Source organism: Moschus berezovskii, chromosome 12, assembly GCF_049115385.1.
Source record: "Moschus berezovskii isolate FMDL1 chromosome 12, NW_MosBer_1.0, whole genome shotgun sequence".
Lineage (NCBI taxonomy): Eukaryota > Metazoa > Chordata > Mammalia > Artiodactyla > Moschidae > Moschus > Moschus berezovskii.
The window spans coordinates 7,212,729-7,356,907 of NC_142471.1; the positions used below are offsets into that span (position 1 = coordinate 7,212,729).

Sequence of the window (144,179 nt, forward strand, 5' to 3'; positions counted from 1 at the left end):
CTAGTAACAAAACCCTCAGAAGAACAGAAACAGAAAATCAACCCTTGAGGGTTCCAGTCTCACTTTTGCTAACGATGAGCAAGAGTAAGTCACCTCCTCTGGGTCCACGTAGACAACTCGAAGAATACAGACTACGATTATTTGAACCCTGAGCAAAGGTGATACAGGAAAATTTCCTAAAAACTTTATATGAATGATTATGGCAAATAGATGGGGAAACAGTGAGAGACTTTATTTTGGGGGGCTCCAAAATCACTGCAGATGGTGACTGCAGCCATGAAATTAAAAGATGCTTGCTCCTTGGAAGAAAAGTTATGACCAACCTAGACAGCATATTAAAAAGCAGAGACATTACTTGGCCAACCAAGGTCCTTCTAGTCAAAGCTATGGTTTTTCCAATAGTCATGTATGGATGTGAGAGTTGGACTATAAAGAAAGCTGAGCGCCGAAGAATTGATGCTTTTGAACTGTGGTGCTGGAGAAGACTCTTAAGGTCTCTTGGACTGCAAGGAGATCCAACCAGTCCATCCTAAAGGAGATCAGTCCTGGGTGTTCATTGGAAGGACTAATGCTGAAGCTGAAACTAATACTTTGGCCACCTGATGGGAAGAACTGACTCAACTGAAAAGACCCTGATGCTGGAAAAGACTGAAGGTGGGAGGAGAAGGGGATGACAGAGGATGAGATGGTTGGATGGCATCACCGACTCAATGGACATGGGTTTGAGCGAACTCTGGGAGATGGTGAGGGACAGGGAGGCCTGGCGTGCTGTAGTCTATGGGGTTGCAAAGAGTCAGACACAACTGAGCGACTGAAGTGAACTGATGGCCTATTTCATGGCTTTAAAAATAAATTATGAACTTTATAGGGACACTGGGTGGACACCTTGCCAAGCATGTTTCCTCCCTGAGAAATGGATACAGAGCAGCAGCAGGAGGCCAGTGACTCTTCCTCACGGGGAGACTTTCTTCCCACTCTTCCGCCCCAGCCCCTGTGCTTCCTGCTGGCAAGGGAACAGTATTCATAGATAAGAGGAGCCGCCTGAATCCTGCCTGCTTCCACCATAATCCACATTTCTGACAATACTAGTTTCTAGGAAAGAAAAGATCTTTCTAAAATTCATTGTTTTATTTCTACAACTAAAATATTTATATTAAAGAAGCAATACAGCTTAGCTAAAAATGTTTATTAAAGGGGACAACATATATAGTAATATAGTTAAGGCACATGACAAAGTTTTGGCATTAAACTGTGAATTAAAAAGACAAATTATCCCAGTCGATTTCAGAATCTATCTCATGAGTCCAGGTAGTTTTGAAACATTTCAGCAGCACCAACAACAACCCGTCTCAAATGAGGTCGGGCTTCAGGCTGATGAGGCGCAGGCGTCCTTCAGGCCGTGGAGCTCCCCCTGCTTCAGCAGCTGCTGGAGCCCCCCTTCAGGCCGTGGAGCCCCCCTGCTTCAGCAGCTGCTGCCTGGTGTACTCCCAGATCAGCAATGCTCCACTCACATGGACGTTGAGGGAGCGGATGATGCCCTGCTGAGGTATCTCCACGCACACGTCCAGCTGCTGGATCAGATTCGCTGGAATTCCTTCACGTTCATTGCTGATGAAGAGAAATGGAAGAAGAAAGGTTAGTTTTCTTGTAAAAAACAATTTTTTTTCTTAGACATCCTGGATATTACTGGAAGAGACAGGTTAACAAAACAAGTCTATGGTACCAAAAAAATTAAAGAGTGTAACAAGGTTTATGGGTTGATTCTGTGTTTACTGGACCATCCCCAACACGTCAAGAAAAGGAAAACCTGGGAGGTGGGTGGTGCTTTTCATAAACCTTTAAGTCAGAAGTCAGGTGTAGGTGTAGGATCAGGAGCCCAGGTAAAATTGTGAATATTCTGAAACATTTTCGAGACAGAGACTTAAGACAAAGTTCTTACCCCAACAAGAGTAAAGACTTCTCAGGGAAGCAGTACCGGGTTAGGTCTAAACTTTTGGCAGTCTGTTCCACACCCACGATGGTGTAACCTTCTGCCTTTTTCTGTTGTAGATAATCGATCAGCTGAGGTGGTTTTACCTTAATATTAGTTTTAAAAGAACATAATATTAAATCGTTCATTTACAGCCCTGCTGGGAGTAAAAGAAGTAAAAAAAAAAATCAAAAAACTTCTGATGAAATGGAAATTTGTTAACAGGAAAAAGAATTATACACTATAAAAAGGAATGCTCCCAACATCATATACATTTATAAAACCAGAGTGAGTTAAAACAGGACACATTTTACTAAAAAGTGTACATTATTGACGATTTCTAAAAATATAATAGTGTGAGAGATAATAAAAAGAATGGGAGAACAGAGTGGGCTATATTTTGCTTTTTAGTATTATTTTTAAAATATGACAGGCTGGACTACTGCAAAAGGATTGACAGGTGAAGACAGAGTACTAGAGAGAGTCTGGTGAATGAAAATTTTAATCATCAAGCACTTTCCACCCACCTCCACTAAAGGAAGCCACTGTTCTGCTGAAACACTGAGGTGCTGAAACTGCTTGTCCTTGACACACTGAAGGCTGCCCATGACCAGCGCCGCGGCCCCGAACACCTCACAGGTCCGGCAGAGCCCTGCGCGGGACAAGCGGGGATTACTGCCGCCAGTCTAAGGCTACGCCCACCAGGTCCCAGGCATTCCTCTGAAGCTTCCGGAGAAGGTGGAACGTGGACAAGAGGCCCCAAATGGCACTGGGTCGACTATAGATTTTCTGGATCAAAAGACTGCGAGCAAGCCCCCGGGAAAACTGTCATTCTACCTCCTAAATTGGTTGGCTTATCAATGAGTGAGGCCACTACGATCAGTCTGCTGACTGACTTTCCAAGTTTGGCAGCACGATCCTGAAATATCAGCTCCAGGTCAAAGTCTGGAACATGGTTCTTCCACGGGATAATCTTCTTCTGAACATCAGTCCACTCTGACTGGTTATCTGCTTCACCTGAGTTGGAACCTGGGAAGGAAAAAGAAAACATAAACCCCTATTTATTTACATGCATATATGTGTGTGTGTGTATATATACAGGATTTATTTTATTTGCTTTGGCTGTGCTGGGTACTTTGGATGCTACACACAGGCCTTCTCTGGCTGTGGTGAGCAGGGGCTACTCTCCGCTGCGGTGCACGGGCTCCAGACTGCACCGGCTTCAGCGGCTGCGGCTCTCAGGTTCTCAGTAGTAGAGGCGCAGGGACCGAGGCCCGCGAGATCTTCCTGGATCAGGGATGAAACCTGTGTCCCCTGCATTGGCAGGAGGATTCTTAACCACTAGACCACCAGGAAAGTCTCATATATATATATTTTTAAGAGCTTAAATGAACAGTTTAAAATGAGATTTTTAACTAAAGAACTTTAGCTGGATTCAGATACAATTGCCATTTTCAATAACAGTTTCAAATATTCAAATTCAATGGCACCCCACTCCAGTACTCTTGGAAAATCCCATGGACAGAGGAGCCTGGTAGGCTGCAGTCCATGAGGTCGCTAAAGAGTCGGACACAACTGAGCGACTTCACTTTCACTGTTCACTTTCATGCATTGGAGAAGGAAATGGCAACCCACTCCAGTGTTCTTGCTTGGAGAGTCCCAGGGATGGGGGAGCCTGGTAGGAGGCTGTCTATGGGGTCACACAGAGTCGGACACGACTGAAGTGACTTAGCAGCAGCAAGCAAAATACAACAATTTTTGAAAATAAAAGATGCACAATTTTTCCACATTAGCATACCCAAAATTTGGAAGCATCTTAGAATCCATAAGGCCCACATCCATAGTTTGGTAGCATTTTTTCTTATATGTACAGAAAATAATGTTGTATCTTACAAACAGTGTTATTAGATTGGAATTCTCTGTAGGAATACTGTATTCCAGAAAACAACATAAACAGCTTTTATCTTATTTTACAAGTACTTGGGGGCCCTTTTCTAAAATGAGGACCAATCTTTGACACAATTACCTCTTCACCAACTCGCTGAGCACAGAGAACATACTGCCCTAACTGTGTGTTCAGGACTGAGCTCCTCCTTCCAGGCTCTCCCTCAACCCTGTCCTACTCTGAACCTGACTGAGCAGACGGGGGCACTGAGGTTCCTGGGGACGAAAGAGACCTGAACAGGACGGTGATGCAGTCCTATGCCGATGGCGGCTCACACAGGGAGGTGTTACTAATGGGGGAGGGCAAAGAGCAAGACCCAGGAGGGCTCAAGGGAGGGAGCATTAGTCTGCAGAGCGGAGCACGGGAAGGGCAGTGCAGGCTGCGGACATGGTACGTGCACACACACAGGATGCGGCAGGCAGGGCTCGGGTGGCGGCGGCACTTTCAGGCTCTCACAGCAGTCAAGTGATGGAGACATGTGACTCAGACCCGGTCCTAAGGACTTTGTGTATAATGATAAGGAATTTATTCTATAGACAGGAGGCAGTACAGGGTTTTAAGAAAAGGTTAACAGTACTGGTTTTGTGTTTCAGAAAAATCCTCAGAAGTGATGTGAAGGAAGAAAAGTTGGGGATGGAAAACCACTGAGAGGCTTTGCACTAGCCCAGCAAAGACAAAGTCTCAATTAAATGATGCGAGAGGGGCTGAAGAGGAAAGGCAGAGTTGCCAAGCTCTTATAATGGATAGACACGGCAAGAGACAACAGGAAAAGAATGACTTCTGTGAGAGCGAGTGACTCCACTGACAGAAAGGGAATACTGAGGAGGAGCCTCTGGGAGGAAAGCTAACGTGGGTTTGGATACTGAGTTTAAAGAGCTTATAGAAGAGCTGGTGCAAACATGCAGCAGGCTCAGGAAAGGGGCTGGGAGAGACAAAGATCTGAAAGGTGCAGTTACACAAGTGGTGGTTTCCTGCTGTAAAAAAGTAAAAAATGTGCAAGGAGAGCAAACAGAATGGGAAGAAAAAACAAAGGCACCCAGGGGATCCTAGCATTTAAGTCTCAGCATAGAAAGAGAAGAGGAACTAAAAACCCTCTTGATGAAGGTGAAAGAGGAGAGTGAAAAAGCTGGCTTAAAACTCAACATTCAAAAAACTAAGAATGTGGCATTTGGTCCCATCACTTTATGGCAAACAGATGGGGAAAAAATGGAAACAGTGACAGATTTTATTTTCTCAGGCTCCAAAACCAATGCAGATGGTGACTGCAGCCTTGAAATTAAAAGACGCTTGCTCCTTGGAAGAAAAGCTATGATAAACCTAGACAGCATATTAAAAAGCAGAGACCTCACTTGGCCGACAGAGGTCCACAAGGTCAAAGCTACGGTTTTTTCCAGCAGTCATGTACAGATATGTGAGCTGGACCAGAAAGAAGGCTGAGCGCTGAAGAACTGATGCTTTTGAATTGTGGTGCTGGAAAAGACTCCTGAGAGTCCCGGGGACTGCAAGGAGATCAAACCAGTCAGTCCTGAAGAAAATCAACTCTGAATATTCACTGACAGGACTGATGCTGAAGCTCCAATACTTTGGCCACCTGATGTGCCTCACTGGAAAAGACTCTAATGCTGGGAAAGACTGAGGGCAGGAGGAGAAGGAGACGACAGAGGATGAGATGGTTGGATGGCATCACCAACTCTGTGGACATGAGTTTGAGTGAACTCCGCAAGTTGGTGATGGACAGGGAGGCCTGGGGGTTGGTTGCCACGAGTGGGATATGACTTAGCAACTGAACAACAACATAGAAATGACACTGCAGAATCTCTCTTTACTCAAGACGAACAAACAGAAAGACGTCTGTAGCCCTTCCCCAGTCAGTAACTCCTCACCCCTCTCCACAGTGGGACTCAAATTACACGTCAGGATGCGCTGCTGCTCTCTTCTCTCCTTCCCAGCAGGCTGTTCCTTCCACATGGAAATGGCTCTTGTCGCCAGTCTTTTGCCCACAGATCTTCATATCTGCTGATCTCTATTTTAAGGAAGCCCTTGCTCCAGGCTTTGCCTCAGTGGTTCCCACTTCCTGTCTGCCTCTGCTCAACTTCAGCTCCTTGGTGGTGGTTTAATCACTAAGCTGTGTCCGACTCTTGCAACCCCATGGACTGCAGCCTGCCAGGCTCCTCTGTCCATGGGATTTTCCAGGCAAGAATACTGGAGTGGATTGCCATTTCGTTCTCCAGGGGATCTTCCCGACCCAGCAATAGAACCGGGGTCTTCTGCATTGCAGGCAGATTCTTTACTGACTGAGCTATGAGGGAAGCCTGAAAAAGGTCTTCTTAATCCTCTGTCACACTATTTCTTTACTCTGCTTTATTGTCTCCACGCTACTGTTTTGCTATGACATCCTATCCATTTAAGAAAGGCAATGCAAAAGAATGCTCAAACTACCACACAATTGCACTCATCTCACACGCTAATAAAGTCATGCTCAAAATTCTCCAAGCCAGGTGTCAGCAATACGTGAACCATGAACTCCCAGATGTTCAAGCAGATTTTAGAAAAGGCAGAGGCACCAGAGATCAAATTGCCAAAATCCGCTGGATCAAGGAGAAAGCAAGAGAGTTCCAGAAAAATATCTATTTCTGCTTCATTGACTATGCCAAAACCTTTGACTGTGTGGATCACAATAAACTGTGGAACATTCTGAAAGAGATGGGAATACCAGACCACCTGACCTGCCTCTTGAGAAACCTGTATGCAGGTCAGGAAGCAACAGTCAGAACTGTACATGGAACAGACTGGTTCCGGATAGAAAAAGGAGTACATCAAGGCTGTATATTGTCACCTTGCTTCTTTAACTTATATGCAGAGTACATCATGAGGAACGCTGGGCTGGAAGAAGCACAAGCTGTAATCAAGATTGCCGGGAGAAATATCAATAACCTCAGATATGCAGATGACACCATCCTTATGGCAGAAAGTTAAGAGGAACTCAAAGGCCTCTTGAGGAAAGTGAAAGAGGAGAGTGAAAAGGTTGGCTTGAAGCTCAACATTCAGAAAACAAAGATCATGGCATCTGGTCCCATCACTTCACGGGAAATAGATGGGAAAACAGTGGAAACAGTGTCAGACTTTATTTTTTTGGGCTCCAAAATCACTGCAGATGCTGATTGCAGCCAGGAAATTAAAAGACGCTTACTCCTTGGAAGGAAAGCTATGACCAACCTAGATAGTATATTAAAAAGCAGTGACATTACTTTGCCAACCAAGGTCCGTCTAGTCAAGGCTATGGTTTTTCCCGTGGTCATGTATGGATGTGAGAGTTGGACTGTGAAGAAAGCTGATCGCCGAAGAATTGATGCTTTTGAACTGTGGTGTTGGAGAAGACTCTTGAGAGTCCCTTGGACTGCAAGGAGATCCAACCAGTCCATTCTAAAGGAGATCAATCCTGGGTGTTCATTGGAAGGACTGATGCTGAAGCTGAAACTCCAATACTTTGGCCACCTCATGTGACGAGTTGACTCACTGGAAAAGACTCTGATGCTGGGAAAGGTTGGGGGCAGGAGGAGAAGGGGATGACAGAGAATGAGATGGCTGGATGGCATCACCGACTCGATGGAGATGGGTTTGAGTGAACTCCGGGAGTTGGTGATGGACAGGGAGGCCTAGCATGCTGTGATTCATGGGGTCGCAGAGAGTCGGACACGACTGAGTGACTGAACTGAACTGTGCTCAAGGAGGAATTAAGTGCCCTGAGGGCAGGGCCTCTGTCTTCATTTTCAGCCTGTAGCAGTTCAGTTCAGTTCAGTCACTCAGTCGTGTCCGACTCTTTGCGACCCCATGAATCACAGCACGCCAGGCCTCCCTGTCCATCACCAACTCCCGGAGTTCACTCAAACTCATGTCCATCAAGTTGGTGATGCCATCCAGCCATCTCATCTTCTGTCGTCCCCTTCTCCTCCTGCCCCCAATCCCTCCCAGCATCAGATTCTTTTCCAGTAAGTCAACTCTTCACATGAGGTGGCCCAAGTATTGGAGTTTCAGCTTCAGCATCAGTCCTTCCAATGAACACTCAGGATTGATCTCCTTTAGAATGGACTGGTTGGATCTCCTTGCAGTCCATGGGACTCTCAAAGAGTCTTCTCCAGCACCACAGTTCAAAAGCAACAATTCTTCGGCGATCAGCTTTCTTCACAGTCCAACTCTCACATCCATACATGACCACTGGGAAAACCATAGCCTTGACTAGATGGACCTTTGTTGATAAAGTTGTCTCTGCTTTTTAATATGATGTCTATCTAGGAGGGTCACAACTTTCCTTCCAAGGAGTAAAGTGTCTTTTAATTTCATGACTGCAGTCATCATCTGCAGTGATTCTGGAGCCCAGAAAAATAAAGTCAGCCACTGTTTCCACTGTTTCCCCATCTATTTCCCATGAATTGATAGGACCGGATGCCATGACCTTTGTTTTCTGAATGTTGAGCTTTAAGCCAACTTTTTCACTCTCCTCTTTCACTTTCATCAAGAGGCTTTTTAGTTCCTCTTCACTTTCTGCCATAAGGGTGGTGTCATCTGCATATCTGAGGTTATTGATATTTCTCCCGGCAATCCTGATTTCCAGCTTGTGCTTCTTCCAGCCCAGCGTTCCTCATGATGTACTCTGCATATAAGTTAAAGAAGCAGGGTGCCAATATACAGCCTTGACATACTCCTTTTCCCATTTGGAACCAATCTGTTGTTCCATGTCCAGTTATAACTGTTGCTTCCTGAGCTGCATACAGGTTTCTCAAGAGGCAGGTCAGGTGGTCTGGTATTCCCATCTCTTTCAGAATTTTCCACAGTTTATTGTGATCCACACAGTCAATGGCTTTGGCATAGTCAATAAAGCAGAAATAGATGTTTTTCTGGAACTCTTTTGCTTTTTCCATGATTCAGCTGATGTTGGCAATTTGATCTCTGGTTCCTCTGCCTTTTCTACAACCAGATTGAACATCTGGAAGTTCACGGTTCACGTATTGCTGAAGCCTGGCTTGGAGAATTTTGAGCATGACTTTACTAGCGTGTGAGATGAGTGCAATTGTGTGGTAGTTTGAGCATTCTTTGGCATTGCCTTTCTTTGGGATTGGAATGAAGACTGACCTCTTCCAGTCCTGTGGCCACTGCTGAGTTCTCCAAATGTGCTGGCATATTGATTGCAGCACTTTCACAGCATCATCTTTCAGGATTTGAAATAGCTCAACTGGAATTTCATCACCTCCACTAGCTTTGTTCATAGTGATGCTTCCCAGTAAGGCCCACTTAACTTCACATTCCAGGATGTCTGGCTCTAGGTGAGTGATCACACCATCGTGATTATCTTGGTCGTAAAGATCTTTTTTGTACAGTTCTTCTGTGTATTCTTGCCACCTCTTCTTAATATCTTCTGCTTCTATCAGGTCCATACCATTTCTGTCCTTTATTGAGCCCATCTTTGCATGAAATGTTTCCTTGGTTTCTCTAATTTTCTTGAAGAGATCTCTAGTCTTTCCTATTCTGTTGTTTTCCTCTATTTCTTTGTATTGATCGCTGAGGAAGGCTTTCTTATCTCTCCTTGCTATTCTCTGGAACTCTGCATTCAAATGGGTATATCTTTCCCTTTCTTCTTTGCTTTTTGCTTCTCTTCTTTTCAGTTATTTGTAAGGACTCCTCAGACAGCCATTTTGCTTTTTTGCATTTCTTTTTCTTGTGGATGGTCTTAATCCCTGTCTCCTATATAATGTCATGAACCTCAGCCCATAGTTCATCAGGCACTCTATCTATCAGATCTAGTCCCTTAAATCTAGTTCTTACTTCCACTGTATAATCACAAGGGATTTGATTTAGGTCATACCTGAATGGTCTAGTGGTTTCCCCTACTTTCTTCAATTTAAGTCTGAATTTGGCAATAAGGAGTTCATGATCTGAGCCACAGTCAGCTCCTGGTCTTGTTTTTGCTAACTGTATACAGCTTCTCCATCTTTGGCTGCAAAGAATATAATCAATCTGATTTCGGTGTTGACCATCTGGTGATGTCCATGTGTAAAGTCTTCTCTTGTGTTGTTGGAAGAGGGTGTTTGCTACAACCAGTGTGTTCTCTTGGCAAAACTCTATTAGCCTTTGCCCTGCTTCATTCCGTGCTCCAAGGCCAAGTTTGCCCATTACCCCATGTGTTTCTTGACTCCCTACTTTTGCATTCCAGTCCCCTATAATGAAAAGGACATCTTTTTGGGGTGTTAGTTCTAAAAGGTCTTGAAAGTCTTCATAGAACCGTTCAACTTCAGCTTCTTCAGCATTATTGGTTGGGGCATAGGCTTGGATTACTGTGATATTGAATGGTTTGCCTTGGAAACGAACAGTGATCCCTGTCGTTTTTGAGATTGCATCCAAGTACTGCATTTCGGATTCCATTTCTTCTAAGGGATTCCTGCCCACAGTAGTAGATATAATGGTCATCTGAGTTAAATTCACCCATTCCAGTCCATTTTAGTTCACTGATTCCTAGAATGTCGACGTTCACTCTCGCCATCTCCTGTTTGACCACTTCCAATTTGCCTTGATTCATGGACCTAACATTCCAGGTTCCTATGCAGGCAATCAGTAAACCTTTGTAGACTGAGTAAATAAATTTAAGGTATTAAATTTAAGGTATTAAAATGCATTCATGAACATCCACAGTATTTGATTAAACAACGCACATTCCCAGAACTGTCCTCTGGAGTTAAAATCTAAGGGCAGGACTCAAGAATTTGGACTTTCAACATGTAATCCAAGAGATGCTTAAAAACACTAAAATTTTAGAGAAGTATAAATTTAAGGGACAAGTGGGAGAGCTCAAGGAGAGGAAGAAAAGTCAGACTGAGGAGGAAAATCAAAATAGCAGGAAACAAGAAAATAAATGCTACATAAAGTCAGGTACGGTAAAGAAGTAGACAATTTCTGCTTTTCTGAAAGAAGCTGCAGGGATGGTTCTGGGTCAGGGGACGTGACGAGGACAATGTGAGTGAGAGCAGTGCTGAGAATACATATCACTACTACACACCTCTTAAGGTTCACTGTGGTTTTAAAAATGGGTGGAAGACTTGATCCTAGGTTTTGGGAGGGCAAGCTTGACTGAGGGGGAGAAGGAGCAGGAGGTGATCAACAGGGAAAGGCAGGTCCTAGAGAAAGCTGCAGGGAAGTGGGCGTGGGTGAGGGCTGGAGCCTAGGGGAAGATGTAAGAGATAAGTAATGCCCAGCCAGACCGAGCGAGAATGGGAACGCAGAGCTCGGCTTCATTCCCAAACAGGACAAGAAAAAAGACTGCTTAATTTGGCCCTTAAAAAAAAAAATCTCTGTTTTTTCAGAAATAAATAGTAGAAGGCAAAGAAGAGAGACGCCTTTAGCTTTACATAATAAAGCAGATGAGGCTCTCTTTGGCTTTGAAGAGCAAAATCAACTGACATTGGCTAGATTAAAGTACTAGTCAGGGGACTAGTGGTTAAGAATCCACTTTCCAATGCAGGGGACGTGGGTTTGATCCCTGCCTGGGGAACTAAGGTACCACATGCCTCTGGACACCTCAGCTCCGTAAACCACAACTAGAGAGAAAGCCTGAGTGCTGCAACGAAGACCCAGCGAAGTCTAAAATGATAATAATAAATAATTTTAAGTCTGCTTCTGAAGTAAATGAATAAATACTACCATCCTTCTAAAACCAGAACAGAAGTACTAGTCAGTGACACCACACTCTGTCTTCTCTCTCACAGGAGGAGCTGCGGTCAGCACGTCAATGAAGAAGTGACCAACCATCGTTTCTAAGTAGCATAAATCAGGGAGCCTGATCAGGCAACAGGGTGAAAAGAAAACAAAAATTCTTACCTACGTCCTGCTGGGACCAGTCACCTGCTTTTAGTTCACACAGCTTAGTTGTAGAAAGGTGCCACTGAAATCCTGCATCTAAAGGAATGTCAGTGAACCTGGTGAATTTACCAATGGCAATCCATTCATCCTCAATGAGGCCGGAGAGGCGTGGAAGGATGGAAAATATCGTCTGAAAGGAGAATTGTAATATCTAAAATTTTTGCCCCTTAAAAATAATAAAGAAATACATGATAAAATGTTTAAAGTATAACTTATTATTACTGATGTATTCTCCCAAACTATCACGTCTGATCAGATTACATACTTTCTCTTACATCTTATAGCAACTGTCTTCTCTAAATTTATTATTTTCTCTAAGAAATTAAGGGATTGATTTGGAAACCCTTGAGAGCAGGCAGATCTTCTGCTCCAGTATTTCTTACTGTACGTACTACATACCATGCCCTTAACACAAGCAAAAAGTGGGAACTGATCGGCATTAGTGTTGGACAGTATTTGGATAAATACTGTTTATCGACAAACAAATACCTCCATAAGCAAACAAATTCAAGGTCCTGTAGGGCCAGATCTTTACCCTCACTGTTATTATACAGATATGGAATCTAGATTTGCATCAACTGTATCTTAGCTGTGTGATGTCCGATAAGCCATTAGCCTTTCTTAGATTCAACTTCCTCACTGATAAAATGAGAGTAAAATCAGGTTAAAACAGCACATGGAAGTGATTTGTAAACTACAGTTATTCATTCATTACATAACAATCCTCCTTCCCTTTTCTTACCTACGACAAGAAAAGTGAGATCCAGAAATCCTCAAAGGTGACAAGGCACGTAAGAAGCAAAAGCACAATAGGCAATTGAAAAATGAAATAACAAACTTATAACATTGTGCAAGTCTTCATAAAAGCTTTTAGAATGAATACAGTTTTCTTTGTTAGCAATATTCATGCAAACTTAAACTGGCTTGGATGCTACTAAGTATAGCTCCAAATGTATAAAGAGACAGAGTTCTCGTGAGCCATTATTTTATTTACACGTACAGAGCTATGGTTCATATAATTAATGGACAATAAAATATATTAAATATATGAGGGTGAGGCAGTCAAAGTGAGGATGAAGGAAGAGGGGAAGCAAGGGACTTACTCCTGCTGGAGAAGTGAACAGAAAAGGCTGACTTAGCACTACAGAGTTATTAAGAGTCCTTCAAAAGATGTCAAACAAAGCATTCTGGGCGCTAAAGGACACAGAACAGAGCATGTTAAAATATTTGAAAACTCCTAAACAATTTTTGCAATGAAGCAACAGAAACCACACAATAATGTTCTATGATGAATATCTCACAATAAACAAGGTCCCAGGTCGTGCGTGTGTGTGTGTATTTAAATTTAGGTCACAGAGTTAAAATCAAAGGCAAAACATTATAATTACAGTTAAAAAGGGAAGAAAGTAGTAATCATTTACATAAATTTTAATAATCTATATATTGTTAATGAATTCACATGCTAACTGTAATAAATAAGTTTATGGTTCTTAAAATTACATAAGCACATTATCTATTATGATCAGTGAGGTGATGGATCATTTGCTACACAATTTCAATCATCCAGAACCTAAAATATGCACTTAAAAGAGTAGATCTTTTTGATCTTTCATAACAATGGGCTCCATACAACAAATCTCACCTGCACAAATGTTCTCACTCATTTCCTTTTAAAGTCAGAACAGATTTCTGTTCAGAGCTTACAAGCCAGACATTGCCTGAGAAACACAAGGTGAGCGTGACCAGCCGGTTCCACGGCTGGAGGGCGGCGCGCGGGCGAGCACCTGCACGCGGCGACAGAGCGGCCCTGAGGGCTGTGCAGTGTGAGGTGCGCTGCAGGGGCAGTCAACCGCATTATATAGGGGGCGTCAGGGCGAGACACACAGGAGGAGACTCACACGCGCTCTTCTCTGCTCACCTCCAGACAGTAATCCTTGAGCGGGTGGAACGCTGTGAAAAAGAAGTGCTCCTGGATGCGCTGCCAGTTCTTCTTCGCGCCCCTAAGGGTTAAAAACACGTCTGAGGAGCAGAACTAGTGAACCGCCTGCGGTAAGAGTGAAAACCAGTCAGGTCTTTAAAGCAGGCACTGTGGAATTTAAAACGTGTAGAGAATCTGTGAATTTCGTCCAGATTTGTACACCTCTATCTTCAAGACTGAAGTCTTTTAACAGCTGATCCTAAATGTGATATTTTGAAATAAAAACTGAAAAACAGACAAAGAAATTAAACACGTCTCTCCCAGTCCTACAACAACGATTCAACGAGAATGAAAACCAGGTTCCCTCAAAGAGATGGTGGTCAGTGACTGGAAAATAACATAACAACCGCTACCACAGGTACACCTCACACGCCGGGGGAAAATGAACCCTAAAAGGGGACTGTGTAAGAAACCTAGGCCGGGAGTCTGACATCTCCCTCTGGCCACAGAGGCTTTTAAATTTTTTTTCCAGGTGAGAAGATCATTACATAGGTCACTTTTTCTCCTCTGAAGATTCATGACATGCAGCCAAAGAGGAGCAGTGTTCGTAAGTCAAACAAAAGTAATACAAGGGTCTAAATTCTTAACTTTAACAAGCACACACACAATACAACAAAAAAACAAAAATTTGACAAGGCTGAAAAGGCAAAAGAGGTAGGAAAAAAATTATAAAACATGGCCACCAGAAGGTTTTGGGTTAAATTCATGATCAACAACCCCCAAGCTAAAGCAGGACTTTCAAGATGCCTTCTCCGCTCCCACCAATGCACCGGCTTCATCCCTGAGTTCCAGTCCCTCCTGTCCCTGATGACCAGGCCTCAACATAAGTGGGCTAACAAACAGGAGACCTGAGATGAGAGATCAGCCCCCTCTCATTTCCCCCCTCCCCACTCTCATCAGCCCCATCTTGGGCAAGCCAAGATTTGCCCCTTGGCTTTCCAAAGCCTCTTCAAAGGCCAACACCCCAGTACGTGTCTAAGCTCCCATCCCCTGGGTTCTGCACTGCGCTGTGCACCACTCCCAACTCCATCCACTGCAGCAGTGTTATATCTGTTTGATCTCAAGCATCTGAGTGGGATTTAGTTTGGGGAACCGAGAAGTTCTCTTAGAAAAGAAAAAGCTCCCAGCTTTAGCGGGGACACTGGAGGGGTGACGAGCACATGGCTTTAAAGTCAGATCGTGCTGCTTCTTAGTGGTTCTTTGACAGTAGAGGGTGCTAACATTCAGCTGCACTGAAGAGAAACATCTCAACATCAAGATCAAGAGTTAGAAAAGGCAAAAAAAGTCAACGATGGAGCCGAGAGCACTCAGAACTGTAATTAGACTGCACATCAAATAGTGAGCGGCTTAAATGCTCCCTGACCCAGGCTCTGCGCACTGCAGCCTGTGATGTGCTTAAGAGAAGCTGCTGCGGCCAGGCACCGCCAACGCCTCTCCACATGCTCTGATGGACCAGGCACCCCCGACGCCTCTCCACATGCTCTGCTGGACCAGGGGAAAGGACAAGGCCTGCTTACCCTGTTCCGTGCATGTTTTCCACTTGACTCAGACTGGATTCAATAACAGAAGTTAAAGCCTCAAGTTCTTCAATGTGTAACCCCTTACACATGCTCCAGATTTTCTTAAGAGCTACTAACGCATACAGTCGAATGCTAAAATTGTGATTGAAGCACCACTGCAGCACAATAGTAAGGGCTTTCTTCAGAATGAGTTTCTGAAAAGAAAGAATCATTCTTCATATGTAAACCAGGACCATCTGACCCTCTGCCGTAGGACCAAAAACAAGGTTACAGGCGATGAAAATGCTACAAAGTAATTATCTTTCACTGGTTTTGCATCATCATTCTCAGACAGGTTAGAGATACACTGGCATGGCCCTTTCCTCAAGAAGGAGAGTATCCTCCCAGCTCCTCAGTTCGTCTTTATGATGCTGCCACACATTTCCCCATACTCCAGTACCGAGGTCAACCGGAACAAAGCACTTTCATGCGAACTATAATATAACCTGTATTTAAACAGTCTCCATCACTTATTACCTTACCATGGGCTGAAAAAGTTAGAAATATTCTTCAAGAGCTGTACTTCAGGTGAACTTGAAAATACTTCTAAGGTAAGCTATCCCATCAAAGAGCTGTTTTCCCTGGTCTTTGGTCTGAACCACTCTATTTTCCCTAATGGTGACTGGACCCACATAACATTGATTGGTGGCAAGAAAATTAAGAAGTGGGGAGAAGAATAGTAAGATAACTTAAACTTCGCTATAGTCTTTTTCAGTGAATTCACAGATTTTTCCATCTTCACAGCCTAGAGATTTTAGGCAATAATAGTCCCTAAGGCTCAGAGGTTAAAGCGTCTGCCCGGAATGCAGGAGACCCGGGTTCGATCCCTGGGTCGGGAAGATCCCCTGGAGAAGGAAATGGCAGCCCACTCCAGTACTCTTGCCCGGAGAATCCCATGGAGGGAGGAGCCTGGTGGGCTACAGTCCACGGGGTCGCAGAGAGCCGGACACGACTGAGCGACTTCGCTTTCACTTTCAGGAGCTACCTTAATGTTCCTACCAAATGGCTCACCGGAAAACGCTCCTGGCTGCACCAGGCTAACAGCCTGGCAACAGTGCAGCTTTTTGTCTGTCTTATTTCCCTCAACAGACTGTAAGCACACCTCTTCCCTGCACATATTTAAAGCAGAAAGATAACACACGATAGTATCTGATGCTACAGTTTCTTACTCTTACCAGAAGGTGTCAGCACAAATTTTCACGTGACTGCCATCTGGCTGCCAGATACTGTAACGCACCATTGATTTTAACATATTATCATGGTTTTTAGGTTAAAATGTGTTGGGGAGAGAGGTCTGGTTTAGGATTGATGAAAAAAGGTTAACAACAAATTTGACTGTTACTGTGTTTAAAGACAACACTTTGAAAAAGTCTAGGAAACCTATTCCCAGAATATTTTTACCTCACTTTCAAACCTACACATTTCAGACAATTGACTGTTGAATAACAGGGGTCTGACCTGTGCAAGTCCACTTACACATGGATTTTTTTACTAAATGCTTATTACTACAGCACTACCTGATCAGCAGTTGGTTGAACCTGCAGATACAGGTGAGTAACTTTGTATTATGGTGACTGTAAAGCTATATGTGGATTTGCCACTGGGCAGAGGGTCGGTGCCCCTAATTCCTATGTAGACTGAGGGTCAACTGTATTTTCTCCCAGAGTTTACAACATTGCTGTGCATTCTCTGCAGATTCAACAATACTGAATCTTGCTCTAAATCTTAGTTAGTTCAGTTGCTCAGTCATGTCCGACTCTTTGGGACCCCATGGACTGCAGCACACCAGGCTTCCCTGTCCATCACCAACTCCTGGAGCTTACTTAAACTCATGTCCATCGAGTCAGTGATACCATCCAACCATCTCATTCTCTGTCTTCCCCTTCTCCTCCCACCTTCAATCTTTCAAGCACCAGGGTCTTTTCCAATGAGCCAGTTCTTCGCATCAGGTGGCCAAAGTATTGGAGTTTCAGCTTCAGCATCAATCGTTCCAATGACTATTCAGGACTGATTTCCTTTAAGATGGACTGGGTGGATCTCCTTGCAGTCCAAGTGACTCTCAAGAGTCTTCTCCAACACCACAGTTCAAAAGCATTAATTCTTTGGCGCTCAGCTTTCTTTACAGTCCAACTCTCACATCCATACATGTCTACTGGAAAAACTATATCTTTGACTAAGACGGACCTTTGTTGGCAAAGTAATGTCTCTGCTTTTTAACGTGCTGTCTAGGTTGGTCATAGCTTTTCTTCCAAGGAGCAAGAGTCTTTTAATTTCATGGCGGCAGTCACCATCTGCAGTGATTTTGGAGCCCCCCAAAATAAGGTCTCTCACTGTTTGCCTTGCTTCCCCATCAATTTGCCATGAAGTGATGGGACCGGATGCCATGATCCTAGTTTTCTGAACGCTCAGTTTTAAGCCAACTTTAAATCTTACTGGCAGGCTTCCCTGAATTCTTCCCAGTTACCACAGTGATGAACCAGAATTAGCTAGATCTCTACTTATCTAGGGAAGATGCTCTAAACCTGAGAAAGACGGAAGAGCTGGCCTTCACACTTTGAAGAGTGACAGCGTTTCACATAGACCTTCAAGAACACAATGGCTTGTCAGTACTCTGACCATAAGTTTCTCTGTACAAGCATGTGTTAAATAACTCCACTGGCTAAAGAACAGTTACGTATAATGAGGGAAGTCTTATTTAAATCATTTTACATAAATGCTTATATAAAATTAAGAATCCTATCATTACACGTTGCCCATTAATCTGTGCTGAGGCAGACCTCAATGTGTGTGTGCATGCTGGCAACACCTTACTACACCTCTGTGTCAAAGTGCATCTGTCACTAGTGGGAGGGTGCAAGCAGAGAAGCTGCAAAACACACAAGGAATACCCCACATGAAAAAAGTTCATACAAATAAATTCATTCTATTTTGATGGTCAAGCCTGAGCTCCTCTTATAAACAATTTATACTCACCTTTTCCAGGATATTTTCAGTAATGATGTCCAAATGTGACAAAACTGATAAAAATGTACAAATGCTTGTTTTAAGATTTTCTTCACCCTGAAAATATATCAGATACACCAAACCGTCATTCACAGCTGCAGTGAACCCATGTCCCTCAAGGCACCAGGCTGGATGCCATGGGGTTGGTGATGAGAGGCCAGCTCCTCTCTGATGCAGCCTTGGCTTAGAGGGGGAACAGAAGAGCACAAGCAAATAAAGGATAGGAATGACCTAGAGCCAAATACCCACAGCGCAACCCTCAGCAGACACAAGGGCACCAGACACTACACCGAGGGTTAAGCAAGGGTGGAGGTGAGGGTGAGCTCACAGAAGAGTCGGAAGGGCGGGGTGTGGCATGGGAAGCAGGAAGGAAAGAAAACAAGTGCAAATGAAGAAGACAAACAAAGTCACAGGCAAACAGGAGGCCAAGGTCCCCAAGCGGAGGGGGAGCAGCAAAGGTTAAGTACGGGACTGTGCAGGCGCTTTAAAAAGTCTCGAGGAAAAACTGCTTGTAAAAGTGTTAAACCTTCTCGGTAAGTGATTTGCAATTACACATTATTTTAGTAATAAAAAAGTGACAAACGGCAGGTAGACTGCAGTCTATAGACACTACAGTTCAGAAACTGCTCCAAGAGGAACATCTGATGTAAAGAGTAGTTACTGAATGTCTTCCATGGACCAGTAACTGCTGCAGAAGGAGGAGAAAACAAAAATAGGTAAGATTCTTGCCTTCATGGAGATTAGAGTCTCATGGAGAGGAAAGATAAAATCCAATCAAACAATAAATTAAAATCCCCATTATAACAAGAACTATTTCTGTGCTACAAAAGCCCACACTAAGGAGATCCAAAGTACTCAAGGAGATAGCTTCCTTTAAGAAAAGACACAAAGCACACGAGAACTTCAATCTGGAAAACTTCGCTATGCAGGCAAAGATGATAAAGACCATTTCAGGCTGGAGCACAGCACAAACAGCCTGGATGAGGAGGAAAGGTACTTTGGTGATGAGAGGGGTACTCAGTCACCGAGGGGTCCCCAGTGAAACAAGCTTCCCCACACTCATGCCCTAACCTAGACCCTCCCCAGGCTGGGGGCCTGGTCATGCATCTGCTCTGGGCCGATGAGCCATCAGAAAGCAGGATGTGATTAGAGGCCGGGGAAGCATGAGAACAATGAGACACATCCTCCTGAAATGCTCATTCTTGCAACCTTGTGCACCAGAGAGAGGTCTGGCCTCCACTGGCCCCACGACTGTGACCGAAGTGAAAACACATGGGGGAAGAAGACATTTGCAGTCCCCAGGCCAGCAGACACCACATGCAGAATCACCCAGCCTGGCATAACCAGGAAAAACAGTAGGTAGGTGATTACAGGAGAGGAATGAGCAGCTCAGCATCATTACCAACAAGGGATGAGAAATCATTTGGTTAAGGAGAGACTGTGTATAGAAGGGAGACTCATCGTTCTTATCTCTAAGATCAAACAAAGACACTGCTCGGTAAATAAAAACATAGAAGGCACCTATTTCCCTCATTTTTTAATAACAGAAGCCTTTTCCTTCTTTGTTTTGTTGGAATAGAAAAGTTCTCAAATAAAAATTATGCTCTACGCAAGATAAATGCCAGAGCTTTCTGTCTCCTAAATTAATCCAAATCCTGCAAACACAATTTAGGATGTCAGTATATTAGCGGCAGGCAACGGAAAAAATTTATAAAGTGAAACAATCTCCCGACATAGGCCAAATCTTTTTTTCATGAAAAAAACATGAAAACAATTCCTCTACTTACATAAGAAAAGCAGTTCCAGAACTTTGGAAGAAATTGAGGGAATTTATGAAGAATCAGTATAATAATCCATTCTATAAAATATTTTATGGATGCCTGATTATTGATGAAGCCAGCCTGGAAAATCTTGTCAATAATTTTATTCAAGAAATTCTGAGAAAAATAAAGTTTACAAATTAAACTGTTATCATTATTAATTTTAAAATTTGAGCTATAATTAACATATAACAAAGTGAAGGTTTACAGAATGTTGATGCAATGCATTTATTTACCACAGTATGGCCATCACCTTTGCAGCATTAGCTAATGCCTCTATCATGGCACATAATAATTTCTTTTTTTATGATGGGAACAATTCAAATCTAGTCTCTTGTCAACTTGTAAATGGCTATTAATTTTTTTTTGGCCATGCTGCGTGGGTTGCGGGATCTCAGTTCCCTGAAAAGGGATTAAATCCAGGCCACAGCAGTGAAAATCTAAAGTCCTAACCACTGTGAATGGCCATTAATTTTAATTAAGAAACAGTCACTATTAAAAAAAAAAACAGCTTCAATTTTTATTGTGGCATAAATATATGTTAAAATGTTATAATAAAATACTAATGAGAAACATATTAAGTGGGGCCATTTGAATCAGCTTCCAATTTACTTCCATGACACCTGTCTTAAAATTCTATTGAGAAACTTCTGAATAACTTTAAGAGCTGAAAAACGTATTGCAAGCAGATAACTTTCTCAGTCGTAAAGCAGCATGTGACAGCCTCCACAGGAAAACATCGCGCTTACAGGCACAAACGTGGCCAGCGCTGACCTGATCAAATCCGGGGAAAAGGACGAGCAGGGTCTGCCAGATCCGGTTCTTCACTCGGTGCTGCTCAGAGTTCACGCAGTATCGAGCTCGTGATCTGGACACCAATGCATCCTGGGAGGGAGGGAGGGAGGGAGGGAGGGACCGGTGTTAAACCATCTACTGAATCTGTGAGTAATGAAGACAAATCAACGACAACTTCAAGTTTAAAAGGTATAAACTGGGCATAGGAGCCTGTTATTTGAAAGGTAGAAGGATAAAAAAGACATTTTCTTATGATACTTTTTATTTTTTCTTACGACAGTTTTTCAAGTTTCCTTTCAAAACAAAGAATTTACCTGTTTTTGTTTTTTTAAACTTATCTTCTTTTAAAATTAGGAAAGGAACCATACACCTGTGCTTAATGTGAGAAGTACTTGGAAATGTGCTTCTCTCTCCGCGTGCCCAGTTAGGGGAGGTGTGGGGTCACGCGGGCGAGAAGAGCCTGAGAAGGCAGCCATACACTGAAGTGAGAGTGAAGTCGCGCGGTCAAGCCCGACTTCGCGACCCCATGGGCTGCAGCCCGCAGGCTCTTCTGTCCATGGGGCTCTCCAGGCCCCTTGACTACGGAAGTCTGCAAACATGGGACCTGCGGTGTGACACAAACAGCGCTAAGACAGGGGTCAATGAACAGGGCAAGGACAACACCAGACACAGGAGAGCTGCAGTGCCCAGACCTTCCGCGCGACCAGAGCTCTCTTCCGCTTCTATGGTCCATTTTGTCCAAACTCAGTCAAATGCTACGTTTATTTCTCTTATGTCACTGCTAGGGCTTTAAGTAAGTTAAGATACTTTAAGGTAAAATAAAGCATATTTACTTTATCCAATAGCTTGATTGCAAGATCTTCCATAAACAACTTATGAGACATATTTGAGCCATCTAATAAACACAGGAATTTGACAGCACAAATTCTCACATAATGGTCTTCTCTTTTGGTACTAAAATATATAAAATGATAGATGATGTTAATACATCTTCAAAATAAAAAAAAAAAACCATGTAAGATGTTAGTTTTGAAATACCAAAACTTTAAGTACCTTCATATTTAATGACAATTTAGGATAAATTTAAATTTAGGATAGACAGTGGAAGATAAACAAAATACATCAATAGGAGCACCTGTACAAAAAGTCTGAAAGAACCCAAATTTACCCAAACTTCCGGTAAAACAATGCACACACTGATACTGGGTCAATAATATTTTATCTGTGGACAAAAGAGATCACAGCTCATGACAGGGCTCCTGGAGGAGCACAGACACCTCCTGCCCAGAGGCCAGAATACACATCAGCATCATGCTGTTCTCACTGTGCACTGTGAATGCACTTCTCTAAGTGAAGGGCAAGCTCAGGAAGCACTGTGTGTGCTGAGCAGCCCAGCATTTTCAGTATCCAAATGTGGAAAGAAATTCACTGAAATTGTTAGTAAGCATTTCCAAGTCCATTAAAACTATTATAATGTGAATAAGTGTTATTTTAAATTAACTATGTCTCTCTAGTAGAAATCAAAATATTTTGGAACCATCAACTGAAAAATTTTACTTATTGTTATACTAAAGCAGCCAAGAAAACAAAAAATTAATTAAGACAATGAGCAATGACAAATGTATATATTTAATGAAGAGTGATAGATGGTTTAAAACACAGGTATGACTGAGAATAATTAACACTTTTGCTAACTAGACACAATTATCATTTATTATCCTAAACTCTAAACTCATGACAATACTATTTATAAACACCTACACACACACAGTTTTGAAAACTATGTGAGAAAATAAAAACTTTTTTAAAACCTCAATGATTTCAGCAGTTAGATCATAGGTTATCCCAGACATCAAAACTTTACAGAGTCTATTCCAACTAATTTTATTTTTGCATGAGCATCAGTTCAGTTCAGTCGCTCAGTCGTGTCCGACTCTCCGCAACCCCATGAATCACAGCACGCCAGGCCTCCCTGTCTATCACCAACTTCCGGAGCTCACTCAAACTCATGTCCACAGAGTCGGTGATGCCATCCAGCCATCTCATTCTCTGTCGTCCCCGTCTCCTCCCGCCCCCAATCCCTCCCAGCATCAGTCTTTTCAAGTGAGGCAACTCGTCGCATGAGGTGGCCAAAGTATTGCAGTTTCAGCTTTAGCATCAGTCCTTCCAATGAACACCCAGGATTGATCTCCTTTAGAATGGATTGGTTGGATCTCCTTGTTAAATAGTGATTTTTAACCAAAAAAGAATAAACTTGTGCTCTGATGATCAATCCTCCACCCAGAAAAAGAAGAGGAATAGGGACTGTATGCTTCCCATAGTTATTTCTTTATTTATGCTGGACTTCTGCACTAATTTTCAAGTTTATCAAATTTTAGTAAACAGTGACAGATCTGAAGAAAATATATTAGCAAGGGAATATAATTTCTAACAATTGTGAAGGCTCATGCAATATCTTACACAGAATATCTCTAGTATGTTATATTTTGAATATTCCATTTATATCAAGATGTGGAAGACCCACCACACTTACTTTTCAATAACAACATTTGCTGCGCACTCATGTCCAAGATTTTCTATGAACGTCTGTACATCCTGAATAAGTCTTTCCATAAAAAACATGCAACAAAGAACAAGTTTTAGAGGAAAAAAATTAAAGTCCCAAATAAAAAGTTTAGTAATATTTTTCTAATTGAAAGTCTTAATATAAAGGCACAAATCTACCCAAATAGATACTTAATATAAAAAATTTTGAGAGGCTGCAATAATGGCATCTTTTACCTTTGATCACGCCGAAACACGGTTCCAAATATACATGCCTCAAGCACAAGTTCACTGTAATTTTTAGCAATTGATAAAGACACATTTGAAGCAGAAACTACCCAAGATGTGCAGCAATAACTTATCAGTATATTGAAGACTCCAGTTTTTATAGCAGACATTTCAATTATCCTGTACATAATCTGGAATGAAATACAATAGTTACTTTAGCATTTGACCAATTAAGTTTTTTCTTTTTAATCTGTGTTGCCAAAACTTGTTACTTGAATGGCTTCAAATGATAGTTTCAACATAACCATAAACAGTCAAAAAATTAAAAACTCTTTTATCGTTTGAAAGATGAAAACCAATCACAGAATGCTAATTTTTCATTTCTTAGTACTAAAAATAAATAAAGTGCTATTGATACTGATTTCACCCAGAACTCTCCCAGAGGAACAACAGTCCACAGTGAACAGAATGAACGGCAGAAAGAACCCCTCACCCTGGACGTGCTCAGTTTCCTCTGCACTTGCCAGAGGCTTCCCTCTCCCGAAGCAAAAGCAGCCGCCATCTCCAAGTGTGTACTGTGCAGCAGGAAAGGACAGAGGCGGCACAGTGACGGTAGGGCAACATACAGACTTACTCCACTGCCCGCTCTGGATCGTGCGGGAATGTGCATCCCAGGCATGGTGCAGTCCCACTGCCTTACGTCCCCTCCCGTGCATCAGTGATGGTAAACACAAATGGCTCCAGAAGCCAGACAGACCTTTCAATAAGGTTACATTCAAAGAAACATTTCTTTGTACGAGAAAAGCAATGGCACAGATGCACTGACAAATGGCACCTGAATTTGCCCTCAGGGTCCGGAAGAAATCAAGCCGTGGTTGGAGTGGAGCAGCAGAAAGGGTGTGCCCACCTGGATGAGTCAAGCTCTAGGCAACACCCAGCCGGTGCTCTCATGTAGAAATGACCAGAGCTGGCCCAATCATGCAATTTTCCAAGAGAAGAAGAAATAGAGATTTTTGTGCAAATTTCCCAATTCTTAAAAGCTGGCAACTATTTAAAAATTCTAAATTCGATTAGATGAACCAAATTATTTGGAAGGCAGACATGGCTCATGGGCTGCCAGTTTGCACCCACTCCTCTGCATCTAACAGAGTTTCCTGTTCTTACCCACGACACTAAAGGAGGTTCAAAATATTTACTGACTGAATGAAAAAATAACAACAAAGTAATATGGAGTTACAAATATAACTCTCCTCTTCCTAACGTGCTACAAGCCACACAAAATGAAAACAAAAAGTTCCCTCTTTTCTCTAAAGTAATTAGATTCATAGAAACTGCAAGTAGAATGGTGGCTTGCCAGGGGCATGGAGAGGGGAGGGGGGTGGGCAGGAGGGGAGGGATGTTTAACAGGGACAGAGATTCAGTTCCACAAGATGAAAAAGTTCTCGGAATCCGTCATAGCTATGTAAATAAAGTTAACATGACTGAAAAACAGTACACCTAAAAATGGTTAAGATGCTAAATCTTATGTGCGTTTTCATCCCAATTTTTTAAAAGTTACCTCTTTTATTTTGAAATATGCCTGGCCCTTGATTTTCGCAGCGATGGTAAGAACTTTGGGATCAAAAACAAACTGAACAAAAGCTTTAAAATTAGACCAGAATATCAGCTGAGTGTTGCTTAAAGAGGCTATGATTTTCCATGCCATGTCAAAAGATTCTATGCAGAGTGATTCAGAGGTGCTCAGAAGCTGGCAGGAGAAAATAAAAAGAAAGAAACACATGATTATCACAATTTCAGAAACTGAAATGTGATGTCTGTTCCTATGGTTATTCTTCAATTTACGTCTCACTATATTTTACCTTGGGAACCAAAATGTTCATACAATGGAACACAGGTAAGACTTGCTCAGAAGGGAGAACTGTCAGGGCTTCCAGTGCAGACTGCAAAGTCCTTACTGCCAGCGGAGCAGCAGGCAGAGTGGGTTCCAGAGTTTCACCCTCTGAGGCTGGCGTAAGGGTGTGACGTTTTCTCAACAAGAAAGAGAGGCAGACCCACTGATCATGAATATATCGTGCAACTATTCTCCCCCATCCTCGGGAAGATGACGACTCTTCAAAAAAACTGAGACAAAAAAGTCAAGTCACAAACCCCATCCTTCCTTAGGTCTGTCTCAATTTATTTTGCATGTAGTAGTACACTATCCTTACAAGGGGAGAAATTAAACAGTCATTATTAAATTATTTTGTCTACCAAAAAACAAGGAAACTGCAGAAAACTCAATTTCCTAACTACTCTGAAAGCAGGTGTTTTCACTCACTTTAAATGATTCACTAAAAACTAAATGCAGAAAAAGTTAATGGGTTTCCAGTAATAGAGATGAATAATGTGATGATATATTATCATCTGAATGAAGCCTGTTCTCAAAGCTTAAACAATTCTTTAAGTAAGGGTGAGTGACCACTAATTACCTCAATGACTGAGACAAAAGTGGATTTTTAAACATTAGCAAAAAGAAGCCTTCAGTTGTACATGCTACTCTCCAAGGGGGGTGAACACACCTGCTCTCCTCCTCCGTGTGGGGCTTCTGCAGAGTCTGATTGAGCTGGAGTGATGAGATGAACGTTTCTGGGGGACCTGCGTCCAGAGAGTCCAGCTGTAGCTCTGGCTTCTGGCTGATGACCTCACACACCATGGCCAAGGCAGCCATGCTAACGGATCTCTGAATCTGTCTTCCAAGTGTGGGCTCCTGGGGAGGAAATGGGACAACCTTTTTTAACAACTATGGACGTGAGTTTCAGTCTGTGGGAATCTCATGCCCACATTTTCTGCTTTGTGCCTGCTGCTGACTATCAGAGGAAAGAAAAGGAAATCCAACATAGGTCACCTGGTTGCACCATTTCTGTACAAATTGGTGGTGAACAAACTTAAAGTGGTAATAAAAATTCATCAGTGTGTGAACCAAGAACTTCCAGATACACAAGCTAGATTTAGAAAAGGCAAAGGAATCAAGAGATCAAATGACCAACGTCTGCTGGATTATAGAAAAAACAAGGGAATTCCAGAAAAACATCTATTTCTGCTTCATTGACTATGCTAAAGCCTTTGACTGTGTGGATCACAATAAACTGTGGAAAATTCTTCAAGAGATGGGAATACCAGACCACCTTTCCTGTCTCCCAAGAAACCTGTATGCAGGACAAGAAGCAACAGTTAGAACCAGACATGGAATAACAGACGGGGTCAAAACTGGAAAAGGAGTACCTCAAGGCTGTATATTGTCACCCAGCTTATTTAACTTACATGCAGAGCACATCATCCAAAATGCCAGGCTGGGTGATGCACAAGCTGGAATCAAGATTGCAGGGAGAAATATCAACAACCTCAGATATGCAGATGATATCACTTTAATGGCAGAAAGTGAAGAGGAACTAAAGAGCTTCTAGAAAAAGGTGAAAGAGGAGGGCGAAAAAGTTGGCTTAAAACCCAATGTTCAAAAAATGAAAATTATGACATCCAGTGCTGTCACTTCATGGCAAATAGACGGGAAAAAAGTGGAAACAATGACAGATTTTATTTTCTTGGGCTCCAAAATCATTGTGGACAGTGACTGCAGCCACAAAATGAAGACACTTGCTCTTCAGAAGGAAAGCTATGACAAACCTAGACAGCATATCAAAAAGCAGAGACACCACTTTGCTGACAAAGGTCCACACAGTCAAAGCTACTATTTTTCCAGTAGTCATGTACGGATGTGAGGGCTGGATCATAAAGAAGGTTGAGCGCCAAAGAACTGGTGCTTTTGAACTGTAGTGTTGGAGAAGACTCTTGAGAGTCCCTTGGACTGAAAGATCAAACCAGTCTAAAGGAAATCAACCCTAAATATTCACTGGAAGATCCGATGCTGAAGTTGAAGCTCCAATACTTTGATCACCTGATGCGAAGAGCCGACTCAGTGGAAAAGACCCTGATGCTCAGAAAGATTGAAGGCAGGAGAAGAAGGGGGGCAAGAGAGGATGAGATGGTTGGCTGACTCAAGAGACGTGAGTTTGAGCAAAGTCAGGGGGACACTGAAGAAGAAGGAAGCTCAGTGTGCCACAGTTCATGGGGCCACAAAGACTCAGACACAACTTGGTGACTGAGCAACAACAACTCAGCAGTTCAGACTGAGAGACAGTTTGGATGCAACTTTCCTATGAGTGAGTCTTATTTCAACTGTTTGGCTGAAACAGAGTTAAAAACAAAAGTGGGAGGGACTTCCCTGGCTGTCCAGCAGTTAAGATTCTGCACTCCCACTGCAGGGGGCACAGGTCTGATCCCTGGTCAGGGAACTAACAACCTGCATGCCACATGGCGCCGCCAAAAAAAAAAAAAAGAGAGAGAGAGACATCCATTCATTTAAAAAGGAAAAAACAAGGCTCCCTGCACAAACACACACAATTCCTTCAGTCAGCTCTATTCTGCTTTTGGCAAGGCGACGCAGCACAGCAGTTATTGACAAGAGCTGGATTCATGAACCACACAGCCTAGGTCTGAACCCTGACCATGCACCTACCACCAGCTGACTGAGGACACACACCACACCTTGGTTTGCTCTGCTGTACAGTGGCGACAGTAACAGAACCTACTTCACAGAATCAGTGTGAAAAATAAATCGGTTATTTCACACACAGCGCTTGAAACTCTACACGTAGGAACACAAAGGAAGGAGACCAAGACAGCCTGGCTTTGTGCACAGAGAGAAGATCAACCTCTAACCAGGGGTGCAGGCAGGAACCTGGACGGGGAAACAGCTTCTCTGAGAGATCAAAGCTGTTCTCCCCAGTACTGTCCACCACTAACACCTCTGCAGAAAGGAACCCTCCAGTACTCAGTCCATCCCACACCTGCCCCTGCCACCCCCAAAGTGAACTGAGTATCTCTACAGATCAGTTTTACTCAGCAACACTGCCAATACAGGAAAGAAAATTCAGGGTTACTTTTGGCTCGCATAATATGGTCCCTAGTAATAACCTTCATGTAATTCAGTGAATCACTAAAGAAAGCAAGCCAATCTTTAAAAATCCCTGAGGTCTGGTTCAGGGTTCTGGTCCACATTCAGAACTCACAATGGCCCTTCACTACACCAACATGCAACAGACAGGACACTGAAGGATTAATCAGTCCTCCTCATAATTTTCTTCTAGGACACTTCTTGAAAACTACTTCAAAAACTAGATTATTAAAGGAATCAAGGAGCTATTTTAATTAGCAGCCCAGACTAGATGATGATTCAGCTCGACTTCAAAAAACGCTTACCATGTGTTAATTGCAAAGAGCTAACATTTACTGAGGACTTTCCATGTGCCAGGTACTGTTCTAAAGGTTTACCATTAATGAGTTAGCTTTAATTTTCACCTCAACCCTATAACCCTCATTTTGCAGATACGATAAATGAAGCACAGAGAGGGTAAGTTCCCCAAGGTCACACAGCTAGTAAGAATAAAGCCAGGATTCATAACCAGGAAGTCTAATTCTAAAGCCTGTGCTCACAACCACGACATCTTATATCATGTTAAGAAATGCCTCTAGGTACTAAAATTTAATGGAGAAGACATATACACACAAATTATTCCAAAAACAAGTAAAATGGAAATAAATACAAAAACAAAGGCATAAAAAGCAATAGATAAATGAAGGCAAGAATGAGATACCAATCCAAGGCCTCTAAGAGAAATGTAATTTGAGCTGGGACATTAAGGATGGAACAGCTACTGGCAAGTGTATGTTGAAGGGACAGCATTCTCAGTGGAAGGACCAAACACAGGGGAGGCCTAGATGAGGCAGGATGCAGCGTCTGCTTGTGATCTGGGAAACCCCGTGTGGTGGCCTAGCAGGAATGCAGCACAGGTGTCCCGTGGGAAGGAAGGGGAGAGGCTATGCACGACTAGGCCAGAAAATAAGGTAGAAGGCTAGGTATGGAGGCTCCGACACCACACTGCTGAATTTGGACACCTTAAATTGTCCCTGACGGGTACCTGGGTGAAAGACCTAGTGAAAATCCACTCTCTGTATCTAAATGATTTTAAGACTGAAGTCTCCGGTCCCATCATTTCATGGCAAATAGATGGGAAAACAGTGGAAACAGTGGCTGACTTTATTTTTCTGGGCTCCAAAATCACTGGAGATGGTGATTGCAGTCATGAAATTAAAAGACACTTATTCCTTGGAAAGGAAGTTATGACCAACCTAGACAGCATATTAAAAAACAGAGACATTACTTTGCCAACCAAGGTCCGTCTAGTCAAGGCTATGGTTTTTCCCGTGGTCATGTATGGATGTGAGAGTTGGACTGTGAAGAAAGCTGAGCGCCGAAGAATTGATGCTTTTGAACTGTGGTGTTGGAGAAGAGTCTTGGGAGTCCCTTGGACTGCAAGGAGATCCAACCAGTTCATCCTAAAGATCAGTCCTGGGTGTTCACTGGAAGGACTGATGTTGAAGCTGAAACTCCAATACTTTGGCCCCCTTATGCAAAGAGCTGACTCATTGGAAAAGACCCTGATGCTGGGAAAGACTGAGGACAGGAGGAGAAGGGGACAACAGAGAATGAGATGGCTGGATGGCATCACTGACTCAATGGACATGGGTTTGGGTGGACTCTGGGAGTTGGTGATGGACAGGGCGGCCTGGTGTGCTGTGATTCATGGGGTCGCAAAGAGTCAGACATGACTGAGCAACTGAACTGAACAGCATATCTTTGCTATATACCTATTACGACAGGAGTTGTTTTATTATTATAATGGTATATATTATATATAATGTTATATATGATGACAGGAGTCTCAATCTTCATCAAATATTATGAACAAAGGGTATTTTCAAAATTAAATTTTGGCAGATGCTTTTTGTGTACCAAAATATTGTCAAATAGTCAAGTATGTATTCCATGCATGCCTTATTCAGCATAACTATAAGCCTTGAAGCAAAGAGGATTACCTGTCCATGGTCCACCTCCTGAAGATGCCGAATGGATGCATTTTTCAAAGAAGAAATAACTCTCCAAATAGGGTTGCCTCTTTTCCACCCAACGTTCAAGTGGAGATTTATAAGCTCAGTTAACACCATCAGGTACAAATGGCAACGATCCAGATCTGAAACCTAAGACACACAATAAAACGCTTAACAAGCAGGGTCCACGATTTTCACAAAACCAGGAGAGTTCAGACAGGAAATAAATTAGTTTATCTAAAAGCAGTGAAGGATGGCACTAAAGAGGGGAGAAATCATCTCCTCCAAGAAGCCTTCCATCAACTCCCCAGGCAGGGCTGAGCACATCCTCCCCTGTGCTTAGCCAGCGACTCTGCATTCAGCACAGTTACAGCGCGTATCACGGCTCACTCAGCACGCAGCTGGCTCCCCACTGTGACTATGCGCATCCTGGAAGGCACACTGGCCACCCACTCCAGCACTCTTGCCTGGAGAATCCCATGGACAGAGGAGTCTGGCGGGCTACAGTCCGTACAGTCGCAGAGCTGCACATGACTGAAGGGACTTAGCACGGATGGCAGGAACTATGCCTCCCAGGCTGTGTGTGCGCTAAGTTGCTCAGTCGTGTCTGACTTTTTTGTGACCCCATGGACTGTAGCCCACCAGGCTCCGCCGTCCACAGGATTCTCCAGGCAAGAATACTAGAGTGGGTTGTCATTTCCTACTCCAGGGGATCTTCCCAAGCCAGGGATCAAACCCACATCTCTCAAGTCTCCTGCACTGGCAGGCAGGTTCTTTACCATTAGTGCCACCTGGGAAGCCCTGCACACACAGCCTGGGATGCACAGCTCCGCCCTCCATGCTAACACAGCATAAATCATCACAATAACAACTATAGCAACTGCCACTGCCTTTGCTTCAGGCACTTGTAACATTCCATTCTTACAAGGAATGGTCACTGCCCCACTTGCCTAAGATGACTAAGTTCAGAGAGGTTAAACAACTTACCCAGCATCTCAGAGCTGGTAAGAAGGGGAACAGAATTAAACGCAGATCTTCTAAACTCCTACACATAGGCAGACTGGGTTCAGTCTAGCTCTGTGACCTGACAAAAGACCTAATCTCCTTGGGCCTCAGATTCCTTATCTGTCCATCACAAGGTTTTGGGAAGAATTAAGTGACAGAAAGCATGCTGAAGAGATGGGCCCTGAGTGGTGGCCTTGATTATTATCACAGTGCCAAGTACTCTACCCTCGGGCTTCCACAGCACACAGGAAGCACAGAATTCATTCAGTTTATCAGTGTTTCCTGAGCAACCACTAGATGCCAGGCACTTTGCCAAGCACTGGGATATAATACAGAGAGAAGTGGCAACTGCAGGGCGTGGTGACAGATTGAACACAGGGTGAGAGTAATGGATAAAGGTACCAGGGAGGATTCCCAAGTCTTGGGCTGAAAGAAACCTGCTGGATCACACACATCCACTGAGAAGCGAACCTAGGGGCATGGAGTAGGGTGGATAACCTCCTATAGGAATGGTAAGAGGTTCCATTTCAAACACTGTATGTGTGCAAAGTCCAGCTCAAGTTCTCAAACAGCAGTTGGCTGAGCCATTCGGCCAGAAGGACAGAGGTGGAGACGGACGTGAGGGTGTCTGGCGTAACTGAACTGGGGTATGCAGATGAGGTCACCTGGACAGGGGGAAATGAGGAAAGAAGGGGCCCAAACCAAGCCTGAAAAACTGACTCTCACGCTACACATCAGAGAACGGGCATTTGCGGGAGAGCCTGCTGTTAAACACTGACTATCACGCTGCTAAGGGGAAGAAAAGTGGGGAAGAGACTGTTATTAAACTGTAATAAGTTATCAAACAAATGCACTTAATTGGGAATTCCAATTCCAGATGTATTACAGAGTAGATTTATATAATAATCTAAAGTTATTTTGGAAATGAGTTCACTTTTTAAAATCTGAAGACAAAAAATCACAATAACTTTCCCCTTTTTAAAGCTATTTTTAGCTTCAGACTCCAAACAAACAAAAATATTATTTCCGTCCCTTTTTGGGGATGAGGAGGTTCACTATACTTCTGTGTATGTCTGAAAACTTCTATAATAAAATGGAAAAGTAATACTGATAACCATAAAGTGATAGGGGAACAAAATATGAAAAGTTCTTTATTAAATGTCTTCGTGGAAGTTCAGGTGTAGCAAACTACTGTTACCAAATGTCGAATAAGAAAAATGCTAAGCACGCCCCCCTCCAGAGGAGTCTGCTCCTTCCCTCATCAAAATTATCTCAGGTCTTTTCGTATAAAACTTGTCTTTTTGTATTTTCACACTTGCTTATCATCTATCAAACAAATGTCCTTAACTGAATGTTCTAATAAAAGTTGTTAAAATAAGTATGCTTTCTCACTTTATTGACAATGTAATGATTGTAACTGTTTCAACATCTGCCCTAGAGAATGTCAAACCCTCCCAAATTAAAAATTATAGGCATTTCTATAAAATTAATATTTTCAAAATATTCCCAAAGAAAAGGAGAAAACTTTATAATTTTTTTCCAGATGTCCTAGAAAGAACAATTATGCAGTGAGCACAGACAGGATACTCATCTTCATAGAGCATCCTCTTCATCTCAGACTGGTTGTTCCCAACTCTAACTTCATTGAAGATCACATACAGACATAAAAATATATGTGTACTGACACCCAGTCCCATCCCAAACCTGCCAAGTCAGAATCTCTGGATCCTGGGACCAAATATGCATTGACTATGCTAAGTACTTCAAATGTTATACCATTTGGTACTCTCTAAATTCTAGGAAGCAGATATCTCCACTTTGCAGATGAGGAAACTGAGGCTCAGAAAAGCTACAAAACTTTCCTAGGATCAGTTACACTGATTGAACTGGAACTAGGAGACTCTTAAACTCTAATTTTTTCTGCTCCCCAAGGCCACTTTTCAAGAAAATATCACATTAACTTTTCCTTTCAACTTAATACAGTGCCTGACAGTCAGTAATCACTCAAAATACTGATGAAAAGACTGAAGTGACTCAAGTAAATACTTACAGTACTTAGTTCATTCATAGTAAGTCGTCTGAGAATAAATTCAGAAATGCTCTCTGTAGTAGACATGATGAAGTTCTGAAGAAGAGTAACTACCTCATCTGTATGGAGGAAAAAAAGCACACATCTAAAATTATAGAAATAAGTTATTTGGTACAACGTGTATCATATATTCCTGCAAAAGTTCAACTCTTAGGTGTATGTGTGACTCACTTACCAAAAATGAATTCTGAGAACGAAACAGTAGGGATATCTACAATTAATCTTAAAAACCATTGAAGAGTTTCAGTTCTGGATAAGATGCAGCAAAGGCACATTGCCCTCCCTCACTGAATTCAGCTACAAAGCCTGGACAGGATACCTGAAACAGTCGCGTGAAGCCTCTCAAAAGTCAAAAGCAGCAGATGGATCTAACAGGTAGTAACACTGAAGAGTGGTGAGCTTGCTTTGGTCCTGCTGTAGACTGGACCCCCCGATGGAGGAGCAGTCACGAAGGTGGGCAGCAGACTGGGCCCCCACTTTCTGATTAGGAAATTAAAAAGGAGAAACTCAGAAACTAGACAGTGAGTAGTTAGGAGATTCCAAGGAGGGATGTGATCAGGAAAATAGCCCCAGCAAGTGGTGTATGGAGGGTGGTTAGGCTCACCCCTGAACTGCTAGTCCTGGATATGATGCTACTCAGAAGGTCAAACACGTTCAGCACTGAACAGACAACCACACAGGTGCCAGTCTGGCCGCTGGATGCAGCACTCGGGGCACAGGTCAAGACAGCACTGCAAAAGACTTGAAAGCAAAACTGACAGTGAATCAACACCACAGAAGCTGGAGCAACAGAAACTGAAGCCTAAACCAAGCCAGGCTGGCTGACCACCACACAAACGCGTCAACTGTCCACAGACCTAAACAAGATCCAGAGGCTCATAACACAATATTCAAAAGATCTAGGATACAACCCTAAATAACTGGGTAGATAAGGCATGAGGAAATTCCTAGCTCATATGGGAATCTACAAATGACAACCCCAAGATGACAGTGATGTTAGAATTATCTGACAAAGACTTTAAAGCAGCTATTAAAACATGCCTGAACAGTCAGCACTTATTCTTGAAATGAATGGAAAAACAGAAAGTCTCACCAAAGAAATAGAAGACTTATATAAAAACCAAATAGAATTTTTTTTTTTTTTTTGCTCCAACTAAATCATTTAGTTTCCCTTGAAGAAATGACTGGAAAACACAACTCTGGAAAAACAAGGGTAAACACAGCATTCTGAGTGTTGCATGACACAACTGACCCTCTACACGACACGGTAATAATGCCCATCGGTGGATATACGTATGGCAGAGGTTTAAAAGTCCATGCATACAGATTTAATAACTGCAAAGAAAAACAGAAGCAAAAAAAATTTAAAAAAGAGAAAAACAACCAAACACACGCTGCATATACACGGTGTCCCTTTTGCATTGCACTTTAGAAGGGGGGCTGGCAGCATCCAGCCCCCACCCAGCAAACCAAGGGCAGAATCCCACCACCGACGTGGTCACCCGAACTCTGCTCTACTCGGCAGCTATGCACCACCTCCCATGGCCACAGCTGCCGGGTGCTGGGACGGACAGGAGCAGAGGGTTCTGGTCAGGTCTCTCCAAGTAAATAAATACCATGATTTAGGTCAGGGAGCCACCTGGTCTACTGGGAAATCATTTTTCAAGCTTGGACATAAGAAACCTTATACAATTCGCATACAGTTGAGAGTAAACGCGATTATTTGGAATAAATGCAGGTAACTCATTGTGATCATGGCAGATCCAACATCTACTGGAGACGTATTCTGGGGCAAGAAGACGGGTCAGGGTTTGCTGTACAAGACGCTGGAAGGCACAGAACCACCCCCCGAAGTTCAATTTTTGCGTTTTCGTTTTTGTGTGATTCCCTTGTTCAACCAAGCAACAGAGGGGTTTCTAGACACTCGAGCACCTAGGATGTGGATGCTCTAGAAATCGGTTTGCAGTATCTGAAAATAAAAACCTCAGTTAACTGGGGAATAAAAAAAGAAGGGGAAGGTTTTTGACAAAGTGCAGTTCTAAGTATACGTTTAAATGAACAAACAAACAAAAGGAAAAAGAAAAACTGAAATAATGCTGTGTTTGTTGCAATGCTGCAGCCTCGGCCCAAACAGAAGGCGCGCCACCAGCCAGATGGAGGGGCCCGAGGAGGAGGGCGTGTGCCCGGCCAGCGCGAACCCACCTCCGCCACCGCCCCCAGCACCCCTGCAGACACCCCTACGGGCTGCCAGCCGGACGGAGGGGCGCGTGGAGGAGGGCACATGCCTGGCCAGCGCGGACCCGCCCCCGCCCGAGCACCCCTGCGGACGCCCCTCCGGGCGGTGGGGGCAGTAGGCAGGTAAGGCGGCAGTGTTCCAGCTCGCGTGCGCGCGGCACTCCCCAGGTCCTCCCCGACAGTGCGGGAGACGGGTCCTTGTCGCTGAAAAAAATAGACTCTGGAGAAAAACCCTTCGTGTGGTCACGTGGCCGCGGGTGCAGACGAGCTGCGATGGCTTCGAGGGGCAGGACGGGGGCCACCCCGGCTCCCATGTGGGTCCTCGGGGGGCATCACGTGTGGGTGGGGCTTTTAAAAGTTAGTCATTAAAAAACGTGTTGATTTTTCTGAATATCAAGTCTCCTTATTGAAAAACCAAATAGAAATTTTATAATTGAAAGTACAATAACTGAAGATTTTAAAACTCACTGGATGCGATCAATAACAGAAAAGAAATATAAGGGAAAATAATCAGTGAACTTGAAAACAGATCAGTAAAATATGCAAATTGGGGAATGCCCTGGTGGTCCAGTGATTAGGACTCCACACTTCTACTGCAGGGGACACAGGTTCGGTCCCTGGTCGGGGAACTAAAATCCTGCATGGCATGTGCAGCATAGCAAGGTTTTTTTTTTTAAAAAAGGCAATCTGACATGGTATAGCCAAGCTCCCAAAAACTGAAAACAAAGAAATTGTACTGAATGCACGGAGAAACATCTTATTACCTGGGGGAGAAAAGGATATGAATGATTACAGAGTTCTAATGAGAAACCGTGGTGGCGGTCAGAAAGAAATGGAACATTTTTAAACTGCTGAAGAAAAGACGGAGCAAACCAGAATTGCATATTCAACAAAAATATTCTCCAGAAGACAAAATAAAAACATTTGCAGATGGAGGGAAATTAAGAGAATTCATTGTCAACAAACTTGCCTCCAAAGAAATATTAAAAGACATTTTTCAAACAAAAGGTATACAGTGCCACAGGAAAACATGAATGTCAAGGATGAAAGAGTAAAAAAATTTTAAATGGGTAAATACAGGAGACCATTCCCTTAACTCTTTAAAATGTGTTTGATGGTTAAGAGCAAAAAATACAACAACCATTTTTAACAAACGTAGATATAAGACAACTATAATAAATGAAGGAGAAGAGATTAAGGGACCTATAAAGTAGTAACATTTCTACATGAATTTCAAGTTGGTAAAATGTTAATTCTAAGCTGACTGTAAAAAAGTACGTGCATTGTAATCCCTATAGCAATCACACAAAAAACTTTGGACATTTAGGAAAAAACACAAAAGATAACTAAAATGGAAGACAAAACAATGTTCAGACTACTCAAAAGAAGCCAGAAGAGGGGAAAGAAAGATGAGAAACAGGAAAATAAACAGAGTACAAAAAGTGACAGCTCTGAAGCCAAATGTGTAAATAATTACATTAAAAGCAAATAGTTTTGGAGAAGGCACTGGCAACCCACTCCAGTACTCTTGCCTGGAAAATCCCATGGATGGAGGAGCCTGGTAGGCTGCAGTCCACGGGGTCACTAAGAGTCAGACCAACGGAGCGACTTCACTTTCCCTTTTCCCTTTCATGCACTGGAAAAGGAAATGGCAATCCGCTCCAGTGTTCTTGCCTGGAGAATCCTAGGGACAGTGGAGCCTAGTGGGCTGTTTGTTGTCTACGAGGTCACACAGAGTCGGACACGACTGAAGTGACTTAGCAGCAGCAGCAAATAGTTTAGACCAAATAAAAGACAGTCTGTCAGAAGAGACAAAATATCATGTTCCAATTATATGCTGTCCATAAGAAATTCACTTTAAATATAATGCTCACTAAATAGGCTAAAAGTACAAAGCCAGAAAAAAAAGTACTATGCAAATTCTAATTAAAAGAAAGTACAGTGGTTATACTACTATCAGACAAAGTAGGCTTCAGAGTGAAGAAAACATCAGGGATAAAAAGGGACATTACATAATGATAAAAGAGTCAACTCCCAAGAAAAAGCACAACCTACCTAACAACAGACCTTCAAAATACATAAAGCAAAGCTAGCTGTAGTAAAATGAGAAAGAGACAAATCCAAAATTACAGTTGGAGTTCAACACTCCTAAATTCCAAGAATATAAAACTGAAAAACATGAAACTCTTGGATATAACTGACATCTATACAACACCACACAAAGTAACAGCAGAATATACATTCTTTCCAAGTGTACATGGAACACAGGCCAAAATAAACCATACCCTAACAAAATAACAATTTTTAAAAGTTGAAATTGTACAAAGTATGCTCTCTTGACTAGAACAGAATTAAAACAAAAAGCAGTAACAGAAAGATAACAGGGAAATATCCAAATACATTTCTAAATTCATGGGTAAACGAGAAAGTATAAAAAAAAAAAAATCTGAACTAAAGATACAACATACCAAAATTTGTGGGGTGCAGATAATACAAAACTAAAGAAAATTCATAGCATTCGATATCCTTTTAAAAAAGAAGACCTAAAATCAATATCTAAGCTGCCTTAACTTCAGCAAAAGGCAAAATAAACCAAAAGCAAGCAGAAAGATGCAAACAACAGAAATCAATGAGTGAAAAGAGAAAAATCAATGAAAACAAAAGCTGCTTCTCTGAAAAGACTAGCCAGTCTTGAAGAGAAGAGAGAGAGGCTCACCACTACCACTGTCAGGAGTTAAAAATGAATCACTTCAGACCCCAGATCCTAAAGAAATTTAAAGGATAAACCATGAAAAACCCTAAAAATCTAACTGTCCTCATTCACAAATGACATCACTGTCTACAAAAAAATCCCAAGGATTTAAAAAAAAAAACTAATTCAACTAATAAGTACACTTCAGCAAGGTTACAGGATACAGGCCAACACACAAAAATTAACCACATTTCTGTATACTAGCAAAGCACAATTCAAAACCAAAAATTAAAAAATGTATCATTTACAATAATCTTTCCCCCAAAGATGTTACATAAATCTAACAAAACCTGCACAGGATATAGATGCTGAAGACTTAAAAAAACTCTGATGAAAGAAATAAAAGACATACTAAATAAACTGGGAGATAAACCATATTCATGAATTAAAAGTCTCAATAAAGAAAGCAATTCTCAAAAAATCTGATCTTTATATTCAATTCAGTTCCAATCAATTTCAGTAGGATTTTTTTTTTTTTTTGGTAAATACAGACAAGTTGATTATAAAGTTTATATTGAAAGGCAAAGGCACTAGAAGAGCTCAAAATACTTTTGACAAAAAAGAATAAATTTGAAAGAATCACATTACCTATTTAAAGACTTATTGTAAATCTACAGTAACCAAAATAGTGCAGTACTGGTAAAGGGACAAAAATAAAGATCAATAAAACAAGCCAGAAATGGATCCACAGAAACATGGTCAATTGTTTTTAAATAATTTTATTGAGCTATAAATGGCATATTTTACAATTCACCGATTAAGAGTGTATATACTTCAAAGGTGTTCAGTACAGTCGGAGATATGTACAACCATCACCAGTCAATTTTAGAACATTCTCATCACCCTTGAGCCCCTACCCCTATAACCTTCCTCCTCTCCCTGTCCTAAGCAGTCACTGATATACTTAGTCTCTCAACATCTGCCTATTCTGGATGCTTCATGTTGTGGAATCACATATTACATGGCATTTTGCAATTGGCTTCTTTCACTTAGTATTTTCAAGATTCATCCACCTGTCAGTACTTCTGTGTTCCTTTTTACAGTCATATATCGCTGAACTATTCATGTGTCCTTCTATTTTGGGTTGTTTCCACCACAGCCAATTTTTGACTGTTCAACAGGAAATCTCATCAACAAATGGTCCCGGAGCAACTGGAAACTCATAGACAAAAAACAAACCTCAACCTCACCTCCCACCTTAACACATTACCTCTACTTAATCCGAGATCTAAGAATTAAAAAAAACATAAAACAGGGGCTTCCCTGGCAGCTCAGTGATAAAGAAGCTGCCTCCCGATGCAGGGGACAGGGACTGATCCCCGATCTGGGAAGATCCCACACGCTAAGCCTGTACCACGACTGTTGAGCTTGTGATCCACAAGAAGCCCACGCGCTGCAACTGGAGAGGAGCCCCCACTCGCTGCAACTAGAGGAAAAAGCCCAAGCAGCAATGAAGACCGAGCAAAGTCACAAAGAAATAAATAAAATTACGTAATAAATAAACTGGACTTCATTAAAAGAAAAACTTCTGTCCTACAAAAGATCCTGTTAAGAAAATAAAAAAGAGAAGCTCCAGATTTGGGGAAAATATTTTTAAATCACATATTCAACAAAAGACTTGTATCTATTAATAGAATATATAACAAACTCTCGTTATTATATATATTATGTAAACAACTCAATTTAAAAATAGGCAAAAGATTTAAATAGGTATTTAACAAAATGCTGCATCACTCACAGATAAATTTTTAAAAAGATTACACACTGCACTAAAAATCACAGTATTAATTTTAAACATTTCACGTTACCTATTATAAAGACAGCCCTATTATGGCCTCTGAAGTTATCTCATGGATGAGTCACTTGCCAGTTTAAGCAGCCACCAGCAAAAAGTCCGGAATTAAAGCTTTTTATGAACCAAGAAAATGACTGATGAATATGGTATGAACAGAAAACTCCTCTTCTATAATCTCTGCCTTTTATTTCTCAACTCGTATCTAAAACTTATAGCATAAAAAAATATTTACTTTTCACATATTCATTCAAACCCATTAGACTGAAAAAAAGTTAATTTGAGATTACAAGGGAAGGTTTAGGGCTTAAGTGACATGAAGAAGTTGATGCTATTCATGTTTCCAGTGTTATCATCGCTGTTACCATCGTGTTTCCTATCAGTTACCACAGGACTCAAGAACCTCTCTTTCACTTAGACCCCCAGTCACTGCCACATCCTTAAATTTAACACTGCATCACAATATACAAACTGTGCACAGGTTCAGAATGATGTTTAGGGTTTTGTTTCCTATAACTGACAGTCACAACCTGCATCCCAAAAGCAGTACCTAAATTGATCAAAAAGCTAGCTCAGTCAAAACCATGATATCACTTCATACCCATGAGGACAGCCACTATCAAAAATGAGAAAAATAAAAGATAACAGTGTTACTGAGGATGTGGAGGAATTAGAGCCGTGTGCACCACCAGCTGGAATACTAAATGGCACAGCTGCTGTGAAAAACATGTGGTTCCTCAAAAACTGAAACACAAAGGGAATTCCCTGGCTGTCCAGTGGTTAGGACTTGGCAATTCCACTGCTACGGGCCCAGGTTCAATCCCTGGTTAGGGAACTAAGATCCCACAGGCCTCACATCACAGTCAAAAAAAAAAAAAATTAAACACAGAATTACCATGATTTTAGAGGAACTGAAGAGCCTCTTGTTGAAAGTAAAAGAGTTAAGAGTGAAAAAGCTGGCTTAAAACTCAACATTCAAAAAACTAAGATCATGGCACCCGGTCCCATCACTTCACAGCAAATAGATGGGGAAACAATGGAAACAGTGAGAGACTTTACTTTCTCAGGCTCCAAAATCACTGCAAATGGTAACTGCTGCCATGAAATTAAAAGACGCTTCCTCCTTGGAAGAAAAGCTATGACAAACCTAGACAGCATATTAAAAAGCAGAGACGTTACTTTGCCAACAAAGGTCCGTCTAGTCAATGCTATAGTTTTTCCAGTTGTCATGTATGGATGTGAGAGTTGGACTGTGAAGAAAACTGATCACTGAAGAACTGATGCTTTTGAACTGTGGTGTTGAAGACTCTTGAGAGTCCCCTGGACTGCAAGGAGGTCCAAGCAGTCCATCCTAAAGGAAATCAGTCCTGAACATTCACTGGAAGGACTGATGCTGAAGCCGAAGTTCCAATACTTTGGCCACCTGACACAAAGAACTGACTCATTTGAAAAGACCCTGATGCTGGGAAAGACCGGAGGCAGGAGAAGGGGACAATAGAGGATTAGATGGTTAGATGGCATCACCGACTTGATGGACATGAGTTTGGGCAAGTTCCAAGAGTTGGTGATGGACAGGGAAGCCTGGAGTGCTACAATCCACGGGGTCGCAGAGTCAGACACAACTGAGAATGACCCTATGACCCAGCAATTCCACTTCTGGGTATGTACCCCAAAGAAATGAAAGCAAGGACTTGAACAGACACTTGTACATTAATGTTCAGAGCAGCGTTATTTGAATAGTCAAAAAATGGAAACAATCTAAACGTCCACCAACAGATGAATGGATAAACAAAGCATGGCATACACATACAACAGAGTACTAGTCATCCTTAAAAATAAATGACGTTCTGATACCAGCTACAGCATGAATGAACCTTCTGAACCTTCACTAATGTTAAGTGAAATAAGCCTGACATAAAAGTATTGTATGATTACACTTAGTCAAATTCCCAGAGACAGAAATTCCTGGTGTTGCCAGGGGCTGAGGAGGGAAGGCTGGGATGGGGAGTAATTATCTAGGAGGTATAGAGATTTGGCTGGGAAGATGAAAAAGTCCTGGAGGTGTGCTGTGGTGACAGTTGCACAACACTGTGCATACACTTAAAAACATTTAAAGTGTACATTTTGTTACATATATTTTACCACAATTTAAATTAAAATTTAATTTCCTAATTTGGAAAGAAAAGTTCAAAGAGACAAAAATGATCAAAGCCAGAAAACAAAAGCAACTCAGGAAAAAAGTAACACTCAGTGAAGAGAATCACACCCACAATTGTGACAAATTCCGCCTGTAGTTAGGACAGAAGTGTGATGAGGTCAGTTACTTGGCCCTGTATAATCCAATGTAACAAGGGGAGAGTTACAACATGACTAATGGTATGATTCCTCAAATATAAAAATAAACATTGTACAGTTACTGTGAATAAAAAAAATAACCATGGTAACATCATTTATTTAGAGCTTTAAGCTGACAGACGGAGCAGAGACTATTTCACCAAAGTTATGAATTAGGCTTTAGTTTATTTTGAAGATTTTAAGACATCTTTTGCGGGAGTTTTAAGTAAAATGGGTTTTCCCACATAAGTTGCTATGGCTTGTTAAGTAGGTGAAAATGTGTCTGCATTTCCCAGAAGTGTGTTTTAACGTTACACATTTCACAGCAGATCCAGGCTTAGCCAAGGTCTGCTGCAGAATGTGCTGAAGCACGGGAAATTCAAGTTTTGCTTTTTGGAATGTTCTAGAATTTTTTGCCCTAATTATTTTCAGTCTATAGTTGGTTTAACCCATAAATATGGAAGGCTGACTGTACCTCATTATTTCTGACTTTACTATTATCTGTTCATTTATCCTAGGACTTGCAGTTAGTTGCTACATTATTTACTCATTTATAAAATGAAAATAACTATTTTCCTCTTTCCCTATCAAAGAAATTCTTTCAGGATTTAGATCTATTTTAATTTAGTTAAATAGATCTAAATGAGCAGATGTAAGATATTATATATAGGACAGATAAATAAAGTCCTACTGTATAGCACAGAGAACTACATTCAGTGAAAGTGAAGTCACTCAGTAGTCGTGTCTGACTCTGCAACCCCGTGGACTGTAGCCCACCAGGCTCCTCCTTCCATGGGATTCCCCAGGCAAGAATACTGGCGTGGGTAGCCATTTCCTTCTCCAGGGGATCTTCCCGACCCAGGGGTTGAACCTGGGTCTCCCACATTGTAGGCAGATGCTTTACCGTCTGAGCCACCGCCATAATGAAAAATAATATTTTAAAAAGCAAGTGTGTGTGTGTGTGTGTGTGTGTGTGTAAAACTGACTTTGCTGTACAGCAGAAATGAATACAACATTGTAAATCAACTAGGCTTCAATCAAAAATAAAGTTAACTAAACTGACATGTTTTGCCAGTTATCTGGAAGTCAACTACTACCAAAACTAAAAACGGATTTCCTTGGCTCTTACTCAAAAGTATAATAAAAGAGATGGTTGAGGAGCGATGGGAACTTGTATTCTGCAAGTGAGAACACAAAATATGTACACAACTACTTGGAAAAATAATTTTGTATTATCTTAAAAGCTGAATACACACATACCCTAAGAACCACTCATTTTGGTCCTGGGGGTACACACACTGGAGAGACGCACACAAGCTAGAAGAGACATGTAGACAAGTGTTCAAATCAGTACTGTACAAAAAGCAGTAAACCAAATGCAAGCCAGCATCCAGCAATATGACAACACCTAACTGTGGTGTCATCACACAGTGGAAGGTAAAACCACAGGGAAGATTTATATGAAAGGTCATGGATTAACCTTAGAAGAGCGCTAAGTGAAAAAAGTTACAGAAGACTTCTAACAGTTGAGTAATATTTCTATAAAGCTTAAAAGCAGGAAAATGAGATAATATATTGTGAGAAAACTGATTTATGTGGTAAAATCATTTTTTAAGTATATGGAAGTGACACAGATAAAAACCAAAATAAGGAGGCAAAAGGCAGGGACTGAGAAGCTATGGGTAAATTTGTTCTCAGCAACAGATGCAATGGTGGTACATTCATGGATGTATAATTATTTTGCATCATAATTTATATACAACTATCTCATATTCTTGCGTGTATCATATATCCCAATAATTTTCCAAAAGGCACCCACGACCCAGTCCTGCAGTTGAGGGCACTGAGTCAAGTGCTTTCAGCAGCCGATATGTGTCAAATGAACACAAGCTTAAAGGAGTAAAATCTTATAAAAAGTTACTGCTTTGTGCACAGCATTTGGCTCTGCTATTATTATAAAAAATATCAGAACTTGGACACTAGCTTTTATAATATTTCACAAGTCTATATGAAAATCTAACCTTTCAATATTATCCTCCAGTTTAACCTGATACCAAAGCTTCTCTAGAATATTCTTTCCTAAATGGAAAATTTCTAAAATTCCAAATGAAATTGATCAGAAATATTGGGAACCAATGCTTACCCACTGATAATTCTAATATCTGATGTCCATGGGTTTTCAAATACTGTTTTACATAAATCTTAGTTTAAGGAAGGAAGAAAGTGCTCAGTGCTTCCATCCACCAACAATGTACTTCCCGGATGAAGTATTTTCTACATAGAGGTGCCTAGGGACATGTGTGTGCCTGTATGCTCAGTCGCTCAGTCATCTCCGACTCTCTGCGACCCCACTGACTGTAGCCCTCCACGCTCCTCTGTGCACAAGTAATTATAAAATTATTGCTATTCTCACGCTTTAGTTTACTTTCTGTAACATGTTACACACTGTCAATAAGAAATGGATCTTGGCTTAGAACATATATGAAATAGTGATCATTTTCAATAGTCTGGAAATCAATGAGAACCTATAGAAACAAACAAACAAAACAAGTAAAAGCAAATGAAATCATATCCCATCAATATGGAATCAACAGCGCACAATGAATGCAAATACTAAAATGTCAGCTCCGGATGGGCAGTCTGCTCGTTCGTCACTGCCTCCCCAGCACCACTCAGCAAATATTTGCTGAATGAATGAAGCTAAAGAAAAAGGTCAGGAATTTCTTCTCATTCTGAGTACCAATGATATACCCTGAGTACCAACGATATACCTGGCAAAACACCAACAGAAACTATTGATCCTCACCATCTCGGGTACCGGAACCTTTCAACAAGCAAGTGTGCAGTAACTTCAACAGCAACTGCAGGCATCTGTCAGTTTTCACCAAGGGCATGTAGGCATTTGTACCAAACTTCACAAGGGCATCCAGGAGAGGATCTAAGAATATCCTTAATACATTCTGTGTCCTCCGCTTTTCACTAGACATTAAAAGACATGCCCAAATCAAGCATTTCAAAAGCATAAAGAACCTGTCTTCCACCTACAGTTTTGGTTAGCTCAAGATTCCACTGGACAGAATTACTCTTAAGGACAGGAAAGGCCTGTTAGGACGGGCCTTTCCACTCATGCTTTCTCAGTGAGTGGAGCAATTCACGGGAGAAGAAAGCACAAGGAACAATACATGTCCTTGGTTTTGGGCAGAAATAGGAACAAAATCCTACATCCAATTTATCAGCAAATTAAAATGCTGAGACCTTGCTTCCATATTTCAGAAAAAAGCAAAACAAATACATACTAGTCAAGGAAATGAGACATGTTAACAAAAAAATATAAAGAACTAAAGATTTGTGAAAAACTGTTATAACCAACTTTAGTACTAAAACTTTGTCTAGAAAAGAGATTTACATTATATGCAAATACACTACCCAAGGAAGCTGCTTTTTTCAATAATTATAATCTGGTGACAATCTACTCATATTTCTCAAAATATAAATGGTACTGTTTTATCGTTATTACTTTATTTTAAAAATTTTCCATATTTTATAAAGGGGGTAAAATCCAATAATTGTCTTTAATCCAGTAACTGTCTTTACTTAATCTTACGATAGGACCTTACAACTCATCCTTTTAATATTCTTATACAAAACCAGTGATTTATGCATACATAGTTGTGGTTTTTAACTTCTGAAGTTTAAAACTCTGGCACTATTAATTTATTGTTAATTTTAAACACTTCTTTAAGTATGTTGCCATGTTCTAATTTCCTCCTTTAATAAGCTGTGATCAATTCCATACCGATCACTGAAAAGTCTGAATATGGACTATAACCAAGATTAGCCTTTTTTTAAAGAAAGCTTTTTTTTTCCAAGTTTAGAAACACTTACCTGTATTGACTCTTCATTCTTTCTACATCTATGGCCAGCAACACCATCAGAGCAACAAGCTTAGCTTCAAACCAATCAGGCATACAGCTGTTTTCTCCTCCTTAAATAACAATAGTTAAGGTTTGCAAAGCATTAACAAAATCCTTGGAAGATGTTTCAAAAATAAAACAGTCAAATGAACATGTTTTATCAGTATTACATGAGGAAATACAGCTATGAAGAAATACAGTAGAACACCCCACAGCATGGTTCATTTTTATCCACTTAAATGTGGACACAAAGACATCTCTGCGTGCCGGGTGCATGCCACGCACTGGCCTCAGACCCAGTGGCTCCTACACTCGTGGAATTCACAGTGCAGAAGAGAAGGGCACTCATCAAAGAACATACAGAGAAATGTGAAATGACAACAGCAGTAAGTGTTCTAATCGTGCAACTAGAGGGTAAGACAAAGTCACCCTGAAGAAAGGACAATTGGTCTGGGTACAAAAGCTAGGGAAGAATGAGGTAGGGGAAGGGAGACACGGCCCTTCTGGGCAGAAGGAAGAGCATGTCAAGGCTCTGAAGCAGCAGAGAGCATGCCATATTCCATGAAAAGGACTGGGGTATAAAGTGGGAGGGAGCACCAAAGATGACCTTACAGGAACAGGTAGGAGAGACCAGGGACTTTATAGGCATGTAAGGGGTTTCTGTCTTCACCCCAAAAGCAAAAGGAAGCCACTAGAAGTCAAAGTGAATGGATACAAAGACGGGGAGGAGACTTCTGTGAGATCAAAGTTTGTATACTGAACAAATTTTTCTAGGTATAATGTGGAAAAGAGATTGTAGAGGAAGCTAGATGCAAGGTAACCGGTTAAGAGACTATTCTGGCATCTCGGATGAGAGGTGAGAGTTCCCTAAAATAGAACTGGAAAGGGGATGGAGTGGACACAGATGCAAAGGTTCTGACATCTCAGACTCCCGTCTGAGCCTCAGGCACACTGCTTGTTAGCCATGGGAGCCTGGGACAGTCGACTGTCCTCTCGGAAAGCTTAGGGCATCTTCTATAAAATCAAACTAAATAAACCTGTGACTTTTCCTGGGTTTATTATGAAAATTAAGTAATTATGCAAAGTTTCTAGAACAACTCTTGGAAGAACGTGGTTAAATGATAAAATCAGTATTTTCCTATTCCTGAAAGCCAGGTAAAGTAAATAAATCATAGCTAGAGCTCCTTTTCATTCTATCATAAGATGATACTCTTTACCTCAACTTCCAAGAAAGATTTAGTTAATCTAGTTTTCCAGACCAGTGGTTCAAATACTTAAGAACACATTTTAAAATATTCTGATATATAGGGAATAATTTATTTTGATACAAATCTGTTAGAATAGAACAGAAGACAGATAATACTAAAAACACATTTGCATGGAGGATAACTTAGTTTAAAAACACAACAAAAGAATAAACTTTATTGTATATTATTCTTTAAAATGTCATAAATACCAGTTGGTGGTCAAGAAGAAGCACAAGCTGGAATCAAGATTGCTGGGAGAAATATCAATAACCTCAGACATGCAGATGACACCACCCTTATTGCAGAAAGTGAAGAGGAACTCAAAAGCCTCTTGATGAAAGTGAAACAGGACAGTGAAAAGGTTGACCTGAAGCTCAACATTCAGAAAACAAAGATCATGGCATCTGGTCCCATCACTTCATGGGAAATAGATGGGGAAACAGTGGAAACAGTGTCAGACTTTATAAGGTCCGTCTAGTCAAGGCTATGGTTTTTCCCGTGGTCATGTATGGATGTGAGAGTTGGACTGTGAAGAAAGCTGATCGCCGAAGAATTGATGCTTTGGAACTGTGGTGCTGGAGAAGACTCTTGAGAGTCCCTTGGACTGCAAGGAGATCCAACCAGTCCATTCTAAAGGAGATCAATCCTGGGTATTCATTGGAAGGACTGATGCTAAAGCTGAAACTCCAATACTCTGGCCACCTCATGCGACGAGTTGACTCACTGGAAAAAGAGTCTGATGCTAGGAAAGGTTGGGGGCGGGAGGAGAAGGGGACGACAGAGAATGAGATGGCTGGATGGCATCACCGACTCTGTGGACATGAGTTTGAACTCTGGGAGTTGGTGATGGACAGGGAGGCCTGGCGTGCTGTGATTCATGGGGTCGCGGAGAGTCGGACACGACTGAGCGACTGAACTGAACTGAAGATGTATATTTTTTAGATAATCTACATGTTGGTGCTTTCCAAAATAAATCAGCAGGTTAAATTTATGTGTTTTTTATAAGAGTGAATTATTGAAACTTGCTCTCTGAACCCTTTTACTCACATTAGGGCTTTATATCCCACATTCACATATAAAAACTCATCATTAACGAAGACTAAAATACTAATACGCTATTCAGTTCCTTACATTCTCTAGCAATCATATAATGAGATACCTTTTGACCTTCCAGGAGGTGGGAGTGGGGTAGGGGTGCTATTTGAGAATGCTTCCAACCACAGTGGCATTTTTTGAAATCTTAAACTTTCACTTCGGATAAATGAAAGGGAAGGTTATAAATCAGAAGTTTAGTGGATTTTTAAAGATTCCTGATTTCAAGGAGAGCCACATGACTAGGTCAGTTACAACAGAATGCCTGACTACTCGAGTGGAGGACACTCCAGCAGAGATTTTTGCTGTAGGGCTGCTTCCTGAGTCCTTCACTGCCACACTAAGAGAAATCCAGGCTACAGAACAACAGGTCTCAAACCTCAGCATGTGTTAGAATCCCCCTGCTGCTGCTGCTAAGTCACTTCAGTCGTGTCCAACTCTGTGTGACCCCATAGACGGAAGCCCACCAGGCTCCCCCGTCCCTGGGATTCTCCAGGCAAGAACACTGGAGTGGGTTGTCATTTCCTTCTCCAATGTGTGAAAGTGAAAAGTGAAAGTGAAGTCGCTCAGTCGTGTCCGACCCTTAGTGACCCCACGGACTGCAGCCCACCAGGCTCCTCCATCCATGGGATTTTCTAGGCAAGAGTACTGGAGTGGCTTGCCATTGCCTTCTCCAGAATCCCCCTGAGAGCCTGTTAAAATACAGAGGGTGAACCCACACCCAGAGTTTGTTTCAGCAGGTGTGGGACATAGTTTGAGAATTTGCAGTTCTAAACAGTTTTCAGGTGATGCTGATATTGCTGGTCTGGAAATCATGCTCTGAGAACCACTGGCAAAGAATTCTTTACGCCTCCTCCCCCTTCTCTCTGAGGGGGAAAAGTACTCTCTGAGGCTGGAAAAGTACAGGCAAGAATGGTTTTAAAGAAACGAAAGGTCACTGGCTATCTTTAGTCATCTTAATGCAAGTTAACCCTGAATTATCAATCACATTTTGCTACTACAAATTCTAAAAACTGACTGTAATTCTAGAAAATGCAAACTAGTGTCAGAAAGCATGTCAGGGTGGTCTGCGGATGCAGAGGAACAGGTAGAAGCAGGAGCCACGGGTGACAAAGAGGCGTGAAGACACTGGGGAGTGACGGCTATGTCATTATCTTGCTATGCTAATAGTTTCATAAGCAATACACAGAGGTCATACCCATCATACTGTATAAAGTTCAAATATGTGCAATTTAATGTATGTCAATTATACATCAATAAAGCTGTTTCTAAAACTGGTACAGCTGTAGTGTGTACTACTTTGGGATTTTTCCTCAGGTATCTTGGTTCCATTTTAAGTAGGCACCCTTTCTGATGAACTGTGTAAGTATAAATTTCTTCAATATATTTCACTCTTTGGTTGATCTCAACAATTCCAAGCTCTGACATGCTGTTACTGCTGTTTGCAAACTGTCTCACTTTCTCTGATTCAGAAACCATGCTCTGAAAGTGCTCCAACATTTTTGCTTGTTGATGATGCTGGTTTTTGTGTGGTTTTAGTTGTTGCTGCATTGTTTTGTTACATATCATATATACGATATGGTACATATACAGCTACCGAATATATATCCATCCTCTCTTAACCACCTCTTAACCATTCCAACCTGAGCTCCATACTACAGACACTGGTGGATGTCTATCTACTTTCAAGCTCCCTGGATGTAAGTTCATCCAAGCCTTGCAGAATACTCCTCCCTTTCCGCCTTAATTTCTGTTCACCTCATCCAGTGACCTCTCCTGATCCCCCATAGGTCTACAAGTTCTGATCAATAGCCCTGACCCTGGGGCCCCATCCCAGTGCTTATGGCTTTCAAGGCATCGCGTTAAGATTAGCTGTTTACTTATCAATTCCCTTGTTGGCCTATGTTCTCTGAGGGTAGAGGACATTTCTTTTATCTCTGTAACTCCAGTGTCTGGCACTTCGAAAACACTTGACATATAGTTGCTGAATAGTCAGTATAAAATCTATCTGTACTGACCATATGAAACCCAAAGAAAAAAACTACTTTAGGTGTAGAATTTGATTAAAAAATGTTTGAGCTGATGATATTTTTTATAAAAACAAATCTGAGTGCTATATGTATTTTATGATCAAAAATTCAAGCTAAATCATGTTTGCTTTGGAATTTATTGCCTTGTGAAAACTGCCCAGTAACTGTTAATCAAACTAAAATTTTATAAAGGCACTTAGCCAAGGGCATTAAGAGTCAAACAAAATATTACCATACACACACATACATACCTCCTTTGCACTTGAGATCAGTTTTTTTAAAAACTTATATTAAACAGTTTAAGTCCCAGAAACGTTAAGGAAGAAACTCTAAAAATCTTATTTCATCCAATTTTGAATGATTTAATCAGACCTGATGCTGTTATAGACTGAGTTTTAAGACAAGTTATATAGATATTTCAGAGAGTTTAATTTATGCTCCCTCCAGTAGGGACTAAAATTTATTTACTTTTATAGGCCTAACAAAAGACGCTTCCAAGTAACAGTAAATTTACTGAACAATAAAGACAACAAAACACAAAAGCAAAACGTTCCAAAAAGGACAAACAGATAAACTCATGTATTTTGGAAGGATAATTATGTGATCATTTAAGATCTATTCCATAATCAGATTAGAGAAATCAGGAGATGAAAATGACTTGGTCTGAGACAAAGCTAGGAAATTGAAGACATGTTAAATTCAAAGACGCAATTTACCCAAATTATCACTAATGACTTTAATGACGAGCATTAGAAATGTAGAAAGAATCCTAATTCATGAAGCTGCTAATAGTTCTCTCCTCACTCAGTGCATTTGATCTTTTGCTAAGTATCTGGTTAAAAAAAAGAAACTAACAAAACCATTCTTTCAAATATAATTTTTCTCTAAAATTACTTTTCATAATCAGCTGACACTAAATGTAATGTTTTGAAAACAAACAAAAGATAAACAGATTTATCTACAAATATTTCCACTACAGAGGCTCCAAACACACACCTGCAAAATCTAGCTGACAAAGATTCAGTAATTGTAGAATAAATTAATAAATTTGTGTTCAATTCCTACTCAGACAACTTACTAGTTTCTCAAAACATTTAAAATGGTTTAAAATCTCAAGTTCTAGAACAGATAAAGTGCAAGTTAGGAAACAGTATTTTTACATAACGTTTATTCACAGTATTTGGCTGAAATACAAGTTTGACATCTGTAAATCAGCATATATTTGGCATACATTTTCAATTTGAAAAACCAGTAGAAAGTTCTTAGAAAATGTTTTGGTTATATCAGTCCATAAAAATGATCTCAGACTTACCTTCCCAGGCAGGTGACCTAATATACTCTTGCACTAGGTTCCTGACATAAGCATTTAAAGAGGAAGTCTCGTGAAGTCCAATGGAGCTACAAGTTGAGGATTGCCTGAAATAGCTTTCGTTAATACGCAACCAATCACAGAGCTGAAAAAGAAAAGTTATCAGTTATTTTGAAAGTCTAACTAAAAGAGGGCTTCTAATTTCCCTAATTAATTTTCTTTCTTCCACAATAAACTGAATTTAGATAACTGAACACAACAAAGTAAGAGAATGTTTACTGTCATGATTGAGTTCCACACACAGTTCATACAGAAAAAAATGTTCATATGTATGTATGCATGGGAGTATATTCACATACGTGTGTGTTTTCTAAACTCCTCAGAGAACTTATAAACTTCATTAACAGGCAAGAATTTTTAAAGCATCTAATATAAAATGTACATTTTAATAAGGTGTTGTAAAGAACATCTCTATGAATAATAACACATTATGTAAAACAAATTACAACCCTAAAATTCATTTCGTCTTCATATACTAAAACAAGGATTTATTTTTGAGAGAATGTAGAATTTGAAATATAAGCTATAAGAAAAGCTCCTACCCTCCTGGCAAGTTTATTTTCTATCATATGTGCATTTTAAAATATAGTTGATCCTTGAACACCAAGTGCAGGTCCACTTACACGTGGATTTTTTTCAGTAGTAAATACTATGGCGTTTCATGATCCATGGTTGTATGGGTCCTGAGGTGGAGGAAACATGGATATGGAAGGCAGTTTCTTAAAAGAACTAAACATATGCTTATTACAAATCTAGAAACCATGTCCCTTGAAACTGATGCAAATGAGTTAAGTTATGGTCACACAAAAACCTGTATGCAGACGTTTATACCGACTTTACTCGTAATTGCCAGGACTTTTCTCCATCCACTGCAAGACACTTAGGGTTTCATGACGAGCTAGATGCAAGAAGTCAGAAGAATTATGGATAACCGAAATGTCAGGATTGGGAACCTGAGTAGATGTTTGTGTCACTGTTCTTGAGTCTAACATCATCAGTACTCCCAACATATCTCATCTGGAATTGAGATCTGCTCACTATCTTCTCTAGAACAGCTCCATCTCTATTTCAAACACTTTGTCTCCCACTTCTCAATAGGAATTCTAATAGCATTATTGGTTAGGTCCACTCAAAGCAAATAAACAATTTTTAAAAACCTCTGTTGACAAATAACAAGAAAGGCCAGTAATGAATTCAACCAGAAACAATTTTTCACAAAGTTTTCAAAGACCTTATCGTTATTTTCAGTCTCACCTGCATCCATAGTGAAGTTCCTCGTCCTAAGGACTCCTCTTGTCTCACCGACATGAGAAAAGTTGAGATGTCAGAGAGTGACACTTTCTCCTGCAGGGAGGGCAGTTTTAAAAAATTACTCATTTAAAAATGTTTAACTGAATGAACATCACTGTAAAACCAATCTAGCATATTATTTAAAGTAGAATACTATTAGTTAAATCAAGAGCAATATTTTTAAAAAGGAAGTATTCAACTTTCAAAATGAAGAGTTTGATTATAACCAGCTAACCGTTATAAAATGAGATTACTTTCTAAATCTATTTGCCTTAAAATTGAGATTACAATCTCTGAGATAAGGTGGTACAATCTAAAAGCACAAACCAGAAACATCCTATAAGAAATTACTTATTTACATCAAAATTGAATCTTAGTTTTTCAAACCCACAGAAACGACCCTCAGCCTTCAGAAAACCACCCAAATCTTTTCATTCCCTTAAGGTCACACATCTCCAATTAAGACACCCTGCCCTAAGCCAAGGGTTGACAAAGTCACTCACAGCCTGTTTCGTGAGTAAAGTTTTACTAGAACACAGCCGTGCCCCCTTATTTGTAAATGGTCTACAGCTGCTTTTGAGTAGCTGTAATAGAGACTGTATGACTCAAAAAACCTAAAATACATCAATCTAGTCCTTCACAAAAAAGTCTGCTGACCCCTGTTCTCAACAACAGTGTGTTACTGGAGCTCTCTGAAAAACAGAATAAGGATGTTCTTTGAATGTCAAGTTCCTGGAAGATGTGCAGAAAAAATACAGAGGAAACCAGGTGAAAGCTTCCAAGAATGCTCTCCCAGTACGGTGGCGAGCTTCCCTACCAACAAGTAAAGTGCCTACCAAAGGACTCCTCAGAGAACCAGGGCCCTGTGTTTACACCAGGGAGCTGGCCACAAAGACGCCCCACGCACGGCGCCTACAACTTCAGAGCCCCAGAAGGAAAGCAGGTGTTCAGTAAAATCACACTGTTTTCACGGGCCCTGCAGGCACGGTATTGGGATGGCAGGAGCCCTCCCGAAATCCAGATGCCAGCCAAGGGCCAAGCTTATGAACAGGGTTTTCTAATGACAGCGTCACAGGCCTGCTGTGTTAACTCTTTAATGAACTCCCGCTCACTGAGAAAGACTCTCGAACTGAAGTTAACTTGAGTAAGAAAGATCAGCTTACCACGTCCACCAGATTCATGGCAGTCTGGAGGAGATAGCATTGCGCTGCCCCTCTCAGCAGGATCTGATGTGTGATCATGGTGCACTGCAGAACGTCCCTGACGGTAGAGAAAAACACACAGACTCCCATGGGCTCAGAGAATACTGTGATCATCTGTAGTCACTGACAACGTGATTTATAATATCTACACTTTCTAACGCAGAAAGTCACTGTCAGGAGAGCTGCAAAGCTATTAAATAAGTAAGGCCTCCAGTAGAGTGCAATTTTAACATGAAAAAGAATCTTTAAAAACTAACAAGACACTTTCAAAGCACATTTTTTGAAATAATTGGTAGTCAATATTGATATTTAATAAAAACATTGGTCTTATTTTTAAAGTGGTCAAAATCCAACAGTATATATTATGGCATTTATTAACATTTAAATTAGTAATTCATAAAACAAAGTTAAGTTCAACAGCATCTGGGATCTTAGTTCTCCACCCAGGGACTGAACCTGTGCCCCCTGCAGTGGAAGTGTGGAGTCTTAACCATTGGACCATCAGGGAAATCCCCATGAATAGATTTTTTTTTTTTTTTTTTTTGCTTTTTGCTTCTATAAAATTAAGAGTGAAAAATCAGGACGCCAATATTAACTAAAACCACTCACCGTGGATTAAAGCAGAAGAGAAAACTTAATTTACTAAGGAAAGTTATGACAAATTACCACATATGAATATACACAAGAGTAAATTACCTGAGGGCAAGAAGTCCTTCTATACCCAGGGCTTTACATCTTGGGACGTTTGCCAAAGCCTTAGACAGAAACAAAATGGGAACAGCACACCAATGTCTACTTGTCATCTTCTGAATAAATTTTAACAGGAAACTACCTGAAAGAAAAAGTTTTAAGACATCATTGTTGCTAACAAGCACATGAGAAGATGCTCAAATCATCAGACACTCTGGAGGGAAATGCAAACAAAACCATAATGACATACAATGTCACACCCACCAGGAAGGCTCTAATCAAAAGGACAGATGATAACAAGTGTAAGGATGTACAGGCACTAAAGTCTCAGACATTCCTGGTGAGAATGTAAAATGGTGCAGTCAGTGTGGAAAACAGTTTAGCAGCTCCTCTAAAAATTAAAAACTGAGCTACCACGTTACCCAATAATTCCACCCCAGGTGTATAATTAAGAGAAGTGAAAGATTATATTCATATAAAGACTTGTATATGAATAGTCACAGGAGTAATTCATATCAGTAGGTAAAAGTAGAAACAATCCAAATATCTACTGATGAATGGATAAACAGAATTGAAGTATCTATAATACTATTATTACATTATTATTCAGCTACAAAAAGGAATGATACATTTTACAATATAGGTGAATCTTAAAACATTCAAAAGAAATCAGACATAGCAAAAAGAAATCAGACATAAGCAAAAAGAAATCAGACATAAAATAAAAGACCATATATTATATGATTCTTTTTATATGAAATGTTTAGAACAAGTAAATCTATAGAGACAGAAAATCAACTAGTGTCTGACAGAAGCTGGGGGAGACGGAAAATGAGACGATTACTTACGGGCCCGGAGTTTCTTTCGGGGGTAATGAAAATATTCTGAAATTAGTGGTGATGGTTGTACAAATTTGTGAATATACTAAAAACCACTGAACAATTTAAAAGGGTAAATTTTATGGTGTGTGAATTATGTCTCAATAAAGCTGATGGAAAAAAAAATCAATGTTATTTCAAATTCAATCCCTTTTAGTAAGACGAGTATTCTACTATATTGTACATACTCTGATAATAAGCAGTTATATATATATGTGTGTGTGTGTGTGTATATGTATTTTTTTAAGTTAAGGTAAAAGATAAATTTTTTACTGTTGGAAACCATTCTTTTCTTGGAGATGTTAAAGAAAAATACCATTGGTATCTGGCCTCTGGAATCTGTGTAACAGTAATATTAGCCCTTTCTCACAGGCTATTTCTTACCTACACTATAATTACTTTAACTATTTTCAGATACACAAGGATGGTGTTCTATCCCGCTTTCTCTGCTAATATGTGATGTCTTAAGGGTCTTTAAGTCACACAGTCAATGAAAATGTCTGTTTCCTCAGATCATTATTGTAGAAATCTTATAAGAAATCCTTGGACAATTCTGAAAGGATATGACATGTATTTTGTATTTCCCAAAATGCCTAGCCCAAAACCAGGTATGCTTAATATATCCACTGGGAATCACTGACAGAAAAAAATTACAAAGTAAAACCTGTAAGTAGACAATTTACTTGCCCTCATTCTTGCTGGACTATTTAAGTTCCCTTCTTTTGCCTAACGCCTCTCTCACAAGGAAAATGGCAACTGTCAAGCTTCTATTTCTCACTCACTCACTCACATTAACAAGGGTCTGTCACGCGTCTGCTACAATGATGAACACCAGGCTGTCAGACTCTGCGGGGTGCTGACCACCACCATCTCACTCACTTTGTGATATACACACAGGATGTGCCCCTGTGGTCAGAAAATTAATCCCCAGGCTATAAACTTCCAAACTCTAGCAAACTAAAGAATGGCTCTGGCAGTTACCTTCTCCACTTTAATTTTTTTAAAAAGTAACCAAAACAATCAATCTTCTGTAAATCTAAGGCTGCGATATACAGACAGCCATCTTTCCCCTTTCTTTCCTGACTTTTGAATACATATTACCATTGGCCATAGTTCATCCTATATGCAGATTAAATATTAATACAAAAGGAAAAAATATATATATTTCATAGCCAGGGTCACTTTCTACATCACAAAGCCTAGAATGAAGAAAAGGCTTAGTAGAGGAAATCCTGCCACTCAGCAAACAAAACAACACTGGTTCCATGCTTTGCTTACCAACAGAGCTCATCAGAAAAACACACATCTCCAATCCGAAGAAGTGGGACATTTCTAAGATACAAGGTCTTATAAAAAGTTTTTCTTCTCTTTAAATCTTTCTAAGTCAGTATGTATAAAGCAACAATTTTGACACAATGGATATTCTGTTTATAACTTTTTCCTAAGCCCAGGTTTCTTTCTTCTTTGACTTATTCTGCTAATTCTTGAAACTGAATAGAGATACTTAGAAAGAATGGCAAACTGCAGTATATGTTCTATAATCGGTTCCAAGCTACAGATTCCAATACTGGTACCGTGCTATACAGAAAGGTGAGAGTGTGTACTCAATTTAAGTGGACACTTGTATAATTCTGAAAAAATCTGCATTATCCTGAAAAAAAGGAACTAGTTTGACAATACTGATTATAACAGTCCTAGGACTCTCCTAGTAGGATGGTGCTTATAATCAACATTCTAAAAACATTTTTTTAATTTAAGTGAATAAGTTAAAAAGAAATTCTTTATGGATACATACTCTTTATTTCTTCTGGAAGAAAAGAAATATAAGTGACTAAAAACTTCTGTAATTTCAGTCCCAGTGGAGAAACACTTCCTATGAGCTGGCCTGGGGACCTATAGACAAAGGGGGAAGAAAACAAATATATAAAATCTACTGACAATTAAGCATACTGAAACTAAGTGCAATACAGCTCAAACATCTTTCAACAAAAAAACCATCTTCTGAACCTGCATTTTATTTTTCTGTAAAATCTTGAGAATCCCTCTGATTACAAAAACATCAAGATATTCCAGAAAAACTGACGTGAGCTAGTAATGGGTTACACTAAGCAGGCATAGATGTCCTTTTTATGACACTTTATCTGACACATATGCATCAATCTTGCCAAATAGTATCATTTTAAGAAAAGTCTAGAAATGGTAATTTAAAATTATTTTATTATTTCTAACACATACTCCAATGATTTAACACCTTTAAGTATTAAGTAAAAGACATATGTTAGTAATAAACCACTTCTGCAAAAGCCTTTGATTGCTAACATCCACTAAAGACACTTTTATTTTTGTTTCTTTTGCTTCTGCCAGGAACATTATCTGTTAACTGAACACACCAGTGTGGAAGGAAACTGAAGGCATTTCATAATCAATGTGCCTGTCAACTCTCAGAAACCACCAAGTTGGTTTTACTGCTCTCCAGCTGTCTGCTTCAGAAAACTAGTCACTAGTAATGAGTTATTTCAAAAATAAAAATAATTGACAAATCAAGCACTGATATGCTTTTTCAATATTAAATAGGACTGAGTATTAACATAACTTAGCAAAGGTTGATTTAAAATTTTTAAAGAAGTTGACTGTCAGAGTATTTTCTATTAGAAAAGCAAAAGTCAAAGTGTTAGTTACTGAGTTGTGTCCAGCTCTTTTGTGACCCCATGGATTGAAGCCCTCCAGGTTTCTCTGTCCATGGTTTTTCCCAGGCAAGAATACTGGGGTGGGTTGCCATTTCCTTTTCCAAGAGATCTTCCCGACCCAGGGATTCAACCTGGGTCACCGGCACTGCAAGCAGATCCTTTACCACTGAGCCAGCCACCAGGGTGGCTTGCTCTATTAGAGATACACCAAACAAAAGACTAGCAAGTATAAACTTTTAATTATCAGAATTAGAAATATTAATACAACATAATTTCAAAAGCAAGGGAAATTTCTGAAGATACAATTCAAGAGTACAGATAAAGCTCAAAAAATTAAGAAAGGCACAATACTGACACTCTTCTCAGTATCAAGCTTGATGAAGCGTAAAGGTATTAAATAAGCAACGTGTAGTAGAGAATGGCCTCTACCATCTGATATGGAAAGGGAAAAGTCAGAATGAACCTTGTGGTAGTGGACTAGAAATGGGTACACTGGTTTGAATGGATGGTTTTTAATATGGATGGATGGACAGATACTGAAATATAGATGGGTGAGTCTGCTCAACAGACAAAGCTAAGAAACAGATATACACAGAGATGCAAAGACACACATACATACATAAAGATGACAATTAAACAACTATGGTAAAACATTATCATTTAGGGAATATGGATAAAAGGTAAGTCAGAATTGTCTCTATTATTCTCACTTTTCTGTAAGTCAAAACTAAAAGTTAAAAGAAAGGAAAAAAAAGTGTCAAGTGTTGGTTAGCCAAAGCCACCATAAATTCCAAGAGGGCAGAGTCAGGAGTTAGGGGAAAGAAAGTCCCTATGTGAGGTGTCCTTCCCCAAAACCCAAGAAAGGATGGGCTCAGAGTAGGAAAGAAAAGAAACAGAAACAGCAGATACAACTGCTAGAAAGACAAGAAGCAGCACAAACCCAGAAGGGACAAGATGGTAAGAAAAAGCTGAACGTCTGGGATCAACACATCCACCAAAGGCATTTTCAACAGTCATATTTCATAATCAAGTTAAATTTGTAATCAAATGCATATTACTGCACTGCTGCTAAGTAAAATGCATATTTACCTGCTGTAGAGAGAGCTCTCTGAAAGGGCATCCATTAACGGTCCAGTGATAAACTAAGGGAAAAAAAGGAAAAAATATATTTGATGTTAAGCTTAACTGTAATTTTGAAAAGTCAACTTGCCCTAACTGTACACCCTATGTAGGGCTACTGAAGAGCTGTTACAAGCAATCTCTTATGCTGCAGGCCGATTTATGATAGACTTGGAGGATACCTTAATCCCAGGTATCAAACCAAACTTTCCACCCTGATAAACATGTATGGAATACATTCTGTGCTGAGAAGGAAGAAAGGAATCCAAAGAAGGGATACATGGCAGAAAATAAAGGTAGTGACTAGTGAGAAACAGAAAGATACCCAAGAGAAAATTTAAGCCCCTATGCCTGGACGATAAATGGGGAAAGGTATATCTTTGAAAACATTAGGAGACAAAAGCATGCTTTCAGGAAGTGCAAGAAGGCCAGGAGAATGTAGAAAAAGGATGCATACTAAAACACTGTACATGTACTTGGATAATTCGGGACGTTTAGGTTACCTCTCGGAGAAGGCAATGGCAAGCCACTCCAGTACTCTTGCCTAGAAAATCCCATGGATGGAGGAGCCTGGTAGGCTGCAGTCCGTGGGGTCGCTAAGGGTCGGACACGACTGAGTGACTTCACTTTCACTTTTCACTTTCACACATTGGAGAAGGAAATGGCAACCCACTCCAGTGTTCTTGCCTGGAGAATCCCAGGGACGGGGGAGCCTGGTGGGCTGCCGTCTATGGGGTCACACAGAGTCGGAAACGACTGAAGTGACTTAGCAGCAGGTTACCTCTAAATGAGAGGTAAATTACTGTTCCTAAGGCTATGATCATCCAACTCATGTCATCATAACAGGACTTAAAATCACAGCTGTAATTCTCACAGTGTCATCACTCTGTGTGATTTCTGACAAGTGGAAGTACACATTCTAATAACACAGCTCCAAAGGCAACCCCTGCTCAGTACAGCAGATAGTAATTCACTGACTCGGAACCGGAGGAGTAGCATCACCAGACAAAGAGCAATAATTCAGTGCTTCAGCACCGTGGAGAGAGTCTCTAACACACTCCTATTCCAGGGTTCATGCTGCTGACTACGGATAACAGAATACGGATGACAGAATACAGATAACAAAGGACTACTCTTCACCGTGGCAATGATGCAGGCAGCCTGTCGACAAAGCCCAAGTGTGAGAGCCTAGTTTAGAGATATAGGGTTTGTTTTCAGCAAATCTCTGAAGTGTTATTTGCGATTTTCAAGCCCCAGTATATACACTTTTGAAGATCACATAAGATACAACAAATGCCTTCGCCTCTTATCTTCTGACAGAGGGAACAAGGGAAGGGGGAGGGTGCCATTACCTCAGAAAGTTCTGGTGAAAATGGAAGAATCCTTGTTTCATACAGTTCCAAAAAATGGGTAACGCCTTCTTTAGTCAGGATTTTATTTTCACTTTCAAACATTCTTTTATAAATGCACAGATGCCAGGATGGGTGAAAGAGCCAGCATCCTATGAAAATAAACACCCAAAGTTGACTTTGATTCTCACATTACATGGCTCCAAATAGACTGTATATTCATAAATAAACACACACACACACAGTAACTTCATTACAACAATCACGGTCAAAGGCGCTTAACTACTGAATAACCAAAATAACTTCAGTATTCGGTTTTCCATTTTCAGTTTCATTTAGAAAGACTACAAGCGAATGTCATGGTGACTATAGTGTACAAAATTAAATATGCCTCCACACACGCAGGTTGGAACTTTAAGTTTGGGGTGATTTCAACCAATTCTCTCACTTTACTTCAATCTGTTTTTCATCTGAAACCGCTCCTCCTCTGTTTAAAACCCTTGAGTGGCTTCTCAAAACTCAGAATAAAATCCAATCCAGGCATGAAACTGCCTGACAACTGCTCCAACCTCAGGCTACCCCTCCGCACCACGAAGCTGTGCCTCACTAGTCCGGTGCTCCCCATGGAGCCGCTCCCATCTCAGGGCTTCCGCACCCAGAGCTGTCAGCTCCACTCTGAGCCAGTCCTAAGGCAGGCCTTGGCTGGCTTGCCTCGCCAAGGTATGGCCTTACTAGCATTCCATTCCTGTCACTTTTTTGTTGTCTGTCTAGAACTTTATTTTTTTTATTATTATTATTTCACAATATTATATTGGTTGTTTTGCCATACATTGACATGAATCCGCCCCGGGTGTACATGAGTTCCCCCTCCTGATGTCTAGAACTTTATAATCAAAACCATTTTTTCCTGGAAAACAGATCAAAAATCAAGTGAAAAATAGTTCTTCTGTCTCAGCACTTCACCCCAGTGCTCAGTATGCAGTGGACACTAAGTATGCATCTATTAAGTAAATACATGAATGAGTGATAAACAAAACATGATGTACCTTAGAGATACTTTAACTCTTTCCAAATATCCTTAATCTTTTTAGGGAAAAAAATTCAGCATTTTAAACTCATGGCATTCTATAAATAAATCGGTCCCTTTTTGTGTGTTATTTACATCAAGATGTGTGTTCAATTCTTTGGCAGTGGTAATTTTTCAAAATCTGTCACTGCTATTTGTTTTGCTGAGAGCGAGAGCTGTGGGCAAAATGTGGTAATAAGAGAATCATTTTAACAGTAAATGCATAAGTGAAGTCACAACAGGACTTAATTAAATTCTATCCCCAGGGGGGACTATAGATTCTTATGGTCTGTGTCCAGTGTATCAGAAAACAACCATAGCAATCAAATGAATAAAGCTCAATTCCTAAGGGGTCACACTATTGAAGTGGTAATTATCTAAAGCAGGCACTGAAACCCATTTACCTAAGTTAACTCTCATGTGTAAACACGACAACGCAGCATTTCATCATTCATATGAATACAAAACAGTTAGCCTGCATTTAGCTGTCTCATTTATCTAAACTTAATTTCATAAGATAATTTTAGGAAGCTCCAGTTTCATTTTATTTCTCCTAAAAAGCCCTCATAATATAGTACTGATTAAGGACTTAAAAACTATATTTAAAATAATATCTTAGAATTTTCCCTTCTCCAGAAGTTCAACCTACAGAACAATGGCTGATACTCTAAGAAAGCAACAATCAAACAGATATATTAAGAGAACAAAGCTGGAAAGCAGTTAGAATATATCATACCAAACAACGCTTATTAAAAAAATGAGTAATACACCATACATAAAACATTACCAAAGAGTCCTTATCTTTTAAGGATATATACTGAAATTATCACAGATGAAATGATATGCTGTCTAGGAATGTGCTTCAAAATCATTTGATGGAGAGGGAGCAAGTGAGGCCACATGCAATGGAAGACAGGAACTGGCCACAAGCTGATCACTGCAGAAGCTAGGTGATAGGGTTCATCATACAAACTCTTCTCCTTCGGTAAATATTTGAAATTTCTCATAGGTTTATAAAATTACCATGCCTCTAAATTATAGAAAACTCTGCAGCCATTTAAAATTAAATTCTCAAAGACTATTTAAGGACATAGGTAAGTGCACTTGGATATACTGCTGAGTCAGAAAAAAACATTATGAACAATCAATCCACAAGGTATGTATCTGGGATATTAGCAGCTGTCTCCTGGTAGCAGTGAATTTATATATTCATATAACATTCTCCACAATGAATAAGAACTAGTTATAAAATAAGGGGGAAAATGATGCGTCATAAAAAATCAAAATAAAAGCAACCGTTACCATTTTCATCTGACACTGCATATTCAAACAGACTGTTTAGCTTTGGTAAAACTGGCTTTATAACATGTATCTGAAAACAAAAGCAAAAAGCCATATGAAATGAAAATTCACCTTTAAAATCCAAAGTATTGTTATATATTTATGTAAGTTACTCTTCTGTTCCTCCCCCCATAACCTCCACCCTCCCTGACCCCACCACACCCATGTAAAAAAACACGCAGAAGGTGCCTGATTTTTTCAGTTTTTAAATCATACAAATTCAAGTAAGACTGAGTATGGCAGAGCTAATAAATATAACCTAGAACACAGTTACAGTAACATCACATTTACAGAGTACCATACATTATGTCATCTAATCCTAAACTGTTCTGGGAAGCAGGCAGGGCTGATAACACCAATATTACAAAGATGAAAAAATACTGAAATGCTTTCTCTAGTCACTCAAGTTGTTCAAGGCCACACATTTAGATGTAGAGCCAGCTCAGGGTTCAATGCTCTTTTTCCTTAGACTCCTGCAGATACCAGCGTCCAATGTACATATCCTACAAACTAAAGGCAACTAACTTTATTAGCATTTCTAAACAGCGAGGGTGTTATGGATGCATTGATTAAGGAAAATCATAGTTTATATAAATTTAGAAATGTTTTTCGTTTAGTCCTCATCTCCACATCTACATACATTTAGCACATATGAGTACTTCTTTCTTTAGTCAACAAACAATGCATTTGGACTGACACTTCACAGTGACTCCATGATGGCTGGTCCCACAGCAATCTGCAGCTTACGTACTGGGAACCCCTGTAACAGGTCTCCAAGTGTGGTCCCTAGAATGATAGCGTATGTGTCTCCTGGGAATATGTAAAATATTTGAATTCTCAGGCCACACCACAGACGTAATGAATCAGAAACTCTCCAGACCAGATCCAGCAACTGATACTTTAATAAAGCACCAGGATGGTTCTAATGAATGTCAATCTAAATGTTAATCTCTAAAGAGATTCCTAACTTAAAAATTCCATGTTCCTAGGAAGATTAATTCAAAGTCAACTGAAAATGATTTTTCAGGTTTCTATTCTCAGAACCAAAGAATGAAAAGATGTAAGAATTGAAAGGAAGAAAGCAAGCCTACAAAATCAAAGGGTCATTATTACTTAACAAAAATTGACCTCAGATTTTAAGAAACATTTTCCTCACTGTGTATTTCTTTGGAGATTATTTATAACATTGAGAAACTAAAAACTAACAAACACTTTAGAAGTAAATATCAAGGGAAGATCAAATAAAACCAAATCCTTTGAATGATAAATTAAATCAACTGAAGTATTCTTTAATTTCCTGAGTTTACGTTGTTGTTGTTCAGTCCCCCAGATGTTTCCAATTCTTTGCCACCCCATGGACTGAAGCATGCCAGGACTCCCTGTCTGTCCCCATCTTTCCAAGTTTGCCCAAGTTCAAGTCCATTGCATCAGTGATGTCATCCAGCCATCTAATCCTCTTGACACCTTTATCTCCTTCTGCCTTCAATCTTTCCAGGCATCAGGGACATTACATGAGTCAGCTATTCCCATCAGGTGACCAAAAAGTTGGAGCTTCAGTTTCAGCATCAGTCCTTTGAATGAGTATTCAGGGTTGATTTCCCTTAAGACTGACTGGTTTGATCTCCTTGCTGTCCAAGGGACTCAGGAGTCTTCTCCAGCACCACAGTTTGAAGGCATCAATTCTTTGGCTCTCTGCCTTCTTTTCTCTGCCTGTCCAGCTCTCAAAACCATTCGGGACCACTGGGAAGACCACAGCCTTGACTATAGAGCCATTTATTGGCAGAGTGATATCTCTACCTTTCAACACACTTGTCTAGGTTTGTCATAGCTTTCCTACCGAGAAGCAACTGTCTTCTGATTTCATTGCTGCAGTCACCATCCATAGTGATTTTAGAGCCCAAGAAGAGGAAATCTGTCACTGCTTCCACCTTTTCCCTTTCCATTTGCCATGAAGTAACTGGGCCATATGCCATGATCTTAGGTTTTTCTTTTAAATATTTAGTTTTAACCCGGCTCTTTCACTCTCCTCCTTCCTGAGTTTACATTTAACCTTAAATTGCATCTATGCTGGAAAAGAAAACGGGATTCCCTGGTAGCTCAGATGGTAAAGAGTCCGCCTGCAATGTGGGAGATCTGAGTTCCATCCCTGGGTCTGGAAGATCCCCTGGAGAAGGAAATGGCAACCCACTCTGGTATTCTTGCCTGAAAAATACCATGGATAGAGGAGCTTGGCAGGCTATAGCTAATAGTCTCGCAGAGAGTCAGACACAACTGAGCGACTTCACTTACTCACCCATGCTGGAAAACAAAGTACACTAGTATTCCACTATGCTATCTCCAAGTTGACCTTTTTGTACTGGTTCTACAGAATGTTTGGTTCTACAAAAAGAAAGAAACTGCACCTATACAGGATTTGATAAAATAAGAAAACACTTACCTGATTTCCTTCAAGAGTTTCCATAATTAAAATATAGTTTTCCCAAAACTTTAGAAGCTCATCTTTTTTCTTCTCAGACCACCAAAACAGACTTGGGCCTGATATGGTTTAAAAAAGAAAATCAGTTTCTAGATTTAGTTCCTAAATAGAAAATTTTATGATTCTAAACATAAGGAGGCAACAATCTGCCAACTACAGCAATAACAAAATCCAAAGCCAGCTCAACTTGAGTGACTCAGTCCCAACAATCTAACAGAGTACCTATCTCTAAGGCATAAATAATTCAGTTGCTACTGGAAAAAAGTAATCTCACTGCCAAGAGATAAAACAGAAAACAAAACCAGACTCAAAGATGGTCCAAAAATAGAATTTACATATACCTGTGATTAGTATGTTAAAGGACCCAGTGGAAAAGGCAGACAAGAGGCACAAACAGATGGGGATTTCCAGGAGACAGAAACTAAAAAAGTGTCAGGTGGGATTGACAGAAAAGACATAGAGGATCCTTTGATTAAATTATCAGATGCTCAAGGTCTTGAAGATAAGAACCCCAGGAAAAGAGCTTCAACACAGGATCAGGTGAAGGGAGTCCCCCAGGTGACAGTGAAGGCAGCTCTAAGAATGTCAGTGGTGTGCACAAGGCTGAGCTTGTACTGGGACTTTCCGTTCCGTTCAATCGCTCAGTCGTGTCCGACTCTTTGCGACCCCGTGGACTGTAGCCTACCAGGCTTCTCCGTCCATGGGATTCTCCAGGTAAGAATACTGGAGTGGGTTACCATTTCCTTCAGAAGAGACTTATTCAGGAAAATTGATAATGACTGATGATCTCACTTTGTACAGGAAAGATTTAAACAACTAACTAAGAATCTGGGGCTGAATTAGTGATAAGCATGGAGGCAGCCAAACATAAATGACAAATATAGGGAAAACTTGCAGGAAGGAGAAAATAAACCATAGATTACTACATAGATCACTGGTGAACAGTACTTTCATAGTCATAATTTTGTTGAACTCACATTTAATCAAAATTACAAATAGGATAATGGATTTTATGATATTACTAGATTACGTCAAGATAGGGATAGACACCAAAATAATCGGCTAAAAGAGGTAAAAGTGGCTGCTCTTTGAAATGAAGGAAATATAGATGGGAGGCAAGCATAAGACTATTGATTATCTTTAAAACTGCAGAATGACTGACGCTTTAAAATAAACGAGTGCTTAACTTTGGTAACTTAAAAAAATGTTTTCCAGCGACAACTCTCATTGGATGATCACCAACTTGTGGGCTATTAAAATATCTACTATCCGATGTTTTAAACGTGTATATCTACTCACAACTTCAGCGGAACAAAAATCTTTTAGTAGGATAAATAAGTAGGCAGCCACAGTTTAAAGGACAGAAATTTTCCATCCGTTGAGGCAGTTTTGACTCAATCAATCCATTTTGGACTTCGATAGATTAAAATAAATTTAAATGACTGAAGTGTATTTTCACACATTTCAGTGAACAAACTGATCAATAGTAACAAACCAAACTAAAGGGAGGCCTTGCTATTTTGTCTACTTTCATCCTGTAAAAAACTGGTAGGACGCACAGGCTCAAAATGTAAAATAAATAAATTAAAACCTCATTGTATTAAATCAATTGCAAAAATACCCTCCGCCAAAGGTCGACTTAAGGCCCATATACTTAACTAATATTAATAAATCTTTCTAAGGGAACTACCGAAGGATTGTGATGGGTTTCCCATGACAAAATTCTAATACTCAAGGCTCAATTCGTCGGTCAGTACATGTAAATACTTTTCCTTTCAATTTGATGGGTGCTATCCCTTCTTTTCTAGTTGAACAAGCCCACGATATAGAGCAAATTTGATCTGTTAATATCCTGCTGGACTAGTTCATAAATTATTCCACGAACGCAGTATTCCATCTGCTCTGGGTCAGAGAATTTATCCTAAATGCGGCCTGTTCTAACAGTGCTGCGGTGATTTCCTACAGTTCAGAGAACACCCTCGAGATGAGGTTCCCAAGGTTTTTCAGGCCCGATGGGGACCACGAGAATAACCAAATTCTGCACGAATCGCGGAGACGGCCCCGGAAGCAGAAGGGCCGCCCTGGCAGAAAGTCAAGTAGGGACGGGCCCGGGAGCAAAGAGGCAAGTACCGGGTCCGTGGCCGGGGGCGCACGCGCAGTCGGTCCCCAGTTCCGCCGACACCTCCACAGCCCGCTGCAGCAGGTAGCGCGCCCGCTTGCGCGTCAGGGCGTCCTCAGACCAGGCCAGCCCGGCCTGCAGCGTGCTCCAGAAGCGCCAGCAGCGCCGCGCGTCCAGGCCCGCCTCGCGCGCGGCGGGCACGCAGTCTGCGCCGGGCTCGGGCAGTAGCTTCTCGGCCAGGGCGCTCAGAATCAGCAGCTGCGACCCGACGCGGCCCGGCCCCTCAGGCGCCCCGGGCGCGACCAGCCCGTCCCACACAGCCCGCAGCGCCGCCCCGCCGCCCCGGGCCAGAGCCGGCAGCAGCCGCCCGGCAACCAGCGCCGCAGCGTCCGGGGACGGCCCCGCCTTGTCCCCACCCAGCGCCAGCGCCAGCGCGGCCCGCGCCACTCGCTCCAGCAGGGCCGCGTCCTCGCGAGGCCGCAGGCAGGGCCCCACGGCCGCCAGCACCTCCACGGCCGCCTCGGCGGCCCCCTCGAGGCCGGGCGCGGGCCCCGCGTTGAGCAGGTCGCACAGCGCCTCCTCGGCCAGCGCGGCCGCCAGCGGCGGGCCCCCGGCCAGGCGGGCGCACGAGCGCAGGGCAGCGCCTGCCGCCCTCAGCACGCGCCGGCGCTGGCGGGCCGCGGGGCCCGGCTCATCCGCGCCGCCCGCCGGGCACCCGCGCAGGCCCCGCAGCAGCGGCACCAGATACCCGGCGGCGACCTCGCGCGCCGCCTCCGGGAGCGCGCCCGCGCCGCCGCCGCGCGCTTCCTCATCCTCCAGTCGCTGCAGAAGAAAACGCAGGGTCTCCACGCGCTCCGCAGATGCCTCCCCGCGGCACAGCGCCCCAAGCAGGGCCCGGGGGTCCCGGCTCTGCGAGAGCAGCGCTTCCGCCAGCACCCACTCCATTCGCCCCGCGCGCCGCCGACGCCGGGCGCCCCAGGGAAGGCGCCGGCGTGCGCCAGTGCGTGCGCGTGCGCGGCTGTCCCGAGCACGCGCCCGCAGGAGGGGGCTTGAGCCCCGCCCTGGTCCTGGTCGCGGCGCTTTGGGCAGGTCCTACTGGAATGGCCTGCGTAACTTTTTAGAGAAGAAAAGAGGCTCTCTCGTGAAACGCTAATGTAGTATCTACACCAACTCCATCGATTCTTAATTGGACATTGGCCTGTCCAGGGGCTCTAAATCATTTTAGAGTGCCATGAGAATGGGCCAGAGGTACATTTGGAAGGTACCCTCACCATCACCTAGGTTGTTTTTTTTAAAGGAGCAGCCTGGCATCACCCACAAAGACAATGATACAGTGTGTCTGCAGTGGGCTCCCGACAACTGCATAAAAAATAAATACTGAAAACACAAGAATGATTCAGGAGCCGTACAAAGTACTGTAGGTATGACCTAGGGATAGAGCTGAAAACGAGGTGTCCACGCCAGCGCTGGCAGTCAAATGCCCAAGCTGACTCTAGCATGCAATTTTTCCCACACAATGCTTGTGCTCCCACATGCAGTCCCCAAATAGTTCACTTGTCTATATTTTCTGTATTTCTGACAGCGTCTACTGCTAAATACAGAAACAGAAAAACCTCACCTAAGCATGCACCGTACTGGTTTGGTTTCTGGCTCAATCCTAGGCAAACTGAATCAGGGAGGTGGGTTTTCTTTGCCTTCCAACCACACCACAAAGATCTCTCCCTTAGTCCATGGAGAAGTCACAGTTGCCCCTTTAAAGAGCTTTATGTGTAATAGACATAATGGATAAAGTGTAATTTAAACTTACTTAAGTGGCGTGCTGTGATTCATGGGGTCGCAGAGAGTCGGACACGACTGAGCGACTGAACTGAACTGAACTGTATTTTATGCAATTTAAAGTCATTTAATTTTTATATTTTATGTTCTATATAATTTAAATATATAAAGTTATCCAACATCATATATGCAAGATTTTTTTCTATGTTTCAGAGTCATTCGGTTTTCCATTGACTGCCATTGACTGCATGCATAAATGGAGAAGGAAATGGCAACCCACTCCAGTGTTCTTGCCTGGAGAATCCCAGGGACGGGAGAGCCTGGTGGGCTTCCGTCTATGGGGTCACACAGAGTCGGACACGACTGAAGTGACTTAGCAGCAGCAGCAGCATGCATAAAGGTTTTTATTGTAAGACTTCCCTGGTGGCTCAGTGGTAAAGAATATGCCTGCCAGTTCAGGAGATGAGTTCAGAAAGATCCCTTGGAGAAGAGAATGGCAACCCACTCCAGTATTTTTGCCTGGGAAATCCCATGGACAGATGAGCCTGGCAGGCTGTAGTCCATGACTAAACAAAAATGACAACAATTTCGATCCCGTCAGTAAATATCAGTTGCCTTCAACTTTTGAAAAAACTTCAGTTCGGGGACTTCCCTGGTGGTCCAGTGGTTAAAATTCTGTGCTTCCACTGAGGAGGCACATGAGTTCCATCCCTGGCATGGCAACTGAGATCCTTCATGCCCTGTGGCAAGGCTGAATAAATAAACATCAGTTTCCTTCAACATATGTTCTTTATATAGCTGTCAAAAATGGACAAAAGTCTTGAGCAGACTTTCAGCAAATAAAGATAGGCTAATGTGAGCGTCTGGGAAGGTATCGAGACTCATTATTCCTCAGTTCAGTTCAGTTCAGTAGCTCAGTCATGTCTGACTCTTTGCAACCCCATGAATCACAGCACGCCAGGCCTCCCTGTCCATCACCAACTCCCGGAGTTCACTCAAACTCATGTCCATCGAGTCAGTGATGCCATCCAGCCATCTCATTCTCTGTCGTCCCCTTCTCCTCCTGCCTGCAATCCCTCCCAGCATCAGAGTCTTTTCCAGTGAGTCAATTCGTCGCATGAGGTGGCCAAAGTATTGGAGTTTCAGTTTTAGCATCAGTCCTTCCAATGAACACCCAGGATTGATCTCCTCTAGAATGGACTAGTTGGATCTCCTTGCAGTCCAAGGGACTCTCAAGAGTCTTCTCCAGCACCACAGTTCAAAAGCATTACTTCTTCGGCGATCAGCTTTCTTCACAGTCCAACTCTCACATCCATACATGACCACAAGAAAAACCATAGCCTTAACTAGACAGACCTTGGTTGGCAAAGTAATGTCTCTGCTTTTTAATATGCTATCTAGGTTGGTCATAACTTTCCTTCCAAGGAGTAAGCGTCTTTTAATTTCATGGCTGCAATCAGCATCTGCAGTGATTTTGGAGCCCAAAAATATAAAGTCTGACACTGTTTCCACTGTTTGTCCATCCATTTCCCATGAAGTGATGGGACCAGATGCCATGATCTTTGTTTTCTGAATGTTAAGCTTCAAGCCAACCTTTTCACTCTCCTCTTTCACTTTCATCAAGAGGCTTTTTCATTCCTCTTCACTTTCTGCCAGAAGGGTGGTGTCATCTGCATATCTGAGATTATTGATATTTCTCCTGGCAATCTTGATTCCAGCTTGCGCTTCTTCCAGCCCAGCGTTCCTCATGATATACTCTGCATATAAGTTAAATAAGCAGGGTGACAATATACAACCTTGACGTACTCCTTTTCCTATTTGGAACCAATCTGTTGTTCCATGTCCAGTTCTAACTGTTGCTTCCTGACCTGCATACAAGTTTCTCAAGAGGCAGGTCAGGTGGTCTGGTATTCCCACCTCTTTCAGAATGTTCCACAGTTTATTGTGATCCACACAGTCAAAGGCTTTGGCATAGTCAATGAAGCAGAAATAGATGTTTTTCTGGAACTCTCTTGCTTTCTCCATGATCCAGTGGATTTTGGCAATTTGATCTCTGGTGCCTCTGCCTTTTCTAAAACCTGCTTGAACATCTGGACGTTCACGGTTCACATATTGCTGAAGCCTGGCTTGGAGAATTTTGAGCATGACTTTACTAGCGTGTGAGATGAGTGCATTGAGAACCCCATGAACATTATTCCTCACAGACATGCAAATTCAAGCCTCAAAGAGATACTACTTCACACCCATCCAAGTGGCTAAAATTTTAAAGACTGAAACCACCAAAGGACTCTTAAGGGTTTCCTCTTCCTGAAACCCTGTCTTCCTTTAGTTTTCACCATATACCTTCATTCTGTTTTCTCTTTTTCTTATTTCCCCAGCTGTTTCTTCTCCATCCTTTTGGGAAGGACAGCTCTTTCTATTCGTGACCTGCTCACATGGATATTTCCAGACTTACATCTCTAGATTCCTGTTCTTCTCACTAAAATTTCCCTGAATAGCTTCATTAAAACTACAGATTCTACTACGATCTACATTGCGAATGATGAAGAAAATCTAGATGTCCAGCACTAAATCTCTCTCCCAAACTCCAAACCTATCTACCTCCTGCCTACCAAAATGAATGTCCCTCAAGGCATCACTCTCAATCTCCACTTTTAAGAAGACCACCTTATTACCTTAATTCTTTCATCCCTTCCCCCATCATCACTATCCCCACCAATGTACTTCTTCCTGTATATTTCCTATTTAGGGGAGTGGCCATAAGTCATTCAGTTGCCCAAGCCAAAAAACTTGGGAGCCAAAATGTTATCAAGCCAAATTTTGGTCCACTTGCCTGGATGTGCAGTTCAGCCAATCTACTGACACCAGGTGGCAGTGAAGTTTATTGCAGATGCTAAGCAAGGAGTCCAGGCAGCTAGTGCTCAAGAGCCCTGAACTCACTGCAGGCTTCCTGGGAAACGTTTTTAAAGACAGGGTAAGGAAGAGGGATTGTGGAGTGTATGGTCAGCGCGTGGACATTTTTCTGATTGGTTGGTATGAGGTAATCAGGAGTCAACATCATCAACCTTCTTCAACCTTCTGGTTCCTTCTGGTCTACGGTTATGTGCTTGTGGGCAGCATGCCATTAACTTCTTCCACCTGGTGAAGGTTGCAGTATCTGCAAAACAGCTTAAAGGACATGGCCTAGGATATTACCTATAGCCCATGAGATGGAACTAAAGGTCCTTGACTTTTCTGAGTGCCTAAACTATTATTATTATTATTTTGGTTGCATGAAGTGGCATGCAGGATCTTAGTTCCCCAACCAGGGGTGGAACCCATGCCCCCTGCAGTCAAAGTGCCGAGTGTTATGCACTGGATCACCAGGGAAGTCCCTAAACTATTATTATTTTGTTTTGCTTGACCGTTTTCCTTTTTTTCTGCATTTACTCACTTCTCTGATTAAAAGTACTCTTTGTAACTCAGAGAAGGCCTGGCAGCCTAAAGTTTTGTTTTTTTTTTTTTTTACAAGCAAGAGGCAGGCAGAGGACATAGCGGTGGGCTGTGATTTCTGCCTGGAAGGCCCCATAGCGTCTTGTTTGGTTACAAACAGATTTTCTCCTCTCTTCCTTGATTCCTACATATAATTGCTCCTCACATCTATCCATGAAACTCTCTAAATCCCTTAGTGTCCCCCGCTCTGTCCCCCACTAATACCTTAGTTTTAGACTCTCCTAATTTCTTACTAAGATGACAATAAATTCCTGCCTGATTCACTCTCCACCGCAGGGCACATGCCACATTGCTACCAGGATGCCCTTCCTAAAATTAAGCCGCGGCTACCCATGGCCCCCAGAATTATGGCTGAATGTCCTAGCGTGACATCCCAGGTGCCTCTTGAGGTGGCCCTGCCTGTTTCTCCGGCCTCCTTGCCCTCATGCCCCATGTACACCTAGATTGTGAAGTCCCCAGAACATGCCACGTGTTCTCATTTTGTTTTTTCAAAAGGCTTTCCCTCTTCTGGAAGACTCTTACTCCATTTGACTAGTTCTTTTCCTTTCAAGACACAGTTCACATTGTCATTTCTCCAGAAAGTCATTTGTTTATTTTTTTTAAATTTTGGGGTGTGCCATGTGACATACAGGACCTTAGTTCCCTGACCAGGGATCGAACCTGTGCCCCATGCATTTGGAACATGGGATCCCTACTACTGGACTGCCAGGGAAATCCCAGAAAGTCATTCCTTAAACCTCACTCCCACTACCAACACCCATTCCACCTAGGTGGCGTCCACCTCTTCCAAACCCCCCAAACATCCTAGCATATCTCTTACACAGCATTTGCCACACTGGTAACCACAGGTTACTTCTCTGTCTCCTCCCTCCTATGAGCAATTTGAGGGCTTATCAGGGGCTATGGGTGGCTATGGGGGGCTATGGGCTTTTCTGATGGCTGAGCAGTAAAGAATCTGCCTGCAATGCAGGAGATACACAGGAGACTCAGGTTTGATCTCTGGGTGGGGAAGATCCTCTGGAGGAGGAAATGGCAACCCACTGTAGTATTCTTGCCTGGGAAATCACTGGTGGGCTACAGTTCATGGGGTCTCAAAGAGTCAGACATAACTGAGCACTCATTCATATCATATCATGGGCTGTATCGTTTATCACACTAATCCCAGCATCTGCACCTCTGGTTGTATCATGCTCAAGAAATGTTTATCCCCTACTCCTCAGCAAAGACCCAAACTATAGGGCATCTATAAGAAGCCCTTCACAAGGCTTAATGGTACTTCTATCTTCCCCAAGCTTTCAATTGTGGTAATTAGAATAGCTAACAGTTACTTATCATACTTAAAAAGAAGATACGGTAATATCTTTACCTATAATACTGTATTGAATTCTCAAAACAACTCAGAAATGAAGTGCTGTTATTTTTCTCATTTTACAGATGAGGAAACTGAGCAGGAAAGAGAGTAAGTACCTTACCTCGGTGTCACACAATGAAAAAGCGCAGAACTGACTCAAAGCTGTGCATTCTGCTACATTACCTCTAAAACATTAAGAATGCAAAATCTGCGATTGCAATCAGATTTACTGCCTACATAGTCTGCACTCCCAAGGTCTAGGAATGTGGGAGGAATGAATGAATGAATTTGTGTGCTTCTGCCATAGCTCATGATCTCCTTTTCAAATGAGGATTTCAGTTTTAATTTATTGTGTAGCCTACACACCAAATGTAGTACCAGAAGCATGGTAGCTACTCAAAAAGCGTTTGGAACAGAGTGAATAAGAATTCAGTGTTTTATAGTGAGAGAGTTATAAATTGGTCAGTTGCAAAATTTCCAGGGACACTAGTGTATAACTAGTTGTTTCAGGTGTAGAGCATTTTGCCCTATCTCGTGAGATTGGCTTGCCTTTTTGAAAGTCTGAGGTCTTCTGTCAGTGCTCAGAAGGTGCTCTGTAGAAACCATTCCACATGCTGATGAACCTCTGATGTATTTGTTGCGGGGAGTGGGTGGCGGGGTGATCTCCCCATCTTACTCCTCCACAATCTTGAAAGTTTTCTCTGGGACATAATGACTCAAACATGAGCATTTGAGAGCTGAAGTCCTTGTTGCCTAGTTCAACATGCAACAATACGCTGCTTTGATAGACAGAGGAGACCTGTGTGAGAAGCAGCCAGTTACCCCTGATCATTCCCGTGAAGATGAAGGGGTTGCATTGGAAGTCGTGTTTGAAAGGCGTTTAGAAGAGTTTGCTTCCCCTACTCCTTGCAAGTTTCCTGCTTTGTCCATAAGTGAATTAGGGTTTATGACTACTTTGTTTTTTTTAACTGAAGTATAGTTGATTTACAATGTTATGTTAATTTCAGGTGCACAGCAAAATGATTCAGTGATACATACATGTATGTATTTTTTTTCAGATTCTTTTACCTTTTAGGTTATTGTAAAGCATTAAGTAAAGTTCCCTGTGCTATACAGTAGGAGAGATGGCCGGTCAGCTGTGAGAGCCAGAGGTGGAGGATGGAGCACATCCAAGGAAATGGTCCTCAGAGACCACTGCCAGACACTCATGTCCACAAGGCAAAGCACAGGTGGAGTTTCTTCCTCAGAAGCACGCACACGTATTGCCTGAGGAAACATCATGGGGCAGGCTTGGGGTCCAAGGGGTGCTGGAGAGAGTGGTGCATGAATCCATGACTATATGAGCGAGAGTAAAGCAAAAGCTGAGCGCCGAAGAGTTGATGCTTTTGGACTGTGATGCTGGAGAAGACTCTGGAGAGTCCCTTGGACTGCACGGAGATCCAACCAGTCCATCCTAAAGGAGATCAGTCCTGGGAGTTCATTGGAAGGACTGACATTGAAGCTGAAACTCCAATACGTTGGCCACCTCATGTGAAGAGCTGACTCATTTGAAAAGACCATGATGCTGGGAAGGATTGGGGGCGGGAGGAGACGGGGACGACAGAGGATGAGATGGCTGGATGGCATCACCGACTCGATGCATATGAGTTTGGGTGAACTCTGGGAGTTGGTGATGGACAGGGAGGCCTGGCGTGCTGTGATTCATGGGGTCGCAAAGAGTCGGACACGACTGAGCGACTGAACTGAACTGAAAGCAGCTCAAGAGGAGGCAGGGGTGACTTTAACACGTGTCCGCACTGACACCTGTTTCTGATGTTGAAATAGCAACTAGTCTGGTAGAGCCACTAAGGAGAACTGTATGGAGTTTCCTCAAAGACCTAAAAACAGTGTTGCCATATGATTCAATGACCCCACTCCTGAGCATATATCCAGAAAACAGCTAGAATGCAAAGATATACGTGCATTCCTGTATTCACAGCAGCACTACTTACAATAGCCATGAAATGGAAATAACCTAAATGTCCATCAACAGATGTATGAATAAAGAAGATGTGGTATGTAAGTACAATGGAGTACTTGTTATTTAGTCACTAGATTGTGTCCGACTCTTTGCGACCCCAGGAACTGCAGTACATTAAGCTTCCCTCTCCTTCACGATCTCCCTGACTTTGCTCAAATTCATGTCCATTGAGTCAGTGATGCCATCCAGCCATCTCATTCTCTGTCGTCCCCGTCTCCTCTTGCCCTCAATCTTTCCCAGCATCAGCGTCTTTTCAGATGAGTCAGCTTTTTGCATCAGGTGGCCAAAGTATTGGAACTTCAGCTTCAGCATCAGTTCTTCCAATGAATATTCAGGGTTAGTTTCCTTTAGGATGGACTGGTTGGATATCCTTGCTGTCCAAGGGATTCCCAAGAGCCTTCTCCAAAACTGCAGTTCCAAAGCATCAGTTCTTCAGAACTCAGCTTTCTTTATAATCCAGCTCTCATATCCATACATGACCACTGGAAAAACCATAGCTTTGACTAGATGTATCTTTTTCAGCAAAGTGATGTCTCTGCTTTTCAATACACTGTCTAGGTTTGTCATAGCTGTTTTTCCAAGGAGCAGGCATCTTTTAACTTCATGGCTGCATTCACCACCTACATTGATTTTGGAGCCCAAGGAAATGAAATCTGACACTGTTTCCACATTTTCCCTATCTATTTGCCATGAAATGATAGGACCAGATGCCATGATCTACCATGATTCCATGTATGCAATGGAATACCACTCAACTATAAAAAGAATGAAATAATGCCATTTACATCAACATGGATGGGACCTAGAGATCAAATTACCAAGTGATTCAGAAATAGAAAGCCAAATACCATATGATATCACTTATATGCTGAATCTAGAAGAGAACACGAATGCATCCATGATAGAGAAACAGACTCACAGACACAGAGAATAGACTTGTGGTTGCCAAGCCGGGAGCGGGTAGCGGAGGGATGGCTTGAGAGTTTGAAGTTAGCAGATGCAAACTATTATTATGGAGTGGATAAACGACAAGGTCCTACCCTATGACACAGGGAACTGAACTCACTATTCTGTGATAAATTGTAATGGAGAAGAATATGAAAAAGAATGTACACATGTATAGCTGAGTAACTTTGCCGTCCAGCAGAAATTAATACAACATGGTAAATGAACTATACTTCAATAAAAGAAATATTTTTAACAAGATTGGTGCACAGGGCTCAAGACCCCACTCAGGGACTCCTTCTTAAGTGCGTGTGTCTTACACACATATCTGCTCTGGAATGAACGGGTACAACCCCAAACTCCAATCTGTCAAGCTGACATTTCTCTGAACAGAAGATGGTGCTATTGTCAACGCAATCCAGGGATTGAACCCATATCTCTTACACTTTCCATTTAGTGTCATAGCTGCAAAGTGGAAGACAGCTACAGAAAGAAAAAAACAGCAATTGCAGAGCAAGATTTCAGCTGGAGTCTTCAGTGAACCTCTGAGGATCTAAGAATGGGAGCACGCTGCTTGATAGAGTCCTGATTCTTGCTTTGTGATGTCTCCCGTGAAAACCCTTCGGAGAATCTCCAAGGAGAAAATTGCCAACACAGTCTCAGTAATAGGTTTGTGTGAAGGGCAACATCTAGAAAACTCAAATTCCCTGTGGAGATCAGTGTCAGACACCATTAGTTATTAACCCAATATTCATACTTTCTTCTCCCTTGCTCACAAAATTCCAGTTTCCTTCGAGATGACAGTATGTTAACACCTGGGGCAAGGTCTCGTGCTCAAAAGACCCAACCATCCTTACAGTTAGGGGCGATGGCTAGCTCTGAGTCCCAGTCTCGGACAATGAGACTGAAGTGGAAGTTGGCTTGTGTAATCTGGGAATGGTTTTTGTTTTTGTTTTTTTTTTAAGAGATGACACTGTTCTTTTTTTTTAATTTTTAAAAATATTTACTTATTTGGCTATGCCAGGTCAGGTGGCGCTAGTGGTAAAGATCCTACCTGCCAACGCAGGAGATGTAAGAGATATGGGTTCAATCCCTGGATTCAGAAGATCCCCTGGAGGAGGGCATGACAACCCACTCTGGTGTTCTTGCCCGGAGAATCTCATGGACAGAGGAGCCTGGCGGGCTACATTCATGGGTTGCAAAGAGTCGGATACCACTGAAGTGACTTAGCATGTATGCACGCCAGGTTTTAGCTGTGACACATGGGACCTTTAGTTTCTACATGTGAACTCTTAGTTGTGGCATGTGGAATCTAGTTCCCTAACCAGGGATTGAACCCCAGGCTCCCTGCATTGGGAGAGCAGAGTCTTAGCCACTGGACCATCGGGAACATCCCCATCTGGGAAAGCTTTTGTTTTCTGATAAAAGAGACCATCGCTGCCTCATCCCTCCTCTACTCCTGTCTGCCTGAAAGCAGTGCGTTCTCTGCATCTCCAGTAGTCATCTCCGAGCCACAAGAGAACAAGGAGCAAAGGGCAAACTCTGCATGAAAGGTACAAGGAAGGAGACTGAGAAGGGGCCTGGGTTCCTTGGAGGTGCTCAACGCATGCTAGCAAGTATCCATTTCTGAACTTAACTGTTCTAGGAGAAAAATCGGCCCCTATTTGCTTAAGCTTCTTTTGTTGGTTTTTCTGTATGTGCAGCCAAGCATTTCTCCCCGATAAGAACTCCTACCCAGTTGTATATTATTTAGTGTTATTAGCTCAGTTCGTTTTGAGCATCTTATTCTTTCCTCACAGAGGAGCCTCTTTCTGACAAATCAGCACCATCATTCCTGCCTTGAGATGCACACTGGCTGGACCAAGCCCTGCGGGTCCTCGCTGGTCCAACAAAGAAGCCTAACTATGAAAATGGATGGGGTATGACTGAGGTCCCCAGGAAGGACATGCCCATACTGGACAAAATACATCTGTCTCTCACCTGGGATCCCAAGGAAACTGCCTTGAAATCTGTCAAACTTTCCACCAGCATATCTTTTAAAAACAATCTAAGAATCACCCTTCCTCCCATCTTTCCTTCCCTTTTTGGTTTTTCTGCAAACAAAGTGGTCCTGCGTGGGTGTGCTTCGCTGATGCAGTGATGGTAGAATTACCCAGGGGATGCTTAAGTCCATGGGCCTTGGGTATCACAGTTCCCATCAAATCCTCGAGTTTGGCAGGCAGGGAGTGCAGGACAAAGCCTGCTCATCCACTCTGTGAGGCAGAATCAGTTCTGTCACTGGCAGAATCTCACTCTGCTGTGTCTGGCTTAGGGAGGCAGTGGCAATATATTCAGGCACACGAGGATTCCTGTTAAATGATGAATTGTGATTCTGTATCGAGCAGCTCATCACTGCAGGAGAGGTTGAAGCCCAGGGAATTGTCGCCAGTGGAAGAGCCCTGGAGGGGCCTTGAACAGCTACATCTGCAATAAAGAAGGAGGTAAAATCCATTACTGGCTGTCTTTATTTTTCTAGCCCACTGATAAGCGATTGAACACTACAGAAAGCCCTTTACCTGCTTCTTTTAGCCAGACGTGGTCCTATCAGGCCAATCAAATTCTCACCAATAATAGCAGTGACTCAAAGAGCTTTTCCTGGAATACTGGGATTTTCCTTTCCCTGCTGGGTGAGTAGGAGACCCAACAGAGGCTTTGGCACATAGATTTAAATGTTTATCCTGGGTTTGGAGCCAGAAAACAGTAAGTACATATTGCTGATTCCTCATTTGGGGCTCTGACAAGGCTCCAAAGGTGAGGTCTTGAGACGGTTTTCAAGGTTGCGTGCGTCGGTATCATATGGTGGCTGTTTTTCCTGCTTAGTTAAGGCAGGACTGGTTTATACTGCACAGAGCAGGTGCCTTCAGTACCACTTACCTCTGCAATGTGGTTTTCAGGCTTGGTTCTAGATCTCGGGCAGGGTGGCACTACGTTTTTTCCCTCACTTAAGTGTGTTCTCTATTGGGTTCTCTTTCTTTGTAAATGTGTATATATAAGGTGCGATGATTAAATTTACACGTCAAATTAGGTGTCTATGGTTGAGACTAATCGTACATTGGCATGAATTTGAGTGGGCTTCCCAGGTGGTGCTAGTTGGGAAGAACCCACCTGCTAGTGAAGGAGATGGGGGCTTGATCCCTGAGTCGGGAAGATCCCCAGGAGGAAGGCAGGGCACCCCACTCCAGTATGCATTCCTGGAAAATCCCGTGGACAGAGGAGCCTGGCGGGTTCCAGTCCATAGGGTCGTGAAGAGTCAGACGCGACTGCAGCGACATAGCACGACATGCACGCATGCGCACACGCACACTGTTGAGTAAAGCAGACTGCCTTCTCTAAGGTGGGTGGGCCACGCCCAATCAGGTGACAGCTGACTAGACCAACAGCCACCAAACTTCAGACCCCTAAGTAAGAGGCAGCCCTGAAACAGGTGGCCCTCAGACTTCGTCTGCATCATTGGCTCTTTTAGTTCGCCCACCGCCAGCCCTCACGGCAGACTTGAACTTGTCAGCCTCCATCATTGAGTGAGCCGGTTCATTAACATAAATCTCTTTCTCTCTATATGCTCATATCCTATCGGACTGTTTCTCTGGAGAATCATGACCAATACCAATTCCCAAGCATGTAAGTATTTCTGAGAACATTGTTTATTAAATGCAATGTTTATAAAGTAAGAAGGAAAAGATGTATTTGCTGAGTGTTTCAAGTTCGTCTTAAAAGATTGCTGTGGTCTTACGTTGATAATCTCATATCTTTCTGGTGATGGGTACTTTCATTTAAGTTCAGTGTTTTCTCGTTGGCTAATAAATATTTCAATGTTGCTGAGTCTGTAGGAAATAGGTGCTCTTTATTTAATTCTTCACAATCAAGGAATCAATCAATCAAGATGAATTTATGTAGTATTCATCCACTATTTGCTCCCTAAACTGCAGAGTTTATAAAAACCAGCATAACAAGGCAGAGTTATCTCACTCCCCAGGCTTCCCAAGTGGCGCAGTGGCAGAGAATCCACCTGCCAATGCAGGAAATGCAAGAGACATGGGTTTGATCCCTGCATTGGGAAGATCCCCTGGAGTAGGAAATGACAACCCACTCCAGTATTCTTGCCTGGAAAATTCCATGGACAGAGGAGCCTGGTGGGCTACAGTCCACGGGCCCACAAAGACCAAGTGACTGAACATGCACACACATCTTGTTCCCCAGGTTAAGATAAAAAAAGGGGGGTGGGAGGAGGCAGACAGCCACTCAACCTAAGGACGTACAGGAGATATGCTAGGAGGAGGCTGATCTTTTCATTGTGCAGGGTGTATTGTTTTTTAAGGTCCTCTACACAGAGAACAGATGAACAGACTTTGAAAAAGAGACTTCCTCTTTCCTACACACACACACACACACACACACACACACACGGCATTCCAGCCCATATCCAGCAGCAGATGGTGAGAGCAGAATCTGAATCTAACTTCAGGAGGTCAAATTCAAGCGGAGGACTGTGGTGGGCAGGGGGACAGCGGCTGAAGAGAGGAGAGGTATGAGTCAAAATGTTTAAAAGGACAAAGAAACAGCGGGAGGATGACAGCTGTCAGGTTTGCCAAATGTGCCCCCCGACTTGCTAAGTCATTTCAGCAGTGTCATACTGTTTGTCTCCCCATGGACTGCAGCCCGCCAGGCTCCTCTGTCCATGGGATTCTCCAGGCAAGAATACTGGAATGGGTTGCCACGCCCTCCTCCAGGGGCATAGCTTTGACTAAATGGATCTTTGTTGGCAAAGTAATGTCTCTGCTTTTTAATAAGCTGTCTAGGTTGGTCATAACTTTTCTTCATGGCTGCAGTCACCATCTGCAGTGATTTTGGAGCACCCCAAAATAAAGTGGACCTTCAGTTCAGTTCAGTTCAGTTCAGTCGCTCAGTCGTGTCCGACTCTCCGCGACCCCATGAATCACAGCACGCCAGGCCTCCCTGTCCATCACCAACTCCCAGAGTTCACTCAAACTCATGTCCACAGAGTCGGTGATGCCATCCAGCCATCTCATTCTCTGTCGTCCCCTTCTCCTCCCACCCCCAACCTTTCCCAGCATCAGAGTCTTTTCCAGTGAGTCAACTCGTCGCATGAGGTGGCCAAAGTATTGGAGTTTCAGCTTTAGCATCAGTCCTTCCAATGAACACCCAGGATTGATCTCCTCTAGAATGGACTGGTTGGATCTCCTTCCAGTCCAAGGGACTCTCAAGAGTCATCTCCAACACCACAGTTCAAAAGCATCAATTCTTCGGCGGTCAGCTTTCCTCACAGTCCAACTCTCACATCCATACATGACCATGGGAAAAACCATAGCCTTGACTAGACGGACCTTTGTTGGCAAAGTAATGTCTCTGCTTTTTAATATACTATCAAGGTGGATGTATGCAAATGTATTTACATATTCTGGGGTCTTAGCACTTGTCACACCTCTGCAGATGGGACTGGCAGAAAGAGTCCACATCAAGAAGGACAACTTGAAATCAGACTTGTTCACCCAGCACGTACTGGAGTACCTGCACTGTGTGGAGGACAGTGAGTCGTCCTGTCCTCAGGGAGCTTACAATCCAAAGGTTTTTAATAAATAATTAATAAGTGTTATGACAAGCACTATGTAAGGTAAGCAAGATCGTGCTGAGAGCCTGCAACCAGAGGTCCCAGTCTGGTCTGGGCTAGGCCTGACTTCCTCATAACAGGTACATCAGCTGGTATCTAAAGAGTGAGGGGATTGACCAGTTCCCCTGGGGGAAGCCCTGAGATGGGAGGGAGCAGAACTAAGGCCTGTGAAAGACAAAAGAATGGGGGGAGTGTGAGGGAGAGATGAGGCTGGCCTGGTGGGCCAAGAGACTAGATTAAGAGTTTCAGCCTTGATTCTGGATGGGAAATCACTGTAGGGCTTTTTGAGGGGAGAAGGGAATGTTGAAGGATGTGATTTGCATGTTTTAAAAGTCTAGCCATTATGTTGAAAGAGCAGCACTACAGCAGTAGAGTTGAAATCACCCCCAAACTCCTTAACTCAGCATTCCAGGCCTATTGCTTTCTTTTTTAAAATTGGGGTAAAATACACATGGGCTTCCCCGGTGGCACTGGTGGTAAAGAAAACCCACCTGCCAATGCAGGAGACAGACTCGGGTTCAAACCCTGGGTTGGGAAGATCCCCTGGAGGAGGGCATGGCAACCCACTCCAGTATCCTTGCCTGGAGAATCCCATGGGCAGAGGAATCTGGTGAGCTATGGTCCCAAAGGGTCACAAAGAGTCAGACACACCTGAAGCAACTTGGCATGCACGCACACAAGATATACATAACATAAAATGTGCCATCTTCATCATTCTTAAGCGGACAGTTCAGTGGCATCAAGTACATTCACACTGCTGTGCAATCATCTTGCAAAACTGAAACTCTGTCCCTGCTAAACAACTCCCCCTCCTCTCCCCGCCCACCAACCCCAAACCGGCACTGTGCGTCTGTGTCCATGACTGTGACCTTTCTGACGGTCCCATATAAGTGGAATCACGCAGCATTTGTCATTTGCTGACTGGCTTATTTCACTGCAGTGTCCTCCAGCTTCATCCATACTGTAACATGCGTCAGAATTTCCTCCCTCTTAAGGCTGAGTAATATTCCTTTGTATGGGTTTAACACACTTAGTGTATCCACTCATCTGTTGGCTTTTGTGAGTAATGCTGCTATGGACATGGATGTACAAATGTCTGAGTCTCTGTTTTCTCTTTTTTAATTAATTTTTTATTGGAGTACAGTTGATTTATAATGCTGTGTTAGTTGCAGGGGTACAGTACAGTGATTCAGGTATGCATATACATATATCCTCTCTTTTCAGATTCTATTGCCATATAGGTAGGTCATTACAGATATCAAGTAGAGTTTCCTGTTACACAGTCCATCTTTGTTGATTGTCTGTTTTATATGCAGTAGTGCGCATGTCAATCCCAATCTTCCAATTTACCCCTCCCTCACTTCCCTTTCCCCTTTGGTAACCATAAGTTTGTTTTCTACATTTGTGACTCTATTTCTGTTTTGTAAATCGGTTCATTTGTAGCATTTTTTGAATCCCTCTTTTGAGTATATACTGCAAAGGCTATTTCTTGAACACCTTTTTCAGGAATGACACTACACTAAACACTATGGGGGCTTAGAAAAGTGAATCTGACACACAGAGTTCTTGTGAGCCCCATGTAGACAGGAAAATGCCTCCTCTTTCTCTCTGCAGATTTTGGTGGAGAGAGGAGGCATTTGGTGAAGTAGATAAAGAAGAGGTGGCTGATGTAGTTAGAAAGACAGGGCCGGGTAAGGGTGTTAGGTTAATTCAAGAAAAGGTAGTGATCATTGAAGAATTTGGGTTTTTTTTTGTTGTTGTTAGCTTGGTTTATTGGTTGTTTGATTTGTTTAAAGTCAAATTAAAAATAGACAGAAAAACCTGATCTGATTTGGGATACAGAAACATGGATTTGGAGTTCATAAGTAGAATGAATTGGAGTGGCCAAAATTGGAGATAGAGTGCCCTGATCAGAGGCTATGGCAGATGGCCCAGGTACGAAAAAAAATCAGGGCTTTAACAAGCGTGATATCAGTGGGGATGGATAAAGACATTTTCCTTTAGAGTTTGTGTTAGTGTGTGTGTGTTAATCGCTCAGTCGTGTCTGACTCTTTGCAACGCCATGGACTGTAGTCCACCAAGCTCCTCTGTCCATGGATTTTTTTGGCAAGAATACTGGAGTGGGGCGCCATTTCTTCCTCTGGGGGATCTTCCTGACCCCAGGGATCAAACGTGGGTGCCCTGCATTGCAGGCAGATTCTTTACCATCTGAGCCAAGGGGGAAATTAGTCATGGCCAAAACTCATGTGCTCCTGGTTGATTTCAGAATGGTCTGGTCTCCACCCACATGGTGCTTCTCTCTCAAAATCATCAGCCTCTGTCAGAGGGAGAAAGTCTTCCTCCAGGGTCTCCTTCAGTTAAGAAGCATCTCTGTCCACTCAAGCCCCTGCTTCCTTGTGGCCTGATGAAAGGCAGCCCTGGAGAGAGCCCCACACACACCAGCCATCGGGGCTATTTGGAGCAGCATCTTTGAAGGACAGATTCTCCAAGCAGGAACTCCCACCGGGCAATTCAAGAAGCCTCTGGGCAGCTCAGTCCCTTCAGCTATTTTTAGTGTGCCTTTTAGATTTAGAAACAGCAGCTTTCTGTAAAAACTCATTTTTTCTGCTTCCTTCAGGCAGAAAATTTCAATCCCAAACCTTCACACTAAATGACACAGCTTTTGAGCATTCAGCTGGCTTTCTTCCTTCTTTGTTACCTTGCCATCATGCTTTGAAGGATGTTAAAAGCTCCAAATCTTACAGTCCCAACTCAAGCAGCAGACATTTGCAATTCATGGGGTCCTTAACCATATTACGACCACGGTGTCAAGCTGAGGGGAGGGAGGGCAATAATTGTACAGCAGTTGAGAGACACGAACCTCAATGCCCACCCACTCCCAGGAAGTAGTACCCCAAGCTTGTACATGATCATGCTGTAAGTGGTCCTCAGATTCTGGGTTTATCCTAAAAGATTCATTTCCTTTAAAAATACTCTTGGGGGGTATCAGAAATCTAGTTAAAAAAATTCTATGTTATCCTGCTCACATGGTGCTATTAACAATTTTTGTTTTAAATGGAGGACTTCCATGGTGGTCCAGTGGTTAGTATTCTGCAATTCCACTGCAGGGACTGTGGGTTCGATCTGTGGTTGGGGAATTAAGATCCCACATGCTCTGCAGGGTGTCAAAAAAATCTGAAAAAAATGGAAGCCTATGACAATAGAAACATCAATGTTTCATTTACTTATTCTTATTTGTGGAACCCATTGCCGAGAGTCAGATGGCTAACAAGTGTCTGTAATTGGCTGCTCTCTGAAGTAAAGGACATCCAGAAGTACAGGACACAGGCCAGCTACACGCTTAGCTCGGAGCAGGACATAAAGTTACTCTTCCAATTTTTTTTTTTAATTTTGAAAATTGTCAAACCTATGGAAAAGTTGAGTGAATAGTACACCACTCTAAGACATCATATGGCTTTCACTTTGATTCACTGGTTGTTTACGTTTTGCTATATATACTTTCTCTTTTCTTTCTTTTTCTATATATATATATATATATATATATATATGTAGTATGTGTGAGAATTTGCGCGCACACACACGCCAAGCTGTTTAAAAGTAAGCATGCCACTCCACCCTAAACGCTTCAGTGTGTATCTTTTAGGGACAAAAAACGTTGCCCTTTATAATCCCATTGTTATGAGCACACCCAAGAACAATAACATCAATACAGTAAGGGAAAGTTTTCAAAGAAGGAAAATGATGACTCTTATCCCAATATAGAATCAACATGTGTTAAAGATTTTATTGAAGTCATGATCAGTGAGGGAACTTTAGGATGTCACAACGAGTTCAAAAGAGAATCTAGAGAACAGGCACATTTGTGGATGAGGAAGGTTGAAAGGAATGAGCAAGTGGAGGCAAAGCTGGCTTCCTTGTGTCTAATGTGTGTGCATGCGTGCTCAGTCACATCCAACTGATTGCAACCCTATGGACTGCAGCCTGCCAGGCTCCTCTCTCCGTGGGATTTTCTAGGCAAGAATACTGGAGTGGGTTGCCATTTCCTCCTCCAGAGAATCTTCCCAACCCAGGGAAGAGATCAAACCAGCGTCTCTTACGTCTACCTGCATTGGCAGGCAGGTTCTTTACCACTAACATCACCTGGGAAGCCCCTTGTTGTGTCTAAGGGAAGGATTATTTTACATTGCTCTTCATTTTCTACAACCTAATAAGCTGTAAAATAGCTCCAAGGCAATGAAAGATGCAGAGTCCCTATAGAGTCAGAATTAGATAACCCTGAGGTATATACTCACCCGGGAAACTTGTTCTATAAAGGGTCAGGTAGTAAATATTTTCAGTTTCGCAAGCCATGTGGCCTTTGTTGTAACTACTCAACTCTACTGTTAAACAAAAAGTAACCATAGGTAATCCGTGAAGGAATGAGTGTTGCTTTGTGTCAATAAAACTTTATTTACAGACCCAGGTGGCGGGCCATATCTGGCCCACTGACTGTAGTTTGCTGACCCTGTTCTAAAGAATGCTGTTTTCCACTGAAGCACAGTTATCTCCAACAGATACAAAAATACGATCGTCTTATCAGCCGAACTGTGTCCCCCTTAACATTCATACACTGAAATCCTAGCCCCACCTCCACGCCTAGTCTCTCAGAATGGGACTGTATTTGGAGATAGAATCTTTCAAGAGGTAATTAAAATGAGGTCATTAGGGTGGGCCCTAGTCCAATATGACTGGTATCCTTGTAAGAAAGGAGATTAGGACATAGACACGTTCAGAGGGAAGACCACGTGAAAATACAGGGAGAAGATGGCCGTCTACAAGTTAAGGAGAGAAGCTTCAAAAGAAATTTCAAGAAAATAAATTTCTGCAGTTTAAGCCACCCAGTTTGCAGACTTTGTTACACAGCCACAACCGACTACCAGATTCACTTTTAAAATAAGGCTATCTAATCATGAGTCAAAGGAATAGGCTAGACTAATTTCTTGCTAAATTTGCTTTATCAAATGGATTATTTTCAAGATACAGTTGAAGGTGGAGATGGGGGAAAAATTTCGATGTCAAGTTTAGAAACTAAAAAAATCGTAGTTCTTTCTTAAATACACCCTACAATGTCAATACATCAACATTCTTCAGATGTCCTGCAATAATTCTTATTTTAGTTCCAGAGTTTCTCAAACTTGGAATGCCTTTTTTTTTTAAATGATACAGTTCTCTTGTTTTGTAAATAAGTTAATTTGTATTATTTTTATTAGGTTTCACATATAAGTGATACCATATGGTATTTGTCTCTGATTGACTGACTTCACTTGGTATGATAATCTCCAGGTTCACCTGTATTGTTGCAAATGGTATTATTTCACTCTTGTTTAATGGGTGCGTAGTATTCCATTGTATATATTAATATGTACCACATGTTTATCCATTCCTCCCTTGATGGACATTTGGGTTGCTTCCGTGTCTTGGCCGTTGTAAACAGTGCTGCAATGAATATTGGGGTGCATGTATCTTTTCAAATTAGGGTTCTCTCCAGATATTGCCCAGGAGTGGGATTGCCAGATGTTTAGTTTTTTAATGATCTAAATAGACATTTATCAAAAAAAGACATACAGATGGCCATAAAGCACATGAAAAGATGTTCAACATTGCTAATTATTAGAGAAATACGAATCAAAATTACAATGAGGTACCACCTCACACTCTTCAGAATGGCCAGCATCAAAAAATCTACAAACAATAAATGCTGGAGAGGGTTTGGAGAAAAGGGAACCCTCATACACTGTTTATGAGAAGATACAGTTATGAATAATAAAACCAATTTTCTTGGAACAGGCTTCGCAAACACTAGTGTGGGCAAAAAATGAAGCAGATACTCTGAGAATGTAGAGATGCAGTGAAGCAAGCCTTGGGAAGTGTTGGAATCTGAAGGCTGGAGAAGAGAACCTCAGCATGCTCCAGGCAGTGGAAAGAAGGAAACTCTTGTGCCCAGGTCTGTGCGATTGTGACAGGGACAAGAGGACCTGAGGACCTGAGGACATGAGACTCTGGATGGCCCAGAGCTGAGTGCTTCCCGAGGATCATTATCTCTGTTTCTAGGAGAATCTGAGACATCAAGCATCCAGTTGTAGAAGAATGAATGGACTTTAGAACACCTGGCCCTTGGTGTCTTCCCTCGGGATCCCCTATGGTCACTCCCAACAGAATTTAAAAGCCCACAATATACTCCTTTAATAGGAATACCAGACCACCTTACCTGCCTCCTGAGAAACCTGTATGCAGGTCAAGGAGCAACAGTTAGAACTGGTCATGGAACAACGGACTGGTTCAAAATTGGGAAAGGAGTACATCAAGGCTGTATATTGTCACCCTGCTTATTTAATTTATATGCAGAGTACATCATGAGAAATGCTGGGCTGGAAGAAGCACAAGCTGGAATCAAGATTGCTAGGCAAAATATCAATGACCTCAGGTTTGCAGATGACACCACCCTTATGGCAGAAAGCAAAGAACTAAAGAGCCTCTTGATGAAAGTGAAAGAGGAGACTGAAAAAGTTGACTTAAAACTCAGCATTCAGAAAACAAAGATCATGGCATCCAGTCCCATCACTTCATGGGAAATAGATGGGGAAACAATGGAAACAGTGAGAGACTTTTTTTTTTGGGGGGGGGCTACAAAATCACTGCAGACGGTGACTGCGGCCATGAAATTAAAAGACACTTGCTCCTTGGAAGAAACTCTCTGACCAACCTAGACAGCATATTAAAAAGCAGAGACATTACTTTCCCTCAAAGGGTCCGTTAGTCAAAGCTATGGTTTTTCCAGTAGTCATGTATGGATGTGAGAGTTGGACTATAAAGAAGGCTGAGTATCACAGAAATGATGCTTTTGAATTGTGGTGCTGGGGAAGACGCTTGCGAATCCCTCGGACTGCAAGGAGATCAAATCAGTCAATCCTAAAGGAAACCAACCCTGAATATTCATTGGAAGGACTGATGCTGAAGCTGAAGCTCCAATACTTTGGCCACCTGATGCGAAGAGCCGCCTCATTAGAAAAGATCCTGATGGTGGAAAAGATTGAAGGCAGAAGGAGCAGGGGACAATAGAGTACGAGATGGTTGGATGGTATCACCGACTCAATGGACATGAATTTGAGGGAGCTCTGGGAGATGGTGAAGAACAGGGAAGCCTGGCGTGCTGTATTCCAAGGAGTCGCAAATAGTCGGACACGACTGAGCAACTGAACAAAACTGCTCCTTCCCTGCAATTACTGCAGATCAATGGGGTAAAAGCCCGGATGGTGACCGCAATGTCAGCTCCTGGCCACCAGATGGCGCACGGCATCCACAGTGCACTTGCGCGGCCTCCGTCTGCCCCAGCGCTGGCCCGGGGCCCAGAGGAAATGTGTTTGTGTGTCTCCTCTTACGGAGCGCCCTGCAACGTTTTTACACTTTAGAAAGCTCATCGGCAGAGGAGCATGTGAAACAGCACACGGCACAGCTGTGCTCTTCCTGGCCTGTCCCTCGCGGGGACACGTCAGCAGCACTTCCCCTTGTCTGTAGAATTTCGGAGCCTTCTTGCCCGTTTGTTCTCACACCTGGAGCTAGACGCTGGGAGGATTTGCTTCCATTTTGAAACCCACAATCCTGCTGGAAAAGAATCGGAAAAAAATATCCCAAGATTTTTTATGAGGGCAGGCCACCACGTTGCTGGCGTGAAAACAAACTGCCAAAACTTTGTTGCTCTGCTATTCTGTCAGCTAACACAGTGGGGTGGAAGATTTTGACGTCATCCCAGACCTCAGCTCCGAAGAGTTAATGATGTTACTCATGCCACTGGGGCCGGGAAAAAAGACTCACATTTTTGGGTGGTTACTGCTTGCCCAGAGCTGTGGAATGAGCTGTGAGGCTGAAGGCCAAGGGACTCGGGCCACCCATGCAGTGAAATAATCCCCCAGAAATGCGCTGCCTGGAGTGGAAATGAACAGTCATTCCAGGGCATTTACTAAATACTAGGGACAGTCATTCAGGCTACAGTTGGTTGGACTCTCAACACTGCAGATCTCACATTTGGGATACATTACGAAGATACCAGGAAATAATCAAAATCAAACAATGGTCAAGTTCTGGGTCATAAGCAGTGAGGCCTCTTCTTATTTTCTGTTCCAATAGCAATGTATAATTAATAACCTAGTTTTTGACTGGAAGGAACATTTCAATACATGGGTGATGCTTTCAGAAGGGCCTCAGCGAGTTACTGTTTATTTCCTTCTTTCTTTCTCTTTCTGAAGTAGGGCCCTGGAAGGGAAGACAAAGGCAATATTCAAATATGACCTACATTTTTGACCCAATAAGAAACTTGTGTGAATCAAGACAAGCAAAACCTTGGCACCTACTCTTTGTCTGGCACCCTGTCCCATGTCTGAAAAGTACTTTATTATTTCATCTTCCTGACAGCGATTTAGTAGTTGGCATTGGCCCAGGTTTTCAGATGAGAAATCTAGGCTCAGAGAGGTTAAGTAGCTTGCCAGAAGTCACACAGCCAGTAAATGTGAGAGCTAGACAATAGACAGAGGTATTTTTTACTTCAAAGCCTGGTTTGTTCTCCTTCGTCGAGGCACTTCATAGACTCACAGAACCTTAGAGTTGGGAGAGGTCTGGGAGGTCATTTAGATAAATGCCCTACATCATGCAATAATCCCTTCTTCATAAGTTGTAAATATAAATGTGCCTGGAATCAAAAGCTGAAGCTTAGAAAGAAATAAGAGCAAGATTTCAGAATGCAGACAGAGGGCCTAAATAAATGGAATAGATTTTGTTTCAATTTTATTTAAAAATTAAAAAAAAATGGATATATACACACTCAAGTACCTGTGTGCTATAACTAAAAATGATGCAGAGGAATGCCACTATCTCAAAACACCTTCCTGAACCAGAAAGATAGCGTTCTGGTAAAAAGCTCCCCCTCTGTCCTGGAGACAGGTAACTGCAAGGCTTGAGGGTAGGGGACTGGCCTCAGGCCACACAGCAAGTCGGTGGCTGAGCTAGAAATAGAACTGATGGCTGTGTGGCCTAGCTGTGCCCTGCCACCTCACACTCAGTCCCTTGTCATGACCAGCCCTGTGTGAATTTGGTAAAGAAACCCAACACTGGGTTTCAGTTTTCATTACACACCGGAAACTTGGCCTGAGATCACTAAAAAGTTCACTGTGGTTTGTGAACCTTTCAAGCAGATGGAGCCAGGTTTCTGCCATGCGCCTGCCCCCACTGATGCCAGGGGGGGATTTATGGGGCTGAGCGGGAACCAGGTACAATTCCATAGCCTCAGCAGTGCCATGTCCCAGGTACAGGCAGCCTGGGGTGACACTGCAGGCCAGGAACCTCTGCAAATCACAGCTGCTACAGTTTCTCTCCACTCCAGCTGGGGAAAGAGAGAAAAGGAGGGAATGATTTAGGAGGTGTGCATATTCATTTGCAAACAAAGTTATGGAAGTTGCTAGTGAGATTTATATTGGTAATTAAGTGATAATGGCTGTGTAAAGCTGCTTGAGTTGGATTCCTGGAAAATGCTGGAGGGACTGAGGCTCTTTTGAGAAATGTCTTATTGTTTAGCATTTTCAGAAACAATTTGGGTTTCTATAGTACTTTTCAAAAATAAAATTATTGAAGCATAATTTCTTTACAACGTTGTGTTAGCTTCTGCTGTACCACAGTGAATTACCTATACATATGCATATACCCCCTCCCTTTTGGACTTCCTTCCCATTTAGGTCATCACAGAGCATTGAGCAGAGTACCCTGTGCCGTACAGTAGATGCTCATTCGTTATCTATTTTATGCGTGCATGCTGAGTCCCTCAGTCGTGTTCAAGTCTTTGTGACCCCATGGACTGTATCCTGCCAGGCTCCTCTGTCCGTGGGATTCTCCAGGCAAGAATACTGGAAGGGGTAGCCATTCCCCTCTCCAGGGGATCTTCCTCGCCCGGATATCACCAGGTCTCCGGGTATCGCAGGCGGATTCCTTACCACTGAGCCACCAGGGAAGCGCCTCTGTCTTACGCGTGGTACCAGCTATGTGTGTGTGTGTGTCAATCCCAACTCCTCATTCATCCCATCCTACCTCTTGCCCCTGGTGTCCATATGTCTGTTTTCTGTGTCCGTGTCTCTATTTCTGCTTTGTAAACAAGATCACCTACACCATGTTTTACAGATTCCACACATATATATTAATATGCAGTATTTGTTTTTCTCTTTCTGACTTCTTCACTTTGTATGACAGTCTCTAGGTCCATCTGTGTCGCTACAAATGACCCAATTCCATTCCTTTTTATGGCTGAATAGAATTTCATTGTTTATTTGTACCATATCTTCTTTATCCCTTCCTCTGTAGATGGACATTTAGGATGTTTCCGTGTCTTGGCTGTTGTAAATAATGCTGCGGTGAACTGGGGTGCGAGTGGAATCTCACTACTTGGTATATATTTTATTCATATAGTATTTTCTATCCACTAACTAGTAACTCCTCCAAACACCCTTGTGAGGCAGGCCACTGGGCCAGCCTATATTGGCAGATCCCAGGGATGGGCTATCTGTACATGAGGCCTGCATTAGTTCCACCTACTCCTGTCCCAGGCCAGGGAAGGAAGGTCAAGAAGATGTCCTTCGAGTGACATGGCCAAGTAGGGAACGTCTTGTTTTAGTTTAAATCACAAAGACCCTCCATACAATCAGCTTGAAATTATCCAGTTTAATTGAGGGAATTAGGAGAACTCTGAAGAAACCAGGTTCCAAGACCACCCAAAGACCTTGCAAGAATTCAAGTTCAAACAACTATGGAAGACAGAAATTGTTCTCTTCCCTTGCTGGCTGGCAATGGTGGCCTGAATATTCATGTGGCTGGGGAAAGGGAATAAAGGAAAGTGTTCTCTAAATATTCTCCAAAATATTAAATATATTATCAAATATATAAAAATACATATGACATACACTTTTATATACTATAATTATGTTTTAATTATATATTATGAAATATACATATAATATATTATGAGATATATGATATGTTATAAATTTGTGTATATAATTTACGTCAATATAAATTATATGTAGGGAGACGTTTGCTTGTGAGAACACATGTGTGCTCTGTAATGAGTTAGATCTCTTTCAGAAAACTGGACTGAGATGTTCTTATTTTTCTCCTTTCTACCTTAATGGTAGAAGTCTCAATAAATATTCAGTTCCAGGGCTAACAGTGAAGAAACAGTCCCCTACTTATGCTGGTTTAACTTAATGATTTTCCAACTTCGTGACAGTTCAAAAGCAACATGCAGGACTTCCCTGGTGGTCCAGTGGTTAAGACTCCACAGTTCTACTGCAGGGAGCACCGGTTCAATACCTGCTCGGCGAACTAAGATCCTGAAAGCTGAGCAGTGCAGCAAAAAAAAAAAAAACCAACGGGCATTCAGTAGAAAAAGAAGTTCAGATTTTGAACTGTGATCTCTCCCCAGGCTAGCGATTTGGGTCATGACCCTCCACCCTCACTGGTGATGCTGGTCAACGAGAAGCAGCTCCCGATCAGCCTCGTTGTCATGCGTGTTCACAGTTAATACATTTACAACCACTGAGTCCCCAGATAACTATTTTGTTTTCCGCTCTCAGTACAGTATTCAACCAATTGCATGAGCTATTCAACACTTTATCGTGAAATAGGTTTTGTGTTAGATGATTTTGCTCAACTGCAGGCTCACATAAGTGCTCTGAGCACTCTGGAGGTGGGCTGGGCTAAGCTATGATGTTTGGCATGTTGGGTGTGTAAATAGAGTTTCTACTTAGAGTATTCTCAATTTCCGATGGGTTTAAAGGGGTGTGAGCCCATCGTGAGTCAAGGAGTACCTTTTGAATATTCAAGGTGAAGCTTGTGTATAGGAAATACTGAAAACCCCACCTTGTCACAAGTTTGTCCCCTTTCAGGGTTTTTAATTGCTTCTTCAATTCTTGCAGCCACACGAGCAGGCTTGCAGGTGTATATGTTTGTAAGCTGAGGACAGGGACTTCCCAGGGCTGGCTTTATTACAGTATACCTTGATTAAGTGAAGGAGGGTCAGCGTGACTCTTCCCATCCCATCTCTGGGGGATGTATCTCTTGCCAGCATCTCTGAACAAACCCCGCAGTGCGAGACTGGAGAAGGACTTCTTTTGGAGGCTGTGACAATTTGAGGAACGTTCAGTAGGAAAAGGAGGTGGTCTTGCTGGATCCTGAGGCAAACCTAGAACTAAGGTCATGGGAGAGAGGGAGAAGGGTCCAAGAATCAGAACTCAAATGAGCAGGCTGATGCCCTCTCGACTTGTCCGTTCAATACTTGGTGAATGCCAACATGCTCCATTGACTCAAGATGATACTCATTGTTCTCAAAATATGAAGTGAAAATAATCTAAGCCAATAACTGTTTCATCACACATCTGAAAGCGTGACATGCTAATGCACCAACCATGACTGCCCTCAGCCCTTCTGTCGTCATCCGTCAGTGTGGAAGGTGGGAGTTTTGAACATGCTTGATAAAAGCTGGAGAGGGGATCTGGGGTCCACGAGGGCATCATGCAGCCCTGGGTTGTTAGAGACGATGACTGAGAGGATAAAGGCATTTGTGTCAAGGTGTTAGGAAGGATGACTGAAGTGATGAGCTCTAGAGAGAGAGAAAATTGGGGAACTGGGAAGTCACTTTGTTTTAAATAACTACTTGCTGAAGATTCATGCTCAGTTCAGAATGTTACTGCAGTACACCTTCTATTTTAGGGGGCCCCTAGATTCTGTCCACTACAAATATAGGTCTCCTACACCCAGATGATTTAGTCCATGTTCTCATGGACTCTCCTCTGCCATTTCCTGGTTGTCTATTGTTTTCTTGGGACTAAAGCAGGAGACCCTGGTTAGATTCCTGAGTTGGAGAGATCCCCTGGAGAAGGAATAGGCTACCCAGTCTAGTATTCTTGGGCTTCCCAGGTGACTCTGTAAAGAATCTGCCTGGAATGTGGGAGACCTGGGTTCGATCCCTAGGTTGGGAAGATCCCCTGGAGGAGGGCATGGCAACGCACTCCAGTATTCTTGCCTGGAGAAACCCCATGGACAGAGGAGCCTGGCAGGCTGCAGTCCATACGGTCACAAAGAATCGGACACAGCTAAGAGACAGAACTGAGCAACTAAGCACAGACCAGCACAGCAAAGTGACATTGGAAAGCTTGAAGGTGATGGAGATGTAACCAAGGCCCGTTGATTAGAATGTGAAGCATAATTTGGACATGACTACTTGCTAAGAATTTCCAGAGGTGACCTGAATTATCATATTATGTTTAGTATAATTAGTTACATTTTTCCTATACATTTTTCCTTCCCTTGATAACGTCCTGGTTCTTCCCAAAGGACATTAATCTGAAAAATCGATGGCCAATGTTCCAAAGAAACAGGTCACATCTTGGTTTTTGAAAGACTGTACAGCAAAGTTATCTTTCAGGATTATCCAAAGACATATGACAGAAGACAGGAGACAAGGATGTCAACTAAACATATAAACTCACACTGACAATGGTGGCCACTCAGTGGAAACTTACCAGGTGAGTGACTCTTCACTGTACTGACTGCACATGTGCATGTGTTTAATAATGGAATAAATGAACAATCACCCAGATGCCTTGCAGTGATTTGATTGCTGGCTCCTTTTTTCTCCCTCACCCCTGGTCCCTACTGACTGCTTTATGCTCTATTTTAGCAGACGTGTCAAAGAATGAATATCAGGTTTTTGCCAACCCCTCCCAAATTTCATTACTGTCTATGTGATTTCTCCTGTGTCTACAGGGTAGGTTTAACCGATCCATTCATAATGTGAAAAAAGAGAGAGCCCTTTTCCCTCCAGAGGGCTTGGTAGCCTGGGTACATCATCGCATCTCCTACCTTCGGTTCCCGGACCAGTTAGATTTCACTCTCTGGGTTACATTGTGTCCCCCACCAAAAGATACGGTGCAGTGCCAGCCCCCTATGAATGTGAACTTCTTTGGAAATAGGGTCTGAGCAGATGTGGTCAAGGTAAGATGAGGTCATGAGGTTGTAGGTGTGCCCTTGATCCAGTGTGACTGGTGTCCTCATAAGGGCAAAAGAAACAGCCACCAAGACAGACACAGTGACAGGCCATGTGATGACGGAGAGAGATGAAACGTTGCAGCTACAAGGTGAAGACTGCCCCACCAGAATCTAGACGAGGCAGGCAAGAGTTCTCCACGGGCCTTGCCTGATCTTGATCTCAGACTTTGAGTTTCTAGATCCACGAGACGAGCTATTCCTGTTGTCTAAGCCCTCTGAAGTTGGGTACTTTGTCAGGCCAACCCTTGCAGACTAATATGCGTCAGAGTGCTATGGGGAAGCAGTTGAAGACACTGTATTTTGAAATCAACTCTGAACTTGAGTCAACGTTAAGTTACTTACTTACTAGTTGGTGGTTTGGGGCACATTTCTCATTAAGACTCATCCTTTTCTGAGAACTAAGTGGCCCAAGAAAGAGGAATAATAAGACTAATCTTGCAGGATTGCTGTGATAATTAAATGAGATACACTTGTATGCCAGGAAAGTTGTTTTAAAATTTATTTTGTTAAAATGTAGTTGAGTTGCAATGTTGTGCTAATTTCTGCTGTACAGCAAAGTGATTCAGTTTCAGTTCAGTTGCTCAATCATATCCAATTCTTTGCGAACCCATGAACTGCAGCACGCCAGGCCTCCCTATCCATCACCAACTCCTGGAGTTTACCCAAACTCATGTCCATTGAGTCGGTGATACCATCCAACCATCTCATCCTGTGTCGTCCCCTTCTCCTCGTGCCCTCAATCTTTCCCAGCATCAGGGTCTTTTCAAATGAGTCAGCTCTTCACATCAGGTGGCCAAAGTATTGGAATTTCAGCTTCAACATTAGTCCTTCCAATGAACACCCAGGACTGATCTCCTTTAGGATGGACAGGTGGGTCTCCTTGCAATCCAAAGGACTCTCAAGAGTCTTCTCCAACACCACAGTTTAAAAGCATCAATACTTCGGTGCTCAGCTTTCTTTATAGTCCAACTCTCACATCCATACATGACTACTGGAAAAACCATAGCCTTGACTAGGTGGATCTTTGTGGACAAATGAATGTCTCGGCTTTTTAATATGCTGTCTAGGTTGGTCATAACTTTCCTTCCAAGGAGTAAGTGTCTTTTAATTTCATGACTGCAATCACCATCTGCAGTGATTCGTTTTATATATATATATATATATATATATATATATATTCTTTTTTCATATTATTTTCCATTATGGTTTATAACAGGGTATTGAATATAGTTCCCTGAGGTGGTGCTGGTGGTAAAGAACCTGCATGCCAGTGCAGGAGACCTGAGACATGGGTTGGATTTTTGGGTTGGGAAGATATCCTAGAGCAGGAAAAGGCAAACCATTCTGGTATTCTTGCCCAGAGAATCCTGTGGACAGAGGAGCCTGGTGGGCTACAGTCCATGGGGTTGCAAAGAGTTGGACATGACTGACATGACTTTGCACACACGCACGCAACCTTACAGTTATTTTCACATACCTTAGCCCTAAACTGTCTTCTGATGGGACCCAAGTCTGGACTCTAGGCAACCTGAGGGCAGGAGGCCAGCCTTACTGGTCTCCTAGGTTCCCTCTGTTGTTCAGCGTGCTTCCAAGTGTTAGGAACTCCTGGGAAGTGGCCCTGAGCCTGTCAGCTCTTTGGGGGGGTAGCAGAATGCCCTCCCTCCATCCACCCGGAACTCCAGAGAGGCTCGTGATGAACAGAGCAATATTTCTATATAGCAAACAATGAACATTATTAGAGAAAAATGTGAATATACATAAAAACAGAGTAGTAGTATGACTTTTTCCTTTTTTTTTCTTTTATGGATCATGCTGTCTAACATTTCTTCTAAATGCTTTATAGTTTTACACTTTAAATTTAAGTCCATCTGTTTTAGAGTTGGGTTTCCCAGGTGGCTCAGTGGTAAAGAAACTGCCTGCCAAGCAGGAGACCAGGGTTCAATCCCTGAGTCTGACCCCTGGGTTGGAAAAATCCCCTGGAGAAGGAAGTGGCAACCCACTCCAGTAGTCTTGCCTGGAGAATCCTAAAGACAGAGAAGCTTGTTGGGCTGCAGTCCATGGAGATGTCAGATATGTCTTAGCGGCTAAACAGCAGCAGTACTTTTGAGTTAATTTTTTGTGTAAGATATGAAGTTTAGAGCGAGATTATTTTTCTTTCTTTTTTGCCTGCAGATAGTTGTGGAAACCAGGATATTTAGACAGAGTTGTTACTTTTCTAGTTCTGATAGTTTCTCACCCCAAATAACCTCAGGAAGTAACCAAAGTCACGTATGTGTGCCCCGTTTCAACTCCAGTCTGTTGGAATTTCTGTCTTCCTGAGGTCTGGGAATCCATCAGCCCTTCCCTAAGCCGGTTGGGGGTGCCTGAAGCATGTTTTCTGCCCTCTCCCTAGTTCAGTCTTGCTCAGGAAGCCTGGGCAGGCCAAATGGATGCCTCATCTCCGGGCTGATACTGATATCAATGGTTCAAACAGGGCATGCGATGGAGAAGCTGCATTATGAGGGTGGCAAATTAGGACCTTTAACAAGAGGAAGAATCGATGTTTTTGAGCTGCGGTGTTGGGGAAGACTCTTGAGAGCCCCTTGGACTTCAAGGAGATCAAACCAGTCAACCCTGAAGGAAATCAATCTTGAGTATTCATTAGAAGGACTGATGCTGGAGCTGAAGCTCCAAATTTTGGCCACCTGATGTGAAGAGTCAACTCATTAGTAAAGACCCTGGTGCTGGGAAAGACTGAAGGCAGGAGGAGAAGGGGATGACAAACGGTTGGATGGTATCACCGACTCAATGGACATGAGTTTGAGCAAGTTCTGGGAGATGATGAAGGCCAGGAAAGCCTGGTGTGCTGCAGTCCATGGTATCACAAAGTGTCAGACATGACTGAGTGGCTGAACAACAAGAGGAAGCAAAATCTCACCTGGGGAAAAAACGAGCACATCTTAGAGGGCAGAGGCCAGGACACAGCCTGGCAGACCAGGCCTTTGGAGACCTTCGACTGGAGAAGGCAGGTGGGCCCATCTCCAAATGTAACTTCATATAAGACAACATTAGGGACTTCCCTGGTGGTCCAGTGGCTAAGACTCTGGGCTCCCAGTGCAGGGGGCCTGGGGTTCGATTCCTGGTCAGCAAACTAGATCCCTCATGCTGCATCCCTGCATGCCATACTTAAGACCCCAAAGAAGAAGAAGAACACTAAACCTAAAATACAAGATGTTCAGGTATGCTGGAATTAAAGTGGCTTTTAGCCAGGTTTTCCTGTCAATTAAACTCTGAATACATTCATTGAAGCTAAGCTTTTGTTTTCTCTCTGCCTCTTTTTCATTTGTCCTTTCTTCCCATCCTCTTTCTTTCTGTCTTTGTTTCTTATTTCCCTAAGTGAGAGCATGAGCAACTTATGGAGAATGCTAGAGGAGGATTCTTGCATTTTTTTTCAGAGGGTTCGTCAATATGACCTTTCAAAGCCCTCACAACTGGGAGATTCTATAAGTCTGTGAAATGCCTTAGCGGGAAAACAAATCCCGGCTTTGAAGCCAGACCGACCCGGGTTCATCTAGCTGCCACCTGTGCTGGCTGTGTAACTTCAGGAAAGTGACTTAACCTCTCGGAGCCTCAGCTGCTCATCTGAAAACCTGGGCCAATGTCAACCCCAAATCATGGCTTTAGGGATTAAATAAAAATTTGCTTATAAAACATAGAGCAAGGATAAAAGTGAAAGGATGAGTCAGAAACTGCTGGTGGCAACGCTGGGAAGCAACTGCCTCAGGGGAGAAGCTGGGGGCTGCAGGGTGTGGCCCCTATGTGGACAGAGAGACAACAAGTTCCCTTGGCCACCCCAGAGGGTTCAACACCGCTGCTCAGAGGAGCTCCTCGGCTTTGTTCATTTCCCAGGGCCCGGACGCACTTCTGTGTCCCCGTCGCCTAGAACCCAGGACAGGAGTCGAGATGACTACAGTAAGCCCCTTCCATGTGAATCTGCTTGTTGTGAGCTTTCAGAGATGCAAACATGTGGTCCCATGCCACCATCGGGCTCTCCCTTTGAGGCTGCACACCCTGGCATGTGGTCATTTCTCCTGGGCTTTGCCACCTCTGACTTGACTGGATTTATCTCTCCACTCCATGTGGACCTTCCTTCTTTTTTTTTCATTCATTTATCCATCTATTCCATAAATATTCAGTGACGTCTACAGGGTGCCAGGCTCTGTGCCAGGGCTCTGAGTATCCCCAGCACTTGTACCATCTATCTGCCCCAGGGATCCTGCTGCTTTCTGTCAGTTTGGGAATAGCCCCCACCCTTGGAATTGCCCCTCCCTTTCTGGAGGCTGCCTGCTGTGCTGCAGGGGGCTGACCCCCTGCCAGGAGCAAACCCTGACATTCAATTATTTGTTGATTAAATGAACACATAGACAAGAATTTTTTTTTTTTTAATTACCACCCCTTCTAGCTCCCCAGCCCCCTTCCCAACTGATGTCACCCAAATTGTTCTGCATCGTGATGAATTAAATTCTGGCGGCTTGGGGATGGTGAAGAAGCTGGTTCCCCAGCTCTCAGGCAGCCGTTATCAGCAGCTCTGAGAGGATCTGATTTTCAAGTGTCCCCAGGGCTTAAAAATGCTAATGCTGGCTCTTTCTCTATTACTGTAATAATACTTAGCAGTCATGTCCTGCTACAGATAATCAGTTCAAGGGTGCCCACAGCCCCTGGAGAGGTGGGTCCCCTTTTAGCACCGTGTTGTAGATGGGCAGCTCTATGGTGATGGGGTTTAGCTAAGGCACCTTGGCTCTTGTGTGAAATACATTAAGTCCCCTACGTATGGACTAGTTCCATTCCAAGAGCTCATTCTGAAGTCCAATTTGTTCGTAGTTAGCCTAGATACCCAACTAACACAATCGACTATATAGCAGTGTACTGTAATAGAGTTATAATACTTTTCACACAAAAAAATGCATTAAAAAAAGCCCAAAAAATTAAGGGAACATTTTTCATCTTACAGTCCAGTACCTTGGAAAGTACAGTACTATAGTACAGTAGCCGGTGCTTCTTAGCATTATCAGCTATGTCACCACCGTTTTTAAGCCTGCATTCGGACATCCTGGGCTTGAAATGAGGATACTATGCTACTGTACTCTACACATTACTGTACAGTACCCAAAGCACAACTGCTTACAGAGAGTGCAAGCACATGTACACCAGACATGTGAACTAACTTATGTGACCGTACGTGGAAACACATGTTCGCATCTTTGAAAGTTTACAAGGTAAAGGTTCACGTGTAGGGGACTTACTGTAGTCACCTTGGCTCCTGCCCCGGAGGTATGCCTGGTGAAGGTCTGTCCCCTCAGAGAGCAAACATGCAGCATCTCCCCAGGACCTTAGCCCACAGTGGTCTGGCAGGAGGTGACTGGGCCCCTTACTTCCTAGAGGCAAAAACGAAATCCCAACAGCGATGAGAGAACAATCCACTGTGCGTGAAATTAACCAGGTAAATGGTGAAATACTCTGTTACAGTTTTATGGACTCAAAATAGTAACATTTTCAACCATGTTGAAAAAAGTTGATGAGCACTGCAAGGTTGGAGGGCGGGTCTCAGATTAGGAGAAGCAGCCTGCTCCAAGCAGGGACGTGTCTAAATCACCAAGAATGGTCCAGAGCGCCTGAAAAGCTACATATCTCACCGGGTGGCCCCAGAGGGGAACTGAGGAACTCCATGTGCCCCAAAGCACCCGCCGTACTGTTCTCCTCCTTACGCATAGGCTGAAAGACAGATTAGTTTCAGGGAGAGAGGAGAGGCAGGAGGCACAGAGAGGCAGAGTGTCTACAGTGACATCCAGGGAGCCCTTGGCTATGTTCTTATCAATCTGTGAATGGTCCTGCCCCAAGCCCACCCAGGTCCTTCAGAACTGTAGCATGTAGACATTGAAAGAACCAAAAATATTCTAACCTAGTCCGGAAACTGATATTCAAAGCATTTAAATGACTTGTGGGAGGTCATCCACCTAATTAGTATCAGAGCTATATTTTTCGTATTAATAAGCATTACTTTGCCATCAAAGGTCCGTCTAGTCAAGGCTATGGTTTTTCCCGTGGTCATGTATGGATGTGAGAGTTGGACTGTGAAGAAAGCTGATCGCCGAAGAATTGATGCTTTTGAACTGTGGTGCTGGAGAAGACTCTTGGAGTCCCTTGTACCGCAAGGAGATCCAATCAGTCCATTCTAAGGGAGATCGATCCTAGGTGTTCATTGGAAGGACTGATGCTAAAGCTGAAACTCCAATACTTTGGCCACCTCATGCGACAAGTTGACTCACTGGAAAAGACTCTGATGCTGGGAAAGGTTGGGGGCGGGAGGAGAAGGGGACGACCGAGGATGAGATGGCTGGATGGCATCACCGACTCTGTGGACATGAGTTTGAGTGAACTCCGGGAGTTGGTGATGGACAGGGAGGCCTGGCGTGCTGTGATTCATGGGGTCGCGGAGAGTCGGACACGACTGAGCGACTGAACTGAACTGAACTGAATATTATCAAGATGATTAATAAAGTTGCAATGGATATCAGCATGGCTGCTGAATCAGCCAGGGTTCTTTGGCTAAAGTAATACAGATATGGGAGTATAGTGGCAAGAAAGAATAAAATTAGTGGAAAAGCAAAAACATAAGAACTACAGGGAGGAAAAAGAGGGGGAGCATTCTGACCCAGAAAGCAAATATTTTTCTTGTCCCCACGTGTGTTTGTAGGATTCTGGACAATTCAACAGAGTGTGAGCTCTGAGTGTGTTTTGACCAAATGGGACTTAGGATTCCTGTATAGTACTTGAAAACTTTTGGCACCGTCTTATATAAAAACAGCAAAAAAATCCTTATGCTCCTTGAATTTGCACTGCCTGACTTATTTGCTTAGAAACTGGAAACTTCATCTCATTGTAAAGTTGCTGGTCATGGCTACAAAATGCCAAAACCAGTGTGTGGAACAGGCGATGCTGGAGAGTCTCCTAGAGAATGGGGCGGGGCTCTTCCCAAAGTCAAGGCTGATTTCCGGGGGTCTTCAGGGTACAAGGATGAAAGTGCTTCTCCAGGAATCCACATGCCCTGTTCTAACTGGGAGCTGTTCTGAAGATGCTCTATGGCTACCTCCGTGTCTGTCGAAAATCCTCAAATGGCAAAAACTAAGTGCTCAGTTTGACTGAGCAAAATAAAAGTTCCCCTGCTGAAACTGCCTGCTAGTTATTCCGGGGACATTCTTCCTGTCAATCTTTTATTAATTATTCAGGGGAAGTGATTCTATAAAGCAACACACAGGGAAATGATTCATCTGACATAACTTCCTCCGTTTTTCATCCAACTGAAACAATTCCAAAAGCTTCAACTAACCATCAAGTTGGGAGAGAGCTAAACGGAATGTCTTCCAAACACACCACCACTTCCTGAGCCGAGCTCCCCAGCAGAAGCACTGGCCTGAGCGCAGGCCCCGGATACATTCTGTGTCCCTCCCCCTCCCGCGGTGTTTACAGTGAAGCATGGATTCTATAAATACATTCTAATACATGACTGAATCCATTTTAACAACCAGTGACTCAGGTTACGAGTAAGAACACCCCAGAGTCTTAAGTATTTATTTCAAATATTTAAAATGCTATAAATTATAGATGTTTGAAGTGTAAACCACGATTACATAAGAAACAAAATATTAACAAAAATTGGCTATCATGCTATTACAAAATTACACAATTATTATAAATTCATGTCTTCTTACTACAATCTATGCCTACTACCTATTACATGCTGTCTTAACTATAGATATAGGTTATCTTACTATTTCTTTCTTTTTTTGTGTGACCATACTGCGTGGCATGTGGGATCTTAGTTTCTGGACTGGGGATTGACTCCACACCCTCTGATGTGGATGTACCCAGTCTTAACTCCTGGACCACCAGGGACGTCTCCTTACTCATTTATGCCTGGGAGGTTGTGCCTGTTACTAACCTCTCCCCATTTCCCTCCCCCCAGTCCTGGCAATCACCATTCTACTCTGTTTCTATGTAATCAGTGGTTTTTTTCCTCTGTAGATCCCATATATAAGTGATCTTATGCAGCATTTGTCTCTCTCTGTCTGGCTTATTTCACTTAGCATAATGCCCTCAAGATCCACCCATGCTGTTTCAAATGGCAGGTTTTCTTTTTTGAAGCTCAATAATATTCCAGGGTGTGTGTGTATACCACACTTTCTTTATCCATTTGTCCAAGCACATAGGTTGCTTATATACTTTGGCTATTGTGAATAACGTTATTGGCTATTATGAAAATGGGTGTACAGATATCTCTTTGAAATAATGATTTTGCTTTCTTTGGATGTATATCCAGAAGTGGGCTTGATGGATCAGATGGTAAGTCTATTTTTAATTTCTTGAGAAATCTCCATACTGCTTTTGACAGCAGCTGTGCCAGTCTCCACCAACAGTGTATGAGGGTCCCCTTTACTTCACATTCTCACCAGCATTTGTATCGCCTGACTTTTTGATAACAGAAAACAAATGTGAAGTGATATCTCACTGTGGTTTTGATTGGCGTTTCCCTGATGATTAGTGATTTGAGCATCTTTTCATGCACCTGCTGGCCATCAGACTATCTTCTCTGGAAAAATGTCTAATCACATCCTTTTCCCATTTTTAAAATTGGGTTATTCGATTTCTTGCTATTGAGTTGTGTGAGTTCTTTGTATAATTTGGATGTTAATTTTTTTTGGATATATGGTTATTGGATATATGGTTTGCAAATATTTTCTTATTGGATATATGGTTTGCAAATACTTTCTTCCATTCCATAGATGACTTTCATTTTGTTGGTGGTTTCCTTTGCTGTGCAGGAGGTTTTTAGTTGGATATAGTCCCACTTGTTTATTTTTGCTTTTGTTGCCTTTACTTTCGGTGTAAAAAAAAAAAAATCATACCCAAGACAAAGGTTAACATCTTTTCCTATAAAATTTATTCTGTAAGTTTTATGGTTTTGCATCTGATAGTTAAGTGTTTAATTCATTTTGAGGTGATTTTTGTGTATGATGTAAGATAGGAGTCCAGTGACATTCTTTTGCATGAAGAAATCTAGTTTTTAGAGCACCGTTTTTTGAAGAGGTTATCTTTTCCCTGGGCTTCCATGGTAGCTCAAATGGTACAGAATCTGCCTGCAACTCCAGAGACATGGGTTCGATCTCTGGGTTGGGAAGATCCTGGAGAAGGGAATGGTTACCCATTTCAGTATTCTTGAGAATTCCACGGACAGGGGAGCCTGGCAGACTACAGTCCATGGGGTCGCAGAGTCAGACACGACTGAGCGACTCAGCACAGCATAGGTTTATTTCTGAGTTGTCTATTCTGTTTCTTTGATCTATGTGTCTGTTCTTAATGCCAATACCATGCTGTTTTGATTATAATAGCTTTGTAATATACTGGTGGCCTTTGAACAACAGGACTCTGAATTTCATGAGTCAACTTAAACACAGATTTTTTTAATAGATATGAATTGCAGTAATATGCAATCTGATCCCTGGTTGGTAGAATCCAAGGCTGCTGACTGTGGATGAAGAGGGAGGCTAACTGTAAAGTGACATGCAGATTTGCAATTGTGTAAAGGGCTGGCACCTTGTGTGTTGTTCAAGGTCAACTGTAGTTTGAAATCAGGATGGACGGTGCCTCTAGATTTGTTCTTCTTTCTCAAGATCGCTTTGGCTATTCAGGATCTTTTGTGGTTCCACAGAAATTTTAGGATTGTTCTAGTTCTGTGAAAAATGCCATCAGCATTTTGATAGGGATTGCACAGAATCTGTAGATTGCTTGGGTAGTATAAAGTTTAAACAATATTAATTCTTCCAAGTCATTTATTTGGTTCTTCCTTAATTTCTTTCATTGATGTTTTATAGTTTTCAGTATGCAGATCTTTCACTTCCTTGGTTAAATTTATTCCTATGTATTTTATGTTTTTTGATGCTATTGTCAAGGCAATCGTTTTCTTAATTTCTCTGAGAGATTGTTGTTGTAGAGAAATTGAACTGATTTTTGTATATTGATTTTATATCCTGCAACTTTACTGAATTCGTTTATTGGTTCTAACAATTTTTGGTGGCGTCTTTAGGGTTTTCTATATATAATATCATTTCATCTGCAAACAGAGGCAATTTTACTTCTTTCTCTTGGACAAAAGTATTCTTTAAATGTGCAGCCTGAATTCAAGGAAAGCACAGGGGTGAAAGAGCATGGCACCATACCCACATTACAAGACTGAAAACTTACTGCCACTTCTCCACAGTTGGTTGCTGGGCACACTGAGTTTTAGGAGCATTTGAAAGAGAAGATTTCATCAGTCATTCAAAGGCATGGATTTTAAATGCAATTACTGTATATAATTAGCTGTTTCATCTTCGGGTGCCAGTGAATTTGGAATTTAATCTCTGATTGCACAAAATAGAATACTAAGCAGCTTACTCTATCTAAGGGTTGGTAGCGTTGTTTATTGGTGTATGGATAATGCGGCCAAATTCCTTACAGCTACCACATACAAACATCACAGAGACAAGGAGAGTGTGGGACTCCCGTGGTGGTCCAGCGGTTAAGACCCTGTGCTTCCAGTGGAGAGGGTGTGGGTTTAATCTCTGTTTGGGGGACTAAGACACCACATGCCATGCAGCAAGCAAACAAACAAACAAAGACGAGGATGCAGAAAAGTTTCAGTTCAGTTCAGTCGCTCAGTCGTGTCCGACTTTCCACGACCCCATGAATCACAGCACGCCAGGCCTCCCTGTCCATCACCAACTCCTGGAGTACACTCAAACTCAAGTCCACAGAGTCGGTGATGCCATCCAGCCATCTCATTCTCTGTCGTCCCCTTCTCCTCCCGCCCCTAATCCCTCCCAGCATCAGAGTCTTTTCCAGTGAGTCAACTCGTCGCATGAGGTGGCCAAAGTATTGGAGTTTCAGCTTTAGCATCAGTCCTTCCAATGAACACCCAGGACTGATCTCCTTTAGAATGGATTGGTTGGATCTCCTTGCAGTCCAAGGGACTCTCAAGAGTCTTCTCCAGCACCACAGTTCAAAAGCATCAATTCTTCAGCGATCAGCTTTCTTCACAGTCCAACTCTCACATACATACATGACCAATGGAAAAACCATAGCCTTGGTTACACAGACCTTTGTTGGCAAAGTAGTGTCTCTGCTTTTTAATATGCTATCTAGGTTGATCATCTTTAAACTTGTGCTGAAGACACTGTTCAGATGTCTTCTTTTGATGACCCACCCGCTGCCTTTGTCATGCAGGGTGGACTCCATCCCCACTCTCACCTCATTATAGCACCTACTAGATTGTTTCTGTGTCTGCTTTTCTTACAGGATTATAAGCTTCAGGAGGGCAGAGACCGTGTCTTATAAAACTTTGTATTTTGTGCCTTGGTATACAATAAATGAATACATGGATGAGCTGCCAATTAAAATCAGCAGATTTACAAAATCAGCAGTCTATTTAAATAGTTGTTTTCTCTAAAGAAAAACGAACTGTTTAAATGATATTTACTTCTAAGTCCTTTTCCAAGATAAAGCTTCAGCAAAACCCAATTTTTTTCACAGGCTGGGTGGTCCATTTTCAACCTTGCATCTAAGCCTTTGTCATCACTGTAGGAGAATTCACAGGGTCCAAACTTTTCAGTGACACAGCTGCCCCTGTTCGGGGGATGCCTGTCGTATATCTATGTACACTAGCAGGTAGGTACCTTTAACCCGTAAGTCGTGTCCAACTCTTTGCGACCCCATGGACTGTAGCCCACCAGGCTCCTCTGTCCACGGGATTTCCCAGGCAAGAACACTGGAGTGGGTTGCCATTTCCTTCTCCAGGGGATCTTCCTGACCCAGGTAGGGAACTTGGTCTCCTGCATTGCAGGCAGACTCTTTGCCAACTGAGCCACCAGGTAAGCCCCCTGTGTACACTAACAATGACTTGAGAACAATAGTTGCATATATTAATAAAGGTAGGCCATTAAGTTTAAGTGGGTCTTCATCTGGCCTTAATTCTAGTTTCGGTTCATAGAATATCTGAAGTTTTTTAGTTGTCACTGTGATGTAAGCTTCCGGAAACCAAGAAATGTATCAGTATCGTTCAAAGCTATATACTCAGCAAACTCAACAGTGCCTGGATCATGGGCAATACTCAAAAATACACCCAGAGTGACTGAATTTGTATATGTGGCAGCCACTGGGATCAGTTCAATTCAGTTCAGTTCAGTCGCTCAGTCGTGTCCGACTCTCCGCGACCCCATGAATCACAGCACGCCAGGCCTCCCTGTCCATCACCAACTCCCGGAGTACACTCAAACTCATGTCCACAGAGTCGGTGATGCCATCCAGCCATCTCATTCTCTGTCGTCCCCTTCTCCTCCCGCCCCCAACCTTTCCCAGCATCAGAGTCTTTTCCAGTGAGTCAACTCGTCGCATGAGGTGGCCACTGGGATAGAAGGTGGCTATTGAAAAATCGTGAGCTACTTTGTTTCCAAAAAAATTTCAGTGTACTAACAGCCGAAAAAGCAGAAATACCACAGGCATCAAAAGTTTTGTGGGTTTTTCTTGTAATGATTTTTATCCCCAAGCGGGTAAAAGAAACCCCTAAAATCTGTGTAGGGAACACAAAGTAAGAAAATTCCCCCGTAAAACATGTCCATAGTAAAAGCTTTCTCCTGGCCCCACAGGAAAGGCCCTTCAGAGGACCGTAGTAGCCCCCTCCTCTTGGGTGTGGCCTGGACAAATTAGTACAACAGAGACCCAAGAGGCAACACAGGAAAGAAACTGTAATGGCAGATGGAAAGGGAACGGCTGGGGTCCTCCAGGCCGAAGGCAGCGTGTCCATCTGCAGGTGGAATGCATGTGCGCAGTCTGTGTGTGGTTTGTGATTTGCCTCCATCCCTCCCGCTGCGGAAGTGAGCTCAACAGCAAAAACAAAACAAAAACAAACAGAAACCTTGCTGTGGTTTCTGAAGACTGGGGTTTCCATAGGTGACCCGAGAGGTTTTGTAACTTCCACGTGAAGCTATTGGCCAAATGACTCATTCCAGAGCTGGAGAAAGATTGAACCACCCCCGCCAGCCCCCTCTCTGCTGTCACGACGGCCAGAGAGACACTGGCGAAGGAAAATGGGGACTTTCCAGTTTTTCCTGTGTTCCGGTCTCTCAGCCCCAGTCCCACTGCAGGGAAAGGAAAGCTCTGGGTACCAGGTTCACTTAGCTGGTCCTTGGTGCAGGGAGCCTAACCCTCGCCTCTTCTGTCACTTCTCCAGGGATTAAGGACCCCAGGGAGCTCTGACCAGCATAGTATAGACCCACAAATGCTGGGTCCCCCTGGCTATACCCTGCCCCTTGGTCAGGCACCCTGTGTGCACGTCTGTGTCCGTAAGTGTGTGCAGGAGGAATGTTCAAGGAAGCCCAGGAGTGACTCTAAACAGTTTCTCACTCTTCAATTGGTAGACCACTCCTTTAGGGACTATTCTCCCTGCCTGAGAATATGTTTGCATCTGGAATATAGTGATAGTGAAAAACACTAGGTCCTCTTCTCAGAGATCAGTCAAACCCTCTCTGCACTGCAGCCATGAGAATGCCACCATTCCTTTATTTTTTTTGGCTGTTCTGGGTCTTTGTTGCAGCATGCAGGCTTTTCTCTAGTTGCAGTGCCTGAGGTTCTCTTCTTGTGGAGCATGGGCTCAGTGGTTGTAGCTCTGGGGCTTAGTTGCCTCCGGGTGTGAGGGACCTTAGTTCCCTGACCAGGGATGGAACCCACGTCCCCTGCATTGGAAGGTGGATTCGAACCGTTGGATCACCAGAGAAGTCCCCATTCTTTTGTGCTGCTTCTTTCTTTTCCCTGCAGTCATGTCCTGTGGTTGGACTGCTTGCTAGACTCAGGTGCCCCCAGCTAGGGCTGTAGGTCACTGAAAGCAGAATTTGGGGCTCCCCAGCTAGGACAGGCTGGCTCCACCCTCTATAAGGGATCAATGTTGATATGTAGCCCCATCAAGGGGTAGGTCATCTGTATTGTTTCCACCAGTCTGCAGCTGCCCTTCCTGTTCACCAAGACCAGATGTTGATGACTGATGCATTCTCACTTGCTAACTGAAAAGGTCTGTCCTTCTAGATTGTCTCCTGGGACTTCCCTGGTGGTCCAGTGGTTAAGATCTCACCTCCCGTTGCAGTGGGGGCAGGTTCAATTCCTAGTCTGGCAGCTGAGATCCCACATGCCTCTTGGCCAAGAAAACAAAACATAAAAACAGAAACAACATTGCAACAAATTCAATAAAGACCTTCCAAATGGTCCACATCAAAGGAAACTCTTTAAAAAACAATAAAATAAATTATCTTATGAATTCTGTCTGGTGAAGTTCTCTATGTGCTAACAGCAACAGCAGCTGAGGTGTACCCATCACTTTCATGCCAGGCACTTAGCCAAACCCACTACAGACTTGCTCTTATTTAAGCCTTAGGGTATTTCTTAAACTAACTGGCATGATGTCCATTTTCCAGATGAGGAAACTGAGGCTTCCAGAAAATAAAATCCTGCTCGAAATCACACAGCGTTTAAGTGGCAGAGGCTAGGTGGATATTCAGGAGGTTGGACCCCAAAATCCTTGCTCTGAATCGTAGCCACCAGGCTTGGCCAGCTTCATAGCATCTCAGCCCCTGGGGGATACATGGCAAAAGGGAAGAAAATGATGATAAAACTAATTCTGGATGTACAAGCTCTGGGTGAGGGTTAACGCATCCTTTTCCCACTGCCTTATACAAATTTATGCTATTTTCCTGCTTGACTCCCAAGGGAAAGGGAGTGACAGTCTAGTTCAAGGCTGTCCCAGCGCCACCCAGGTTCTCTGCCTCTGGCCCTGTGGTGACTGCTGGGCTCCCTTGCTGCCTCCCCAGTCCTACCACGGGACAAGCGCAGTCTGGGGACCATGCGCTCCTGCTGGTCCAAGTGGAGTCCAGACAAGAGCTCTTCTGTGGGCACCCAGTGAAGCAAGGAGAAGAGAGATGTGGGTCCAGTAGACCCCTGCCCCGACCCCACCCAGAGTTGAACTTCATCATTCCTGCTCACATCCACACTGCCCGTAGCCTCAACGGTCCTTGAGCTTCACATTCCACTGGACAGGGCACTGCACTTGGCAAAGAGGACCATGGTCTGACCCCTGGACTGACCCCAGAGGAGAGCAGGCGGCCTTGCTGAGAAAGACACAGACCTGGGCAGTGAGACCAGTTCTTAGCCCTGACACCAACTTGGCCATACCAGCAAAGTCATTCAGCTTCTCTGGATTTCGTATTTCTCATTCTCAAAATGAATAAGGAGCTTGGGTTTTACTCGGTCTCTAAAAATTCCTTTCAATGCTAAGACCCAGTGATTCTAAAAGTCTCCCCTCCTGGGCAGCCCCAATTCCATTCTCCTCCGGTGAACCAGGGGGACCTTCTCCAGTGGGGATGATGGCCGAGCTCCCAGGAGGCTGTGCACCAAGGGCACAGGGATTACAGAACAGAAGGGGGATTGTTCCATCCGCTGGCAGGAGGAAGTGGCATTCTCCACAGCCCTGCTCAGAGGCAGATTTCAGGGCCACAAAACTCTCAGGGCTCTCAGTGCATTTCCAGAGGACGAGACCTACAACCTCCCCGGGAGCTGGTGATGAAAGGCGCCCCTCCACAGTGGAGACTGATGCTCACACAGGCGGAAGTGGCTTTTTCCCCAAATCCTCCATCATCGTCACTCATGATTAAGTGAATTTAATAACAATGCCCCCCCCAACCAAATGACCTCTCTCCAAATTATGATGTTCCAGCTCTTGACCGTGATTAACTGCTATAGCCACTGAATAACAATCTGGAGGGCTATTGTGCAGGGGAAAGCTTCTTGAACTTCAAGGAGCTCTGCTCACTTTTCAGAAAGAGAGAAGGCAGGGCGCTAGCTGGAGGCTGTCTTATCCACTTGGCTATTTGTTGTTGTGGTTCAGTCGCTCAGTTGTGTCTGACTCTTCGCAAACCCATGGACTGTAACATGCCAGGCTTCCCTGTCCTTCACTAGCTCCTGGAGCTTGCTCAAACTCATGTTCATTGAGTCGGTGATGACATCCAACCATCTCACCCTCTGTTGCCCCCTCTTCCTCCTGCCTTAAATCTTTCCCAGCACCAGGGTCTTGACTATGGCATCCTTCAAAGTAAAATATTCCAGGATGAAAGTGGAGATCAAGTTACCAGATCAGCAAATAATGACGTGGGGAAAATGAGGAAACAGGTATCACGTGGGCAGTGGTTGACGCATCTTTCTTATCTGTGGCTCTCAGCATGCAGGGGCTGCTCAAGGTCACTGCCCACAAGGTCTGGCTGACTTTCTTAAAGCAAGATCAGAGAGCAAATCATAAATGGAGGCAAATTTCAGCTGGGTCTTTCAACCAGCCATTTTGCTCTATGAAGGGTCACAAGGTAACAGGGTAATTGGAGGGTTTGGATAAGCTGGTGAGGGAATAAAGGCTTTTCCCAAGGATGATAAAAGCAGAGAAACAGCTCTCTGCCCTAAACTGGCTGCCCTGTTTCTTCAAAAATAGGTTCTCTAACATGGAGAAGCAGAAATCGAAACCTTCCTAAATCCCCCTCGAATGTTTGGAACGGAACAAAAACACCTATTTCATGAAAAAAAAATTACATTTTGAAAGATCCCAGCAACAGGAGGCACCAGCTGCTGGGTCATTTAAGTGTTTTTGGAAAAGGAAAAGAACTATTCGGCATGAAAGATTCAGGAATGTCTGTTGACATATTAAGGAAACAACCCCAGGGGACAGCTGACAAGGCTCCAAGAAGCATTACCAAGGGAACAGTGACGCAAACGCGTTCCGTTTTTACAGGCGGGCCGGCTGCCAGGCTCCCTCGCCTGGCGGCTGATGTAATGCTAATCCCTCTCTGGGTTAGCGTTGCTTGGATATCAACTCAAGCGGCTCAGTCAGCTGCAATCAATAGCAAGCTCCTTTTATAGAAAATAGTAAAGGAAAAAATATGTATACAGAGAGTGAGAGAGAACTCCAGATTCTGATGTGCTGAAAACCTATACACTGTGCCAAAAACGAGGCATGCAAAGGCAGGAAGGACCAACACAAAGCTGCTGCTGCTGCTGAGTCGCTTCAGTCGTGTCCGACTCTGTGCGACCCCATAGATGGCAGCCCACCAGGCTCCGCCATCTCTGGGATTCTCCGGGCAAGAACACTGGAGTGGGTTGCCATTTCCTTCTCCAATGTGTGAAAGTGAAAAGTGAAAGTGAAGTCGCTCAGTCTTGTCCGAAGCACCTAAAAATGCATTCAGGTGTCTTTCCACAGAATAAGGCCAGTTGGCGACAAAAGATACTATTATTTCATACTATTAGTTTTTTTTTTAAAGCATAACTAAGGAATGTGCCTAATTCCCAGCTGAGCTAAATGAAGATGGAAGAAAACAGAAGACATTAGGTGGGAATGTGAAAATAATGATTTTTTTCATTATCGAATAAATGGGCTGATTCCTTTTAAAACCTCTGCGTAAAATACTGCTTTTGAAAAATTCTGTCTTCAAGACCCCTGCTTTTCAATTATTTTAGAATAAATAATAGGATGAGTTATGCAAATTTTAATCAGCCTTGGATTGAATGCTTATGTCAAGTGTCCTCTATAATGGGCTAAGGGGCCATTTTGCATTTTCTCTTTCTCAGGCACGGCAATTTTAACTGTCCAAGAGTGGTAAAGAAGAACCCATTTTAAAAGCTCAGTTCAGTTATGCACATTCTTCTTTATTTTCTAGGTCATACTTAGATGGAAGGAGCTGATGTGATCTTACACAGAAGACCAACAGCAAAAGCATCCCTCATTCCAAGACTCTCAGAGTCTAAATAATAATAAAAATGGGGGTGGGGTGAAAGGGAAGGACGAACACCAATGGAGATAGAGTTATTTTTTAATAATAATGAGATGAATATAATGATGATGATACAGCACATTAGATGCAGGAATCAAGTCCACTAGGATGGCAGCAATGACACATGATTCACCTTTGACATATTTAAAACACTTTCCTTCTAAGGTAGTGAAGCTTTTTTTTTTCCAACCCAAAGGAAATTTAAGCTTTGGGGAGTCGATAAACCACATGAATTTATATGAAAAGTTTATGGCTATATACATATTTTTCTGGGAGGAAGTCTCCCACCTTTCATTAGATTTTCAGAAAAGTCCAAAAGCTCCTCCAGTGTGAAAACTGATGAATTCTAAGGAGTTAAAAATCCTTCAGGAATTTGATCTCAATTATCCTTTAGCTCCCAGGAAGATCATTTATTTACAGGTAGAGAAAGTGGGAAATTGAGAGGCTAAGTTGATTGCCCAAGGTCATGAAGTGGCCTGGTCTATTATTATCTGTGACACTAAGATCAGATGGTCCTCTTGTATGAGTTTCTGTGGCATGTCCATTAGTCAGGAATGTTCCTTTAGAGCACTGCTTACAAGGAAAGGACCAGAGGAAGCTTGGGATGCCTGCTGATGAGGTCAATTTCAACTCAACTGACACACACACACCCCATCCTTTCCCATGCCCACCCACTCTGCCCTCTCAGCCCCCCCCCACCCCCGCTACCCAAAGTCTCCTTTCAATGAGGCCAAGGCTAAGCAGAAGACTCAACTGCAGAATTTCAACATTTTAACGGTCTCACATAAGAATTTAATTTTAGCATCACCTTTCTTTGATAAAGTGATGTTTGCTTTGGAATCCTGAAACACTTCCTACCTGGCAGAAAGGATACAGAACAGGAAATGAGTGCACACAGATAGGAGGGAACTTCCCAGCATTGTAGAAAATAGGATGCAAATTTAGTTCTCCATACTCACAGGTTGGTCTGTTCTACATTGACTTTCATCAGCTCAGTCTAGCAATCAAGACTTGCATTTTGAAGCTAATTCTTCCTGCCTGTGGGGGATGGGTCAGCCATGGATGGCATGGCTCAAGTAGGAACTCAAAAAGAGTGGACTGGAAGGCATGAGAGTAGGGATTTTAATATAAATATTAAAAAGTGTAACATTTAATGTCATTTTACCATTCTAAAATCATATTTGTTCATTGTAGGAAATTTGGGAAAAACGAAAGTAAAGAGAAGAGGAAGGAAAAAAATATCTAACCCCATCTCTCCCAGGTATGATCCTAAAAGAATAAACATCCTCATTGTTAGGACTAGCTTCTCCTCTTTCTAACCATGACCTTGAAGTCACAAACTCTTGATTTCTTTGGGAGGAAAAATGCAGATGATAAAACCTTTCTTGAAGGCCTCCCAGACTTGCTACACAGCTCAAATAAGATTATGGATTTGAAAATGATAAAACTCATTTGGAAAGCACAAATGTCTATATCAGCAATAGAAGGAATTCATACTATTACCCTTAGAGGTTGTTTTGTCATGATTGTACTCAAAACTGCTAAAACTATTCCCTTAAAAACACTGCTTCTCGGGACTTCACTGCTGGTCAAGTGCTAACACTCCATGCTACCAGTTCAGGGGCCAGGGTTCAACCCCTGGTCAGGGAACTAGATCCCACATGCTACAACAAGATATCCTGCGTGTGGTAAAAGACCTGGTGCAGCCAAATAAATAAATATTAAAAAAATACTGCTTGTCACGCTCATTCTCTGCTTTAGAACTTACCAGGATCCCTTTGGCCTGTTATTCAAATCCAAGTGTCTGGTCAGACTTTTCTTAATTCAGGACCCAATCTTGTCTTTGGTGCCATCAACTATGACTTCTGATGCCAATTTTACTTCATCCAAGGAAATCTTAACAACATTGACCCACAAATTGTTTTATATCTGAAACTTTCCATAGGCTTTCCCTCATGTCTGGCATTTTAGGCCACCTTAAAATGCAGATCACTTTTAATGCTTTATTTAATATCATTTCCATCAAAAGATGGCATGCTGAGGAAAGTGGGTAACCTACTCAGAGCTAGTTTTTATGATCATTACGTGACATGTCATTTAAATTTACATCCATCTTGTGATTTTTCTCCTGCAAACTTTTGTTTTCATTCCCTACATCCTTTTCTAAAATGCTTAAAAAATAGATTTTTACAAAACATGGGATATGAATGTCATTTGTTGTGTATGAATTTGCTAAGAAATTGGGTGTACCACAGCTGTTATTTTTTCCACATATCCTACTCAATCTGTCATGCATTTACTATGTTTTATAAATATGTGACATATTTGGAAATATATTGTTCACATATCTTTCATGTTTTCCATTCAAGGCATGCTAAAAATATAGTATCAGTTTGTCAACATGGCTTGCAAAGACGACAAGATCTCCTCATTTGAAAATTCTAAGAGCGTCCAGAGTCCAGACCAGGCAGTTATTTCAAGAAATTTAGCTTCCTGTTTCTTACTTTGCCATGTTCAGATATGGCCCTGTGTCATGTAGAAATTCTGTTTTAAGCATCTCAGATACAAAAATATCTGAAGTGAGGAGAGGTACTCAGATTGCTTCATGTCCTAGAATGCTGTTTAGCTTGCTACAAGTGCACAAGGAGTACTAGTCTGGGTTCTCGCACGTTCTTTCTGAGGAGTCAGCAACATCACACTGAGATAAAGCTGTTAGGACTGTTCCATGAACTGAATGCTCAGAGGTGTGCAAATCATAAACTGAGCTGGCTTCCAGATCATTAAAAATGCTTGTTTGCTTTTCCATGCTTGTTTTGTTTGGCTTGACCACAGCCCTGCATGGAGGTTAAGTCATGTCACTTCCCAGAGAGTTTAGGACCCAGGCATGGCTTTGTGTGTCTGTAATGTTGACTTGGGGGAACTTAGGGATGGAAGATATGAAAAATACTCTAAATGTGTGTGTGTGTGTGTGTGCGTGTGTGTGTGTGTGCGTGCTCACACGCTCAATCACGTCCAACTCTTTGCAACCCCATGGACTGTAGCCCACCAGGCTCCTCTATCCATGGGATTTCCCAGGCAAGAATACTGGCGTGGATTACCACTTCCTCCTCCAGGGAATCTTCTCAACCTAGATTTTGAGCCCATGTCTCCTGCATTGGCAGGTGGATTGTTTACCACTGAGCCATGTGAGAAGCCCTGGACTCTAAATAAAGATCAGTTCTTAAACAAACAAAAAAAAACAACATTCTTTTTTAGTCAAAAGAACAATGCTGTGGTTAAACTGGGAAAACCAGTCACTATTCAACTCTTTTAAATTATCTTCCATTTTATAAATTAAATATGTCAGTTTCTTTTAAATAAGGGCAAGATAAGCCTAAGAAAACTATCCTCCAGATCTCATATTTTCAACTGATAGAACCATTGCAGTGACAACCATGCTTATTACATTGTTATTATTTATTACATGTTTATTTCCTGCATTAATTGAATCTTAACACGTTAGCAGCCGACTCTTCCCTTGCAGGAGGGAAGCCTGCTCGGCGGTCCCTTGCTCTGCAAAGCTGTCTTCCCAGACGGGACTGTATGTGTGTTGGTTCTGTGCAGCTGTACCACTTGGGCTGGCCTCTGACTCCCCAGTATCTATCTCCCTTCGTTAGTGTGCCAGGTCCAGATACACAGAGGACCAGGGGGCCATGCAATCTGGCTGTGGATGCTGTGGAAGAGAGTTTTTTTTTAATTTAATTTTAATTTTATATTGGAGTATAGTTGATTTACAATGTTGTATTAGTTTCAGGTGTCTAGCAATGTGATTCAGTTATGCATATGTCCATTCTTTTTCATATTCTTTCCCCATATATGTTATTATAAAATATTGAGTAGAGTTACCTGTGCTATACAGTAGGCTCTTGTTGATTATCTATTTTATACATAGTGGTGTGTCTATGTTAATCCCAAACTCCTAATTTATCCCTCCTCCCCTACTCTCCCCTTTGGTAACCATCAATTAGTTTTCCAAGTCTGTAGCTCTGTTTCTGTTTTGTAGATAAGTTCATCTGTATCTTTTTTTTTTTCAGATTCCACTTATAAGTGACATCATATGATATTTGTCTTTCTCTGTCTGACTTACTTCACTTAGTGTGATCGTCTCTAGGTCCATCCATGCAGAAGAGGTTACTGATTTAGAGCTCAACTTTAAGGTAAAACTTTTTGTTGTTGTTGTTGTTTAAAAGTGGAGTATAATTGATTCACAAGTTGTGTTAGTTTCTGCTGTACATCAAAGGGGATAAGCTATATGCCTACATTTATCCCTTGCCTCTTTAGCCTCCCTCTGCCCCCCACCCCATCCCTCTAGGCCATCACAGACCTCCCTGTGCTATATAGCAGGTTTGGGGAAAAACTGAAGGAAGTTCAGAGGGGGTTCTAACGTGTGCCCAGAGAGGGGATCCCCCAGTTTCTGGGAGACACTGGGGTGTCTCTTGAGTGCCTCCATGCTTATCATTGAAAACAAAAAAAACAAACAAAAAAAACCCTCTTGGTTATGTGATCACACATCCACCTTTTGAGATAACAGTGTATTATTAATCACCAGTTCCATAGCAATCTGTGTCAAGACAATAAAACCTTTGTACCCACAGCTTGTTTTTTCAAAGCCCTCTCTGCCCACCGTCATTTTGTCTGTTCAGCAATCCTGCCAGGGAAGGCGGGTACTATTTCCTCCACTTTTCAGGCTGAGGAAGCACTCACAGCTTTCAGAGGAGGAGCTGGAATGAAGCCTCACTTTCCCAGCTCACTTTTCCTTCCATTCAGCCACAGACACTTTGGATTGGTAACTAGTCACACTTCCCTCCATCCCAACCCATGAAGACCCATCGAGGGAAAAAAGGACCTTTTGCAGAGTGTGCTCTGGAAGAAAGTTTCTGTCTTAAAAATATGAACCTATTTTCAGGGCAGAAATAGAGACCCAGCTGTAGGTGCCTGTAGCCGTGGGGAAGGGGTTGGGGGTGGGTAAATTGGGGGATTAGGATTGATAAACTGTGGTGCTGGAGAAGACTTTTGAGAGTCCCTTGGACAGCAAGGAGATCAAACCTGTCGATCTTAAAGGAAATCAACCCCAAATATACATTGGAAGGACTGATGCTGAAGCTGAAGCTCCAATAATCTGGCCACCTGATGTGAAGAGTTGACTCACAGGAAAAGACCCTGATACTGAGAAAGACTGAGGACAGGAGGAGAAGGGGATGACAGAGGATGAGATGGTTGGATGACATCACCAAATCAATGGACAAGAGTTTCAGCAAACTCCAGGAGATAGTGAAGGACAGGGAAGCCTGGTGTGTGCACAGTCCATGGTGTTGCAGAGTCGGACACGACTTAGCGACTGAATAACAACAAAGAAACACTACCATGTGTAAAATAGACAGCTAATAGGAAGCTGCTGTATAGCACAGAGAGCTCAGTCTGGTGCTCTGTGATGACCTAGAGAGGTGGGATGATGGGGATGTTGGAAGGGAGGTCCAGGAGGGAGGGGATATATGTATACATACAGCTGATTCCTTTCATTGCACAGCAGAAACCAACACAACATTGTAAAGCAACCATGCTGCTGCTGCTAAGTCACTTCAGTCGTATCCGACTCTGTGTGACCCCATAGACGGAAGCCCACCAGGCTCCCCCGTCCCTGGGATTCTCCAGGCAAGAACACTGGAGTGGGTTGCCATTTCCTTCTCCAATGTGTAAAAGTGAAAAGTGAAAGTGAAGTCGCTCAGTCGTGTCCGACCCTTAGCGACCCCATGGACTGCAGGCTACCAGGCTCCTCCATCCATGGGATTTTCCAGGCAAGAGTACTGGAGTGGCTTGCCATCACCATACCCCAGTTTAAAAAATATATGAATTTATTATATTCATAGAATATATTTACTATATGAATTTATTGTCAGTTGCTAAGTTTTCAGTGTCCATGAATTACTGTGTGCCTATCACTCTATTAAATGTAATGACACATCAAAAAACATATCACAACTTTCCTATACTCCAGTAGCTTATTGTCGAAGGCAGATTCGAAGATGACCTCTAAGACCCCTTGCTCTTGTATAATCTCTCCCTCTTGAGAGTGAGAAGGACCTTAATTTGCTTCTAGCCAATAGGATCTGGCAAAGGTGATAGGATATCATCGCTGTGATTTCATTATGTTATGTGGCAAAGGTGAACGGATTTTTGCAGATATAATTAAGATCTCTAATCAGTTACTGTAAGTTAATCGAAAGACAGATTATGGTGGGTGGGTCTGACCTAATCAGACAAGCCGTTTAAAAGAAGGTCTAGAGGTCAGAGACTCTAAGCAGCATATTCTCTATCTCCCTGGCTGACTTTGAAGATGTAAACTGCCAGGAGAGTTACAGCTTCATGGGAATGAATTCTGCCCTGTGAACTTGGGTGAGCCTCCCTGGTGGCTCAGTGGTAAAGAATCCATCTGCAAAGGAGGAGACGCAGTTTGATCCCTGGGTCAGGAAGATCCCCTGGAGAAGGAAATGGCAACCCACTCCAGTATCCTTGCCTGGGAAACCCATGGACAGAGGAGCCTGCTGGGCTACAGTCCATAGGCTTGCAAAGAATTGACACGAGTTAGCAACTAAACCACCACCACCACCGTGAACTTGGCTAAGGACCCTGAGCCTGGCTGAGACCCCAGCTCCAGGTGACAGGCTGATGGCAGGCTCCTGAGACCCTGGGCAGAGGACACAACTCACTTCTGGCCGCTGTGAGATCATAAATGTGTGTGACTTTAAGCTGCTAGATTTGTAGTAATTTGTTACAGGGCAATAAAAAACAAATACACATATGATCTAGGAAGGGGTTACTAGGCAACAGAATTTAGTATCTGTCAAACCTAAGGTTTGTAAAAAAAAAAAAAAATTAACTTATTGAGTATTACTGAGTAGGCCAAAAAGTTTGTTTATGTTTTTCTGTAATGTTTCACAAACCTAAGGTATAATTATAAGAGCCGACTCATTGGAAAAGATCCTGATGCTGCGGAAGATCGAGGGCAGGAGGAAAAGGGGGTGACAGAGGATGAGATGGCTGGATGGTATCATCAGCTCAATGGACATGAATTTGAGCAAACTCTGGGAGCTGGTGAAGGACAGGGAAGCCTGGCGTGCTGCAGTCCATGGGGTTGCAAAGAGTCGGACACAACCAAGCGGCTGAACAACGGCAAGACGTAAATAAGATGCAGAGGAGATGTGTGACGCCAATAATCACCATGGCAAAGTAAGATCAGTCTTGTCATTTAGAAACAATAGTGACAGCTCCGTCATCTCCCACCGTCTGTCCTTTTCTCATACACACAGTAGCTCAACCAGTTGCTTATAGGAAGGACTGATTAATGCCATCAGCAACCACATTTAGAAACATCAGATAACCATTCCAAGAAGGCATTTTAAATTTCTCTCACGGTTAGAGCCATCACCTTGGAAAGGAAGAGTTGGGTTCTGCGCCAAGTCACAGGAAAAGATTTCTCTGGAACGCTGGGGTTTCAAGGGGTATCTATTCCTATTCTAAGCATTGTAGACACTTCAAGGCAGTGCCTGAAACAGTGCCTGGACTATTACGAACATAGTAAGCACACAGTAGGCACCCAGCGAATACGGAATACTCGAAAGTGGCATCAGCTCTGGAAAACAGTCTTCACTTTAAAACTGTCAGGTGGCATAGAGAGCCGACTTGTGCTTGCCAAGGGGGAGACGGGTGGGAGAGGGACAGAGTGGAGTCTGAGATTAGCAGATGCAAACTTTTACCCATAGAGTGAATGAGCAACAAGGTCCTGCTTATAACACAGGGAACAATAGTCAATATCCTGTGATAAACCATAATTTGGAAAAGAACACGAAAAAGAATTGTATATATGTGTATAACTGAGTCACTTTGCCGTACAGCAGAAATTAACACAACACTGCAGGTCAACTGTTACCTCAAGGAAAAAATAAATGAAAAAGCCAGTCAGATGGCATGGTTTGTGTGTTCAACACTGACCCATGGATCTGACCCTAAAGGTGACATTTTAGCGATCCTTCCTACTGTTAACCTGATTAGGAGAAGAGCAGACTTTTCTTGTGGTGGCGATGATGCCTAGTGAGTGGAATGAGGGAGGGAGGGAGAGGAAGCTTGGCCAGGTAGAAGGTGTCTCAGACCCGCTCTGAGAAGTCCCCATGTACCTGGGAGACAAGGCTGCTGACATAACACAGCGTTCAGCTGACCTCACGTGTAGGAGGCATGAAGGCTATGTATCTCCGCATGTATCCCTGTAGGGAGACCACTTTGACATCCAGTGCAAAAGCAGTGTTAATGAAGCAGGCAGGGTGACACGCGAACAGCACCGAGCCCCAGGCAGTGGCAGCACGGTGACTTTGCAGGCTGCCCCACACAGCACCCCCGCAACTTACCACAGTTTGTGAGCTTGGCCAGACCACTTCACCCACCCAAGCTTTGGTCCCCTCAGTTGAAAACGAGGGATAATTATGTTGCCTACCTCATTGCAAAGTGGTGATAGGGCTCCCACGAGAATGAAGCTACTTCACACTGACAGGCCGAGAGATGAGGGATGCTCCATGAATATTTATGATTATGATTCACAGAGGTGAACCTCAAAGGTAAATGACAGGAGTGACTGGCTGGGTGTTACAATGTCAAGGGAATGCTTCACCGTCTGACTCTGGTTTCAGAAAACGCCGTGCTCATCCTGGTGACCTTACCAGCATTGGTGCCCACTGTTAGAACGGGGAGACGGTACCTGGCCTCTTGAGTGCTGGGCGGGCAAAGCCACGTTGGTGCTGTAATGAGACGTGCGCCTGCATGGTGTCACTGTCCTTGCCTGGGGTGGAGCGGCTGGCGTGGCTGTGCCTCCTCCCCTCCCCCATCCTCTCCCTCTGCAGCGGCTGAACAGTGGCCTTCTGTGCTCCTTTCTGTCCACGCTTCCGCTTTGACTGAACTCAGACTGATTCACAAGCTCTGGATCTTTGCTGGGCAGCCCCAGAGTACAGGGACCCGGCAGGCCTGGTTTCCGGGGGAGCTGTGTGTGTGTGTGTGGTGGTGGTGGTGACTGGGGCGGCTGTCTTCGGACTGAGAAAGGAAAAAGCCCTTGAACTAATCAGAATTTAAAACCTCTGAATGATGGCCATCATGAAGAAAACAACAACCATCACGGGGGATAGGGGGCCAGGGCCAAGGGGAGACAGGCGCCTCGCACACGTGGTGTCTGAGCCAGGGCCCCAGACCTTCCCGGGAAGAAAGAGATCCTTTCTGGCTGACTCCCCTGACTCTGTGTTTTCTACAATTCTACAACAAAGATCCAGGAACATGAGAAAAGGAAACTGAGAAAAATGTGTCCTGTAATCCAAATTTAAGCAAGAACAGGACAGACAATGTGAGCCAAATAGAAATGAGGCCAAGACTGCTTTCTTGGGGCCCTGGCTCTTTCTTTTTTTTCAAATGCCCGAACCTGTTTAACTGCTTCGTGTGAGCGATGGTTCTGGGATACAGTTCACGATGGGAAAGGAAATCTAATTAGCAACTGGCAGCCTCACCTTCAATCTCAGGTCAATCTAGTCCAATGGGACATTAAGAGTGATTGCTACCAATTGATTCCTGGGAAAAAAAAGAGAAAGAAAAGAGAGAGGACAGGAGGGAGAGGGAGAGGAAGGAGGGGACACACTTTCATGAAGAGTTATGCCGAGAGAGGTCGTCCTGTAACAGCTGCAGAGAGCGAGACTCTCTCCTCGCTGACAGCCCGAGAGCCAGCCGGCTTCCATTGCGCACGCGCGTGACTGCTCGGACCCCCCTGCTCCACCCCCAGCCCATCACAAGTCTCTATGTCACTTTCCCAGTAACTTAAGTGATCCCATTTCTACACTTAGCACTTGAAAGATACTATGAACAACTCGCATTTGTATACTGTGCAACAGTTTACAAAGAAGTTGTGTAATTAAGACCACACTTGGTCCCTCACTGTGGCGCTAAGAGGAAGTGGGTACTGGCCCCATTCTACAAGAGAGGATGCCACTCTAAGACTCAAGAGATTGCGGCTCGAAGGAGGTCACAGAGGGACAAAAATACGAGGCAGAAACCGATGTCCAATCACACGACTTTTCCCCTGCCCTGGGAGAGCGGCCACAGCACACAGGGAGAGGGAAACCGAGGCACACTAGAGTAGCTAATCATTTATTCAGTGGGTCAATGACATCGTGGGGACCATGGGCTTTTTGAACACCTTAGAGTTGGGACTTAGCGAAATTGACACCATTGTCTAAGACAAAAAAAGACCTGCAGCGACCTTACAGTTCTCATGGAAAGGGCTGTGCATGGAGAAAGCGTCGGCCCCAGTGGGAGTCGGAAGGATTTAGCTGTACTCTCTGTCTCATTATGGGCTAATATGATTATCTCATAGTAGCTATTATGAGTGTCCTATGAAAAATGTCATCCCAGCGCTTCTAGAGAATAGGAGTGGAGCTCCAGGCCCTTGACAACAATCCCGGGCAGAGTCTGAGTAATCTAGTACGTCTGAATCACAAGCGAGAGGCAAGTCTCAATTTGGAAGCAGAAAAGAAATGATGCAAAGCTTTTTAAGCCTTGGGAGGGAGGGAAGCCCGGGCAGACCCAGGATCTGACTAGAAGTGTTGGCTGTACCTCTCCTGCTTGCTTTCCCCCTGGCCAGCTGTGGCTTGTCCTCCGGGGCCCACCCTCCACTTCAAATCCTGCCCAGATGATTGATAGGCCTGCCAGACCTCAAGGCGGACCCAGACATCTCCAGGCAGGGCTGAAGCCTCCATGCCGAAGAAGCACATTCTGCTTAAAAGGTTTGCTCCCTGATCTGATTCAAATCCCAATTAAAGTCCAAGCACTGGTGACTGGACAGGCCGAGTGAAGGGTGTATATGTTTTTCTGCTTCCAAGTTCTTCTGTTACTCTGTGTTTCCCACCTAGACATTAGGCTGTCTCCATGATGCGAGACATCTTTCCTTTCTAGAATTTCCAGGAAGCCCAGTTGCCTCCCACGTGATAGATTTAATGTAATTCAACCCGAAGTTTGAGGCTATTTCTCCTAATTCAGGAAAAGTTGTGAGCTTGGCAGCCCCAATGGAAAGAGTTTTGTTTTTTTTTTTTAATGGTAGTGGATTTGGGGGAGGGTGTTTTTCTCATTTTGGTTGTGTGTGTATGTTTCATAAAGTGCATAGGAGAATTAAGCTCAAAAAGCAACTGCTTGGAGAGATAGAAAGTCTTGTAATTCATGTTGTGCATAATGGATTTGGCAGGCCCAAGCACAGAAATTTCCAGAAGTGTTTGCGTGGCAGCAGTTCTTAGCCAATTCACATTTTTTAGCTGTCCTGGCCAGCTGCCCGGCCTACAGAAAAAGTCTTGTATCTCCACAAGTTTGGCTGGCCTCTCTGACGAGTTTCCAAACTGCATGGCAACATTGGATGAGCTTATTTTCAAGTGCCAAAAAAACTCCTGCTACTTATATTGTTACTAAATACCAGATGTGCTTAATGCCGAGCAGGCAGAGCCAAACCTAGGGTAATCAAATAACCTATCATTAACATTTTCTAAAAACAAAAAATGCAATTGGAACACCAGATTACTGTTTTTCTTTGTTTGCTTTACGCCCTATTACTGGAACCCCGAGGGTGATGGGAACAGGACTGGGGTGGAGAGGCCGCTCTGGCAGCAAGGGAGACGCTGTTTACCATCACACCCCAGCACATCTGAAACACGGGTGAGAAAGTCAAGGCCCCAGCAGATTCCCTCCCGCCCCGCGCTGCTCACAGCCCCGCCCCTTCACCCCCGCCCCCCGGGACACTGTGGGCTGAGGCTCTCACTGAAAAGTGGAGGGGCACTGGGATTTGACCTTGAAGGAGGGAAACAGAAGGAGACGGGTGGGTAGGGTTGCGAGCTGGCAAATGAGAGGCTGGGCCAGGGTTGGCAGCGGCTGCTCTTACTGCTGGAAAAATGCAGAGAAATTCTGAAAGGCTTGAAGAGACAAGAGGATGCTGTGCGGCTTTGTCAGAGGCCCTGGCTGAGCTTCAATTGGTAGAACTGGAAGCATTTCTTGATGCAAAAATCTCCAGTCCTATCCACCATCCGCCCTCCTCGCGCCCCCTACCCCAGCTGTAATTTCTCTTCTCTACTTTCTCTTTCCTTCTCTCTTTTCTCTTTCTCCCCCTTCTCTATTTCTTGTGTCTTCCTTTCTTCCCTCCCTTTCTTTCTTAGTCTTTCCTTCTTTCTTTTCTTCCCTTTTTCTTTCCTTCTCTCTCCCCCTCCCTTCCTTCAGCCCTGCTTTCTCTCCTTTCTTTCTTTCTCTCTTGTGCTTTTCTGGAATCCAGTGGGAAAGGCCAAGTGCCTGGCTTCTCTCACTCTATCCCAGGCCGTTCCTGCCACTGGGCTCCCTCTTCATGACTTCCGTGCCCGGGGCACTCAATTCTCCAAACCTCTATGCCTTCTGCCTTTTAGCCCTCCCTCCCAGCCTCACACTTCTGGAAGGATGAAAAGGACATCCTTCTCACCCTGAGGGTGCTGAGCCCCACCAGATAGATGGCAAGCCTGAGTCATTAGAGGTGATTAGAGAGAAAGATGGAATATTGCAAAATAAAATTTTATGGATGGAAGTAGGATCTCACCATAAGAAATTTGAGAGTTAATAACTATTTTGAAAATATTGGTTGTCTGCATGAAGACAACTGTGTAAATAAAGGAATCAGTGACTCAGCCTAGGATGGTTGTTTTAGGAAACCTGTGACTAAAATTGTATTATAATCCAACTGTGCCTTGCATGCCATTTTGCCAAGCCAAACTCAGTGAGAAGACTGCAGGGTTTCTCCACTGCGTGGAGTCATTAGGAGGATAAACCATGAGTCTGGTCTAATGAGCAATGAAACGCTTTGCAAATATTTGTTTTAAGGGGATGCAAATAGCAAAATAATGTGGAGCTGATGTTTGCAATACCTTTTGAGCTTTTCTCCTAACTCCAGTCACACATGTTTTACACATCAGCTGTGTTCCTGAAAAGTCAGGTGTGAATCCATATGCTAAGCAGAATTATGCTTCAGATGTTCTGGGGATTCTCCTGACTTGGGGGAACCAGGAATGGGAGAAGAAGTTACAGAGAAAATCTAACACCTAGGACTGCTTCATCTCTGCTCAGTTTGGACGTCCAGCTCCTCATCCAAGCTGATGAGCCTGCACCAGGGGGGAAGGAGGTGTTCCAACTGAGCAGAGACAAAGCGGGGGCGTGTTAGACTTCCTCAGCAGCTTCTTCACCAATTCCTGGTGCATTTCCTTCCTTCAGCAGTGCCTCATGCCATTGCTGAGTTGGGGAGGAAAGGGCTGGTCCTAGGGGAGGGTCAAGGGAAGGGTGTTTTGTTTTCTAGCAAGGAAAACAGAGAAGGCAGGAGCAAACCACCCATATGCCAAGCTCTGCAGAGGGCAAGTGAAGTCAGGGTTTAAAAACAAAACTGAAGGAGCTCATCTCCTTGAAGCTGTTTATATTGCATAACTCGAAAAAACACAGCAGTGCAGGAATGGTTCCCTTGGTGAGGGCTAGGACCCAGGGCCCAGAGAACAAAGGGTATTGCCTCCAGCCCCTGGTTAGAAATGGCTCCTTAAAACAACGACAGCAATAACAGATAATAATAATACTCAGGGACACACCAGGACAATTCAGGAGGATATCCTGAATAAATTAAGTAGAGGAGTCATTCTAGCAATAATTCGGACTTGTAAGGTGACTTTCTTTTCTCTTGCTAAGGAAATAATGAGGATCCTAGGTGGCGCTAGTGGTAAAGAACCCACCTGCCAGTGCGGAAGACATGAGATGGGGGTTCGATCCCTGAGTCGGGAAGATCCCCTGGAGGAGGGAATGGCAAGCCATTCCAGTGTTCTTGCCTGGAGAACCCCACGGGCAGAGGAGCCTGGCAGGCTACAGTCTGTGGGGTCACAAAGAGTCAGACGCGACTGAAGCAACTTAGCACATACAAGCACAAGGAAATAAATTCTAATCAGAGCAATGGGAAGACACAAAGTTGACCCCAAATGGTTAGTTTTATTTCAAAAAAAGGACATAAGGCCCTTGATCCTGCTGTGAAATTTATTAGGATCACAGAGGCTGCTTTCTCGTGCCCCAGAGAGGTGGCTGGCTTTCTAACGTAGTCCCTTCTCAGCCCAGGGTGATGAAGGGGGACCTCAGTCTTCTGGGAAATATCAGGCAGTTTCATGGAATCTGCTGGAAGAATTAAAAAAATAATAGTTCCCCACTCGGTAAACAGTCACAGACCCACAGTCCCCAGTGTCTGAACGAAATCAGAGAGTCTTGAAATTGAGAGCAGGCAAGAGTCAACTGCAACCTTTTTTGTCAGTCGCCTGTAGTCTCCTGGGACAGCAACCCCTATCATATGCCAGGGGACAAGAATAGAAAGAAAAATTGAGAACACAGCCCTGAGCACGGGCTGGTGGTGTTGGTTGCCAACCGTTGCCCCATTAGTAGGCTATGGGGACATGCAAGGGAACATTTTCTGTACGAGGCTTGTGTTTAAAAATACATCTTGCTTCAAAGCTGGCTCGGGAGTGGCTGGGAGTGAGCGCCAGCTTTCTGTGTGCCCAGCAGTTGTTCATCCTTCTGTGATTTACTGCACAGCACATACCCCTCTGGGGCTCCCGTTCACCTGCCCCATGACAGTGACCCTGGCTTCTAGCAGGCTAACATGCAGGACGATTCCTGGACGAAAGCCAGGCTCCAGAATCATCCTCCCTGTTGGCTTACTGTATGCAGAGGGGGCTGAGAGTGGATGGAGGTTGAGCGGAACGCCTCCCCAGCAAGGTCTCTGACCCTTTTCACTCCATGGATGTGTCCCTAGGGACACGTCCCTCCCCATGTCCTTTTTCTCAAAAGGAGGACACCAGTTTCTACCCATCTCCTAAGGACATTCAAGAGTAACAGCTAACAGAAATGACTTAAAAGCCCTTGGCAAATACAAAGTTCAAGATCAAGTGCTGAATGAAGGCTTCCCTCAGCTACCCTATCTAATGCGTTACTTCCGTGCCCAGTGTAAACGCTTTGCTGACAGACTGCCCCGTGGGGTGTGAGGCTGGTCTGTGCAGAAGAAATCTCAGGTTCCTCCAGAGGAGTTTGCCTTTGGAGGAGCCGCTGAAATCTTGACATGTCCAAACGCATATTCTTGGTAGAAAGCAGCAGGTGATGAGCTGCAGAAGCTGAGAGGCTGCCAGGATCTACCCATGGGCACCCAGGCTTTGGCACCCCTCTCCCAGGGGGACGTGGAAGGGAATAGATCAACACTGCAGGGTCGAGTTCAGCTCTGCCTCTCCGAAGCCCTGGGGACCTCCTTCTTGAAAAACAACTGGGACAGTGTGACAGCTGTTTAAGGGTGCCAGAGGTCAGGGTCCCCGGGGAAAGCTCCCCAGGGAACGTTGTGTTTCCAGGAGGCACTTGTGAGTGTCATGAAAGAGAGACAGCAGCAGTGGGGACAGCTGGGCCCCCGTGAACTCTCTAATGCGCCATCCATCAGGACCACCCTCCAGATGCGAAGTCTAGTAGTACGTGGGGTGATCGCAATGATATGACTGTTGTTCTTCGGGGCCTATTAGTCAATACATTGCCCTGACACCCTGGCCCCTGGAGGGGTCCTTTCTGAGAAAAGATTACCACCTTGGACTCCCTGCAGTTCCTGTGTTTATTTCCTTTGAGGGTTTTTATCAACCAAACACAAGTCAGGTTATATGTTGCCAGGTATTTGTGGCTACTTTAAAATCTGGTCGGTGGTTCCACATGGCAAGTGGGTGACAGGGCCTCAAGACAAGAAAATGGGTACAAAGGGTTTGGAGGTGTTACACCCTGCAGGCGAAGGCAGACCCCACAATGGTCCCCACTTTTGTGGGAGCTGCCACCTCTGAAGCAGGCTTGGTGGATGCCTCTGATGGAAACCACTGGACTTGGGTCCCAAAGACTGGGATCTAACTCCTGGCTTACCCATTTCACAACAGCGTGAATGAACTGGGGCATGTTAGTGAACTCTTCTGAGACGCAGCCGACTCTCCTGTAAACTAGGGCTGAGACCTGCCTGTCAGGGCAGTTAGGGAGCTCCAAGGAGGCACCTCACTCCCAGAGGCACGACAAACATGAGCTGAAACAGTAAAATCTGATTCTGTCCGTGGGTGTGACCTCTTACCTCTAAGGGCATTAGTCACCCGGCAGGTGTGGGTGTCCTTCTGTCTCACCCCCTCATAGCAGGGGCACACAGCCTGGAAATCAGCCTGCCACCTCCCCACCGGGAACTGAGCGGGTTCTGTTCGGCCTGGGATAGAGCGCCTGCTGCCACATGGCTGTGGGCTTTTCCAAAGTTTACCGGTTGGCCCATTTGCCTGGGCCCCCATTGCTCCCAGCTGCAGAGAGGGGTATCTCTTTCTTTCAGGCCCCTAGGGTACCACTCCAGGGATTGAAGGCCCAGCAGAAGTACAAAGAAAAGGAAGCTCAGTGTTACAATCTTTCTAGGTGAATCTCCAGGCTGCAGCCGCCCCAGGTGAGTCCCAGGCCTGCAGCAAACCTGTCTGCTGTGGGGCTGTCTCAACATGCTGTTTGGAAAGTCAAGATTTTCAATGTAAACTTTGTTCTCCCTCCCCTTTCTTTGGGGATTCACAGCTGGAGCTCTTTTCGGCCCTTCCTTTCCTTGGTGCTGAAATTGGAGGTCACACGACATCTCTGTCAGAACAGATCCTCAGAGCCACTGTCCTAATGGGGAGGGCAGAGCTGGCACGGCGCTGACTCCTGAGTTGGCCTGGGTGTCAGTTTCTTGGGAGCACTATTTTTGGCAGATTTTTTATCCTCGCTCTTTATCACAAGCCCGTCGGGCAAATGACAGCGGAATTGCAAGCTTGAATGGGCTTGTCTGGCAGGCCAACTTTTATCCTGGGCTCTGCTGCCTGACTTTTAAAGAACTCTGAGGAGAGGATAGTAATTTCACACCGATTCCTTGCTGTAATTTGCTTTGGGTTTAGAATGTCGTTTTCCAATCACCCCTGGCTGCGCCGCTATAAGGGAGAAGGTGGCCATGTGTGTGGTTAATGTCTTTGTAATGTGCATGTGTGTGCTTAGCCACTCAGTCATGTCTGACTCTTTGCAACCCTATGGACTGTAGCCCACCAGGCTCCTCTGTCCATGGGATTCTCCAGGCAAGAATACTGGAGTGGGTTGCCATGCCCTCCTCCAGGGGATCTTCTCAACCCAGGGATCAAACCTGCATCTCTTAAGTTGTCTGCATTGGCAGGTGGGTTCTTAACCACTAGTACTGCCTGGGAAGCCCAGTGTCTTTGTAATAGATACACAAAGGCACTGCTTTGCTCTGGAGCAACAACCCCAGAAACAGTGATCAGTAAGCCAAGGAACTGTCTACCAGCTACAAACAAGTGCATTCAAAAGACTCCCTAATAGACGATCAGCTCGTGCGGAAATAGGGTTGCTTGTAACTGAAGCCTCGCGTGCAAATCTCCACTATTCAAGCATATATTGGAATATCTTTATGCTCTGGGCTGTATTAAGTGGAGGAGCTGGGTGGTTTTAGGCGAAGCTGCAAAGTAGGAGGAGATCTGAAACCCAGATCTAAACACAGTGAGGGCCCGATGAGGTCTAGCTGAGGATATAAAATTCAGCTTGGACAAGGGTAAGCTGACAGTACAGGCCCCAGATGGAAAGAAGTCCTCATGCTGATGAGAATTGGCAAGGGTGTGTTTGGAAAATCCTCTAAGGAAAAGGCCAGAGGCCTGTGGAAAGGTCAGTGGACAGGGTTGTACCCAGTTTAGCAGCAGGAAAGGAGGGCTTTTCCTCATTTAAAACCCTCCTGTGGCAGCATCTCTCTCGTTCCCTCACCATCTCTCATCACGCTCACGATGGAGGTCACCCTGCCTGGTGCTTAATTATTCTTCCTGCCAATGGTCCATAATGTTTCTCGTGTCTTGCTCTTCATCTGGTCTGTATACGCCTTGGGGTCAGGAGCTAGTATCTAACCTTCTCACGTGCCCTGAGGATCCTTCCCAGGGTCAAGCACCGACCACGACTCAGCAAGTACCTGGAGTGTGTCAGAACCCTTCCCGCTCGGCTTAGGGAGCTTCAGAAGGGGGACTGCACGAGGGCCAAGCAGGCTATTTCTTCTTCTTTTTCCCGGCTGCACTGGGTCTGGTTGTGATGCTCGCAGCACATGGATCTCAGTTCCCCAGTCAAGGCTCAAACTCTGACCCCCTGCACTGGAAGGCAGATTCTTATCCCCTGGACCACTGGGAAGTCCCCAGGCAGGCTATTTCGAGGGAAACAAACCCCAACTCATTCTAGGCGGGCCACCAGGCTGCGGACACTCTCTCCTGCCCTCCTCCTGTGCCTTCCTGGCTGTGGCACCTTGTGCTCTCCGTGCCAACTGAGCAAAACTGAGCACTCTGAGGCTTCTGGGCCTTTTCCCACACTGTTCCCTCCTCCTGGCTGTCCTTCCCTTGTTCTTCCACCCGTGGATTCGTCCGTTCAGCTCCAGGCCAACCGTCCCCTCCCAGCAGAGCTGCCAGCATCTGATGGGCAGAGCTGGCGACACCTCCTTCTGGGGGTCCAGGGTGCTCGGCCTGAGGCACGGCATGGGCCGGCGGCACGTCCACCGGGTTGATGCTGCCTGCTGCGCAGCCCTGCCTCTTCCGCTGGGCTCTAAGTGCCTTGAGGGCAGACCCACGTTCCTCCTCACCCCTCAGCTCTTGGTCCTCATCACAGTGCCTGGCACCTGGTACAGATTTATCAAAGGAGTGTGTTGCCCTCATTTGGCAAATCATGGGGAAGGTGGGACCAGGGCCCAATACGTAATGCAGGAACAGGGCAAAGGGGACCCCACTGTGGGACAGGATTAAAGCTGCAGAGAGAAGCCAGGCCTTGGGGCCCCTTTTGATGAGCTGGGACACCCAGGACCAGTCCTGGATATGATGTTTTGAAAAGTGATGCTTGTGATCATTCTGATATCTTTTTTCACTTTAGGGGTTTCTCTGTATTTTCTTTTCCAAAGCTTTGTGCAACCTTCTCTTATAGCTTTCAGTTACTCTGCCTGACAAGATCATTGATCGTTATTACTCATCTCCAGGGGTAGACTGGGGGTGGCGAGTGCAGCAGTGTGCAGAGTGGGGGACCAGGAAGAGAGAGTACCGCCAACTCCGGGTGGCGGGGAAGACAGGGCGGGGATGAGGAGGATCGTCAACAGCAGCCTGGCTTCAGACCCCAGCCCGCCACCCATGTGAGGTGGTGAGTGGGCCTCAGCCTCCCTGCCTGGGCCAATAGCGATGGCTCTCTCGCTGAGCTGTTCTGAATATTAAGCAAATTAAAGCATGGAAGCATCCGGAGCAGGGCCTGGCATATGGTAGTCGCTAGACTACGCTAGGGAGAAGGCAATGACAACCCATTCCAGTGTTCTTGCCTGGAGAATCCCAGGGATGGGGGAGCCTGGTGGGCTTCCTCCTGTGGGGTCGCACAGAGTCGGACACGACTGAAGAGACTTAGCAGCAGCAGCAGACTACACTAGACTAAGCCAGATCCTGTCACCTTGAACCAGAGCTGGAGCCCAGCCTGGCTTTCTTCACTTGCGAGTTGTCTGACCTGGGTGGGTCAGGTCACCTCACTTCCCCGCTCACGTTCTCTGGTCTCTAATTTGGAGACAGAAATGCTGACCTTGTCATCCGTTGTTAGAATCAGGGAGAGGATGGGATGAACATGTTTTGTAAGCCATGAGGTATTTTCCCAAGGTGCTTGTATAGTTACCTGGGTGAAAGTTTAGGGAGGTGAGGACACCTCAGATATCCTGTCTAAATACTTCACATTTCTGTAAAGTGAGGCTTTAATAGCCACCCAAGGGTCTATCAGTTACCCCTGAGCAATCCGTGACCTCATTGTGGTGGCCAGTTCTATGTGTCAGCTTGCCTGGACCACAGTTCCCAGATATTATTCTGGATGTTTCAGTGAGGGTGTATATGGATGAGATGAACGTTTAAATCTTTGGACTTTGAGTAGAGCAGATAGCCCTCTGTAATGTTGGTGGGCCTTTTCCAATCAGTCAAAGGGCTAAACAGAACAAAAGACTGATGGTCCCCAATGAAGAAATTAAACTGCCAGCAGACTGCCTGCAGACTTGAATTGCAGCATTGGCTCTTCCCTGTGTCTCCAGCCTGCTGGCTTACCGTGCAGAATTTGGACTTTTCAGGCTCCAAAGTTGCATGAACCAATACCTAAAAGTCAACTGCTCTCTCTCCTCTCTCTCTCTCTGTCCACACACACACACCCTTCTGGCTCTGTTTCTCTGGAGCACACTGACTAACACACCCATCAACATTAGGACTCCTCAGACAGCTTTAAATATATACTTACCAGTCACTGTGAACGTGAATTTCACGGGTTCCTACTTTTACACATAGTTGGTCAAATCGAAACTTGGCTGTCCCACCTCACCCATTCCTCCCCATGAAAAACATGAAGATTCTTACCTATAGGTCCCCCTAGATCCCTCAGCCTCTTGACTGATCCTGGTGCTTCCCCATATGGCCCTGCAAGGTGACTTGTGCTCTCCCCAAAGACTGTAGGATAATCCAACCTTTAAACTTTCTCAGTCTTGATGTGCATCTATCTTACTGATCTCTATCTAAGGTACTATGATAAAACAGACTGTGGCTGCAGCCCAGTGCTAAGAAAACCCTGCCCAGTCTCCAGAGATGGGTAAGGGGGTTACTGCAGCTATTGTGTGTCATTCAGCTAGAGGCCATGGTACTATTCTATGTGAGATCTGGGGCTGATAGAAACCATAACCAGCTTCTCAAGCAGCTCAAACCAAAAGAAAAATTCCTTGCATAAAGCAGAAATCATCATCATTGTTATAAACATACTGTGACCCTGTGAAGAGCCCAAGTGAGCAGTGTTCTCAGTGAGCAAATGTTCAGGCTTTTTATTGGTTCCTTCAGCCCCCAGAGAAGTGGCAGTCACCCTGGTAGGGTGTGTCCCAGAAGCATCTGTGTCTGAGACAGAGCTCATTCACCTCCCCTTGGGGGAGACGAGGCTGGCTGCCTCTCAGAAAAGCTTTAATTCACCTGGGTGACTCATAACATCACAGAATCACCCACTTACAGAACCTCAACATTTCAGAGCCTGGAAGGGAGCTAACAGGCCATCTGGTCCCACACCCCTCATTTTGAGAATCAAAAAATAGTCCCAATTAAAACAAAGGCTGTCACTTAGTGTGGTTCCTAGGATGGAGCCCTCAGTGGATGCTAAATTTGAGGACTGAATGGAAGACAACTTCAACCTGTAGCCAGTGTTCATTCTGCGGGCTTTCTTACTGACGGAGGAATTGATGCGGGTCCCTCGTTCACCTGCCCATCTGTCTGTCTGTCTGTCTGTTGTCCCTCCATCCATCAGTTCCTCTGCCTAGTAAGACCTTCAGGCAGCTACACAAAGAGCACAGATTTCGCTGCTCTCACTTCCTCCTCTTTCCTTCTTGTTTTTTCCTCTAACCTAGGATGAAGATGAGCGTCATGCACATGTGTGGGGGTGGGAGAAAGACCAGTCACTGCTGGTGTCACTGTGGCGTTTTTGAAACTCTCCAAGTCCCTCACACACACACGGTCAATATCACTCAGCCAGGACTGCTTGACAGAACATACTATAAAGGGGAACTTAATGAAGGGGAACTTAAGATGCTGAAGGGCTGAAAACAAGCCCTTTTCTTGTCTTCAGAATACTTTCCAAAAGGGTGTCACTGAATGGAGCTCTGGACAAAGAAATGTAAATAAATCACCACTGAAGCTGCTGTTTCCTCACTTCCCATGGCCAGTTAGACTGTCCACCTGGCTTCTGCTGGGGGTCCTGAGTTAAACTTCACAGCTGATGGTGGAAAGGGGCTGGGTGAATTCATGAACAATAGTGATGTTGGTTCTTATAGGAGCTAAGATAAGGGTAATTAAATCTTGTACTTCAGGCCATATAAATGGATCTCCACAGGAGGGCGAGAATTAATTTAATTTCACGTGCATATCCCTGCCCAACCCCTCCACTAGCTTTATGTGATAGACCCAGTGCATGGCAGAGAAGATAGAGTGAAAGCAGAAAGATTTGTTCCGAGCACCGGGTATTAACCACCACACAAATCAGGAGCTTGAACTTGATGGGGCCCAAGGCTGATCTCATGTGGCAAATCCACAGCTTCTTCCAGCTTCTCCCTGCATTTGGTTTATTACACACAATCTGTACTGGGGCTGTTTCCTCACTTAATGGCAATCCTGAATCACTATCTATTTCCCATCTTCGCCTGCAAAACAGCAACCCGGAGCTAGTGCTCCGCCATAAATACTGGGCCCCATAAAGCCACGGCTGTATAGATTTGCCTTTTTGTGCGTGTGCGTCTGATTCACTGGTGCTCTGGCAGCCTTCCAGGATCTAGGAGAGGAAAAAAAAACCATCCTGAGCATCCCAACAGCCTCATTTTGCCCTGTGATACTGAACAACTCATTTCCACTTCACAGGCTCTGCTGAGCTGTGCCACGGAAAGACGAATCCCAGACGAGGAAAGGAAAGGCAGGCGGGAGGACGGCGGAGGAGACAGAGGGAGCGGGGGAGGGGGAGCAGAAAAGGGCTGCATCTATTAAGCTGTTTTTCTTTTGGTGAAAAGAAGCATTTATCAGTGATTTCATATATCATGTGAGAGGTGGCTTCCTGCCAATTTCCAAGAAATCAAACAACCCACTGACATCAGATGCTAAATATAGCACAGCCTTTGCTTTAGGTGAATAAATAATGCCGCTGGAAAGGAATAGGCTCTCTTCAGTTACATGTTTATTATGATCAGGCTGTCAGGCTTGTGTAATCAAAAGAATAATGTCCAGTTCCAAGGAGGAATGGTGGGCGAAGGATCTTCAAACAATTTTGGGAGGTCAGTGATGGAGACCCATGCTCCTTCCCTTCCCTGATGGCCAGCTGAGCCTGGCTCTGGGAGGGAGGTGGGTGATGATACTGTTGGGGGTTTTCAAAGCCCTGATTCATGTGTATGTGCGTGTGTGTGTGTGTGTTGTATTTGCACGTCTGCCCTCCTTTCCAAACTAATAAGGAAAGAAGGCTTGGAGACCCAAGGGAAATGCACGGAATGAAGACATTCAAGTGCACAGAGACGGTCATGAGATTTTCATGAGGCTGGGGTGGAGGTGATGGGAACCGGAGAGACGGCTGGGTGGGGTTTACATTCAAGATGGCCAAGACAGCCTCTGTGTATTCTGCCAACCTCTAGGTAAGGATGCTTGTCCAACAGCCGTTGGAGCACCTGACCCCGCTGTTCTCAGGCCTCGGCGCTTTTGATTCCACCCCCAAGAGCTTTTAGGTTTGGCATGTTGTGTCAAAGCCATGGGAAGAATTAAGATTTATAATAAGACCCAGAGATTTCTGCCTTCTCTTCCAGCATCACCCTTCTCCCCGCTCACCCCCAGGCTCACATGGAGGAGGCAAGCCATCCCCAAGGGTTTGTAGGTACTTGGAGGAAGGGGCAGCTGTCAGAAGAAGAAAGGCAAGAAAATTAGTGCGGGAAGATAAGGAGACAGTGCGTCAAAATATCTCCTGGAAGGTGTTGGATCCCTACTAACATCTGCAAGATTTCTCTTCACAGTCAGGGATACAATAGAGGTGGTTACTATGGAAACGAGTGTAAAAGCAGCCCAGAGAAAGGAGAGAGCTGGATATAAAGAAGAAAGAGGAAAAGGCACATAACACTTTTAAATCTTCAAAGGGGAATACTACAGCACTTTCCATCTCTGAGAGGCGAAAAATAAAGTCATTGAGCCTGGAGGCTGCTGAATGCCAGGAGCAGGGGAGGGGTCAGGGCTCACAGACTCTGTAATCCCTGTTCCCACCAGCCTGGGTATTGAACCTCACTTCCTGCAACTAAGATCATCAACCAGAAAAACTTCTGCAGGCTGCTCAGGGAGGCAAACTCCAAAGTGGACCGCATGCTCTTCTTGGCTTGGTCATGACCTTCAGTAATGACCTTGGTGAGATCAGATCATTTTTCTGGGTCATGATTTCATCATCTACCTTCCTCCCGAAGAGGAATGACGAAGCACTTTGCTCAGGGAAGAAAGGATAGAGGCTTAAGGCAGAAACGTTCCAGAATCCACAGAGAGCTGTGGATTCAAGGAACAAGGCATGGGCTGCCCCAGCCAGTACCCCGAGCATATCCCAGAGGGCCAGGGAGGCAGGGGCCCAAGCTGTGCGCCTCCCCAATCAGCCTCATTTTGTTTCAGTGTGAGTATTAATGGGGTAAAAGCATTTTCTCTGGCCAAGGAGAGTTTTAACAAGCCATCCGTCTTTTATCAGGACTAACAAACGCAGTGCTTCAGATCGGTGCTCTCCAATAGAGATAAGACACAAGTCATATAACGTAACGTTACATTTTCTACTAGCCCCATGAAAAAAGCAAACACAGATGACATAATGTTAATCCAATTTATTTATCCCCAGTATATCCAAACTATGATCATTTCAATAAAATCAATCTAGAAATTATTAATGAGATACTTTGCATTCCTTTTTTCATATTAAGTCTTGGAAATCTGGTGTCTCAAGGGCTCAGTAGCCACATGGGACTGATGGCTACTGTGCTAGACAGAGAGGCTCTAGAATTTTCCATTAGAAATAGGAGGAAAACAAAGAAAGAACACAAAGAAGAATGTAAAATAGGTCTGTTTGACTCACACTGATTCTAACCACTGGCCTTGTCTTACTGGGGGAGCAATAATTACACACACACACACACAGAACAGAGAGTCAATCTCAAACACGTCTTTCTGTTGTTGAATGGTGGCCCTCCTGTGTTAAGATGAAGCAGAATTTCCGTCTAACATCCTCAGCCTCTGTGCCAGTGAAATCAGACAAACCTGGTTCAAGACCTGTCTCTCTTTTCCTTCCTGAGTGTCCCTTACTGAGACAGTTTCTTAACCTTTCTGAGTTTGCCTCAGTTGTGAAATGGGAACGCTAGGACAGTAAGTCCCCTACGCACGAATGAGTTCCATTCCGAGTGCAAGCTAGCAAGTCCAGTGTGTTCGTAAGCCCAACGAAGTTAGCCTAGATACCCAACGCACGCATACAATCAGCTATATAGTACTGTAATAGATTTCTCATACCCTTCACAAATAATACATAAAAAACAAACAAAAAATATAGAAAACATTGTAAATGTTACAGGATAGTATCTTGAAAAGCACAGGAGTACAGTACAACACCTGGCATACAGGGGGTAGGTAGGGACTGGCATCAGGAGAACATGTAAGAGAGCAACTGCCTGGAGGAGGGCAGGCTGGGAGGTGGTAGAAGTGAGGGATTGTCAGTGATAGGAGATGGAGGCGAGCTGCAATGTCACACACATCTGACATTAATGGAACGCACATTCGAATCTTCGAAACGTTGCAACTTGAAGATTAGTATGTAAGGGACTTACTGTAGTTAGGTCACACAACTGCTTTTAGGCTTAAATAAAGCCCCCGGCAGGTTTAGCACAGAACAGATATCCATGGGGGTATCTCACGTCCAGTTTCTTGCCCAGCTCTGCTCCATCAGTCTCTCCTTAAGTACCTCATCTTCTCGAGGCCCGTGTGAATGAAGAAACTAGAATCGTGCATTTCTTTACATGGTGGGAAAACACTGGAGTAGGAACGGGACTTTAACGGCAAGGATCTGCCTTCTTTCACTGATACAATTCAACCTAATAGCTGTGTGTTTTCCAGCACAGAAAAGTACTAAGACTCAGTGAATCAGAAAGAGCCCTTCTTTTGATGGCCGTGGACCACATAGTGATATATTTAGAAAAGGTAGTTTAAGTGTGTCCTTTGTCACAACAGCCAAGACATGGAAGCAACCCAAATATACATGGACAGATGAATGGATAAGGAAGATGTGCTACATGTACACAATGGAATATTATTCAGCTACAAAAAAGAATGAAATAATGCCATTTGCAGCAACATGTTTGGACCTAGAGATTATCATGCTACATGAGGTAAACCAGACAGAGAAAGACAAATGTCATATGATATCACTTATATGTGGAATCTAAATTATGACACACATGAACTCATCTACAAGACAGAAACAGGCTCATTCAGTTCAGTTCAGTCACTCAATCGTGTCCGACTCTTTGCAACCCTATGAACCGCAGCACGCCAGGCCTCCCTGTCCATCACCAACTCCTGGAGTTTACCCAAACTCATGTCCATTGAGTCAGTGATGCCATCCAGCCATCTCATCCTCTGTCATCCCCTTCTCCTCATGCCCTCAATCATTCCCAGCATCAGGGTCTTTTCAAATGAGTCAGAGTATTGGAGTTTCAGCTTTAGCATCAGTCCTTCCAATGAAAACCCAGGACTGAACTCCTTTAGGATGGACTTTGGATCTCCTTGCAGTCTAAGGGACTCTCAAGTCTTCTCCGGCACCACAGTTCAAAAGCATCAAATCTTCAGTGCTCAGCTTTCTTCACAGTCCAACTTTCACACCCATACATGACCACTGGAAAAGCCATAGTTTTGACTAGATAGACCTTTGTTGACAAAATAACGTCTCTGCTTTTTAATATGCTGTCTAGGTTGGTCATAATTTCCTTCCAAGGAGTAAGTATCTTTTAATTTCATGGCTGCAGTCACCATCTGCAGTGATTTTGGAGCCCCCAAAAATAAAGTCAGCCACTGTTTCCAGTGTTTCCAGTGGCTGATTAGTTTCCACTCTTTCCCTGCCATGAAGTGACAGGACCGGATGCCATGATCTCAGTTTTCTGAATATTGAGCTTTAAGCCAGCTTTTTCACTCTCCTCTTTCACTTTCATCAAGAGGCTCTTTAGTTCTTCTTCACTTTCTGCCATAAGGGTGGTGTCATCTGCATATCTGAGGTTATTGATATTTCTCCTGGCAATCTTGATTCCAGCTTGTGCTTCTTCCAGCCCAGCATTCCTCATGATGTACTCTGCATATAAGTTAAGTAAGCAGGGTGACAATATACAGCCTTGATGTACTCCTTCTCCTATTTGGAACCAGTCTGTTGTTCTAGTTCTAACTGTTCTAACCAGTTCTAACTGTTGCTTCCTGACCTGCATATAGGTTTCTCAAGAGGCAGGTCAGGTAGTCTGTGTTCCAATCTTTTTCAGAATTTTCCACAGTTTATTGTGATCCACACAGTCAGAGGCTTTGGCATAGCAATAAAGCAGAAATAGATGTTTTTCTGGAACTCTCTTGCTTTTTCGATGGTCCATAGGAAAAAAGCTTGTGATTACCAAAGGGGAAAGCAAGCGGGGGATAAATTAGGAGTTTGAGATGAACAGGTACTGATGACTATGTATAAAATAAAAATAAATAGCACAGGGAACGACATTCAGTTTCTTATAATAATCTATCATGGAAAAGAATCTGACAGAGAACAGATTCTGGGCCCCCTCTTCACGGGCAGAACCCCTTGGAAGTGAGCAGCACCCCCGGCAGCACTGTTAAACCAGCAATCCTCAGGCTGTCTGGCTCCCCACCTCCCTGAAGAGGCTAGAAAAGGGGCAATCATGTGAAGTGGCTCCATTCTAGGACAAGTGTAAGCAGGAGGAGGCAGGGAGACTCGCCCCATTACTATTCTGGTCATTGTTCCTTCTGTGAAAGTGGCAAATTGACCATCTATGCTGACCTCTCATCTAAAAAGAGCCAGGACATCCTGGGGAAGGAAGTTAAGACCAGGGTGGCCAAGGGGGTAAGGATGGGCCTATTCGTCTGGCATCCACAGGTTGACACACCAGCCAGCTACCCCCCAGTCCCTCCCCCACCCACTGCCCCATCCGAATGCAAGTCAGGCACTTCCAGCCAAGTAGGAAAGGAAAACCCAGAAGAGCAAGTTTCAGGTGACTGGGAAATGTGGACAGCCCTGATAAGCACGAATAACAATAAGCCTGCACAGGCCTGGCAGTCAGCAGAGAGGAGGCCGTGTCCATATTTCCACAGGCCTCTCCCAGGGGC

General features: G+C 43.4%; 1 protein-coding gene across 5 annotated transcripts; it reads right to left on the reverse strand.

Annotated features, from left to right (window-relative positions):
- Window positions 1-1,171: 1,171 nt before the first annotated feature.
- On the reverse strand, window positions 1,172-69,810 carry TARBP1 (tRNA guanosine 2 -O-methyltransferase TARBP1). Of its 5 annotated transcripts, none has more exons than XM_088841839.1 (30): window positions 68,821-69,805; window positions 66,652-66,749; window positions 64,176-64,245; window positions 61,811-61,959; window positions 60,429-60,481; window positions 58,448-58,545; window positions 55,781-55,916; window positions 55,046-55,142; window positions 53,847-53,936; window positions 52,536-52,677; window positions 46,826-46,925; window positions 45,747-45,919; window positions 33,789-33,886; window positions 30,722-30,883; window positions 26,308-26,495; window positions 25,609-25,870; window positions 25,308-25,496; window positions 23,759-23,940; window positions 23,511-23,582; window positions 21,811-21,931; window positions 20,957-21,067; window positions 20,150-20,299; window positions 18,333-18,419; window positions 15,318-15,514; window positions 13,741-13,822; window positions 11,781-11,952; window positions 2,807-2,998; window positions 2,497-2,621; window positions 1,940-2,040; window positions 1,172-1,608 (listed from the first exon to the last, which is right to left on the reverse strand). In XM_088841839.1, the coding sequence occupies exons 1-30, from the start codon at window positions 69,752-69,754 to the stop codon at window positions 1,440-1,442; spliced, it is 4,800 nt and encodes a 1,599-aa protein (XP_088697965.1). In that variant the 5' UTR covers window positions 69,755-69,805; the 3' UTR covers window positions 1,172-1,439. The 5 variants fall into 5 exon arrangements, with proteins under 5 accessions (XP_088697965.1, XP_088697964.1, XP_088697966.1 ...); XM_088841838.1 differs by having other exon boundaries at window positions 1,940-2,076; window positions 68,821-69,804; XM_088841840.1 differs by lacking the exon at window positions 1,172-1,608 and having other exon boundaries at window positions 1,995-2,126; window positions 68,821-69,807.
- Between the last annotated feature and the right edge of the window lie 74,369 nt (window positions 69,811-144,179).

Excerpts from the sequence above, each read along its gene's own strand:
- TARBP1 (XM_088841838.1), bottom strand. The coding sequence starts at position 69,754 with ATGGAGTGGGTGCTGGCGGAAGCGCTGCTCTCGCAGAGCCGGGACCCC. Across the intron at positions 33,887-45,746 it reads AGGTTCCGGTACCCGAGATG|ATGAGGTAGTTACTCTTCTT; the intron begins GTGAGGATCAAT and ends TCCTCCATACAG. Across the intron at positions 25,497-25,608 it reads TGAACATTTTGGTTCCCAAG|CTTCTGAGCACCTCTGAATC; the intron begins GTAAAATATAGT and ends TTCTCCTGCCAG.